The sequence below is a fragment of the Gobio gobio genome (assembly GCF_949357685.1).
Source record: "Gobio gobio genome assembly, chromosome: 11".
NCBI lineage: Eukaryota > Metazoa > Chordata > Actinopteri > Cypriniformes > Gobionidae > Gobio > Gobio gobio.
In genome coordinates, this window is record NC_137104.1 from 36204186 (window position 1) to 36348364 (window position 144179).

Sequence of the window (144179 nt, forward strand, 5' to 3'; positions counted from 1 at the left end):
CCAGGCTTGTTGACACGGGGGCACCGGCCCCCCTGGCCACCCCCCTAGAACCGCCACTGATCCTGAGTAAAATGTCAAAACAAAAAAATAACTAGGGAATCACCAAAGTGCAATAATGATTCTGCATTCAGTTAGTGTAAGTGGCGATCGATAGTGGATAATAATATAAAACGAACTGACAACAATGTTGAGTGGTTGAGGCTCGCGCAGCCTCTCGAAGAGAAAATCGAAAACAAATGAGCGGCGCTCACACACAGAAACTCAGTTAACATACACGATTAAAATGGTGGAGTTTTTATATTTATAACATATGATACAGTTAAGCAACATTACACTAACAAGAGTGTTGTTTTCCAGAATACCATCACGACTGGAAATGACACTGATTTCATACGCCAGTTCCATAAACAATTAATTAACATTAAGTCACTTACATTTTATAATTAAATTCGCTGTCCCATTGATCACGGTATTTACACGTAGACGGGCTCTGGTGGAGAGCAACTGCGCTCGACTGCAAAATCCGACACATCCGCCTTTCGCTCGCGAGAGTTTTTTGACATACGTCGGCATGACATCAGAGCAAGGCGGACCGCCCTCGGACACTTTTCTAACCGGAATGCATCTCGCGCTGATCACCGGTGATCGGTTCTGCGCAGATTTCGCTCATCTCAAACAAGCCTATCTTCTCCATCATATCGTCAGGCAACCTCCCTATCCCGCCGATTCCCGCGGTGTTTTTTTTAGCCGCCCATTCCCGCCCGCAGCAAAATTCAAACCGCCCGCTCCCGCGAGATTTGCGTTGGGTCCCGCGGGACCCGGCGGGACTCAATCCCAATGCAGCCCTCTAGCTTGCGTTATTCTCCCAGTGATCTCCTGCGTGTTCTTTCTGAGTGCCTTTGGATTATTAATAAAGAGTGTTTGTTTACTACACCAAAAGTCTTGTTTGTGCGTGCTGAGCACACACAAGACAATACACTTGTTCTTATTATGGGAAAGGTTACTAAAATGAGCCACATTTTTGAAGATATGGAAGCAGCTCTCTTCGGAATCTTTTTTATCTGAATCATCCTCATTGCGTACACATGAATATTTTATGTAATAAATCATTACGTAAATCCTGATGAGCAAAAACCTTGTTCAATAACTTTTTTATTGATTAAATGTAAAACAATATTTTTATTATTCAATTTACCTATCAAATAATTTATTATACGCCTCAAAGAATCACAAATTATTATTTTTTGTTTAAATGTATTATTGATTTATTGTCGACATTTACTGAAAAACAAGGAAGACTTGGATATATCAGACTTGAACAGTCTGATCCATACGCAGTTTCATCTGTTTTATCTGTGCCCTGGAGCAAAATACGAAAAGATTTTGTAAAGCGATAAGATTTTTTTGCAGCCTTGTTGATGGAGTTCCTCCAGGCTAAGCTCACATTTAATATTGAATTTCATTATATTCAAGTGAGGTATACTCTTTTGAGACCAATTATTGCAGCTTATACTTTGGGCCCCACTGGGTCCGCAATTACTATAGCAGACTCTTGTAATTTTGACACAGTGGGTCACAAAAGGCAATTGGTGAGAACTGAACATTGACCTTTTTCTTCCAGGAAACAGAGAAAAAAATGCTAGTGTTTGACAAACTGCAAAATCAGCATAACCATTTATGCACTGTAGGAGCAGCTTGACAAGCGACTTGCACAGTCATCATATACACATAAAAAAAACAACAACTTATAAAACATAGTATAACCAGAATATTACAACAGCTATTGACAGCACTAACATAGTCAATTTTAAAAAAATAATATAACAAAAAGCAAGGTCTAAATCAGATGAGTTGAGCTGTTACATGAATTGATAACAGTGCAAATTCAGCATTTTTAGTGCTCATTGATTAATCATCTGATGAATTGCCTCAATTATGGTGACGGAACCCTTTAGATCATTCAACACCTACTTTACATGACACTTCTGCCCATGATCCATTGGGAACTGTCCCCTGCTTGACACATGGAACCAATTTAATTGTCGTCCGATTCATCTTCATTTTTGTCTCAAACTATTCCAGACTATTATTTATGGTACATACAGTACTATGTCAGGGGGTTGTGTGTGTGTATGTGTCATCTCATTTTAAAGGGCAATTAAAGTTTACTCTGAGCCATTTCCGGACTGCTTTTAGGAACACTAAAGACCTGTTTTTTCCCCTCGTTTCAAGAAATATCTACGTACACACGAGAGCACTGAAACCGATTCAAAACGATGTAGTATACATGCCAGGCCAGTATGTGGCGCTGTAATTCTGCCACAGAAATACACTAAAAACGGAGAAGAAGAGTTGTGGCTAGAAGGGGGTACAGCAACCGTCGGAAGTGAGGCAAAAATCACAATAAAATAACAATAAATAAATGTGCTACTTACCAGATGTGTTTTATTAACGCCTACACCTACCCCAACCCTAAACCTACCCATACAATAATGCAAATACAGTAATTGAATGATGCAATATTGATTTGAGCATGCCCAGTGCCCGTAGTTGTATTCCTTTCTAGTCTTTCCCGTGCGGGATGTGGTGTGATGACATCACCATTTCACAAAATATACGGATTGGATGTTGTGGCGAAGGGGGCGTGGTTTCACGAGGTCTGCACGGACGGAGGAGGCCAGGAGACGAGCGGAAAGAAAGTAGGTCAAGTGCATGATGATAAACACCTGTGTCTGATTGCAGACCAGGGCACAGCGATTATGTCTCGCACCATAAGCAAACTTTACGAAATATTGGGCATTAAGTCGGTTCGTACCAGCGTTTACCACCCACAAACAGACGGTCTGGTAGAACGATTAAATCGCACGTTAAAGACAATGATTCGTAAATTCGTACACGAAGACGCCAAGAATTGGGACAAATGGCTGGAACCTCTGTTGTTCGCTGTAAGAGAGGTCCCCCAAGCCTCCACGGGGTTTTCCCCCTTCAAGCTCTTGTATGGGCGGCAACCCCAAGGGGTCCTTGACGTCATGCGAGAAGCTTGGGAGGACGGACCCTCGGAGAGCAAAAATGAAATTCAGTATGTCCTGGACCTGAGAGCAAAACTCCACACTTTGGAGCGGCTATCACTGGATAATTTGCTACAGGCTCAGGACACACAAAGCCGGTTGTACAACAGACGAACCAGACTGCGAGAATTTACACCGGGAGAGAAGGTACTTGTATTGCTACCCACCTCTAGTTCAAAATTACTCGCCAAGAACCAACCCTTTCAGGTTACACGGCGAGTGGGGGATCTCAATTATGAGGTAGTTAGAACGGATAGGAATGGGGCACGTCAGATATACCACCTCAATCTACTTGGAATAAATGGAATAAATGGACTAAATGGAACGAGGCGGAGTCAGTGATGCTGGACATGGTGGTATCATCAGAGGATGATCTCGGGCCAGAAGTGAGCATCAAATGCCAACCGATCGCCCTGGCCCCAGGGGGAGATCACCTCGCACCTGCCCAGCTCACTGACATTGCCCAGTTGCAAGCGAACGTGTTCTCACCCCTACCCGGTCGAACGAATCTCATACGACACCATATTGAGACAGAGCCGGGCGTGGTAGTTCGCAGCCAGCCGTATAGATTACCTGAGCATAAGAAAAAGGTAGTTCAGACGGAATTAGAGGCTCTGCTAGACCTGGGTGTAATAGAAGAATCCCATAGTGACTGGGCGAGCCCGATAGTTTTAGTTCCTAAAACGGACGGCTCGGGTCGGTTCTGTGTGGATTTCCGCAAGGTGAATGCTGTGTCGAAATTCGATGCGTATCCAATGCCGCGGATTGACAAGTTGCTTGATCGGCTAGGTGCGGCTCGCTTTTATTCGACACTGGATTTAACGAAAGGATATTGGCAGATCCCCTTAACTCCATTATCCAAAGAAAAGACAGCTTTCACAACGCCGTTCGGGTTGCACCAATTTGTCACGCTTCCTTTCGGGTTGTTCTGGGCACCCGCCACCTTTCAGCGACTGATGGACCGTGTCCTTCGACCGCACACTGCGTATGCCGCAGGATACTTGGATGATATAATCATCTGTAGTAATGATTGGTGAATGAATGATTGGTTTCCACTTAGGGCATGGACAGGTGCGTCCCCAAATTTGTAAGACGGCGGCCATTACAACCTGTCCACGCCATAGACTGTAAAAAAATATGGACGTAGTGTCCGTGACGTCACCCATAGGATTCTGATGAGCCGTTCTGAAGCGCAAAGTATGGACGAGATGGCCGTTGCCATCTTGGCATCGCGCGTCACTCCCGGATAACTGAAAATGGGCAAAAAGGGGGGACGTGGGCGGAGCTTAAGTGACATGATGACTAACAGACAGCAGATAAATGGCTATCCACCTGTCACTCAAAGTGGCCACGCCCTTAATTATGCAGAACTTTAATGCTTTATATAATGTAAACGAATGAGTTATAAAAAAATTCACCCCCCTCACAGTTGTCATGAAGGGCAAAATTAGCCGTATAGACCAAAAACACAATTTGTACCAGGCTGTAAACATGTTTTATTCTGCTGTAAAGTTGGCCATTTTAACATGGGGCTCAATGAGATTCTGCTCCCTTCTGGAGCCTGTCCCTAGCGGCCAGTCGATGAATTGCAGTTTAAGGCACTTCCGTATTGGCTTCAAGAGAGACTGCGGGAGGTTGCCGCTTGGTCCGCACCCAAAGACCAAAAAGGAGGTGAGGCAGTTCCTGGGGCTGGCGGGATATTATAGAAGGTTTGTACCTAAATATTTGGACCTCACCAGGCCGCTGACTGACCTCACTAAAAAGGAGGCCCCAGATACGGTCCAGTGGACGGAGTCGTGCCAGCAGGCTTTCACCAAAGTAAAGGCTGCTCTGTGTGGCGGGCCGCTCTTACACTCTCCTGACTTTTCTCTGTCATTTCTCCTGCAGACTGACGCCTCGGACAGGGGGTTGGGGGCAGTCCTGTCCCAGGAGGTAGAGGGCGAGGAGCGGCCGGTGCTGTACGTGAGTCGGAAGCTTTCCAAGAGAGAGACCAGGTACAGCACCACTGAGAAGGAATGCTTGGCGATCCGGTGGGCCGTCCTCACCCTCCGCTATTATCTCCTGGGACGGGAGTTCACCCTCTGTTTGGACCAGGCCCCTTTGCAGTGGCTCCACCGCATGAAGGATACCAATGCGCGGATCACCCGTTGGTATCTCGCGTTACAGCCTTTTAAGTTCAAGGTGGTCCACAGGCCGGGGGCGCAGATGGCTGTGGCCGACTTTCTCTCCAAGATGGGTTGGGGGGCGTGGGCTGCGTAATTTTTACGTATACAGCTATACACGTCTCCGTGTGGACGAGGCCTAACTGTCTATCTACGCCAAAACATCCATTCCGGTAATTAGAACAACATCAGTGATCTTTAGACCCACCTGATTGGCTAATTTATTGAGGTTTAGCTTGAATTAGACAGATCTTCATATATCACTTTTAGAGGCTTTGCATGAAATCTAAAATGGCTAGATCTTTGTTATTTTACTGTGATGTTTGTTATTTAACTGTGTAAAAATAAAATGTTTTAGAAGAACATGATAATAGTATATCATGTATATGAACAATGTCTTTTGTCTTAACATCTGAAATGCCTGATTGTTCAAAACTGTTCTTCTCGAGACAGTGGCACATTTACAGAGGATGAGGATGAGAAAGAGCAAGGTGTGGAGAGTGTTGTCAAGGCTGGATCTTGGATCTGGCACACCAGAGGTTTTTCCCTTTGGCCTGGCACGAGACACATTGCCTGTAATGTGGACAAAGTCCTCAGGCCGGACCCAACACAAAGACGTGATGCTGAGGCAGAATTAATCTCTATTGCAGCTGAACAACTATATTGAGTGTACTGTATTACAGCCCGTGCTGAATATACAGACATTCAGTACTATACAATATTCAGCACAATACTATAATTGCAGTGCATAGGCTACAATTTATTCAACATATATTGTAAGATGTGATTACTATATCCTTAAATTCATTAAAAGTCTTTGGGACGTGCTGGAGGAGACTGTTCTTGACTCTTGCATTGTCAATACTTGATCTTGACCAAAAATCAATGCACCTCTAAAAATAAATGCTGTGATGTTATTTCCATCAAGAGGTGCATCAATTTTTGGTCAAGATCATGTATTGACAATGCAAGAGTCAAGCACTTTGTCAAGTCTCCTCCAGCACACCCCAAAGACATTCAATGAATTTAAGGTCTGGACTCAGAGGTGCCAATTCATGTGTGAAAATGATTCTTCATGCTCCCTCCCAACCATTCCTTTGACAGTTTAAGCCTGATGAAACTTGACATTGTGGAACATAGTCATGATGTGTCTTCCTAGTTCCTACATGGTTGTTTAAGAAATTAAAAGCTACACACTCGATCAATTAGGGTTAGAAGAACTGTTGCCAAACATATAACAAAAATCACTGCAATAATGATCCAATCATTGACTCTTAAAGCTGCAGTCTGTAACTTTTTGCGCTAGCGGTTAATAAACAGAACTGCATGCGTCTAGCGGAAGAACATTGCAGCCAGAACTACTTCTCTCTGTTTATGTCTATGGCGAGTCACGCAGGGACTGTGCTCCTCCCGGTTCCTACCAGACAGGTCTGAAATAGTCCCAATATAAACACTTATTATATTATATGTGTCCCATAATGATTCAGGGTAAGACAAAAAACACGGTTTGGAAAATGGATTCATGTTGTACATTCTCATTATATAATTTTTTGTAAATATTGAACACAAAAAAAGTTACGGACAGCATTTGCCAATTTAAATCCAAACAGCGGATTTTTTAAACATAATTACCAAATTAATTTACTGTGTTACAATATACTTTTTTTCTGTAATTGCATGCATTGGGTGCTGTGTTCTCCATTTTTTAACTGTAGCAGTGTTTATATTTTGACTGGCTGTGTAAGATCTGAAAGCATTATTTGCATTTTGAGCACAGATAAACGGTTTTGTGGCAATTGTTTGATTTTGCCAGAAATGTTCTCTGAATTTAGATTTGGTTTTGTGTTTAAGGTTTTGAGAAAGTAGGTGATGGGTTCGAGAAATGTGTTTTAGCGATTCAGAAAAACTGCAAGCAGAATCTAATAGCATTATTCAGCATCCTTGCGCCCTCTGTTGGTAGTCTTCATAACGGCATGTCAGAATGAACAGACCGAGACGCATAGGCCTACTGTATGAAGTTTTTTATTCGTTTTTCCCCCCACACAAAACCACAAAACATGCACACAACATGCAAAACGTCACTCGTCTCCTGCAAAAGCAAACACTTTATTCAAAACTAAAAATTGTGTTTTTGTGTAGAAGCAAAACATCAAATGATTAGCCATGTACACACCAAACTACACACTGATGTGAAAATGTAAACTACTATATTGTGTCTTTTGTTTATTCAGTAAGCAGGAGATTTCATAGTGCTCACATGTAGGGGAAAGCGAGGCACAACCTAACGCGGGGCTAGTTGTAATATGGTTTAAAACTTTCCTCACATGCCAGGATGACGAAACTTAGTGTATTTATTAGTGGCCATATCAATATTATTTCGAGAAAAAAATATTTGGAATATATCACTGAACATTTATTTAATCATAGCAAAAGCACATTTCTTACTTAAGTTTATTTTTCATCAAAAATGTTTGTGTTTACTTAAAACTAGACAAATATGATATTATTTGAATCTTATATCTGTTATTTAACAGTTGATATAGTTCTTTAATGCTGATTTAACCAGCAGAAGACACACGTCTGGGTTTCAATCCCAGTTGAGCAGGTGGGGCCTGTTGTTGACAAAACAAATTTGACAAAATATTTTAGTTCGTCTTGGATTTTTTTGTTTTGTTGATTATATCAGATAACATTTTAAGCTGCCATTTGGTCATAATGTGCCCCTCACATGTTACAATGTACCCCATCTATGGGGCATGTTGTCACATTTCACTTCCATTCTTTCTTATCAAGAAAAAAGTAGGCTATACACTGTATTAATGAAGCAAAAACAACTTTAAAGACAGATAGTCTAGTAGTAAGCATAAAGATAAATCAGACTGGTTTCTGATTGAGATTCTTCTTTGGGGTTTAACGGCAGCTTGCATTCAGAGGCGTTGCACTACTGCCACCTTCAGGGTTTATTTTCCTGTAATGTCCATTACATATTGTCCTCATCAGACCTGTCCTTGTTAAAAACTGCAACATCTTCTGCCTTGTTCATTCACCTTTCCAGTATTATTCCTGTTCCTATTAATCCAACGTTTCCTAATTCTTCCAATATGTTTTTTCGCTGTTCTTCATTTTGTCTGCAAATCATAAGAATATGTTCTATAACTGATTCAGTCTTTTTTCAGACTTTCAGAAAAACATGCTAAGACATTTAACATCAAACATACACCAAACATAAAATTGGGGGATACATATAACAGATCTTACATCATACAGGGCAAAACATTATTCTACAAATGACTTTTTTCAGTATGAGAGATGTTTTTATACACTTCTTATTTCTAGGAATTAAGTCATACAATATTTTAAGATCTTTACAGAAAAAAAGAATTGAGGGTGCTAGATTTTATTTTAGCTTCATGAAACTTTCCAAGAAGAATAATTAACGTTAATATGTTATAAATTATATCAGAGCCAGTATTACAATCCAATAAGATGCTACACTGCAAAAAATGATTTTCTTACTTAGTATTTTTGTCTTGTTTTCAGTCCAAATATCTAAAAAAAATCTTACATTAAGAAGCATTTACTAGACAAGAAAAAGTTTTTGTCTTGTTTTGGGGGAAAATAACTCAAAATTCAGGGAGTTTTTGCTTAAAATAAGCAAAATAATCTGCCAATGGGGTAAGCAAAATAATCTTGTTTTCTGTTTGAATTAAGATTATTTTTGCTTACCCCATTGGCAGATTATTTTGCTTGTTTTAAGCAAAAACTCCCTTAATTTTGAGTTATTTTCCCCCAAAACAAGACAAAAACTTTTACTTGTCTAGTAAATGCTTCTTAATGTAATATTTTTTAGATATTTGGACTGAAAACAAGACAAAAAACTAAGTAAGAAAAGCATTTTTTTGCAGTGTAATAGTCTCATCTATTTTGATTATTTTGTAGAATGTATAAAAAAATATTAAATAAATGAGTGGTTCAGGTTCAAGATTACAAAAAGAACATTGTGGTGAGATGTCTTCTTTAAACTTATTAAGAAAATCATTACATGGAAAATATGTCTGAAGTATTTTAAATTGTATTTCTTTTACCACTGTCTGATTCAGATTGTCGACTGAGTGGAAGTACGACGTTTACATGGAGGAAGGACGTCATTGCAGGGCGGAAGTATCATCTGACGTGGCATGAGGGGCGGAAACGCTTGTTTGTGTTTTGGTTCTAAAGGGGAAGTTGCGAGAGAAAAGAAAGGAGGAGACTTGATCTGGGTTGGTAAAATTCCCACTAACCGACCCCAATAATAAGGAAAACCTCTCAAAATTTGTGGCACCCCGTCGTCGGAAATCAGTTCTAGCAACCTGTCGGCTGACTTTCAGGTAAAAAGACACCGAATACCTCCGTTGAATGTGCCGTTTTCAGGTTTGGCGTATCCCTCAAGCTAGTTAGCCACTTTAGCTTGCTAGATTTCGTCAAAAATGTTACAGGCCCCTTGTCCTAATTCTGCCCACACAAGTCATCAAATCTGATGTCTTCAGCCGAATATATATACATATTATACATGGGCTTGTTTTTTAAAAGCGTGAATATATATTCATCCTGTCGTGGTGTGTTTAGCTGAGGCTTATGTCGGAATGCAGTTTGGGTGCAAATAGGGTGGGAATGCTGGAGTGAAATTGAAGTTGCTTATGATATTGTCGTTATTATCTGATTCCCTCAGGTATATAGCCGATCACTGTAGTTTAATAGACTTGGCATCTGAGCTGATGTGGGCTGTCTTTGAGAGTAACAAGACAGCTTGTTCCTTGGCTTGAGGCTCAGGGGTGTGTTGAAAAATAGGGGAATTGTTTAGGTTGGGTATATTGAAGTAGTGTGATGTTGAAAATACAGGTTTATTTTGGGTATATGATTCATCTACAGGATGGCTGTGTGTCAACCTTCAACACAGAAATCACAGGTTTGTTTTTGTTAGGCCTGTCATTAAAACGGACCACAATCTGACCAGCAGCACTTGACCAAAACCTTTTACAGGTGATCTGACTTTTGCAATGTCATGACTTGTTTCATAAGCTGTGCTTTTTTTTAAAAGTTTGTTTCGATTTTGAATATTCTATGTTAGCCATGCCATTGCACTCTGGGAAAGTGTGAATAGACAAATGTTGTTATATCAGCTGTTATGCATACCAAATGGATTAATTCAGCAGTCTTGGCATGGTTTGTGTCGTAAACCAGACATGCCAGGCTTGCTTCTCAAGGAGTTGGTTTATATCCTGTTATGTATATAGAGATCCTGTTGTTGATTTTTGACTTGAGCGTCAAAGCAAATCTTGGTTTCTCTTTTAGAAAGATCAGCTTACGATGATGCAATGTCACAGCAGCCACACGAGCATCAGGGCTCTGTTTTTATGTTCTCCCATTTCACGACAGCATTAACAGTGCAATTTTCACAGGGAAAGTGTTTTCCCTGCTGTTTTATGCCTTGAGGTCACTGCCACAATGTCTAGGATATTCCTCGAGGTTTATAACCGCCATTGGAGTTGGTGGCTGTATCTCTGGTATTGTATCCATCCCAGATATGTGTTGTCATTCTGAAGGCTGACGTTCTTCATTGGGAATTGTTGTATCAGGCTTTTTTTTCCCTGGGCTAAATGGGAATGCTTGTTTTGACTGCTTACTCGGGACGTTCTGTGCTAGAATGGGTTACCATGGCTACAGACATTTATTTCTGCAAGGATTTCAGCAATGTTAAATTATGGTCAATAAAACAATTGTTTTCCGTGTTTTTAATGGATTTAGAGTTCCCACAGTCATTGAAATATTATTGAATTTAAAAGTCATGAAAACGTTTGTGCATGTGTGTGTTTGCCGTTGGAAATAAGTATCTTGCGCTCACCAGGGCTGCCCGTTTTTCATCAAAATATATTTTAAATGAAATGTATTCCTGTGATTGCAAAGCTGGATTTTCAGCATCATCACTCCAGTCTTTAATGTCATCCTTCAGAAATCATTGTAATATGCTGATTTCATGCTCAAGAAACATTTCTCATTATTATCAATGTTGAAAACGGTTACATACATTGTGTCATAGATGTATAAATACAAATGCTTTAAAATATTGTATATTCCTTTTGTGTGTGTGAATGTTTCACAAATTAGTTCTGAATTAAGTCAGACTGTCATTTAAGAATCCTTACCCAGTAATGACAAAATCAAAGAAATGAGTCAAGTAGTGTGGGAAGGGAACCCCTGAATATTTTAGTGAATACATATTATTAGTTTTGTCATATAGTAAAACAGTATAATTGAGTACAAATAGCATCTTTAGTCACTCCATAAATTGGTTTGAGATCATTGTAATTAGTTGTCAGGGTGTCATATATTCAGCTGTAAGGTAGAAAATGTGTAAATCTATTTATTTTTGTATCCAGCCTTTTTAGACTAAGAATGCCTGTCTCAAAACCAAAAATAGCTTTTGAGTTACTAGTCGCTAACACTTTAGTCAAGATGAGCGATTTCCCCATAAGAGAGCTCTGCATATATAAAAAAGAGAAGAAAGAAAAGATCTTTGTCTGCAGTCAACATGAAAGTGCTCTTTTTCATTTCTCTTTTTTTGGTTACATGTTACCCTGTGCAGCCAGTACTGGGACAGCTCTCTGTGTGTGTGTGACCGCCTAAAGGAGACGGGGTGATTGACGACTGTCATGGCCAATAGGGGAGGAGCAACACGTCCCAACGGGTCCAACGCGGGCAATAAGATCTGCCAGTTTAAACTGGTCTTGCTAGGAGAGTCAGCTGTGGGAAAGTCCAGCCTCGTACTGCGCTTTGTCAAGGGGCAGTTTCACGAGTTTCAGGAAAGCACAATAGGAGGTAGGAGATTTTATGCCTACATTTGTGTATACCTCTTTGTACGTGTTCTTAGCAACTTCTCATTTTTGCTTCCAGCGGCCTTTCTAACGCAGACGGTGTGCTTGGATGACACAACGGTAAAGTTTGAGATTTGGGACACAGCCGGACAGGAACGTTACCACAGTTTGGCCCCCATGTACTACAGAGGTGCCCAAGCTGCCATTGTAGTTTATGACATCACCAATGAGGTGAGTAGATTCGTTGTTCTCTTCATGAATGAATAGTTTTTTTATGACCAACTTTGTCATGTTTCTTTGTCTCTTCTGTGTTTCTGTTCCTGTGCCATTGGCTTTCTTCACCCCGAAGGAGTCGTTTGCAAGAGCAAAGAACTGGGTTAAGGAGCTTCAGAGGCAGGCCAGCCCAAACATTGTCATTGCACTGTCTGGGAACAAAGCTGACCTTGCCAATAAGAGAGCTGTGGACTTCCAGGTATACATGGCTTCACAACGAGACAAACCAGAGAGAGTTTTTATATCTGACCAAAGCTGTCTCCCTTTTATTTCTATAGGACGCTCAGTCTTATGCAGATGACAACAGTTTGCTGTTCATGGAGACGTCAGCAAAGACTTCCATGAATGTGAATGAGATCTTCATGGCCATTGGTAAGGTTTTACCACATAGTAAAACAGTAGCTAAATTGACATGCACTCAAATAATTTGTTAGTAATTGGATTGATGGCTCAGTTGAATTGAAAAGGCTTCATGTAAACAGCTCAGTCGATCCACAGAGCTCGATCGAATTGAAAGGGGTGATGTAGACCTGAAATAATCTTCGCATCTAAACGCTTGAATATGACCATCATCTCATCCGGATTCAAAAATACATTCCAGGCATGCACAGTGATGCCCGTGATGCATATGTTCACCAGAGCCTTTTTATAATACGATTTCTGATGTTTACATACATTTTACTACTTATGGACGTGCATATGTTTATTATTCTTGATTGCAAAGTTTAGGGTTTATATAAACAGAACTTTCAGAACCTCATTGAATTAATTCAGATTGATTGAAAATTAGTGATGATTTATAAGTGTATTTATAATATCTTGTAAATGCAAGATTCAGTTAGATGCTTTGGTGCCAAGAAATTCATATTGAATAAATATTTTATTATTATTAATTATTTAATAAGGTGGCATTTAAATTGATCAAAAATTACAGTAAAGACATTTATAGCATTAAGGCGGGTGCACACTGTGTGATTTTGGCCACGATATGGCCATCTGAGACAAATTTTGCAAATCCTAAAAGATTCCTCTGATCCTAGGCTAAAATCTTAAGTCTTGGATCGTTAGTTTGACATGTTCACCGGCAGCCGATTAATGACCGCTGCAATATAATTTTACCTCTGACGAAATTCTGGCAGTGTCACAAGATTTGGCGCACATTCCTGCAGTGTGACTTCTTCTAGGACGACCGTCAAATTATCTTAATTTTTCAAACAAACTATGACCAAACTGAGCGCTAGAGATTTCTTTGTATCCACCATTTCAATCCCGCGTGTATGCAGCTCACTGTCACGAACATGTCATTTGCCCCGTTTCCACCGAAATTACCCGGAACAATTTGTACTAGGAACTTTTTTTTTTACAGGAAATTTTTTCCTCCAGACCTGCTACTGTCTGCATTTCCCAAGGGGGTAATCGAGCACCCGGAAAGTGTGTACTTTCCATAGGCCATCACCTGCTGTTAGCATTCCTTTGACTCCCATTCATTTTGGCGTCACTTTGACAGCGAATAACTTTACATCTGAGGCGATTAAAGACTCCATTTGACCATTGTTTATTTCTAAAGACACACGGCAATGTATAAAAGGCTCCATTACCTTGTATCTTACACTATCGCTCCGTAGAAGCCGTTTTTGTAAAAAATAGACTAACGATTGCGTCATAACCACGCGACTCTGTCGCACAGTAGAGAAATTACCGTGTAGACAGGAGGAGAAGCTCGCAGGCAATCTTTTACTGTCTATGAGGCAATCGGGGGGACGTGGAGGCATAAAGTCCGATAAAGTCAAGGGAGAAGCATGGGGAGAAGCCCATAGAGAGCCAAACAACGTGATTCAGATTTCACTTTGCACAACTACTAGAGGACTAACTGTCAGACAGGTTGCTCACGTCACATCTACGTCGTCACGCTCAGTCTGAGGCTGCGCAGTACACTCAGCCATCAGGAAGTGAGTGCTTCTAATTGACTTTACTTTTTCCCGTTGAAGTCTATGGGGTCGCTGTGTCCATTTCTTTTACTGTCTATGGCATTTCCACTGTGGCCTAAAGTACCGTGAAGTTAGTTGGCAAATTAGTCCAGAGACGTGGGACTGCGCGCTACTGCTCCTCCCAGTCACCGACGTACAGTAATCATTTTTGTGCGATACTGGAGATGCAAGCAGTGCTGCTTTTGCTCGTAAAGCTAGATTTAAAATAAGACAACGTATGTTATTATCAGCTATTACGGACATTGACTGTGCGATTGCTGAGACAACGCACGCCATCGGACAGAAAGAGCAAGACTGATATTTATTGAACGCAGAACGAACCTCGTAAAAGACTTTTAAAAATGCTGGTTGAAATAAAATGCTGTGTGAACTCAACCAATCAGCATGTTCAGCACACAAGTCCCACCCCCGAAAGTTCCTGAACTTTGAAAAAGTACTACCTCGCGAGCAGGGCCATTTGGAGGGGGAAATATTTACCTGCAACTTCATTTAGACCCCGGTTCCTGCGGTCGAAACACACCGAGTACCACCCCAAAGTTCCTAGTTTCTGGGGAAAGTTCCTGCGGTGGAAACGCGGCTATTGATTGATTGATGATATAAAACTCCGGACAAGTTTTCTTGCTTGCATCCTTTTTTAACACGCCTTGACTATCGTACAGTCTGACATTAATGACAGCTTAGATCTTACAGTGTGACATGGCTTACAGCGGGGATCATTTTCGTACAGTCTGACAAGGAACAAACGTAAAGGACTATTATAAATCGCACAGTGTGCACCCGGCTTTACAGAAGGTTTCTGTTTCAAATAAATGTTCTTTTGAGCTTTGTATTCATCAAAGGGCCCTGACAAAAATGTATCACACAAGCATCAATATCTGTTTTCAACATTGATGATAATAATAAGAAATGTCTCTTGAATACCAAATCGGCATATATAGGCCTTTATCACAGTCCTGCTCTAAATATTGTCAATGGAAGGATGCCAGTTTTGAGAAAATACATTTTTGTGGAACTTAACAATAAATGTTTATTTAGATTTACATAATACCCTACCATGTAGGGCTGGGTATTGACACAAATTTCACGATTCGATTTCTACTCACAAGCTTTCAATTAGATTCAATATTGATTATTTTGGATATATATCAAATGCAGTACAAGGCATCCTCAAGGAAAAAAAATCTCAACTAATGCTGTAAACTCTACAGGGAGTCAGTTGGTTTTACATTACTATAATATTGAAGGTTAAAATTAACTGATTTGTATACAAACACTTCAATTACACTCAAGAATGTTTTTTTTATTATAATAAAGTTATAATACTAACTTTACTGATTTATTCAAACATGCATTAGCCTAAATATTGAAGAACATTAAAAATTATGATGAATATGTAATGTTGTGCATATATTTATCAAAATGCTCCTCTCTAGAGTAATTTTTTTAGCTCACTAATGAGTTTATGGACACTGAATGTTTATTCTGAGGTAATGTGATGTTACTTGACATTGTTTACAAGCGGTTTTATTGACGCCTTTTCACGGTTGAAACACTGATTGGGCGATAACGTGACGTTATACATATTTCAGTGCGTTGTACTCTATCTTTTAACATGCCATCAGACGTTCATTCATGTTTATTTTGCTTTATTCACGTGAGCTCCGCACTACCGCTTCGCGGTATCTGTCACGCCACATTAAACAGTGCCAAAACTGTATTTTTTTAAAAGAGTTTTAATAAAATATATGTAAATAAATGTAAAACAAATTGGTGCCTTGAGAAGAAGTACCTGTGCAAAATTTTTCATGAATAACAATCCCGTGTTATGGCCACAGCCTTTGATGCAGGACTTCAAACTCAGAAGTGTGATAAAGGCCTATTAGAATAGTTTCTGAAGGATCATGTGACACTATTTTTGATCAAACAAGTAATTATTCTCCTATTAGTTATTATAACTAATATTAATAAGGCTCTCAAAAGCCATGCTAAATTGAGAATATATTATTGTCTTCAAAAATTCTTCAAATTTCTTCGTATTATTGTTTATTTCTTTAAAGAAACACTACATATTTGATGATTGATTATATTAGGTATTTCTTTGTATTTTATGTATTCTAGTGTTAATTTCTTGTTTTGTCTCTCTTCAGCGAAAAGGTTGCCTAAGAGCGAGCCCCAAGCTGCCGGAGCCAACAGTGGGCGGAGTAGGGGCGTGGACCTCACAGAGACAGCCCAACCCACTAAGGCCCCCTGCTGCAGCAACTAACGCAAAAAAAAAAGCCCTCACAAAACTCTGTTACCGCAACAACTAACGCAAGGTCCCGCCCTCCAACTTGGTTTTGACTAACTAATGAAATGCCTCCGCTTTCCCCATTTCCACAACTCTCTTACGCTGTAACAAAAGCTCTGCCCCGCCCATGTATCTGCGGTGTTTTTGTTTTGTTGTTTTTCTGTACAGACCCAGGCCTCTTACTGTATTCATGCTTAAGGTCATGCCTTGTCTCCAAACTGTAATATATGCCGTCACAAATATCCACCAGAAAAGAAAAAAAAAGCCATTTGCCTGAAAAAAAGGGGTGGGGCCTCTGCAAGGGTTCACCTGCCCTGTCATAATTCAGAACTCTACAGTCTTCTTCGTCATTTCGTTTTTTTTATTTTTATGATTTTGTTTTATAAAAATGTACTTTTCAGAATAATGGATGCATGTATCACTACAAAGCCTGAAAAAGGTAAATCAAAGTTTTAACCTTATCCAACAGCACACATGGTGAGAGAGGACGTGACAAATTTACCCGGCCCCTTTGCTCCAACCAGTCTCGTTTCCCTGCTCTTTCCCTCTCGCTCTGATTCTGGATCTCCCAGCGGTTCTGTTCAGTGGCAGACTGCCCACTTCCTGAGGCTGCACCGCCAACAAAAAGCCCACCTCCTTCTTAACCACACACACACTATCCACACAGCCAAGATCCTGCCCCCCTGTTATTCTCTCACCAGTTAGCAAGCCTTCACTTTTTTTCCCGGCATTATTGGCACAGTCCTATAACTGAGTGAATATTGGCTGCGCTTTCACTCAGCATGAAAGGCTTACACAAGGACGTGATATTAATTTAGTAAAAAAACAACAACCTGTCTACGTACAAGATAAGTAAATTCCCCTTCACAAACATGCACCAGTCACACTCACACTCTTCTGGTTCTAACTCACCCAGGTGTTTCTTACTCCATGCCTTGCACTAATTTTTGGTCTTGATATTATCTCTTGCAAGAACAGCCAGAGTGATATAAATATATATAAATAATTTACTGTAAATAGGGTGTTGCAATGTATTTGTCTTTTCCATTTACTGTTGCAGGACTAATGCTTGATAGGGAGTTAGATAATCATAAAAAAAAAAACACAAAAAAAAAACAATTGTACAGTAACCAGGAATTGCTTTGATAGGGGGTTGGAGTTATGTTTCTTTTTCACAAAATGGTTAAATTATAATCAATGGTGGTCTTATAAAAAATGTATGTAGTGTTATTAACAAAAAAAAAAAAAAGCTTTTCTTTAGTGGTCTGTTTTGTAATTTTCATGAGAAAGCAGAAACGTTCACAGCGTTTTGTCACTAACAGTGTCCACATGAACAGACTATGATGGATCTTCCTCTGCTTTTCTTCCCAGTATCAGACAACACATCCACTTTTAACATTCTCTCAATATTCTATCCTTCAGGATACTGGTACCACATAAATTCGCTGCTACATTAAATTTTGTCTCTTTTTTTTTTTTTAAGCTTTTCCCCTTTGAGACTAAAAATGCAGTTACCTAAATATTACTGTTAATGTATCAAATAAATTTCTTATAAACGGTATTGATAATATTGTGTGTTCAGAGGGCCAAATTAACTTCTTGTCTTATCACTGAGTGGAATTCCCATCCCAGTGCAGATTCTTCTGTAATAGCATTTGTTTGTGATAATGACACATAATAAGTAAATTGTATACCTTGAGTCACAACACTTATTTGTTTGCTCATAAAGGACTGATTGATGATTTTATTCTATGATTGATTGCGGTTAAGCTTCATTTGTGCAAAGTGTTTCTTTTCTTTATTTTTTTTTGTGATGCCTGTCTGTTTTATGATCACCTGTGTTCTAGTTCATTTTAGTTATTTTAGTTTGATCTATCTTCTACAATAGTATTTATTAATATTTTGAATTAGTTTTTAGTGTTCATTTTAATTTTGTGCTTTTCTCTTTTTAAAAAAATTCTATAGCTTTTACTTAACTTATTTCAGTTTTAGTACTTTGTAAGGCAAAATTTCTTCATCATACATATATCATTCCAGCTTTATTAATATAGTATACACCTGCTGTTTAAGACAGTAAGTTTTCTTATTGCCTTTACTTTTTCCAATGCTTTTCATAAAACTTTTAGAGGGATCTGCAAGTCAAAGTATGTTTACTAAAGAGATTATGTTAAGTATGCCGTTATTGTACCACAGGCATGTTATTCACGCAAGTGACTTCACACGCAGATGTTTAGGGCTGTTAATAAAACCTGGTCCAGGTATGCTGGAGAAAAATAATCCTTAAACCAGCCTAAACTGGCTTCCTGGACTGGGCAGGCTGGCCTGTTGGCTGAGTTTAAAGATGTTTTGGTGACTTTCAGGAGGGAATACTAGTTTAAACAATTATTTTTTTACCAGGAATTTTTTTTTTAAAGAAAGTTTCGAGCAGGTTATTTTAGAAGCAATAATGTGCCTCTACAAATCGTGTCTAACCCTTTTAATGTATTTGACCTTGAACGGTTCCCTCAGAAACATGACATATTTGTATCCCTATCCGAATCATAACGGGATTCATTTTGTGCCTCCCCTAGCGGAGACAAGGCGGATTTACAATGTCAAATAAAAAAGCAGGGATGAACGCCATGTCTGATCCCGCTGTTGAGGGGTAGAGAGAGCGAATACAGCGGGCGGACTTCGAGGATTCGAGTCTGAGCGCGGAACCAGGCTCGATGTCGGAAAGCACGGGGATTCCTCAAGGCTCCCCGGCGGTGGGCGCGGCGGGCTCGGCTCCGGCTGCGCCAGGAGTCGGTGGAACGGAGTGTTCGGGCGCTGCTGTCGGTTCTGCACGTATTGCCGTCAAGAAGGCGCAGCTCCGCTCCTCCCCACGTCCGAAGAAACTGGAGAAACTCGGCGTTTATTCCTCGTGCAAGGTACGTTAGAGCGGGAAAAAATTGTTTACGTCCACGGTGCAAAGGAAAGACTCGCTTTTATTTGTTTATCTGATAGCTGAAACTAGCTGTTATCTTACTTTACCCACTCTTGAATTTGCAAGCACAGCACAAAAAGCCATCTCTTTGTCCTCCATTCTTTTAAATTGCGAATGTATGTTTTCATGCGCTAGCCACTTAAATTAATGCAGAATAAGAAAATATCAATGAACTCATCATTTCCGTGATCCGCAGAGATATTACCGCTGTGTTTGCCCATAGTGAGCAAGATGACGCGAACATTGGGCGCTCTTGGCCGGTTTTTAATTTGTTTTTTCTTTTAACAGTGAATGACGTTTTTTATTGTATTTTGTGAAGTTAAACTGAAGTCTCATGGCGCTTTGGTGTGAGAGTTTGGCTAGAACAAGAGACACAAGCTGAAGTTGATTACTCAAGAGGCGAGAGCGGCGTCTTTGTTTTGACAGGATGACAGCTGCTGGAGGGGCGTGGTCTGTTGCCGGGGGCGGGGTATGTTGCTGGGGGGCGTTGTCTCTTCATTGTCAGATCACGCACCAGAAACATATGGAGGGCCAAATTACTCGAATGTTTGTTTACACATTTTACAAAGAGATTTTCAAATGTCCACTTGGACAAACTGGACAGTATGCGTTTTATTGCAAAAAAAAACATAGGGGGGGAAAAGGAGGGGACAACAAAACATAGAGACAGTAATGCATACAGTGATAATTCATGCAATAGAATAATGTAATAGTAATGATTGTTATTATTTATTATTGTTAAGTTTTTCTGGTTATTTTTTTTTCGTGTAATGTTATGGAAAGAGGGAAAAAATGGATTTAGATATAAAAGCACTGAGTGATAGATAGATCACAGGATAATTTAAGTGACAATGTCAATAACAGTGATGAAAAAAACAATATCTTGGCATTTTAGGAGTAAAGACAATTATTACAGATATTCCAGATACATACCACTCTCAGTCTTGCAGCCACCCTGCCACCGCCAGCAAATGCAATCCATACATCACCAATCTCGCCTCTGAACCGCACAGACTCACCCCACCACAGCCAGCAGGGCCCATTCCCCATACCAGTGGTGGAACCCCTGTGCTCCAGCAGGTCTTCCTTCCAGTGGGGGGTACCATTGAAGATGCCAAGCCACCTCGACAGGCACCTCCAGACCAAGCTCTCCTAGTCTGGTTGTGACCTGTTAGATAACTCATAATAATTATCTGTGATTATTCCTGGGGTTTATGTACAGTAAGTCCATATCAGTCGAGCCCCTTTTAAATGTGTACATTTTCTGGAACCGCAGTGAGTACTGTTCAGGCCCCCGGTCAAAGACATCACAGCTGACCCACCACCGTCGTCACGAGAAACAAGAGGAGGAGCCACCGGCAGAGGGAAAGACTAGGCAAACAAAACAAAAACAATCCCCATGCCGACAAGATGCGGCAATCGCGCCCATGGACAAAAGCGCAATAGCCAGCAGACCCAAAATATTTATATAGTGACCTCTGTGTGAAAGGGTTAAATACATAAATTGTTAATAAAACATAAAAAAATAATTAAATTCATTATTAAATCACCAAACTAATTAATAAATGCATTTCATTTTAGTACTAGTTTGACTTTCATCATTATCTTTACATTAATATTTAATTGAAAATCACCATGAAATCAAAATTGACAATTTTTTGGGGGGGAATATTGCAGTATACTTCTTATAAATTATTTATTTGTGCACATCATTTAAAAAGAAAATGATGTGCCCTCATAATCTTTTATCTAAATAAATTCCTCTCCCCCTTTCAACAACATGGCTGTGTCCAAAAACGTAGGCAGCTTACTTGTTGCCTTTTAGGCAATGACAGGCAGCAAAGGTACCTCACGAAACGATTTTGGACAGACTTGGGAGGCAGTGTAATGGTTTAATGATCTTCAGCAAAATGGAGTGAGCTTTGGTGAGAACGAAACAAACATTTAATTACTACTGTAGTAATACCTCTCTATAAATTACATCAGAAGTGGAAAACGTTGGTCAAAAACTTACACACAATCTGACCGGCAACCGCAAATTTCCGACGCCATCTTTCTTTTTCTAGCTCAATTGTCCCCAAATGGAATGCATAGGATTGTGGGATATCAAAAGCAGTGAAGGTACATCTATTCTGCCATCAAAAATCAATCAGATGAAAGTATCTCAGGAGACAGGAAGTGAAGCTAACATTGGATTTGTGCGTGACTTGATGGCTTCGAATGCAGCCTCCGGAGGCAGCATTTTAAGTTTTTGGATGCAGCACATCTCTTCTCTGATTACGTTTTCGGCGTGAGTGCGGGACAACCTATCACATATCATTGCAGCAATAGCAGACCACAGGGATCCAATCAATTTCCGATGGACAAAATCAAGTCCCACCCTATATTTTATTAATTGTTCAAGAAGCCGTTTCACTCAGATATACGTCACAATAGGGGAAAAAAGACTATTGCAAGTTCGCAACTTTCATTTAATGCCGACTTTAAGCACTAGCATGTCATTTAATTTCCGTACTTAGGTTTAAAGTTATCGGTATGTCACTCAACAGCAGTTGGCGGGGTCACTGTTTAAAATTGTGTGGTTAGGCATGTTTCAACATTTATGTGATAATTTAATTTGGATGAATTAAACCCTACACAGAAACAAGCCCACTCGCATTAAAACATAGATTAAGCAAAGCTAAAGAAAGTATTACAGTTTGTACTCCTAAAACCGGTAAATCAGGAATTCTCTATGGACTTTAAAGATGCCAGCATTTAAGGTTGGACTTTAAAGGGATAGTTTACCCTCAAGTTGTTCCAAACTTTTAACAATGCCTTTATTCTGCTGAACACAAAAGAAGATATTTTGAAGAATGTTTGTAACCGAACAGTTGTGGGGCATCATTGACTTCGATGGTAAAAAAGCAAACATTTTAGGTTTAATAAATGATGACTAAATTTTCATTTTTGGGTGACTGTCCCTTTTGGGATTTTGGGATTAATGCATAAAATCAATTTTCTTTAAATAATGTATACTACATTCTATTGGTTCCAATGCAGTTTCAATTCATGTTGTAGTAGCTTTACTGTTTATTAGTATGAACTGTTGCCAAATGTAGTCATTAGTCTTGTATTTTGACTGATCTGTTTTGTCCTCACACAGGCTGAAGGAGCTTGTAAGTGCAATGGCTGGAAGAGTCAAAATCCACCACCAACTCCGCCCCCTCCAACCCCGCCCAGGGCTGAACAGCCAATTGCTGTTAGCTTAATGGAGCCTTGTAGAAGCTGCAGCCACGCCCTTGGTAATGACTGCTTATGTAATAACAGAGCACAACTGTAGAGTTCCGGAAGAGAAAATCCCATTTCAGTCATCCATAGACAAATTGATGTTTAGTGTTATATGTATAAATCTTTCAACGAAGATTTATGCTAGGTTTTTATACAGCTTACAGTTTACACAAACTACGTAATTGAATATTTTGTAAACTAAAAGTGTATGTTATTATATATTTAAAATGAATTACTTATAGTCAACAGTTTTATGATTCAGCTACATCATCCGTAAGGCTTCTTTCATTCATTTGTGTTGCTGGCCAGGTGACCATGTGACACACCTAGAGAATGTGTCGGAGGAGGAGATGAACAGATTGCTTGGAATCGTACTGGATGTGGAGTACTTGTACACATGTGTCCATAAAGAGGAGGATCCTGACACTAAACAAGTTTACTTCTCTCTTTTCAAAGTGAGTCTTCTGGGTTGTTGCATGTTGTGCAATCGTGCAACCATGCATGATTCCCTGTTTTGGAAATATTACAAATATTGATCACTGAATGAAACCGTGATACTTATCTGTTTATGTATTACTAAGAATATAATTAAGTTGAACATTTTCACTAAGGCTGCATTTATTTGATCATAAAATCCAGTAAAAAACATTAATATTGTGAAATATTATTACAATTTAAAATGACTCTTTTCTATTTTAATATGTTTTAAAATGTAATTTATTTTCATGATTGCAAGCTGAATTTTCAGCATCATAACTCAAGTCTTGTGTCACATGATCCTTCAGAAATCATTATAATATGCTGATTTGGTGCTCAGGAAACAATTTTTATCAATGTTGAAAATAGTTGCTACCTAATATTTTTGTGGAAACCGTGATACATTTTTTAAGAATCCTTTTATAAATACAACTTCAAAAGAACAGCATTTATTTAAAATAGAATATTATGATCTTGTCACATTCTAAATGTCTTTACAGTCACTTTTAATCAATTGAATGCCTCCTTTATTTGCTGAATAAAAGTATTAATTTCTTTCAAAAACAAAACAAAAAATGTTACTCGCCCTAAACTTTTGAATGGTAGTGAATATTAATATAAATTTACATTCTACTGCATTTATTCTGTTTGCTAAAATTTGTCCATCTTACCTACTTTTCGTAGTTGCTACGGAAATGCATCCTGCAGATGGGAAGGCCAGTGGTGGAAGCTCTGGAAAGCCCACCTTTTGAAAAACCAAGCATTGAACAGGTATGCATTGAACATCATAGAATAGCTAGTATTAAATATTTGGTAACATCCTTGCTAAATGGTACTAATCAGTAATAACGTTTTCTTCACCATCATGTTCAAACATCATATTTAAAAACAACATCAATGTCAGGCAGTGTGAAGGTGCGGACATACTAGATGAGCTCAACAGTAGCTTTCTTCTGAAACAGACATGGATGAAAACAGGAAATTTGGGGGAACTGATGAAATATTTTATTTATCCTATAGAAAACAATTGTAGAACTAGTTTGAATACTATAAAAGCCAGATGTGTTTTGAGGTTTCATGGCCTATGTGGCTGTGAGAAATAGTTATTACAAAAGTCAGAGACATCTGAGAAAGTCTTGTGGCCCAGCTTTCGCTTAGTCATGGATTTTTAGTAAACCACAGTTGGCTGTGAAAGAATGAAACCACTATTATGAGGTGAAATAATTATGTCACGTGGAGGCTTCTCGCCTCTGAGAGGGAGTTGATTGTCCTTGGAAAACGCTATATCTTGCTTCTGATAAAGGGTTGACCGTCAATTGGCAGGCTTCCACAATTAGAGAGAAAGGGAAGAGAAGAAAGACTTAATTGGGTGAGACAGGAGGGGTGAATCTTGCCAGAGAATTAAGTCACTTGGTTATTGTGAAATAACAGATAATAAAAAGGTATAAGAATTGCGCCCTGGCCAGAGACACATTCAAACGTGGCTGCCATCATCTCTGCTTTTGTTCAATTAACATCTTATTTTTACTTCTGGAACTTTTCCTCTTGAGCTTCATTTGCAAGAAAGAGATTACATTTTTCCTCAACCGAACCTCTGATGGATTTAAAGGGCTTCGATTTTTTAGTTTTTTACATTTTCAAATTCTTTAGTGTGTAATGTTGCTGTTTGAGCATGAACAAAGTCTGTAAAAGCACATGAACAAAGTTACAAAGCACAAAGTCAACTCTAAAAGGAGTTATTCTCTATATCAGTAAGCAACTCCCTGAACTCCCTGAACCACCTCGATTGTATTCTTAAGGTTTTCTTCAGGGAAAGTGTACGTCACAATATTTCTCATTTAAATAATATGCAAAAAAAGGGGGCGAGGCCTATTTGAGTTGGTAGTGTGTTGAAACTTGCGGTTGTGTAATATTTCTGAAACAGACTTGAGGCAGTTGATCAATCACAACACACTGTTCCAACCGTCCAATCAGAGCAGCACATTGCGCTTTTCGAACAGAGTGGCTTCATAGAGACAGGAACTAAACAGAGTGTTACTGACAGACTGGGATGAGATGTGAGAACTATGTAAAATGTGTGAAAAAAATTATGTTTTTTGAAAAATTAAGCATGAAAACCTGTTCTAGTAGACCCAAAAAACGAAATCAAGACTTTGAAAAAGGGCATAATGTGTCCCCCTCAGCTCTCAGGTTAATTTGTAGGCAGTGTACTTTGCATGTGATGCACGAGTTGGAGATAACCCTAGACACATTCCTGACATCCTTGCTGTTGGTGTCACACATATGTGTTTTTCATGTTGTTTTTGTTGCAGGGTGTGAACAACTTTGTGCAGTACAAGTTTAGCCACCTACCCTCTAAGGAGAGGCAAACCATTGTGGAGCTCGCTAAGATGTTCCTCAACCAGATCAACTACTGGCAGCTAGAGACGCCCTCACAAAGACGGCAAAGAGCACCTGATGATGACGTAGCTGGCTATAAAGTCAATTACACCAGGTGACTGATAGTTTTTGAGTTTAGGGTCACCGAACCTCAGAGAGGAGGGTCTGATTTTTTCATAGGGAAAAGAAAATGTAATTTTTCTCTTCTGTTTTACACCTTATTGTCATGAAATAACATGAAATAACAATTGGCCCTATTTATTTTCTTAAAGTCAGCATGAAACAGAAGTTGCGATAGTCTTTTTTCACCTATTGTGATGTATATCAGAATGAAACGGCTTCTCAAATAAGAAACAATTTAGAGTGGGAGATTTGATTTTGTCCATCTGGACTTGATTGGATCATTGAATGGTTGTGGTTGCTATTGGTTGATCTGATGTGAGCGTCCCACCCTTGCACAAGTAAACACGTCATCAGAGAAGGGAAGAGATGCCATTGCAAGTGGGAGGGGAACTTATTTTGATTAAAAATTACATGAATAATAAATAAAAAAGATGTGCACGGATAATTCATTTACAATTAATACTGTATTATTCCATAAAAAAAGATTTGTCAGTTTTGATTTCATGGTGACTTACACATACACATTTCTGGTCTTCTTGTGTGCTTGTGTTCCAGGTGGCTGTGTTATTGTAATGTGCCCCAGTTCTGTGACAGTCTTCCTCGGTATGAGGCCACACAGATTTTCGGACGCACTTTTCTGCGCTCTGTGTTCACTGTAATGAGGAAACAGCTGTTGGAACAGGCCCGACAGGAGAAAGACAAACTACCGCCTGAGAAACGCACACTCATCCTCACACATTTCCCCAAGTAAGCACTCAACCACACATACTGAAACTTCACAAAGAAAGCCCAAAGCATACTTTGGTTTTTACGTGTACGCAAGGTTCGCGTTGCAAATTTCGCCGTCAGAATAGTATGCACGTACTGTATGCGTGTGCGTAGGCCTACTTTGTCTGTGCAGGTCATACATGCACATTTCATTTGTTTTGCATATCAGTTGTTCCACAGGGTGGCAACACTGTCCCGGGCTGTTGTTTCACTGTAGAAAATGAAACTAAAGAGACAGAATGACAACAACAACAAAATGCCAGAGACTGCAAAAACAACAGACACCCGCATTGACAAGTGGTTGTGTGAAGGGGTTATGAGAGAGCCACAACTTTATTTGAAAAAATACAAAGACATTTTTACCAGTCATAACTTCTGGAGAAAAAAGCAGACACTGGACAAAGATGAAACTTTCTAGAGTGCATGTGTCGTCGACTCTCTGCGTTCACACATGCTAACAAATGGAGAAAACTTGGAGTAAATGGAGTAAAGGCGTACATGTTAAAAAACGAAGTATACTCTGGGCTTAACAGGTCGATATTGTGTGTATGTGAATGTGTGTGTGTTATGCCTAGGTTTTTGTCTATGCTGGAGGAGGAGGTTTATAGTCATAATTCGCCTATTTGGAGTGAAAACTTCATGGTTGGTTTATCGGGTGGACAGATTCCCACAGGTGATTAGCATTGTTAGAGTTAACTTTATTCAGTCAAATATGTGGCATGGCTATGTAAACAAACATTTCTCTTCTCTGATTGGTGCAGTGATCAGTGCTCAACCCGTGACCCGCCCCCTGTACTATAGCAGTAGTCCCGCCCCAGTGGAGCTGGCTGGAGGAGGCAGCTTAAGTCCGGCCCGGAAAGCAGCACCCGTTCTGGAGCCCAATCCAGGTATTTCAAACTATTTTATTCAGTGTCTGAATATAAATGATAGTCTTGATGATAAATCGATGTAGTCTTGATGATAAATCTACACTAGCGTTCAAAATTTGTGGGTCAGTAAGATTTTTAAAAATTATACTTTTATTTAGCAAGGATGCATTAAATTGATCGAGTGACAAGTGACAGTAAAAAATTAGTTATAAAAGATTTCTATTTAAAATGATTGCTTTTCTTTTGAACCTTCAATTAATCAATGAATCCAGAAAAAATGTATGCTTTAAATAATTATCAACTCACAGCCCCCCTGCAGTTAATAGGATCTTGGATGAGCATATTACTTTTATTATAATAACACTTTCTGTATGATTGTATCATTACTTTATTATTTTACCTATTTAATCCATATATTGATATTTCATAACATCCTATTTTATATGATAATATAGAATATCATATGATATACTACATCATGTTCCAAATATATACAGTATGTACTGCAAATAGTTGATGTATTAAAGTTGCTAAATCCTCTTGAATCAGATATGAGTGTTTCTTGGGCATTACAATGACCTCTGATCGTAATATCTTAGTAGATTTGACTTTATGCACAATTGTAGGTGGAGAAAAGCGAAAGCCTTCTGAGCCGTTATCTCACGAGGACTGCAAACGCCCTCGTGTGGTTGGTGACATTCCTATGGAATTAATTAATGAAGTCATGTCCACCATTACAGACCCTACTGCCATGCTGGGACCAGAGGTAAACACAGAGAGTGTGTCTGATGTATTTTGTATCTGACATATGGCAGTGCTCAAGCTCAGTGTTTAACTGTATCTCTTTCTCTCAGACCAGTCTTCTCTCAGCTCATTCTGCGCGTGATGAAGCTGCTCGATTAGAGGAGAGGCGCGGCGTCATTGAGTTCCATGTCATTGGAAACTCCCTCAACCAAAAGCCCAATAAGAAGATCCTCATGTGGCTTGTTGGCCTGCAGAACGTCTTCTCACATCAGCTGCCCCGCATGCCCAAAGAATACATCACACGCCTCGTATTTGATCCGTATGTTTGTTTCCATTATCCCTGTTTTAAAGACATTTGTCTACATTGCAGCATCACCTCTTTGCTTACAGTGTCTAAAACTGTTTGATAAAGGAATTAGTCTCTCTTAAACCCTGCTTTCCGAGAGCTTACTTTACTCTGATTGGTCAGGCCCTGTTTACACCTGGTATTAAGATGCATTTTGTTTGATTGGATCACAAGGAGACGAGGGAGACACATACCCGTTTACACCTGGTGTTTTAATCTGTCTCTTTTGTCCACTTTCAAGCACTTCTGTCCTGATTTCTTTGAGGGGAGGGTTTATGGGAGGGTAAATGTATGATATTTCGATCTAATGGTAAAAAATACACTTAAACTATTTACATATGAACGCACATGGAGACGACGGAAAAACGCACGTAAAGCAGCAGCTTTAATTTCTGCTGTGAGTGCATGTTAGAAATCAGGAATAGTGAGAGAACTTTGTGCTTGGTACCTTTTCCGTCTTCAAACCAAACTTGGGTCTTCAGCCGACAAAGTTTAAATCCTGTCTGGCTAGCGTGCATCCGGCAGCTATACAACACTACATTATTAGTGATACTTTTAAACTGGTGTTTTTCCGACATTTTAATAGTTATCTTTGTTTTGGTTTAAGGTTAAATTGCATTTGGTTAAAGGGTCACTTCAGTGATTTAGCATTAAGCTTTGTATCAGTAGAAACCTCATAGTATATTTGAATGATGGTACTTTCACCCCTCATATCCCCCTGAGACGAGAGAATTAAGCATTTTATTTCTGGAAAAAATCCTCAGATGACGCAAATATCGTCATTTTGCGTCATCAGAGGATTTTTTGGCCAGAGGCTAAAAACTACAGCCAGTAGAAGGAGCTAGTTCCGCATGTTTTCAACCCGCCCACAGGGGAGAGATCTCACTCTCAGAATGTAAATGAGCTCGGCTCGGCCTCGGGCATTCATAACCGGAGCGGTGCGGAGCAAAGTGAGTGTTTCAACTTTTCAATGAATCCCTATGAAAGTTAAGCTTCCATATGCGATCAGAAAACGCGCCAGACTGGACACGTGCTTACCTCAGCTCTGCTCAGATCTTACTTCGCTCTCGTGCTGAATAAAAGTCTGACTCCTGCTGCGTTTGTCCTGTGACTTTCGTTCGGCTCACTCACACTTTATTGAAAATACACGTTCAGTTTTTAACTGTAGTGTTTATTCTCTAACTGAACAAAATTATTGTATTATTATGAAGGTCAAAACGACATTGGGGGCGGTGTAGGGAATGGCCTCGTAGGGCAGTGAAGCAAGTGCATTCTGGGAGTGGTTGTCTTTCATCCACGAGACAAAAATTAATTTTCTGTCTTTTCTCAGTCTAGAAGGCACCAAATTCAAAAATAATTTCACATTTCTACTACATAAATGACACAGTTTAAATACACATTCATCTTCCCAGCGCTGAAGTGCCCCTTTAATGTTAACCTATTGCTTGCTGTGAATTGATGGCATAACATTGTTATGAGTCAATCTATTTCCTCTTTAAACAGGAAGCACAAGACTCTTTCTCTGATTAAAGATGGCCGTGTTATTGGGGGAATCTGCTTCCGGATGTTTCCAACTCAGGGCTTCACTGAGATTGTGTTCTGTGCCGTTACCTCGAATGAACAAGTCAAGGTGTGTTGTCCTATAAATACTGTCATGCTTTTCCATTATTATTTGTCATTCATCCTTCCTCGCTCTTTCCTAGCTTGATCTTTATTCATTTAATTTCTGTTTAAGGGTTATGGGACTCACCTTATGAACCATCTGAAGGAGTATCACATCAAGCACGAAATTCTCAACTTTCTCACGTACGCTGATGAATACGCCATTGGCTACTTCAAAAAGCAGGTTAGTGCCCTATTAGTTGTTTTAGAGAGCTGGTCAATCATTGATGAAAGTTTTCCCTTACAAAAAAGTACAGTGGTATTTTATTTTCTTTCTTCCATGCACAAATTACAACTGAACAAGCTACAAAAAAAGACAAATTCTTTTTGAATGTTCTGCCTAACATGTCCATTTGTGTTTTATTATATTTTTATTATAATATTAAGTAATTTATTAATGTAATTTTTTGGGTCCTGTTGTTTTAAGTATACAGTATGTCCATATCCTTATTTTGTTACTCTTGTTTCATGTCAGGGATTCTCTAAGGATATTAAAGTGCCGAAGTCTAAGTATGTGGGCTACATTAAAGACTATGAGGGCGCCACTCTCATGGGCTGTGAACTGAACCCCTGCATCCCTTACACTGAGTTCTCCGTCATCATCAAGAAACAGAAAGAGGTGTGTGTGTGAGCATGAGATCTGATGCGAGTCAAAAAGGTTACTCAGTATGGTACATTTGACGATACTGTTATCGTTTAAAGGCTTTTCTATTTCTTTCTCACCCTGTCTCTCAGATCATTAAGAAGCTTATAGAGCGCAAGCAAGCGCAGATTCGTAAAGTCTACCCCGGCCTGTCCTGTTTCAAGGAGGGAGTTCGCCAGATTGCAATTGAGAGCATTCCAGGAATCCGTATGTCTCACTTTGATATCTATTTTCATATTTTATTTTTAATAATAAATACATTTATAATAATAATAATACAATATTTTGTGTTTTATTATACAAATGTTCATTGTATTTTGTATTGTATTGTATTGTAGTATTTTTTACAATATATATAAATGTATATTTTTTATGTTCTCTTATGCTCACTAAGGCTGTTTAGTTAAAAAATACAGTTTTATTACAATTTAAAATGTTTCATGTTATATTTTAAATAAATATTATAAAATGTAATTTATTCCTGTGATGGAAAAGCTGAATTTTCAGCATCATTACTCCAGTCTTCAGTGTCACATGATCCTCCAGAAATTATTCTAATATGCTGATTTGCTGCTCAAGAAATATTTCTTCTTATTATCAATGTTGAAAACAAGGTTGCTCCTTAATATTTGTGTGGAAATATGACTAAATATTTCTGAAAAGTATATATATAATATATTTAGTTTAACTTCTACTCCTGTCTTTGGACAGGTGAGACAGGGTGGAAGCCTTTAGGGAAGAGGTGAGTGTGTATCTATTAGTCACAGCTAAACAAATCTTATGTAACTAGTTTGTAGTTTGTTGTAGTTTTGAAAATATGTTTATTTTTTGTGTCATTTTTCACAGCAAAGAGCTGAAGGATCCTGACCAGTTGTACAGCACCTTAAAGAACATCTTACAACAGGTCAAGGTAATGTATATCTGCTCGGTGTACGAAAACAATATTTATGAAAGAACATAAATGGTTAATGAGGAATATGTATTGTACCTCTCAGTCACACCAGAATGCATGGCCTTTCATGGAGCCTGTAAAGAAGAACGAGGCACCTGGTTATTACCAAGTCATCCGCTTCCCTATGGGTACGCAAATATCTCTTATACACACTAGACCTTACACTTACTTTTGAGCGCATAATGAATGAATGTAGGGGGGGGGGGTAAACCGGTAGAAATTTGTCAACCGGTACCAGTTGAGTTTTTGGATTATCGTCTCTGTTGCGGTTACATGCTTACGTTACATTGCCATGCTCCGCCTTTACAAAAGCTTATCGTTTGAATGCGTTTTTAAGCCTTGCGATTTAAAAACAAGTGATTTTAAACCATTCAAGTGCAAAAAGCAGCAAAATGTGTATGGGCTGTCTGAGAGACTGTTTCTGAGCGGACACACCTGAAACTCTTTGGGCCCAATCATACACCCGGCGCAATGTGGCGCCAGGTGCGAAGCAAGTGTTTTTTGCTTGTTTCAGCCCAACGCAGTTATCATTTTCATATCCTGCGGCACGTTATTTAAATAGCAAAGGCATTTGCACCCATTTGTACACCCGTGGGCATGCTGGTCTGAAAACAAGGTGTGTTCAGGCGCGCTGTTGGCGCGTTGCTATTTTGAGGCTACTGAAATAGACTGCGCCATTTACCAACCTGGTCTTAAGTCAATAGCACTGTATTTTTTGTGTTATTTAAAGGGCGCGTTGGTAATATGCACCTATAGGCGGGTCCACAGTGCGCGTACACTTTGCTTATTACACACACAGGGATGCACAGCAACACACAAGCATTATTAAATATTAAAAATTAAAGGATTCAAATGTAAAGGATTATTATTGTGTACATACAGTGGGGCAAAAAAGTATTTAGTCAGCCACCAATTGTGCAAGTTCTCCCACTTAAAAAGATGAGAGAGGCCTGTCATTTTCATCATAGGTGCACTTCAACAATGAGAGAAAGAATGAGAAAAAGAAATCCAGAAAATCACATTGTCTGATTTTTAAAGAATTTATTTGCAAATTATGGTGGAAAATAAGTTGTCACCTACAAAAAAGCAAGATTTCTGACTCTCTCAGACCTGTAACTTCTTCTTTAAAGGATTAGTTCACTTTTAAATAGACTTTTGCTGATAATTTACTCACCCCCATGTCATCCAAGATGTCCATATCTTTCTTTCTGCAGTCGAAAAGAAATTAAGGTTTTGGATGAAAACAGTCCAGGGGTTTCCTCCATATAATGGACTTCAGTGGGCTCCAAACGGTTCAAGGTCCAAATGACAGTAGAAAATGACAAATGAGTTTCAGTGCAGCTTCAAAGGGCTTTAAACGATACCAGACGATGAATAAGGGTCTTATCTAGTGAAACGATCAGTTTCTGCGAGAAACCGAGCAGTATTTATGCTATTATTTTACCTCTTAACAGGCGAAACGCGATCGTCTCTGAGCTCCGCCATAACTTCCGGCAAGTATGGTCAAATTTGATCGTGGTCATAGATATATCGATAGTAGATGCCTCATTCTACTGATCCGTGCAGTCGCTAATGAGGCATCTACGTATACATATATCTTGAAATGGTATCAAAAATGTTGATATCAACCTTATTTAAAGCAAAAAGAACTAAATATCATTATCATTTTTTTTATTATATCGGGATATAAGATTTTGGTCCTATTGCCCACCCCTAAATGAATGTATGTTATTGTGCGTTGTAGACTTGAAGACGATGAGCGAGCGCCTGAAGAGTCGTTACTATACCACGCAGAAGCTGTTCATGGCCGACATGCAGAGGATCTTCACTAACTGTCAAGAGTACAACCCTCCCGAAAGCGAGTACTACAAATGTGCCAACCTACTAGAGAAATTCTTCTACACCAAGATCAAAGAGGCGGGCCTCATCAACAAGTAATCCAGCTAGGGGGCGCAAGTAGTCCGTTTCCCTCTTGCCCCCCCCTTTTCTCTACCTCTTTTTCTCAACATGTATCATATATAACTCCCTCATTGTTTTTGCGTCAAAAGGAGGGTTGCCTGAAATGCAGGCGTTTGGTGTGTGTGAATATCCGCATGAACACCGTATGTGAAAAAACATACCGTATGTCTCTTGTCTTAAAAATTCCTTCTGCCAAAATCGCGGAACAATTTTACGGTATGTACGGCTGTATGCATTTGGTGTGCATGTGTTCATGCTAGTGTGTGTGTATATAATAGTGAAAATCTGTTTATATAGATCATTTTATGAAAAACTGTATATTTGATATAGTTCCAACCAAGAAAAATTACTCTAATTACCTAATGTTGTACCTTCAAACAGCACTTATTTATTATTAAACTTAAAGAAATGGTGGTAAATACTAGTATTCATACGATGAATATTCCTAATCAGAAACCCGCACATTTGCGGTCTTTACCAGAACGTGTACGTGACGTGGCGTTACGAGGAGCATTCCCTGTGCAGTGACAAAAACAGTCTTAATATGCTAATGAGAACGTACAGCATCTGTATGTAAAGATGACACGTGCAATGACTCGTACTATTATTGTTTTCTCAAATATTTCTACTTTTAAATACTTAAGAAGAGATGGGCTTTTTACTACATATGGGGGGGGGGGGGGGGGTTGGGCTGGGCTGGGGGATAAAGCTATTTTAAGGTCTTTGTACCTTTGCTTTGAAAGACATATTTTGTATGTCTTTTTAAAGACTTTTTTTTGGCTTTTAAAGCATATTTTATAGAATGATTAAAATTTTAGAGCAAGTGATGTGAAAGAAATGTCTACCTTTTTGTTGGACTGTTTCAGTAGAGGGTTATGTTGCACAAACTGCACATCTTTTTTTTGTTCTTGCACTTTTTTGGATATAGAAATTGTCAAAGAAAAAAAAAACAATTATCCACTTTTTATTGTGTTACTACACCTGTTAAAGTTTATTTTATCCGTAATCGGATGACATTTTTTGTTGGCTGACCAATTTAGGTATGTTATTAAGCAGAAAATGCATATGTCTGTATATATTTTTATTGAAAATGAGTCAACAGACTGGAGTTTCTGTATTTGTGCAGAATTTGCTGGTCTAGCATATTAACATGTAGCTTAACAGTGTTTCCAATACTATAAAGCCAAGTAAAGAAAGTTTATTTACTCATCCAGGAAACCTGTTTTCTACATAACTGTGCTCGTGTTTTGTCTCTCCACGATCTCTACAAGACAATGAATAATAAAATAATTACAAATCTTTAATGGTTTATTTATTTATCATTCGTTTATTCTACGTTAAGGACTGGCTGCCTGTACGTTAACCACCGTTTTCCTGAGCGAACGATGAGCGCCGCCATGATGGCTTGAACATTCCAAAAAAATAAAATCAGCGCAAAATGGCTGACACAACAACAACAATAAATTGAAGAAATTTCTGGAAAGTACGGGTTTCGAGGTGCACCAGCAAATCTGAAAAGAATGTCCATATATGGCGCCATAGGCCTTGCATTTTAAGACCATAGACTGACAAGAGAAAATGAGCATGGCTTGCAGCACCATATTTAAATACTCCCCATAAAAGGCTTTTATTGCTTTGTGCTTTTATTATTTTGAGGACAAAAGCCCCCGAACTCCACCCGATCGTGGTTCGTGCATCGCTAGGATATGAGCGCCCATCTGTTTTTCAAAGTAGATAAACTGTAAAGTGATGGTACTATGGAGCCATGTGTTTTAAACCATTTTCATAGGTTTAACGTTACATTATCAGCTCAGAAAATATGCCAATTTGACTAGAAACACCAGAGATAATATATGTAATGGCTGCTGTGTCAAATTTGGTCCCCCCTGAAATCGGGTCTCCTTTAGGACCCCAAGTGGACCCATTGGTTCAAATTGCTTTTAATAAGTACTATCTAACGCCTGTTACAATTCCTACAAAATCATTTTGTGATAAATGCTGTTTTTAACTACATCATAATGACCATTTATGTCTGTATTAGTTATCTTATAAACTAGCATAGCATACAGATAAGCTATTAGCCTGATAGCTTATTTTATACACATTTGCACTTACCCTACATACATTCTCAATTATCTTTAATCTCATGTGTTAAATTAAATGTTAAATGTCCAAATATTTCACATATATATATAAAACAAATTAATTATTTTCAATTCACTTAATAGGCTATTATTATTATTTATTCATTAAGAATTAATCAAGTGTAAGAAATTACGTTCAATTGGTTTTATTTTGCACTATAATGTTTTCATACGCATTATAAAAAATCACGCAGATAGAACAGTTTCAGTTCTTTAATCTGATTGACCAAGCAGCTTTCCAAGAATTATATTAGTATAACATCCACACCGGCTGTCAATAATAGGTGACAGTTTTTCCTGCTGTTTTTATTAGTGAAGAAATGTTTTCCATAACTGTTTGCCAAACTAGATTTTAATGATATTACAGTGGACTAAACGTCCCACACTGTGCTACTAGATTTCCCAATTCAAACTGAATTTTAATAAATGGAATCAGTTGATTTAATAAACTAATGGAAATAACAATTTTAAAACTTGAGATTAAGAAGAAAAAACAAAAAAGCAAAGTCTACTATTAGCAGAAGAATGAAATAATTTAATGTATGATATTAGGTCATATCATTACACGTATGAACAGGAAAGGCTGATGTACAGTCTGTTTTAAAATGTACAACAGTAATGCCCGAAAGTCAAAAATAAAAATCTTGTGTAAGAATAATGCCAAATTATACATTTCCAAATCTGGTCACATCTAAAATCACATTTATTTGACATATTACAACAAAATAGTTAAATTTGTAGAACCAACCAGCTATCAGAGTAATTCACAGTCAAATATTTCTGGCAAGTAGACAACCAATAGAAGAGAACTGGAATAAAATGGCGTACAGTAAGAAGACATGCAGATAAGACTTTATGCAGGGCTTTAAAAGAGAACACGCTAGTGTCTTGATTAGTGGGTTGCATTTAAAAGCAACCTAAAATATTTTCTTAACTTTGAACATTTCATACTTCAAATGCGTACTTGCAAGAGATATGAATTTGTACATGCTTATCGCTCATCAAGACTCTTCCATTTCAACCAACATTTCAAATAAAACTTTCTCTGTGTCTTTTAAACTCTGCCTGAAGAGCTGAGCATGTTGCCATGACACGTCACCCTCTCCTCCTGTGAGCTCTGCCTCCACGATCAGCTCTTTGCCTCCAGACAGACTTGAAGAGGAGTGCAGTTCACCATCTGTGAAAACAAACCGATTACTGATATTATAATCAAGCTTAATTAGTGGCAATCATGTTACATTTAAAAACCATTTCAGCTCTTGAAGTAGAGAGCCATGATTCAACCTAATACACAAAGCACAGAGCTGATGCATCAAGCAGTGAGACTGATACCTCCAGGGAACTCTATGGTGGTCTCGGAGGAACGTAAACTCCAACGCACGCTGCCTGAATGGAAGGTCTGGCTGGAGGCTCGGACTGAAGCGGACTTGATCTTCATCCCTACTGGAGCGCAGTTCAATTTCCAGCTTATCCTTCCAAAGGGAGAGCCCTCGGTTCGTGCCAAATACACCTGCATGCAAAGAACCAGCACAGTAAGTACTGCATTTAAACACAAGTACATGTGTTCTTTAGGACAATTGCTAATATGATTTTAAAAAAAAGGCCTACAAGCAGGAATGCACCAATACTGTAATTCTGGTATGATAAGCGAGCATTATTTTAATTATGGCCCATACACTACCGTTCAAAAGGTTACGGTAAGTAAGTACGATTTTTTGATTCTTGAAAGAAACGAATTAATACTTTTATCCAGCAAGGATGTATTAAATTGATATAAAGTGAAAGTAAAGACATTTATAATGCTCCAAAAGATGTTTTTAACATTCTATTCATCAAAGAATCCTGAAAAAATATGTCATGGTTTCTACATTTAAAGGGATAGTTCACCCAAAAATGAAAATTAGCCCATGATTTACTCACCCTCAAGTCATCCGAGGTGTATATGACATTCTTCTTTCAGACGAATAAAATCTGAGTTATATTAAAAAAGCTCTGGCTAATCCAAGCATTATAATAGCAGTAATAGTTTAGCATCTGTCCGTCAAATAACGTGCTCCATGCGGCTCTGGGGTGTTAATTAAGGCCTTCTGAAGCGAATCGATGCGTTTGTGTAAGAGAAATTAATTTCATTTTTTTCTATGGCTCTGCATCAGCCGTTCCCGCGCCATAACTTCCACCGAATAAGGTCAAAATACATGCAAAATACCGGCGCGATCATATATATATAGATAGATTCCTCATTAGTGCCTGCGCGGATCGGTCGAATGAGGAATCTACGTATATTTCATTGCTCTCATACTCTAAAATATCCCCATTCACATGCATTATACGACGATCACACTGCAACGGTTGGAGTTAAAAATCTTAATTTGTGTTCTACTGAAGAAACAAAGACACCTACATCTTGGATTGTTTTTGGGTGAACTATCCCTTTAAGCAGCAAAACCATTTTCTACTGTACTAATAATAACAAGAAGAAGAAGAAAAAGAAGAAATGTTAGTTGAGCACCAAACAGATCTTTTAAATTGTATAAATACTTCACAATATTAGAGTTCTACTGTATTTTTTTGGTAAAATAAATGCAGTCTTGTAAACAAGCATAAATGACTCAAAAACATCTAACTTTTTAATGGTAATGTATAATAAATCTATATTACTTTGCAAAATGTTTTAATTTATGGAAAATAAGAGTATACAATTAAACAAAATGATACTACCAGTATTAAACAATATTAAAAATAAATATATAAACAAATACAAATCATTATAAACAATGAAGAAATAAAATTGAACATCAAATGATGTCATTCAATTAAAATAAGTACATTAGACTTAGAAAAGTCTAAAAGATAGAAAAATCGATATATCACTAATATTGGTTAAATAAAGAAAGGACTTTTCCTTCATCTTTAAAAAAAAACACTGAAAGAAACAAACCATCTGCCAGTCATGCTCCTCTTTCCGGAACATATTTTCTGTCTTCCAAGCACCTCTCTGCCATCCTGGGATAGTCTCTTGGCCATTGCTCAGTCTGAAGTAACAGTCTTTGGGCATGTTGTAGCAAATGTGAAATAACTTGTTTTGCTTCTCAGATTCAGAAGGAATGAAGACGCATTCCTGTGCATTCTGGGAGGAAACATACATAAAAATTAAGGTCATTTATGTATGCTTGTGTCTCTATTTACTGAAGTCACTCCAATGGCATAACCAGTAATGAACCATTGGGTTACAGTTGAGCATCTCACCCCTTTTGAGTCGCTTGTACCAGTCTCCCCTCGAGCTGCCCTCCAACCAAGAGATCCTGAGACACGACCACCCAGCTCTCCAGATGCAGGGGTCTTGGGAGAAATAAACTCTACCAGCTCTACCAACAGTCTTTGCAACAGCTGCTTCTTCCTCTCTTCATCTAGAGACTGCTGCCTCTACAGGTATGGAGTGGAGTACAGTGACAGTCAGATACATTTCTTCAAGGCAATGATGAAAGGCGCTGTATAGAGTGTATACAGCCTCTGTTGTCCCATTTAGCCACTGGTTAGCAACCGCCTTTTTTAAGACGCGTAACAGCTTCATCACGTGTGGGGTTATACTGATGTATTTTAAGTCGTAGAATAAAACGTGAAAGTGTCTTGAGCGTGTGTTCACCACAGACCTTATTTCAGCCGTTTAACCAAAATCCAATTAAAAAAAAAATCAATTTACTTCGGGACGAGGGAACCGGAAGTGCTAAAATGCTAACTCGCGTACACGTTTTGCCTACAAAGTGATGTCATACCTGCACCACTCTATTTGGATGAGGGCGTGAAAATGAGAAACTTACCGTAGTGTTGAGGTTGTTAATCGTATGAAGCAGCCATGTCTCCTGAACCTGTGTGCGTCTGGAAAGGACCTCTGGGTGTTTACAGGAATACCTCCATGTCACATCCACAACCTGGTCCTTCGAGAACGCCAGGATGTAGGAGAGTTTCTTTCCCCAGCCGATTTCATACAGGAGGGGTTTATCGCACGCATTCTCACAAGGATCACAGTGTAGCCAGCGATGCTGTGACTGAGAATACACCTCTGTCCACACGTGATCTGAAAGCAGGACAAAACTTTGTTTTTTCTATTAACAAATTATGTCATTGTGGTACAGTAAAGACCTCGATACACTTCAAGCGAAATCGAAACATGAACTGGTGTGACGCCATTTCAAACAAATCAAGTAAAAACAAAGTTCATTTGGAGTTCACTACCATTGGTCTGTGGCGATTATGTATTAGGTACCATAAGCCCTATTCGGACGGGATTAGTTTAACATGGGGAGGTGGGGGTAAATTAATTATTACCAGAGGTTCTCTGTGATTTTAGTCCCGTCCGAATGTGCCATCTCGGTAATCATTACGGACAAAAAGACAGTAAAAAGAATAAGGACGAAAAGTCTGAAGAAAAGTGAAGCCGCCAATGTCCGAATATGGTGCTGACATTCACGTTGATTTGATTTACATACGTCTGCACAGTAGTAAACGTGGGACCGGAGTCTGCGCAGTAGAGAGCAGGAAGTAAAGCCGCGATGTCAAGACCCCACCCACACTCTCGCAAGATGCAGAACAATTTCCATAACAACAGTTATGGAAATGTAGAAATTACAGTTGAAGCTCCAATCTGGCAATCCGAAAATCCAGAAAAAAGTCTGTTAGTGCCTTCACTCAGAGAAGCAGTCAATCTCAGCTGTCTATCATGATGTCAAACCCCTGTTTAATAGCATCAAACAATTAACTAAAACCAAACTTTTTTTTTTTTTTAAACTAACACTTGAACTTACATCGGCGTGATAAAAACTACCTAAAATGACAGAAACCATCTTTGAAAAAAATAATTTGAAGTGTAATTTGATTGTTTAGTTTGTCCCACGACCCATTACATTACACGGAGAGGGCAGGGTTTATGACCTATACTGGGACCAACCACCTGCGGGTGATCGAGATGCTTTGGCTTCAGTTTTCAGGCCTTGTGCGGCATGCTTGGTAGGTACAAACCAAGCCTGCTGCACTCGTGTTGAAAACTGAAGCCAAAGGTGGTTGGTCCCAGTATAGTTCATAACCCTCCATGTATTCTAAAGGACGCGAGACAAACTAAACAATCAAATTACACTTCAAATAATTTGTTCCCAAAGATGGCTTCTGTCATTTTTGACAGTTTTATCACGATGATTTCATTTCAAGTGTTCGTTTTTTTAAATAAGTTTGGTTTCAGTTAGTTATTTGATGCTATAAAAACGGGGGCTGTGACGTCATGATTGACAGCTTCTCTGAGTGAAGTTGTCAGTGAGGCACTAACAGACTTTTTTTCTGGATTTTCGGGAGGAGATTGGAGCTTTAGCTTTAATTTCTACATTTCCATAACTGTTTATTTCAAACAACACAATTAATTGTTCTGCATCTGCGAGAGTGTGGGCGGGGTTTTGATATCGTGGCTCTACTTCCTGCTCTCTACTGCACAGACTCCGGTCCCGAGGTCACTACTACACAGACTCGGCCCCAAATCTGCTCAAGATGTCAGCGCCATATTCGGACGTTGGCGGCTTCTGTTTTCTTCAGTGGAAGGTAGTGAGACGCGTCGTCCATATTTTTTTATGGTCTATGGTACAAACCGCTGAACTATAAAGTTGTAATTCTAATTGAAAGTGACACTGACATTTTTTTCTTCATGTACAAATAAACGTGACTTGACTGGAGTGAACTGCAGAGCGGGTGCAAACATACATCGCTATGATCAGATGCTTTCTTAACTGCTGTTTTCTACAGAAGCCCTAAACGGCCATGGATAATATATTTTTTTCCATCTTGTTGGAAAGAAAACAACAGTTGTTTTCTCGTGACTTATTTTTCTCATGAATGTTTCTTTCTGAAACACTGCACTGCACCCGGAGTCTACTGTTGCTATAGCAATGAACACAACTTCCACGAGCATCTGATCGACGGATAGACCGTGCGCTCTTATATGTTGTGGATCTTTCAGCAAAATCTTTGCTTCACTTAATAAACATTTTATTTGTGTAATTATCATGTTTAAATTATCAACAGAGCATTCAACAGCTCAAGCGCAGACGGAGCCTTCAGAAGGATGGCAGATTATCTATTCTAAAAATCGTTTAGAGCTGCTTGGATTCAACCCACTTTATTTTCCTCATTCTTTTAAAATAAAATTGCATTACATAATTTGTGTGTCATTATCCTACTATCATGTAGGATATGCTGTGACTGGTATCATGTGCGTTTCTATATTTCAGATTTCTAAAAAGCAAACGTTTAATCCAGTTGATATAGTCTAAATACAATCTTGGGATACTTTTTGAAAAGAGTTTTTATGTATATGTGGTTTGCTACAAAGAAATGTACAAAATACAATAGTTTTTATATCGTTGATTTCGGGTTAATTAGTAGGCCTACTAACAGTACTAGTACCCAGGAATGTATAAATTTAGACCAAATAGTAAAAAAATAAAAATAAAATAAAATTCTCAAAATCAAATCCCGATCTGACATGAAATTGCTCTGTACTGCAGGATACTTATTGTATCCATTAAAAAGAGGTATTTAGTTTCATATTTGTGTTTGAATATTATGTATTTTTGATTTAATGATTATGAAAAGTGAACAGCATGAGTAAGATCAGGACACGTCAAGTTGGAAGACCTGAAGTGGGTCAGAAATGATTTTGGCCACTTCATTAGCCTAAGTTTTGTAGAAAGCTTTTCTTTAAAGTGAAATTCAACTATAAAAAAATAAAAAATAAACTTTTCACGATTACGAGAAAACAAGATATTAGAAGAAAGAAATATATTATCCATGACCGTTTAGGGCTTCCGTAGTTTTCTGTTTTGTCACTGTCACTTTCGAGCGGCACTGCTTCCAAAGATGTGCAGCTTCGAAGCGACTCTGGCCGAGCAGGTAAGTTTGTACCATCACCCAGTTTGCTCTGCTCAATGTTCCGCTCCATGTGTGCCCACTCATGCTCACCGGAGAAAAGCAAAGTCCGCTCAAATAACGTCCGACATGAAATTTGTCTGCAGTAGACTTTTTTCTGTTTGCATTAGCCCTACTGTGTTGTAACATATCCGTGCGGGGCAACACTGGTAAAATGATGCTAACCTCTCGGTCACAGATCCACTCCAAGCTACGCTCTGTTCGCATGCTCTGATAATAATAGTTTTATACTTTATTTTGATAATTGGTAAAAAAATAAATCTGTTAAATCTGATGCGGCTGCATAGAACTGAATGAAAAATAATATATTGATATATAAATATATTTTCTGTCCAATTTTGGTTACTTTAAATACAAATGTGGATATTTTATTTTATTGGCTTGTATTTTTTAAATTCAGATTCAATAAAATTATTATTATTATTATTATTTTTTAAATCTAATAATAATACAATTATACAAAAACCTAATTTAAAATAATAATAATTTAAATAAATAATAATTACTAAAGGGTTAGTTCACCCAAAAATAAAAATTAGCCCATGATTTACTCACCCTCAAGTCATCCTAGGTGTATATGACATTCTTCTTTCAGACGAATACAATCAGAGTTATATCTAACTGGTAAGATGGTGTGCTGGTGTGCAATGTCGTCAGACGTAGCGTAAAGCATTTTGAACTGCGAGAGGCACTACACTTTTTCCGTAAGTTTAATATGGAAGGCGATCTGGTGGAAGCTAGATGATTTACTTTATAAAGTTTTAAATATGTATATTTTTCTTACACAAACGCATCGCTTTGCTTCAGAAGGCCTTTATTAACCCCCCGGAGCCGTGTGGAGCAGTTATATGATGGATAGATGCACTTTTATGGACTTCAAAAACGAAGCAACAATTCACTGCCATTATAAAGCTAGGAAGAGCCAGAACATTTTTAATATAACTCTGATTTTATTCGTCTGAAAGAAGAATGTCATATACACCTAGGATCACTTGAGGGTGAGTAAACCTTTAAGAAAAATTCTCTTTTGTTGCATCCCTGATTTACACATTCATCTAAACGAAGCTCCAAGCACAGGACGTTACTTATTTTTACCCCTAAATGAAGAACAAAAAATAACTTTGCTGGGAGAATTTTGAGGCCTTAATGCTGTAAGATTTCTACCTGTGCTGTCCCAGATATATCTGGCCTCAAGGCCTAATGCTCGGCAGAGCAGCGTGAAACAGTTGGCCCATTCCCCACAGCGCCCTCTCCTGGTCTCCAGAAGCTTCTCTGGGTTATTGTACCTGCAGAAGGGAAAATTAATGCGAATTTGCAGTTATGACATCAATAACATTGGTCTTCTCCATTCCAAAACACCATAAAAGTGGTCAATGTGGTGGAGAGGAAGATTTTTAGTGAACTCTGGTCTTTTCCTCACACAGATGTACTGTATGACTTTATAACAGCGTACAGATTCATATAGACTAGTTTTGAGGTCGTTTTAAAGTTGTTTTGAAGCTTAAAGGGTTAGTTCATTAATTACTCACCCTCATGTGGTTCCAAATTTTGTTAATCTTTGGAACACAAATTAATATCTTTTTAATGAAATCAGAGCTTTCTGTCCCTCCATTGACAGCCTACTCAACTCATGTCAACACAACCTGCATGTAATAATAATAATAATAATAATAATAAATCTTTATTTTCTATAGCGCCTTTAAATGTACATCTCAAAGCGCTTTACAGAAACAGACAAAACATAGTACACAAAAGTAGAAATAAACAAAAAAGAAAAATGATTACAAAAAGAAGAATGTTATATCAAAAACAATTAAAAACTATATAAAATTGATACAAACGTTCAATAAAAAGCTACCCTAAAAAAATGAGTTTTAATGTGTTATGGTGCTCTTGTGAATAAACATTGGGGATTCATTTTTTTTTTTTGTAAACAAAGTGGTAAATTATGTTATTATGCAAACAAAGCACTCACTTCGCTTCATAAAACTGAGCTCATAAAACTTAAACCACTGGAGTCACATGGATTACTTTAATGATTTCTTTACTACATTTCTGGGGCTTGAAAGTGGTAGTTGTATAGGCTGTAAATGGAGGGACAGAAAGCTCATTTTTCATTTTTGGGTGAACTCTTTAACAGCCACTGGTCAATATATATTTTGTTGTTTGTAGCATAAACATAAAAACATATGATTTTGTGTTCCACAGAGCAAAGAAAGTCCATTTTGGGTGAACTATCCCTTTATGCTTATTTATTATGGAGAATAGAGAATAAAATTGCTGCAGAAAATTCCATGCAAGATACTAGACCTTCAACATCATTAACAGAGCAATGTCTTGATGAGAACGAAAAAGCAGATGCACCTTGGGAATCTAGTGGAGAGTTGGCAGGCCTGACAGAAGTGGTTCTCTACACGGCCTGCATCCCAGCGTAGGTCATCATTTGAGGGGGGGAGGGCTCCAGAAGGCTTGGTTGTACCTCCACACCGGCTGCATGGCAGACTGTCCACCCAGGTAAAGAAGTCCCCTTTGAACCACTGCAACAGCTCTAGAACTAACATGTCCTCCTCACCTAGACTGCATGCTGAGAGTGGAACACAACACATAAACATGAGTCAGCTTCTGATAATCTGGAATGGAGTCTTCATTTCATCCAAGTATAAATCAATTTAAACATATTATTCAAAATGTCGTCTTCTTTGCATAACTTTTAAATGAGGAAAAAAATATCAATCAAGTTTGAATGGTTTTGAAACCCTAAAACACATGTTTAAGATGGGGAAGGATAAGTTCACCCAACAATGATCGTGTTGTTCCAGACCTTCGTTCATCTTTGGAACACAAATTAAGATATTTTTGATGAGATCCCATCCATAGACAGCAACGTCATTGTAACTTTCAAGGTCCAGATTGGTAGTAAAGACATTGTTAAAATAGTCTGTGACTCCAGTGGTTCAACCTTAATGTTATGAAGCAACGTAGCCTGACGTCGTCATACTCAATTCTAGTCAGAATATGAGTCTGATACTGCTCCGTTGGGCTGTTATTATGGGGTGTGTTTCAACCGAGCCAGGAAAGACCTCAATTGGATAGACCTACAACCAATCAGAGCAACGGAGCGACGCATAACGTTAGTTGTCAAATGTCAACAGAACTCAACTGCACTGTGTTGCCATGTCCGCGGGTTGAAGCGACCCCAATTATGTGATATACAGACCCAGGAATGCGAATTTTAGCTGCCAGCCCTGCCAAAATAACACATACGTTACCCCCCAAATGCCATTTTTTTCCCGGAGAACCCCCCCCGGAAAGCTATTGGGCTTGTTTTTGGCTAGTTTTGAGTAACGTTAGCAATTGGGCGGGTTTTGTTGTAAAAACTTGGCAACCCTGTCTGCACGCACGCTGGAATAAGTTACGTTAGAAGAAAAAGATGAGTGTAAACGATCTTTGCCGGTGTTGTAAAAAAGAATTTAAGGATACACAGAGTAGGCCTACTTACCAACACGATCATCATTTCTGAGAGAAATAGTGAAGGTGAATGCATATCCGAGCAAGTTCTCCGTTTAGGATTAGAACAAAATCAACCCAAGCGCCTTTGGTGACGTGGATGATTACGTTACTGTTGAGCATCTGTCCATCATCGTCTAAAGCCCGCCCTAACGATTTCATTGGTCCGAACAGTTTCTGTTCGGGCATAATTACTCCTCTATGGAGAAAGTCCAGACCGAACTGCCCGAGCACAATTGTTGTGGGCGGGCCTTTCCCCTCTCCACAACTGTCACCAATCTTGGTGTAAAATTTGATCCACAACTCAGCTTTGAAGCCCATATCAAAAACCTCTGCAAAACATCTTTCTACCATCTCAGAAACATTGCAAAACTCCGTCCAACGCTATCCTTAGCAGATGCTGAAAAACTGGTCCACGCCTTTGTCTCCTCCAGACTGGATTACTGTAACGCACTTCTCACCGGGATCCCTAACAAAAGCTTGCAGAGACTGCAGTATGTTCAGAATAGTGCTGCTAGGATCCTGATGAGAGTTCGAAAATACGATCACATCACACCCATTCTCCATTCACTTCACTGGCTTCCTGTTACCGCCAGGATTGACTATAAGGTCTCCCTTCTAACCCACCAGTGCATCTATGGAAATGCCCCCCCCTATCTGAAAGAACTACTCACACCTTCAACTACAACTCGATCAACAAACTCAAACCGCCTCCTTCTCCCCAAGACAAAGCTCAGCACTATGGGTGATCGGGCTTTCTGTTCTGCCGCTCCTCGGATTTGGAATGCCCTCCCCGACCATCTGAGGGCACCTCAAACTACTGAGACTTTTAAAAAAGGACTAAAAACATTTCTTTTTAGGAGAACTTATGACTTTTAACCATTCAATCTATTAGTATTTTATCCTTCTTAAATGATCTTAACTGTAGCACTTTGAGATTTGTTCCAAATGTAAAGTGCAGTACAAATAAAATGTATTATTATTTTATTATTATTAAGTTCGGCTGGCATCCAGGCTAGAAGCAACGAGCTTCAACCTAAAAATTATGAAGCGAACCCCCCCAAAAACGACTTTATTCAACAATTTATTCTCATCTGTGTCAGTCTCTTAAGCTGTTGACATCGCTTCCCGGTTCTACATCAGACTCACTATTGGTTGACGCTGACACCAGATTGTAGAATAAAGTTGTTATTTTTGTTTGTTTTTTGCGCACAAAAAGTATTCTCGTCGCTTCATAACTTTAAGGTTGAACCACTGCAGTCCCATGGACTATTTTAACGATGTCTTTACTACCTTTCTGAGCTTTGAAAGCTGCAATGACGTTGCTGCCTATGGATGGTTCAGAAACCTCTCGGATTTCATCAAAAATATCTTTATTTGTGTTCCGAAGATGAACGAAGGTCTTAAGGGTTTGGAACAACATGAGGGGGAGTAATTAATGACAGAATTCTCATTTTTAGGGGAGAACTAACCCTTTAACATATATGTACAGGTTGCACATCAATGAAAACAACAAAAGCACTTTTTTTTGCCATTTCGTTCTTCTAGTTTAAAAAGCAAAGTTGAACCAACGTCATGAAAAGTGAATTAAATGTAAATTAATATAATTTTAGATGGTATATGCATTAATTCGGAGTGGTGATATAATGTCTTGCTAACCTGGATCTGCATCATTTGCTTGTTTCAGCCGTTCTTTAGCCCTGGACCTGAGCAGTTCATGAGGTATGCAGATCAGTGCCTTCTGCTGCAGTTCAGGGCTCTCGTATATCAATACATGTTGGAAGTTTGACTGTACAGTCCTAAAGAACGTCACGCTGCTTGACTAATACATCAGAAAACAAAAAGAGAAAGGTGACATTGCTGTGAAAATGCAAGTCTTCAAAACACTTATTTTCCACATTATTCATTTCGCTGTTTTATTGGGTAGAGCAGAAAGTAAAGAGATCATCCTTAAAATAAAACATCCAAATAGGACTCTCTAACTAACCCTATAAAACAAAAACTAAGAAAAAAACTCACAGTGTAAGGTATAGCAGCTGGTGCAGCAGCTGGTGCAGAAGCAGGGGCGGCAGCGGCAGACACAGGGCCTGCAGAAGATGAGGAGGGTAGTGGTGGTGGGGCAGGATTTGGATTTGGATTTGGAGGAACTCTGGCACTTTGTGGGTTGGATGCAGCTTGGCTCGTGCCAAGCCTCTGGTCTCTCTCAGTGGCAATTGTCTCCCGCACCTGCCTCAGCCTCTCCACAGATGCTGACTTTGGAAACACCAAGTGGGTTTCTGCCTAATGGTGACACATACAAAAATAGCAAATCTAACGTGATGATGCTGATGCTTTGAAACCATAAAGGTAACTATATTTGCTTATACATATCACCAACCTCCTCAAATCCCATCTCAAAGAGACATTCAACTGCTCCTTTGACAGGCAGAAGCTTGGTGGAGAATGTTGGGTTTCCAATACGGATTGATCTGTATTTATCCTCATCTGGGTTCCTACAAAACACACATGCACAAGATCAAAATAAAAACAGAGGAACAAATATTTGTATAGACATGTGTAGCTTAGAGGTCGCATACAACATGATGGATGTAGAATAAGGAATTTAAAAAAAACAACATAGTTGGACAGACTGTCTATGGACAACATACATATACAAAAGACATTGTCATTGCGGGCATTACAACATTCCACCCGGCACTCTGAATGGTCTCCGAAACTCTTCACTTACCTAAGAATGTTGTCCGCGTATGTAATTAGCAATTTAGAAACATCCAAAAACACCTCGGTAGTATTTTCCCACAAAGCAGTGACTCCTTGGGACCCAGACATGTTTTAACATTCAACTTGTACAATTACAGTAAGTACATCCGCGAGAGAGACGTAGCCTACTCTGCAGAGTTGCCAGGTCTGCGTAACAAAACAAGCCAAATAGCCAATCAGAAATAGCCCAAAAGTAGCATAATGACCATATCCCAAATATTAAATCTCCAAATATTCCATTCCGAAAAATACATATTTTACAGTCACTGTTATGCAAATTGAAAACCACTATATCGTAGTGTTCATAAACACAGCTCAGATGCGCCCCACTAACGTTAGTGGCCCTGCTTCGCAAAACTTAGCATCTAGCACTCAACATTAGTAGATTATAAAATATTTTAAATACAAGCATTTCAGTCAAATATAATTTATGCAATATGTCAAACCTTTACCCGCGGAGAAAAAAATCAACCCGCGGCAACAGTTAAAAACTAAATCCTAAACCCGCAGGAAACCCGCTGACTTGGCAACCCTGTTCCAGCCCTGTTCTACTGAAAGTTGCGAATTCATAGCTGTCCTATATGCGCCTGGTAGATATTTTCTAGAAGAAATATGGTCTGATATGTTGACTTGTTGTTAATTTTTTCACATAACTATAAAATCAACCAAATTACTTCAAACATATTTTTTGTGCACGTTTTGGCACAACTGAATCTCCTGCTGGAAATCATAGATGGACAGGAGATCCCAGAGCGACTTCAGAAATGATGGCATGATAAAAGTCTTTTAAAAGTCCTTGTCCAAAATTTTTACTAAATTTACTTTTTATTTTATAAAAAATACACATTGGTACATTGTGCTTGAAATGATAATTTACGTCAAGATAAGCCGTACATTTTACAGGATTTAAATATCATATATTATTATTATTATAATTGAATAATATATATATATATATATATATATATATATATATATATATATATATATATATATATATATATATATATATATATATATATATATATATATATATATATATATATATATATATATATATATATATATATATATATATATATATATATATATATATATATATATAATATTGATATAGCTAATATTATTAGGGAAGTTCTTAACACATACAATGTAATGGTCTGGCTCCAGACATTTTCTTCCAGTTTGGAAATGGAAAATATTATATTCATTCTTGTACATATTAATTTACGTCTATTCAGTAGTTCACCAAATACTTTTTTTTTAAATTCATTGTCTATCCAATCAATTCATTAATTTGCTCATGCACATTATACCTGTTACCTGATAATTATTATATTATACCTTTTTAATTTTTATTTTATAGATTTAGTATATTTCTTTATTTATATATTCTTCCTATATTTTTTTTATATATTTATTGTTTCCTATTTTTTGTTTTATGACATATTACAATTTTATATCACTATGATATTGATAGATACGTCAAGTATTTTCCCTGTTTATAATTCTTATTGTACATTTGTTAACCATAATTTATACTTTAACATATTGTAAAGTGTAGTTCACTTTTAACTGTGAATAAAAACATATCTATTGTTTTTGTATATTTGCATATAATTGTAATTATAATATTCTCAGCAAGTATCAGTTCTGCATTTATTTCATAAGTCCAAAAAAGGAATCCCCTTTCCCAACATCTGAATTCCTCTGATTCATCTACTCTCTCCTAAATGCTGATCTCGGATCTGCCGGTAACTCTTTCATTACTTTTAGCTGCTTCTTGTTCCGGCCAATAAGGCGCGAAGTTATTCAGCCCAGGTAGCGTGCCATCACACTGAGGTGGTCATTTGTAAGTTTGAAAAATAATATTTTAAACACGGTGTTAATCTAAAATATTGCCATACTTTCGTTTAACTTTATCAAACAGCTCATTTTCAGTGTTTGTTTGCAGCTTCGGCTACACGTGGAATTGTCTGTTCAAACTTGCGCAGGAACTTTAATACGGTGAAAAACAATGGCAGAGAAACCGATGTGGGAGCAAATCGGCACTGGATTCGTGCAACACTATTATCAGCAGTTTGATTCAGACCGTGTGAAGCTCGCCGACTTGTATGTAAGTGAATTATTGCGAGTGAATGACTGTCAATGAACCTCATGATCTCGCGTGATGTGTAAGTTCCGTAAAGCAGTGTTGTTTTGTTTTAATACATACGTTTTGTGTGTGTGTTTTAGTTGTTAATATTACTCCATTCTATGCTTATTAGCCTGATTCTGATATAATTATTTTTCTCCTCTAGACGGATGCTTCCTGTTTGACATGGGAAGGGGAGGGATTTCAAGGGAAAGCTGCCATCATGACCAAACTAAATGCAAGTTACCATATTTTACTCCCGTCGTTACAATCACATACACTGGTGTCTTCCTGACTTAGTTTAACAAAATGTTCCTGTCTGCAGAGCCTTCCCTTTCAGACCATTCAGCACATCATCACCGCTCAGGACCATCACCCGACTCCAGACAGCTGTGTCATGAGTATGGTCATGGGCCAGCTCAAAGTAAGATGTGATAGATTGCGCTTATTAAAACAGTTCTGTGTCATCAAACTGTCTAAATTTTGATTAATTAGTAGACATAAGTGTTTTTTGTTAAAAGAAAAAGGCACATTTTGATACCTTTCAAAACCAGTGCCATTATATATGGGAGCTTGTTTAAAGGGTTAGTTCACCCAAAAATGAAAATTCTGTCATTAATTACTCACCCTCATGTTGTTCGACACCCGTAAGACCTCCGTTCATATTCGGAACACAAAAGGCACTTAAAACGTCGTTACAAAGTCCATCTCACCACAGTGACTCTACAATAATTTTACGATGTGACGACAATAGTTTTTGTGCGCAAAAAAAATTCAAAATAACACCTTTATCCAACTTGTCTTCCGTGTGTGCCTCCACGACGCATGCGCGAGAATATGACGTAGCGCCCGGGTTCGGGAATCCATGAAATACACACTTTAACCCCATTTTGAGAACTACGCCGAGGCCTAAAGCACGATCAATGTAGAATTCAACAGCTTAGATACGCGCGTCTTCCTCTGCTCGTAAACAAATCGCTTCTGGGTCATGTGTCCGAACACCGGATCTGCGTCATTTTCTCGCGCATGCGTCATGGAGGCACACACGGAAGACAAGAACAAGTTGGATAAAGGTGTTATTTAGATTTTTTTTTGCGCACAAAAACTATTGTCGTCGCATCGTAAAATTATTGTAGAGTCACTGTGGTGAGATGGACTTTGTAACGACGTTTTAAGTGCCTTTTATGGGTCTTGGAAGTGTCAATGTACTGAATGCCAATGAAGGCCTATCTGAAGCCTTTCTAAGCCATCAGCTTTCAACTAAAATATCTTCATTTGTGTTCCGAATACGAATGGAGGTCTTACGGCTGTCGAACAACATGAGGGTGAGTAATTAATGACATAGTTCACCCAAAAATGAAAATTAACCCTTTAATAAAAAAAACATAATTGCTTAAAATAAATACTTTTTATCTCACAGTTCTGGATTTTTTTCTAGCAATTGCGTGTTTATTTCTCACAATATGGACTTTATAATTTGCATTTTATGTCTCAATTCTGAGAAAAATGTCAGAATTGTGCGTTATGAATATAAATTTGCAGATGCAAGAAAAATCTATTAAAGGATTAGTTCTCTCGAGAATTAAGATTTCCTGATAATTTACTCACCCCGATGTCATCCAAGATGTTCATGTCTTTCTTCAGTCAAAAAGAAATGAAGGTTTTTGAGGAAAAAATTCCAGGATTTTTATCCGTATAGTGGACTTCAATGGGGTATAACGGGTTGAAGGTCCAAAGGGCTCTACATGATCCCAGCCGAGGAACAATGGTCTTGTCAAAAAAAATGAGCCGTGGGGTGAAACACTCAGTTTCAGTCAATCGTGAGTGCCTATAGAGTAGTATTGCATCCTTCATATCTCCGAAAAGTATTAAGTTTTATTATATTTATAAAAGAAAGATAGGCTGTACCGAGTCTTTCCGAAAAAAATAGAGCGGCTGGAGGCGTATCGTGTGGGCGGAGCTAAAGAATCACGAGTACGCGCAGCTATTGCGTTGAGTGTGTCTGGAAGCTGTGACATCCTTAAACGTGGAAAAAAAAACGTTATCCTAAATAAACCATGGAAATCAATCAGAGTTAGCCATATATATATATATATAATGATCCAGAATCAGATCTAGAGGTTGAAATTGAACAGTAGAAGCAACAACGACGACTACAGCAGGACGTCTCAATGGTATGCACTGTAACTTATATACTTGCTTAGCGGCTTGTCATGCGCGAGTTTTAGAACATTTTTGTATGTTTACTCGTGGTTAATGAGGACATGATTTGGTTTATGGACTATTGTATGCGATTTAATATTGGCAGTAGCAAGCGGAACGGTTTTGCAAGTCAGACTAGTGCGTGTTTACATAGAAAAACAATGGAATAGTAGCGCATTTGAATGAACAAGTGGATAGCTAACAACACAAATACATTTGAGGCAGTTTTACTCACCGCCTGCTTCCAACACACTCCCGTGAACCTTAATCGCTGGAACTGTTCTATCTTTCAGCATTAGACAAGCTACAAATCCGGAGTTGAACTGGGGCTTGTTTATAAACCATCGTCAGGGAAATTCAGGGAACAAACCAAAAAACTTGCACAACTAGCTGCACAGGGTTGTCTTGCCCTGACAACCAAAAACTCTGTCTCTGTGGTGACATTGTTGATTTCGTGAAGTCCTGTGACTGCAGCGCACAGCCGAGGACGTTAATGGGCGTGCATTTGCTCTCTCTCTCTAGTCGCGAGCGCCCTTCCGGGAGAAGAGCCCGTACGGCCCGTACAAGGATATTCCGCCCTTGTTGACGTCACTTTGGCCAATACTCGAAAAAAACTTTCCGAAACGTATGAGAAACTGGAAGGAGTATTTTTGGCACATAAATAATCCATCAAACGTCCTACTTTTTTTTTTTTTTTTTTTTTTTTTTACTTTGTCCATGTTTAGCATGGGAATCCAAGTCTTTAACAGTGTAAAAATCTCACTATGCATGAAACAGCATTTCACCCCCCTTTAAAAACAAATGCTCGTCTTGCACTTGCGATGCGTGTCCACGACTTCACCCATTACTTAATCACATTGGAAAGGTCACACGTGACGGTTCAAAAAGGTAGGGCAGGGCGAAAAACTTAAGAATCGCCCTGAGATCGTTGTTTTACCTTTTTTTTGTAAAGAGCATTTGACTTAGTCTTTGCACGTTCGCTTTGTAATCACTAGGTCGGTACTTCCACCTACGTCATGTGTGATCTTTCCAATGTTTCTACGTAATGCGTGAAGTCGTGCATGCGCATCGCAGAGCTAGTGCAAGATGAGCATTTGTGGTTAAAAAGTGTATAAATTTTTTTTTTGACAGATCATTTTGCTAGATAAGACTCTTATTCCTCACCGTGTAGAGCCCTTTGAAGCTGCATTGAAACTGCAGTTTGGACCTTCAACCCGTTGGTCCCCATTAAAGACCACTATATGGAGAAAAATCCTATGTTTTCCTCAAAGACCTTCATTTTTTTCCAACTGAAGAAAAAAAAGATATGACCATCTTGGATGACATGGGAGTGAGTTAACGATCAGGAAATTTTAATCCTGGAATGAACAAATCCTTTAATATCTGACTTAATTTCTCGCAAACCCGGGTTTATAACTTGCAATTCTGACTTTTTTTTAGAATTATTATATATATTTAAAAATATTTGTGTGTGTGTACTATTATTATTATAATAATAAATGTCTTACAATGTAGGCTGTAAAAAATCATGAACATTGATATTGTTTTTGTGTGTTTTTACAGGCTGATCAGGACCAAGTTATTGGCTTTCAGCAGGTTTTCTTGCTGAAGAATGTAGATAACAAATGGGTCTGCACCAACGACATGTTCCGATTAGCTCTTCATAACTTTGGAGCATAGTATATAGTATTTTCAGTCCATGCAACTTTTGTGTCCGGAGTATGGTTACACATTTCACATTCTGAACTGGTTTCATCTTACTTTGCCAAAGATCTTGAAGGTCCAAGATCCATGATCATCTCCAGATAAGAAAAAGATATGTTAAAAACAACTGATTATAATAATCGTAATTTGTGTGTTGTGGCATGCACTGTGTGAAAATAACTTCAATTTGATAATAAATTTCCTGTTCGTACAATCCATCTTTATGCTTCAATATTTTGGTTAAACATACTGGATCCTGATTTATGATCATCTCGCTCTCTGGGTGGTGCAGCAAAAATGGCTTCCCACTGCTCCGGGTGTATGTTCACCGTGTGTGTATTCATTACTCACTGCTGTGTGTGTGTGTGTGTGTGTGTGTGTGTGTGTGTGTGTGTGTGCGTGCACTTGGATGGGTGAAATGCAGAGACAAATTCCGAGTATGCGACAACATACTTGGCTACATGTGACCTTTCACTTTTTTTTTTCTAAATGATAAACACATTTTACATTAAACTGTCAATGCCATAACAAAAGTATTAAAACTAATAGAAAACATTGATGTCAGTTTGTACAGTCATGTTTTTATTTTTTTGCCTCAAAGCGTCATTTAAGTTCATAAGAAAACATTTCTGCCATTGCAGAAAAAAAAGAATTTTTTGTCTGAAGATTAAACATTGTCTGTCTGCCAGTGCACAACAATCAAAGACTGCGTTGTGTCAAACAAATAGTTCTGGTACTGGATGCTGATTGGTCATTACAATATAGTCAAGTGAAGTGGTTTGTCATTTCTGTCAGAGGAAGAATCAAAATACAGTCTCTGGAAACATTTTATATACAAGTCCTTACAAGGCTAACATTTTCATATATGGCCAGAATACACAGACAATTAAAAAAACAAAACAAGAAAACAGCACCCATAGAGGCCATTTGCATTTTTTTGCATTGTATATTGCATATTATATTGAGTTAAGAGATCAGTTAGCAACATTTAATTCAGTTGTTTGTCAAATGTTTTGCAATATGAATTAGAAAGACAGGGTTTGCCAAACTGCTTTGTTCCACATTAAAACACGAAACTTCTTCGCACACTTGCGTTCCCGCTCTAATACATATTAAAAGAAGTGAACAAAGCATGTGAAAAATGCCATTTTATTTATGGACTATATTTTTTGTAGTGAAAGGGTGACTTAACATTTTAATGAAAATCTGTCCATAATTATTTTATTTTAATAAAACATTAAATTTAATTAAAAACTTTTTTATATTTTTTATTTCACGTACAACATAAAATTGCAGAAAATTCTGAGGTTAGCACTGTGATTTTAGAAGATTTTTTAAAAGAAATTCCAATCGGCGATATAAAGAACAATCTATTAACTAATTTGGTAAAAAAAAAAAAAAAGTGCAATGGTGTCATAAAATGTACGACGCATAGTAATAATTGTTTGAAATGTTAAATTTTTTTGAATAAGAAAAAACATGATTGCTGAAATTTGCGAACACGCATTATTTCTAAATATTTTTTACGTTGGATCGCCAAAAATGCGAAAGGAATGTATGATCAAATCTCTCAAAAATGGCTTCTCATGTGTTGTCTAATGTAACTTTTTGTAATGAAGTAAAAAACAGAAGTGAATTGTTAAAAACTTCATGCAGCGTCATTGCAAGTAGCTATGAGCCGTTTTTTATATGCCTTTGCTATTATCTGATACTTACTAGCCATTGGATGAAGACTAGTGGTCTGATATGACTTCAGCAACAAAACCCCTCCCATCTTGTGCTGTTGCTCAGCAACGAGCTGACTGTTCAAGGTGCCATCTAGTGGCTATGCTTGTGAATTACAAGTAACTGCGCCCCCTCATGACCAGACCACTTCTGAGAAAGTGCCTGATCATGATGAATATTTGAAAGACTGAACATAACCACAACTTAAAAGGGTCCCAACTTAAAAGTTGTATATACTACTCCACGTGATTACCCTTGAGAACCAGCAGGAGTGATATACAAGAACGTTTTTCCATTTAGAGAGTACTAAAATTCCATTGGCCAGGCTCGCAGTATGATAATTTTGCCCTGACGTCACTTCCCAGTTGTTCAATGCGCCATTTTCTCGACTCTAAACGGCAAGCACAATAAATGAGTCCTACTTGCAAAAAATAATAAATACTCTTCATTGCTGGTTTACATAGTTGAGAGCGCAGAATCATTATTTCAACGTCCTACACCGCTTCCAAGTCTTCTATCATCGCTTTTGGCAAGCACGCGGATTGGTGAAAGTAGCTAAATCCCCTCCCCGAGTCTGTGTGGCGGTGAAAAAAGGTAATGTCCTCACAATTAGATAGCAGCGGGAACATAGCTTTTGCATTTAGTTGTTGCGGGCTCGGTATGATCAGGAAGTAGAACGAAGCCCATTAGCCGAGAGCTGCGAAGAGGTTACTTTATGACATCACTGCGTTATTTAGAATCGCCTTTTCTCGAAGGGAATCAGTTGTTCCGCGATGCGAAATCATTCCTGTCGAATTCTTATTGATGTGGGGCGCTTAGAAAATTGCGTCTGGCTAGTTTAGAGTTTCGTTAGACTCTATTGTTTCGAATATTTGGTGTGCTTTGGCGGGCGTGGATGTGTTTGGTCGCCGGTCGCAATTGATGCTTGGAATAAATAAATAATTACAGATTGAATATTCGCTTTGGCACAGGCTATGACAATGTAAACGTATGCAGCCACAAAGTGTTGTATTTGACCGATGCAGGACTGTTACATTTTGTCTTGTCTTCGTTCACAATATCTGTCATAGCACTGAATACTTGGGTAATAGCGTTTTTATTTTTAACCGTGAATACGAATTTGTAGAGATTACACGAGGTTAGTCGTCCATGTGAGATTTGTATAATTTGCTGTGCTACTGAATTCATCAGATTGTGTTATCACTGCATGTTCAACAGGCAGAGATGTAAAACACCTAATGACCCATCAAAAAAATTATACTTTTCACCACAAAATATATATATTTATTTATTTTTACCCAAAGAAAATGTAGGACAGTCAATGTCCTTTTGCCCTTATTTCCATCACAATTAAGCACATTTCTCCCCCAAATTTGTTTTTTTTTTTGTTGTTGAGTAATTTGAGTAATGATTATTATAAACTTCCAGAAATGAATCCAGTCAAAAGTGACAAAATTCCCAAGATATCTCACATTTGAACAGGCAACAGTGTGTTCAGCTCAATTTGTTCAGACTGACTATTTCAAGAATTAAGTTAAAGAAAATATGCCTGAAATACATTTCCAGATTGAAAATATAATCACATATTTTATGTATAAACCGGAGCTAAATGAATAATGACAATTATAGAAGAAGCCTTCAAAAGTGAAATATCCATCCACACTGGCATTACTGTAATGAATGCGAGAGGGAGAATAGTGTCACTAAACATCATAATGGTCTTTTGGAGCTGAAATATGACAGACATGTTGTCATGAAATTCTAATTTATATTAAATTGCTCCTGAATTATGCAAGTGGAAGAACTCGTACTCACCAAGGTTACATCTATGATATAACTTGAAGTATATGAACATTATATGCTGTTTTCATGTTACCACAACTAGTTATTTAATGGGATTTCATTTTTTTTGGGTTACTTCCTGAGGAATTATGCAAGTATTTAATTATTTTGATTCTTTATTAATTAAGGTTTAACAGCAAAGCATTAAGGCTTTTTTCCCCACTGGGCCTAACTCTTTTGATTTTGTATATTCAAATCTGAACTGAGTGTTCATACTGTTATTATGCAAGAGATGAATTTGGATCCATTGCTCAGAAATTAAAAAAATATTTTTTTGTAAAAAGGGATTGTGTGTTTTCTGACTATAAAAACTAAAGTGATACGAGTCGGCGATGCAAAACAATAATTTTTTTCTTTTTTTTTTGAGCAAAAATTGACTGGTTAAGAAGTGTTGTGTGAAATACCCATAAATCGCTGAGCATTGGTTGTAGCCTTGCATAATAATTAGGCTATAGGATTTTTGAAGACAAAATTAAAATAAAAATCAAATCACAAAATAATGACATCATCCGATTGGAAACCAAAGTGTGATTCTCTTTCAGGTGTACGACCATGTACCAGTTTCCAGTCAGAGGGTTGGAGAAGATCCGCAGAACAAGACGAAAAGTGAAAAACATTCTTGGAGAATTTGGTCTCGAAGAATGTCTTAATTTGGGCCAGGTAAGTTTGTTTTGTAATCCACATAGATGTTAGGGGTGTAACGATAACTTGTCACGATTCTATAAAAATCGTGATACTGAACTCACGATACAATACTTATCGCAATATTTAAAGCCAAAATATTGTTTTTATTATTTTTATTTTTTTTACTTTATTATTATTATTACTGTATTATTATCAGAACCCACAAATATTCTCCTATTGCATTATTATACATTATCTATTGCATTATTATACATTATATATTCAGTGTTGGGAAGGCTAGTTTGGAAATGTAATAGTTACTCTATTTAAAATGTAATAAGTAGTGTAACTATTTCAATTACTTTATTAAAGTGATGTAACTGATTACATTTGATTACTTTTCTAAATTTCTAATGCATGTTTTCAACTGTTAATCCTTTTCAAAAATTTAAACCAGACAGGGTGAACCTTACAGTATGTACTCAACACTGATCACTGTCAGACTTTCAAAATCCTTTATCACTTAAATTAAGATTATAATAATTTAATTTTAAAGCACAACCACCACAAAATCAGAATTTAGCTCCTTTTTACTAATCGTTCTGAGATTAAATACAGATTTAAAATCATAACATGAAATAGTTTAATAGCTATGATACTGTTTTTGAAATCAAATCTTTGCATAGCTATGACGAAACACTGGCATGACATCTAACAATACATTGGAAAAAGACATTAAAACAAAGCATATACATTGAACCCAAATAAGAAATAATAAGTGTGTTTGGGGGTCGGCAAAGAATAAGCATGTGTCCTATTCTCTGTGTGGTTATTATGCTACAATAACCACACACAGAATGCTACATGGTTACCAAACTTATTCAAGGAGGAAAAAATTTTAAGGTATATATATTATGTCAAAGGGTTCATAAACAGGCTGGTAAAGACGTCTAGCTAGCTAGCAGCAGACTAGCTAATTTGTTATGAATGGAGATTAACATCATTAAATAAACTACTGGACATGCACCAAGCAATATAGAGCTAAAATACATATTGAATACACGTTAGTAGAATGGTGTGGCAGGAGTTAGTATGCAATGCCTGGCCCTTTCCTACTTTATTTAATGACTGCTTACAGTTAACTGTAGGCTAAGTTGCATACCTGCAGATGCTTCCTCATTTTCAACATTAAAATCTTTGATATCAATAGCATTTTAATAGTTGACAAACATATTTTGCACTGAACTGTTATATTTGCGCCCTTTCCTGATTTCTGAATTAAATTATTGTAAAAATTCTGGCACTGGAACACATTTTTATCACTCGCCATTGTGGCGACTCTCAGACATGTTGTAGCCTAAATCTTCAGCGGCGATGAGGATTGATATAGATGTAGTTAACTGTAATTTAATTACACATTATTTCTCAGTAACTGAAACCGATTACATTTCCATATATTTTTGTAATTAGATTACATAACTCTGTTACATGTAACTAGTTACTCCTCAACACTGTAGTTTAATGTAGTAATGTCACTGAAACTTTTTTCCTCACACAGTACTCACGCTTTCAATGAGCATTCGTTGGGTCTCTTAAAGTCCCAGTGAACCGGAAGTTGCAACCGACTTTATTTCAGTGATTTGACGTATTTCCGAGAGAAACGGAATACTAAATGAGCAGAACAGAGGGCGTGGTTTGTTTTTTCCTCCCTGTGAACTGATTGGATATAGAAACGTAGGCGTTTCATTCAGAAAACGCACCTCCTCGCCATCTCTGTTTATTAGCTCGCGGGCAGCAGACTGTCAGTTGGATGGGCGTGTTTAATGATGGCATGTCGGTGTCGAAGCCCAAGCCGTCAAACAGACGTCATCATAAAAGGCCTACCAATGTAGAGGGGAGGAGCATTTTCAGATTTTGATTAAAGATTACGAAGCCAAATAATTTTTTGATGCGGATTGACTTGCACGGATGGATTGTTCACCACAAAACTAGCAATTTGCGCTAACAAAGTAAATATGATCAATTTTGATTTCACGAGGACTTTAAACAGACAAGCCACGCACTCTGGTGCACGCTATGTCCCGCCTCTCACACTATTAATGCACTGTACATATAAGAATAAACCTACACTTTGAAAAATTTTCAACACTTTGAAAAAACATGCTAATAAATCTAAATGTGATATGGTGAGTTAAAGGTGGGGTAAGTGGTATTTCAAAACTGCTTTAGAAAAGTGTTTTGGGCCGAGTACCAAAACAAACTTATAGCCAATCAGCAGTAAGGGGCTACTAATAACAGGGAGAAGAGCGCTCAGTGCACGTCATTATTCAAAAGACACGATACAGGATGGACTAGGGGTGTAACAGTACACAAAACTGACGGTTTGGTACGTACCTCGGTTTTGAAGTCACGGTTCGGTACGGGTTCGGTACAGCAGTTTTACAAAATTGCTTTTTATTTATTTTTATTAAACAGTGGTTTACTGAAGAAAAAAAAGTGTCTGACCTTAAATGCATTAAATTATAACTAAAAGTTTATTGAAGATATTGCTGTAAACTGTATAGGGAGCCCTTACTTGCACATTAATATTAAAGGTTAACAACAGAGCCCAAACTGTTAGCTAAATTCAGTTGCTATTTATTTTTAGATATAATCAACACTCAAATAACAGTACGCAAACATGTAAACTTTACATAAGGCAGTTTTTGCAATAACTTCTAAATCTTCAATTCGTTGTTGAAATATAATCATTTATACACAGTGTCTGTCATTTTCATGACAGGTTTATTTAAACATACATGAAATAATCAAGACATCACTAACAGGTTAAGTAGAATATATAGGCTAATATAGTGCATATACTTAGTGAAAGAGTTGATTTCTCTAGTGAATACAATTCTGTGGACACTGAATGACTGCCTGAGGTAAATGTGATGCTACGTGACATTTAGTTTACACGCTTATATTGACAGTTATATTGAGGTCTTTCCGTCGTTGAAACACTGATTGAGCGATTACACCACATATGAGTCAACATACCTTCAGTCAACACACCAACATGCCTACAGATGTTCATTCATATTTATTCTTTAGGAAGAGATGATCGATCGCGTTCACGCCACTTGATGCGCCTACACAGTGATCAGTCACGCCACATTAAAGGGGTACTTCAGCGCTGTGAAGATGAATGTGTATTTAAACTGGGTCATTTATGTAGAAAAGACAGAAAATGTTTTTTTGCCTCGTGGATGAAAGACAACAACTCCCAGAATGCACTTGCTTTGCTGCCCTACGAGGTCACTCCCAAAGCCACAGCTACTGGTTATCACTTGCCCACCGCGTCACCGCCCCCAACATCGTTTTGATATTCATAGTAATAAAATAATTTTTAAAATAAAGTCTTTTCAATATAGTGTGAGTGAGCCGAACGAAAGTCACGACACAAATGCAGAGCTTTCACTCTGGCGCATTATCAGATCATGCCTATATAAGCTTAACTTTCATAGGAATTCATTGAAAAGTTGAAACACTCACTTTGCTCCGCACCGCTCCGTTATTAATGCCCGAGCCGAGCGGGAGCGGCCGTGCTCATTTACATTCTGTGAGTGAGAGCCCTCCCCTGTGGGCGGGTTGAAAACATGTGGAACTAGCTCCTTCTACTGGCTGTAGTCTATAGCCTCTGGCCAAAAAATCCTCCGATGACGCAAATATCATTTTTTTTTCGACGTCATTTTGCGTCATCGGAAAATTTCTTCCAGAAATTAAAATGCATAATTCTCTCGTCTCAGGGGGACATGAGAGGGGAAAATACAATAATGCGAATATACTACCGGGTTTCTACTGATGCAAAGCTTAAAGCTAAATCGCTGAAGTAACCCTTTAAAGATCGTCAAAATGGCATTTATCGTTTGAATTTCCTGATAAAATGGACTGAGTACTTAATATGTTCATGTGGGAACTCTGGAAGTATGTTCCGCGCTTAAAACAAGCCAGCTGTTAAAGATTGCATTCGGAAAGCACTGTACCGAAACGGTTCTGTACGAATACGTGTACCGTGACTAGAGTTGTTCCGATTCCGATACTAGTATCGGAAATATCACCGATACCACAACAAATTCTGGCATCGGTATCGGCAAGTACTTGAACCCATGTACCGATCCAATACCATTTTCTTAAACAAGACCTAGTTATTATGACCGCTAGCTTTGCCTAACCACTGTACGGTTCTTCTTCGCTGCTCAGAATGCATTGCAAACACAGGAAGTTGTGCTTTGATGCCACAAGCAACCACTGTTTAGAGCAGCGAAGAAGAAATGAAAAAGCGTTAGCAGTATGTCCGCTGTTTAGCAGTATTTCGTCTCTGTGTGGATGGCGGGCCAGTTTCTCTACCTCTACGTGCGTTTTTACAGTCTATGGTCACTATATGAGGACACAAACGCATAAACCGTCACTTCATGAGAATTTACTGTGTATAATATAATGAACACAGACACCAAAAGGTGTTCATGGCTAACCGTCAAAATAAAAGTTCGGTTTAAAATAATTCAGAACAGAATATATTAAGCTGCTGTTGTAGCGTACAGTAGATTTAGCTACGTCTCTATGTAAGAATAATACGTCTCTACTAATAATAATAATAATGCCTAGATGGTTGTAAAGAGATTATTTTCTGATTAATATAAATATTTTTTTATATTCCTAGACTTATTTGTTGCACAGTTTTTTATACAGTTATATTGTAAAAATAAAATACCTTTTTTTTTTTTTTTTTTTTTTTTTGCGGTGTTAGATTTGTGGCTGCATTTGAAGTTCTTTTTCACTTAAGAAAAATAAATAATATAAAAAATACTGTAATAAATACAGTAGTTCACCATGAATTTGTTCTTGTTTTATTAAGTGATAAGTCTGAAGCACACCATACAATTCTAGCAATTCATACAGGGCTAGTATTATATACAGCTGTATATACAGATACACACCCAGGTATCGGATCAGTACTCCGTATCGGATGATACGCTGAGCCCAGGAATCGGTATCGGGAAGGGAAAAAGGGTATCGAAACATCTCTAACCGTGACACCCCTAGGATGGACATTAGCAGAGCGATGACAGGAAGAGAGAGATTGCAGATATAAAACAAATCTGGAAGATGTCTGTGAAACAAAAGAAGGCTTACGATCAGGCAAGAAGTAGGACCCGTGTAAATATCGGATCTGCTTTCCAGCGATGGAGAGAGCTCAAGAAGCGGGAAGGCCGAGGTTGCTTTATTTTTTCTCGATAGGCGAGCAACATTGATTTTATCCAAGGCTCTGCTTAATGTATTTATAAGGTATAATGTAGGTATAACTGTAAATCCTGTCATCATGTACTCACCCTCATGTCATTTCAAACCTATAACTCTGTCTCTACACTGTTGACGGCACGATGCAACAGCTAGAAGCTGCTTACACTGGACTCGACAAAGTGACCGTTGCATATCCATCTGTCCTTCCAATGAGAAGTATTGCGAGTGCTTGGGGTATGTCATAGAACGAGGTATCAGTTTACTGTCTGGGTTTTGTCGTATCGTGTCACACTGCGCCATATCCAGTGTAGACAACATCCCTGATTACAATGGGTTCTATTGTCTTTAGTCGCGTTGCTTGTGTCCGGTGTAGACACGGTATAAGATTTGCATTCAACTTCCAAACACAAATGAAGATCTTTTTATGAAACCAGAGAGATTTCTGTCCCTCAACTTAAAAATCTATTCCTCTAAAACTCAAAAGCTCCAAAAAATGTTGAAGGCATTGTAAAAATAATCAATCAAGCGTTCTAGTCTAAATCCAAGTCTTTTGAAGAGACAAGGTGGCTTTATTTGATGAACAGATTTACAACAACGTGCATAGCTTAAATACTGACACTGCTCACATGAAAACAACATGAGTGAGTAAATGCAGAATGAGAATTTTTGTATGAACTTGGAAATAGTCATTTTGACAAGCTATCTTGCAATTAGAACTGTGATTGATTACATTTGAATATCTAAAGCACACACGCTGGAACAGCACTCCTCAAAGTGAAAGTGCAAACATCATTTAACGGTGGGGTAAGTGCTGGTAACCGTTGTTGATTTCAAATCACCAGAACAAACACGCCCCTATTTTGATAGCTCAGCCCCACTCATGCGCAACCTAGGCAACGACTGTAGCGTAATCTGCTGTGCCAGCCGGCCGAGGGTATGATGTTATCAATAAGTGAAAGCAATCTGTGTTACTATAGTAATCCAGGTTGAATGTTCAGTAAAAAAAAGTAATCCCTTACATCCCAAAAACGAACACAGTTATCATGAACAACTCGATAGAACGAGCATGACAGTCCAACTAACGAACATATTACAATTATGTCACGATTAGAGGGGTTATATCGATAACGAAAAGAGGAACCAAAGGAAACAAACATATATTAGGAGTATATTGTCTTACTTTTCGAACACACTTTGGGAGCTGACGCTTGAAACAGACACCGAGGAGGTTTAGACGCTCCAGGCTTATACGGTGGAAATGAATGGGTAATTATCATAGCTGAAGTGAACGGCAATACGATCGCAAATGGACAAGCAAGCAAACATGACACATGAGCATATTCAAGCAAAAGCCAGCAAGCATTAGTTCTGTGAAACGAAACAAAACTAACTTTATATCGCAAATTATATTATTTACATCAATGATATATCGTCACATTTTTACACCGCGCTTTAACATCTTGATCTAATGATGTATCATTACACCCCTAATACATTTCAATGAAAATGAAACTACAGCTGAAATCTCATGTCCATGTGTATCAAAATAGCCTTTTATTTAAATGTATTTACATTTGAAATGTTATCTCTCCCTTTTGTTTATCAGGAACTCCAGGAATTTTACCCAGGAGACAATGTTTTTGATGCCACAGACTGGTGCAGTTTATCTGATGGCTTTGATGGCCGGTGGAGGAAGAAGGTAAATGTCACTTTAATAATGTGTTTATTTTACTGAGCAAAAACTATTTAAATAATGAGCATCTCTGAATATTGTGTGACAACTGGCTGAAATTTTTACCAAACGTTCTCCATCCTCAGTGGGAATATCGTACACAAGGATTGTGCTGCACCTTGTGCGAGTTTTCTACAAGATCTTGGCATGCCTACAAAACCCATGTTCAGCGCTACCATGATGAAGAAGAGCGCCTGTGCAAGCTTTCAGCCTGTACTTCCTGCCCGTTTATAGCCCACCCAAGATTGGTCTCCAGGCACCTCAAATTGTTCCACATTGAAGACGCAAAGATAGAAACCCCTGCTGTCCAGCAGCTGCCTCCAAGGGCTGTAAATGGCACCACATTTCAGTGCCGAAGATGCCATATACAAGATACTCTTTTGTATAGTGTGAAAAAGCATGTTCTTCTTTATCACTACACTTCCACGTTGAATAAATATGCCGGGCAGAGATCGGAGCGGGAACTTCTGACTTTAGGAGACCGGTCTCAGAAATTCTACTGCAAAAAGTGTTATGTATCAGCTGAGACTTCCGAGCACTTGCTGTATCATCTTCTAACCTCAGAAAAGCACAAGGAATTGGATGTTCATATCAGAGCTCTAATTTTTGAAACGGACAGTAAGAAACAGTACCCTGCTCTAGCACCGAAAACACAAGGCCCTCCTCCTGTCTTGATGATGAAAGAGCCGCCAGCAATGACCACTACACTGGCTGCTGGTGGAATTAAAGGGGTGGAAAGTGGTGGTTCTGCAGTCATTGCTGCCCCTGGAACCAGCCAGGTGTTTCTCCCAACTCAAGCTTCTGCTCTGGTTCAGCTTGCAAGCGCTGAGGCAAAGGGTTTACTGAGGCCTGGAGTCCCACTGGCTTTTCAGAATGCCCAAATCACCAGACCTGCTTTGCCTCCTGCCCCTAGCGGTGTTCCTCAAAACCAGTTGTCCGCCAGAGTAGGCCTACCTAGTCAGTCACAACTGCAACCTGTTTCCCGCCAAATTGTCCTACCACCAGGTGTTCGCCTTAATGTACCCGCTGTTAGGCCACCGCCACCTCAGTCCCTCGCAGCTAATCCAAGATTACCCTTAAATCAACCCACCTCTGGAGGCACCATGCTAACTTCTCAATCCCTTCTGAGTCATTTGATCCCCACTGGCAACAAAGTTGATGGTTTGCCTACCTACACTCTTGCGCCTTTGCAGGTCCTGTCGGTCCAGGGAAATAACTCCCAAGGAGTCAGCAAACCACCTCTGCCTGCATCTCAGAACAACCCTCCTCCTCAGCTAAACAAAATAAACAGCTCTCTGCCAGCCCCCAAACAAACCAAGAAGTGGATCACGTGTCCTATTTGTAATGAACTCTTCCCGTCTGATATCTACGAGTCCCATCCAGAGGTTCACAAAGAGGCGGCTAAAATGCCCAAGATCGGTCTAGCTGCTCGTGCTCCATTTTTGAAAAAGATGCCAGATAAGACGGTGAAATGCCTGACATGCAAGATCTTGATTTCGGAAAAGGGAGTTTTTGAACACCTGCTTCATGGCATGAACTGCTTGTTTTGCTCTGGGCTCTTCTACTCCATCAAGCAGCTTGTTGACCATATCCAGGTAGAGCATAATGTGAACCGAAAGAGCAACTGTGACTTCATGAGGCGTGAATACAGACTGTATACTGATGATTCAGGGAATCTGCTTTTCCCTTACTTCGACATCAGAACCACAGCTCCTAAACTAATAATGGGTGAGAAAGAGCTCAATCTTGCATTGGTCACAAGCTCCCTCGATCTGATCTTTGTGAAGATGTTGCCCAACAATCCTCAGGCAGTTGGGAAGCTGTCCACACCCTGCAAGATGCCCACACCCAATCCTGACAGCACGGAGTGCCCTTTCTGCTCGGAGAAGCTTCTGAACAGGGAATGCTATCAAATGCACCTCAAAGAGAAGCATTTCATTGTGCCCACTCTGCATGCTATACTTAAAACCCCATCGTACAGATGCCTCTACTGTGGTGGCGTGTACACTGGGAAGACCACCACCAAGGCCATCATTGTCCACTTGTCCAAATGCCGCAGTGTACCGAAGAGTCTCAAGGATAGCGATAAACTGACTTCAGGACTAGCTGTTACTCCCAGAGCAAACCGAGCACTTGTGTCATACCCAGCTCATCCAAAACAGATCACTGGACCAACCCCGACTTCAGTCCAAGCCTCTGTTCCTGCCACAAAGCCACTAGAAACCGAAGCAGAGGTGCAGAGCAAGATGCGCCTGGAAATAGCCTTCAGAGAAGCTATGGAGGCGAATCGAAGAGAGCGGGAGGAACGGTTGGCAAGGAAGAGAAAACTCGAGCGAGATAGGTTGGCTGGTCTGACGGTCGCCTCGCCTGAAGTAGTAATCGATCCTTCTGTACAATTAGCATTGGATCCTGCTGGAATGGAGTTGCGCACCTTTGAAGAACGCCGCGAGTTTGTCAATAAGTACTTTAATACACAGCCTTACCCAATCAAGAAGGAGATTGTTGCCCTGAGTAACCGTTTAATGCTTAACAAAACTGACGTTGCTTGCCAGATTGGCACCAAGCGTACCAGATGTCTGAAGAACATACAGAAAACCAAGGCCGTGGTACTTTTAGGCTTCAATATGGCAGAGATGATGAAGCTGAAGCATAATCTCTTCATCCCAGAGATTGAGCCCGAGAAGCTGAGCACCGTGGCAGACACCGAGATGGAGGTCGTCCAAGAGTAGCTTCACAATAGAAATAAAGACAAGGAGGACTTGCAATGCAAATTTTACTGAGAGCCTGAACTGTTACCTGTTCCTTGAAACAATGCAAAATATGTTCCATCCTCACCAAAACTAGTGTTAAACTGTTAACCAAGTAGAACTTGAGAGAACTTGCTTGTGTTTTGCTTCATATTAATCATTTTAAAGTATACATCCATTACTTTTCACCGAGACATCACTTCGAGTTCATGTAAAAATAGATGTTTGTAGCCCATTTATAGTTAGGGTTAAAAACATTTGTGTGATTTATACTTTTTATATTTTCCAAACCTCATAAACTATTTTTTGTGACATTTTCGTTATATATTTGTTGGTATGTTTATGGTTACCCGTTTCCTTTTTTCTTTTAGACCATGTATATTTCTATTAATCAATTCCATTTATTGTTAAATTTCATTTCTATCTTGCTTGCCTTATACTTTTATAAATATGGTATTCAAATTATTGTTTTGATCAGATTTTTTTGCCAAAAAAAGTTTTCTCTTTATATTAATTAATGCTGCTTACCTAAGTGACATCCTCACAACTAGAGTGTGGAGCTTTGCAGAGGATTTTCATTTGATTGCAGTTCATTTCAATTGTATATGATTGTAAGCATCAGAATATCTTGTAGACTCTTTGTTTCCCACTTTATTTCCCTGTTCAGCATTCATTACAGTAAATGACAACATCTAAGTTACAAAATGAAAGCTGTGTAAATAAATTAGAGCATATAAATATATACATGTTCACTTTTTTCAGTTGTATGTTCATGTGTAGTGGGCATTGTTAAAAACTCAAACCTACTTGTCATAGAGAACAACGTTTATTAGTTAACCATTATGCAGTTTATTTAAACGAATATTTATTTACAGAACACAAATGGGGAAAATAAACATCTTTATTGTTGTGATCATAGGTCTTATTTTGAAGATCTAAAATGTTATCAGTATACATATTTGCTTGCTAACACATTGTTCATGCTGCCATTTGTGAGATAATCCTTGAACTTTAAAGAGTATTCTGTCATATATGACTTACAAAAGCATTCTATAAATTTTGGTTCAGTAAATATAAGTAGTTGATGTCTACATGTCCATAGTCATTTTTTATTATTATTCTAGGTTAAAATGTATATGTACACTGTAGCTTATATCCTGATATACACTTGATACAAATGTCTGGTCTATCAAGATATACATTCCTAACAAGATCTACTTAGGCTACATATATCATATACATTTCATTTACCCATTCATACACCTACATTGATATTTAAATTCTTGAAGTTAAAAAAGTCCATGTGGGGATAATGTATTAAAATGTTTCAAATGCTTTCAAAAACTAACAGTCTCTGAGAAACTCAAGGAAATGCAAAAAGTGTTGCAACCGTCCCCACTCTCCCCTACTTTCCAAAAGTATTCCAGCTTAAAGGGATAGTTCACCCAAAAATGAAAAATCTGTCATAATTTACTCGCCCTCAAGTTGTTCCAAACCTGCATACATTTCTTTGTTCTGCTGAACACAAAGAAAGATATTTGGGGATGTCAATGGTTGCCAATATCTGCTTGTTTACAAACATTCTTCCAAATATCTTCCTTTGTGTTCAGCAGAACAAGGAAATGTATACAGGTTTGGAAAAACTTGAGGGTGAGTAGATGACAGAATTTTCATTTTTGGGTGAACTAAATATATTACCCGTTTGCTTGCCTACACATTATCCATGCTGCCATATTGTCGGGCATTCAACAAACTGTATTTTGTCATATGACTACAGTAGAAACCATTACTGTGCATATTTGTGTGATTAAGGCCAAATAATAATAAATATTAATCTTCAGTCTGATTTCTGAATGACCCTTTAAATACGTTCCAATAATGGAAGCACTACATCAGAGCCATAGACTGTAAAAGGATCAGAGTAGCCTTCTCCAACCCAGCAGAGGGCGATATTAATATCTGTTCATACGCATTGTCCACTAGCCGCGGCAGCCGCCGTCGTCGTTGTAGTACTAAAAACCAAGCCGATTTATACAACTAATAAACTCAGAACACGCACTTAATCTACACAACAAAGTTATTTCATCTGTAAGGTAAGGATTGCATTTCCCTTTAAAGTTTATTTCGGTTGTATTGCTCTAATATTTAACTGAAGAAAACTATTGGCAATATTTTTTAGCTAATTGCTAACGAGAAATCAATGTGTAAAATGTAAACAAATCAGTTTTGATTTTTATTTTGTAACGTTTGAACAGTTTATTAACCTGGTGTAGTTTGTACGCATATATGATGATAACCTCGTGTGCCTTTTTAGAAGTGTTTTGGATTTCCATCAAAATGTCGTACATGCTACCGCATCTTCACAATGGCTGGCAAGTGGACCAGGCTATTTTATCCGAGGAGGACCGAGTTATTGTTATACGATTTGGCCACGACTGGGACCCTACGTGTATGAAAATGGATGAAGTGTTGTACAGTATCGCCGAGAAGGTATAACTGTTAGTTTCCTAATTAGAACAGATGACATTTGGTTTATGTGCATGATTAGTTTGTGGTGTCTTTCGGAACAATCATTTATATACCATTATTCTATCAGTGTTTTATGTGCCTAATATCAAGTGTTTCCTCAGGTGAAGAATTTTGCAGTAATTTATCTTGTGGACATCACAGAAGTGCCAGATTTCAACAAGATGTATGAGTTATATGATCCTTGCACAGTCATGTTCTTTTTCAGGTAAGTCTTCAGATTGTACAAGTACTAGAGCGAGTCAGGCAGCTAGTATTTAAAGGTATACTCCATCCAAAAATTTAAATTCTTTCATTTACTCACTTTTATGACTTTCTTTTGTGGAACCCATTTTAGAAATATAAATATATGCGAGATAATTTTCTTTGCATTATTATGTAGGGTGTATTACTAAGCATATATTAGTAAGTGATTCATATCAGCCATGTGACAACAGTTCCTAAATGGTGTGTGTGTGGTTTTAATGTTGCCCTGTGAACTCTCTTTGTATGTGCCTTACTGTAACCTATATTTTTGAGTCAAAATAATTTCTTGTTGAACATCATCTGTCAATAGAGCTGGTAAAATTTGCCCTTTTATAACTATTATATCTGCAACATTCTAACTAGAGATGCACCGATTGCTATTTTCTTGGCCGATTCCTATTTTTTTTTTGTTAATAAGATCGGCTGATACCGATTTTGCAGATTCCAATTTTCTTTCTAAGAACTATAATTGACAGCATATACAAACAAAGTAAAAAAAAATTATTCTAAAATAAATTATTAAACATTACAACAGGATCGTCTCTCACTTAAACAACTCTCAAAAATAAGTGTTCTGCTTGGAAGGATATCGCGGACAATTTTCAAAAAGAATTGCAAATTGTATTTGCAATTGAGTTTTCAATTTGTGGCCGCATAAAATGTGACATAATCCAAACGCAATTGCAAATCGCGCATTGCCATTTGCATTTTCATTTACACGAACGCACAACGACTGCCAAATTTCAAATGGAAAAGCAAAGTCTGTTTGCAATTGCATTTCCAATGTCTTACAAGTTATGACCCTGCCATTTTGGAATAGCAATAGAAAATCACCTATTTGCTCTTTCATTTCCTCCGTGTCCTGCCACAACCTGCACAAAATTCAAATGGAATCGCAATCCCCTTTGCGTTTACATTTCCGATGCCTAACACAGTCAACTGTCAATCAGGCTTGAGGGCGGGGTTTATTGATGTAGTTGGAAAGTAGGCCACGCCCTCAAGTGGTGGAAAATATGGGATTTGGCTATTTTTGTAATAAAAACCAAGTTTAAACTCTTTAGTTCAAACAAAGTCAAAATGCAGAGCTGATTGTATGTTCACCTGCAACCAGAAAAATAAATAAATAAATAAGAAAAGTGACATGACTGCATTCGTTAGGCTATATATCAGACAAATATCATCATATTCCAGCTGACACAGTAAATTATATTGATAAGTTAAAATCAGAAAATCTATAGAAACTAAATACTATTAGTATTTCTTTATCATACAACACATTTAAGCACTGAATCAATTATGTGTACAAGAAAGTGTTCCAGAAGCTAATTTGTTGAGTTCGGGCTAGTCTTTTTACGCAATTCAAATCGATGAGTCCACAGACATTGCAGGTTTGGAGAATTTGCTTGCATTCATTAGGTGTAATGTGGTAATTAAAGTTCATGATCTTTTTGTGCAAAGACAGAATCTACATTTGTGGGCTTTTTTCCCCCAGTAATCATGTTCACAATTTCTTAACCTTAAAATGCCGCTATTATGCTATTTTAAAAGTGTTAGAAATGTTTGAATTATTCTGTCTCTCTAAACCCCTCCTTTCTGAGAGCCCTGTGATTGATTGACCGCTTACAGCGCATGTCAGAAACTAAACGTCCAATAGCATATCTGAATTTCAGATTTGCATGCTTCCTCAGAACTTGTACAAACAGTAATGATGTCATCGTTTTACCATATCAACTACTGTGTTTAAGGGCTGGGCAAAATTTGTTATAAACCTACGTGGGTTTGTGCAGGAAGAAAGACTGGAGAATCGTTTCAGGCTGTTCAGAATAGGGTTAGGTACCGAAACCCGGTGCCAATATGGGCATATAACCGGTATGTAACTGGACCGAATCAGAACGCAGATTTCGGTGCCTCATTTCGGGTTCACTTAAATTCAAACGTGCTTTCGCGCTTTGGCTGGCGGCGAGACAGAGACGGACGTGCTCAGCGCTCCTCATATCACGACTATTCAGTGTTTTCAAACACATAATGTTTATTTTAGGTTTCAGACATTTACATGCACATAATTACTAGCAAAAAAATGTCTATAGCGGCGATGACAATCCTTTCAAACTGTTTTATTCATATCAGATGCACATTATATTTTACTCTGTTCTTCTCCCAGTTCACCGGTCACTTACTTTCATGTATTTCGTGAGACGAGGATGAATTTGTGATGTAAATCCGACAGATCCGATTTTCTGAGGCGCGAACTAACATGGCGGCACCCATCACGCGTTATAGATTAACTAACACACATTCACTCACACACATTTAAAAATCAGAATATCAGATAGTTCATGACATAGTTTGCGACGAAATAAAGCCGATACAGCCGAGCGCTATTGTGGCTTCTGTGTGTCATGTGAGAAGCATTATGTGTCGCCATGGAAACAATAAGGTGATATTTTCTATGGTCATATTTAAAAATAAAGCTGAAACTTAAAGCTGTTTTGTAGCATACCAAGAATACCAACTACTTTGCTGTTATTAGTGTTAAATGAGTCCTATTGTAGTTGGCTTAGGTTTTACTGTGAATTTCAGGAAATTGTGTTTTGTATCTATTTATATTTACATATTTAAGTATACTTTCAACTTGTTATAAATTGTTCTCTTTAAAGATTTTTTTAATTCTTATTATTTTCAGTAAAAAGCCATTCTTTAATGTCGTCATCTGTTGTTTTGTGGCTTTTTTTTTTTTGGCTTTTTTTTTTTTTTTAAGAATCGGTTTAGGCACCGGTATCGTTTTAAAAGTATCGGTTTGGCACCGGTATCGTAAAAAACTCAAACGAGACCTAACCCTAGTTCAGAATCAGAGATTTTGATATCTAAAAACTTTGCTGACATTTTACATAAACCGCTATACGAAAGATATCTGAAAAAAGCATAATAAAGGCACTTTAACTCTTGTCTCAAGACTCGTGTGATAGAATCACTTTCTGACCGTGTCAAAGTTATATACAATTATCTATCTAATCAATCCAATGCTAGTTTTACAGTGCATATTTATCCTAATGTATGCTTTTGCTTGTCTATCTCAGGAACAAGCACATCATGATTGATCTTGGCACTGGTAACAACAACAAGATAAACTGGACCATGGAAGATAAGCAGGAGATGATAGACATTGTTGAGACTGTCTACAGGGGGGCGAGGAAAGGACGAGGTCTTGTGGTTTCCCCTAAAGACTATTCAACCAAATACAGATACTGATCGCTGTGCTTTTTTATTTGTTACGTTTTTTTTTTTAATCAACATTGGACAAGATCTGAGCATCCAGCAGTATGGTCATTTGGACTGTTTAATGGCCTTGTTTAGGATTTTCACCTTTATATTTAAATGTGTTATTCTGTTGCAGTTATTGTCACCGGTCTTTTATAATTTTGTCCATCTGAATATGCCACTGTATATTGAATGAATAAATAAATATTGAGTGTGTTTCTGCTCTTTGTATTTCTAAGCTCTAATTTAACATTGCAGTTCTAATTATTAGGTTTATTAACCAAGTCAGAATTAAATATGTAGCTGAATCAACTACATTTATTATTAAGCTCAAGGATACTCCATTTGATGGAGGGACAGTCCTCAGTGGAGTGCACTCTGGTGGTAACCACACGGGGCACTTTCATTGGTGATCGTGACAGTGCCTTTGTGCGCCTACTCTGCCTTACAAGTCATTCCCTGATAAGGCATCGAGGCAACAATCCAGCTGCCTAGGTTTTCGGATGTAGCCCATGTATTTTGTGAAATGTTTGCAACTGCTTAACTTAATTAGAAGCACCACAATTTCTAAATAAATGTAATCTGTTACATAGGGACTATACTGGACAGACATTTAGAAGTTTATTTTAAAGTGCAAATATGTTGTGTAAGCAGAAAAGTGCTCAAGTGCAAAGGCCACAAGTGTGGGTATTGGGACAAGCCGTTAATTTCATGAATCTGGTTCAGAGGTGCTGAAGAGGCTGAACAGCTGGCTGTCGGGTGCGGTCATAGCAACCTGGAGCTGGACCCGCTCAAAACAATAAAGATGATAGTGGACTTCAGGAGGAACACCCATACTCTCCATCATGAACAGCACTGTGGCAGCAGTGGAGTCCTTCAGGACCTGAAGTGGGATAATCACATTAGCTGCTTTTCCACTGTCAGGCCAGTGCGAGCCAGGGCTAACATTGTGAAAGGCCTAGCTAAGGAAGTTCAACTTGCCACAGGCACTTCTGATGCAGTTCTACTCAGCTGTCATTGAGGCTGTCCTCTGCACTTCAATAACTGTCTGGTTTGGCTCAGCTAGCAAGACAACAAAGGACGGATTGAGAGAATTTCTGGTGCTCTCTGCCAACCCTCCAAGAAATGTATACATACAGAGTGAGAAAATCACTCTGGATCCCTCAGATCCAAGGCACCTTCTCTTTGAACTTTTGCCATCTGGCCGACGCTACAGAGCACTTGGCACCAGAACAGCTAGGCACAAAAAAAGTTTCTTCCCCTATAGGCAATCTACCTCACGAACAGTTAAATGTTCTCCCCACTGTGCAATGATATCCATGTGCAAAACTTATTCCATTCCCTGTTAATTCTATTCTATTGTATTTGTAATAGAATATAATATACCTGTACATACAAATTTGTCTATTTAGTTTATATATATATATATATATATATACATATTTGTATCTTATTCACAAATCTTTATTTTGTTATTTTACTAGCTGTGTACTGAAGCGGCTTCTATCACCAAAACCAATTCCTTGGTCACCAAAATAATCTTTTTCAGATTACTGAGGGTGTAATGATTTTACTTTCTCTCACACAAGGCACCTGTTATTCAGGAGTTTCACAGGTGGCACCAAATTAATATTGTACGTTTTGGCCAAGTCATTTAAGGTGAGTGTGAATGTGTCAGATAACCACTTCTTTTACCTTCGGGGCACCAGCTAAAGTATTCCACCTCAACAGTAAAATAACAATCAAGGATGATTGCTGAATAAATAAAATGATGTAAATTATAGGGAGTTTGTCATCTGATCAATCTGAAGGATATGTTAGAGATTGTTCGCTTGTAGAGTCTCTTCTGTATTATCAACACAAGGAAGACACAAGTGTAAAAAATACATTTTATTAACAAAAAGATAAACAAGAAGATCAACACAACTACTAAATGAATTTCATGAATTATAAAGGAATAAAGTGCATAAGATACAAGTGATTAAGTTATGGCAGAGTTGTGGAAAGATAAATTGTTGTTTCTCTGAAACTAATAAGGTAAATAACTATATGCATCAAACAAATAAATGAAAATTAGAAAATCAATATACTGTTAAACGTAAATTAGAAAATCATATTCTGATATAACAACAATGGCAAGGTCTCTTGAAAGAGGTTTGATTAAGTGCTGGTTGTGCTGGGAAACAGCAGTGGGGAAAGGAGCTGTAATCCGTTTCAACAGCCTTGAACACAACGCTCTGTAGGATGCTGATATCCTAGATACAAAAAGGGGTCCTAAAATCTGGAACACAGATGAGGCCCTGATGTAGGTGCAGAATGTCCTTAACAACCTAGAATATGCAGACAAAGGTACCTTGAAGTCAAAGTTTGCTAACCAGAGCTTAGCCTTATTGCAAATGTGTCTATATTCTGCCTCTGGACCAGAGACTTAAGGCGAATATACACTGGGCAACTTTTTGAGCAATGTTTCCAAGCAATGTTATGTAATAATATATAGCCCTAACACATATGAACCACAATGACGACAAAGACACAACTGTATCTGCAACTTGACATCATGACTTTGCGTAAACATACACGCCACTTTCTAAAGCCAAATGGCGTGTTATCTGTACGCATTTTGAGCTATCCGCGTGTATGTCTACGGCGTGTGATTCCGCGTGTATGTGTACACTGAAACTAACCTCTGCGTGTATGTCTATGCCGTGTGATTCCGCGTGTATGTGTACACTGAAACTAACCTCTGCGTGTATGTCTATGCCGTGTGATTCCGCGTGAATGTAAATGGATTTATAAACATACTAAATTATGTTTTTTTGAAAATGTAAAAATGCTGAATGTTTCTTGTGATGGGTAGGTTTAGGGGCAGGGGCAGTGTGTGTGTGAGTGTGTGTGATGGGTAGGTTTAGGGGTAGGGGCAGTGTAGGGGGATAGAATGAAACAGCATTGATAAACATGCTAAAAAGCGATTATGCGTCTTGATAGCACGCCAAAATGGCATAGCGAATTGGCGTGTCATACATAGGCCTACGCCATTTCATGTCTGGTATAACTCTCTGACACTCACACTTCAACTACTCCTGACACTTCTCTGAAACGCCACAGCAACCACAAGGTGGTGCGAGTTTCGAACCCGAAGCGACACTCACAGAGGCCTCGTTTGTCATTGGTCACGTAATTTCTCCATTAACAACACAAGCCTCGAATCGGGGCTTCATCTGGCACGCCCATTTATTCTCAACAATAGCTCTGATGCCTTGGTTCAAATGTCACATCACTGCCTGCCTGTTTTTTGATCTTGCCTGTACTGTTGACACTGATTGTGGATTACCCCAATAAATACTGCGTTTGGATCCTCAACCTTCGTGGCTCGGAGCAGTACGTAACAGAAGACTTAGCCATCAATAGATCCAGCAGTTCAACTCATCCGTTTGCAGCAAGGTAACAAATCACTTGAGGACCACACCCGAAATTTCCTAGACCTCCCAGACTTTCCTGATTTTGCCCTTATTGACTTTTATCGTTATGGACTCAATGATCGCTACCAATCCAAACCTATCAGGGATGGTCCTCGAAGATCACTGGTTGAGTTTTTGGACTATGCACTGTTATTAAGTGGGTCCTCCTACACTGTTGGGGAAGTAGAAGAGGACATTTCCCCTAAAAGTTTTTTGGGAGGGGGCACCGTGTATCAAGCTCCGATGGCCATGGAGCTTTGCCCATCACAATGTTCACAATGTCCAGTGCTGTTGATCACTAGTCCTATGTTTTCTGCACCTTCCTGTCCTGTGGTGTCCCCACTTGAACCTGCTCACAAGATGGCCGCCATGTCTGTGTCCTCGGACAAGATGGCTGCCACGCCAGTGTCTCTGGACAAGATGGCCGCCCCATGCCATATCCCTCTGCCAAAATGGCCGCCGTCACGCCAGATCCCTCTGCCAAGATGGCCGCCATGCCAGATCCCTCTGCCAAGATTGCCGCCGCCACGCCAGATCCCTCTGCCAAGATGGCCGCCGCCACGCCTGAGCCCTCTGCCAAGATGCCCGACGCCACGCCAAAGCCCTCTGCCAAGATGGCCGCCGCCATGCCAGTGCATTCTGCCAAGATGGCCGCCGCCATGCAAGAGCCTATCTCCAAGAGAGAATTTCCTATTTATGTACCTGCACCTGTGTCTGTTCCTGTCAATGATGCAGTGACATGTTTAATCTTAGTGATTTCTTAAGTTACTCATGCCGGCTTTGTACGGACATAACAGTGTCAAAACAGTGTCACTATTTTGAATTGAAGTCTATGGGAAGTCTAGTTTATTTTCCCCTAAAAAGGGGTGTTGACGAAATTGACAGTTAAGTTCCCGGATTTGCGGGTAGTCCGTATGGCAACAACCATTTTGTGTGTGTGGGCTGCACGCACATCAACTCTGTCTCCTTCCTTCCCGAGTCCAGAGAGGACTTTGTCTCCTGCCAAGAGTCCAGAAAGGACTTTGTCTCCTACCCAGAGTCCAGAGAGGACTCCGTCCCCTGTCCTGAGTCCAGAGAGGACTCCGTCTCCTGCCCTGAGTCCAGAGAGGACTCCATCTCCAGCCGGGCCACCTGCTCAGCTTGCTCCGCCGTGGGTGTCTTCAAGCCCGTCTGTGCTGCTGTGGTGGTCGTCTGCTCCGGCATAGACTTCAAGACCGTCTGCGCTGCTGTGGTGGTCATCTGCTCTGCCATGTGCTTCTAGACTGCCTGCGCTACTGTGGTGGTCGTCTGCTCCGCCGTGGTGGTCTTTAAGACCGTCTGCGCTACCGAGGTGGTCGTCTGCACCGCCGTGGGGGTCTTCAAGAATGTCTGCCCTGCTGTGGTGGTCGTCTGCTCCGCCATGGTGGTCCGCCCTTTTACCCTGGTCATCTGCCTGGTCTGCCACGCCCTGGCCGCCTGGCTGGCCCACCGCACCCTGGTCATCTGCCCATCCTTCTCCTCCCTGGCCGTCTGCCCTGCCTGAGCCACCCTGGTCATCTGCCCAGCCTGCTCCATCCTGGCTGTCTGCGCCACCCTGGTCATCTGCCCAGCCTTCTCAGCCCTGGCCGCCTGCCCAGCCTGGGCCACCCTGGTCATCTACCCAGCCTGTTTTGCCCTGGTTGCCTGCTCTGCCTGAGTCTCCAGGCCCACTTCCGCTCCACAGGCCTGGACCTCCATCCCGCCCCGGTTCCGCCTCCGCTCCACCTCCCTCCTGGACAAGTTTTGGAGCGTCTAGAAGCCGCTCCTTTGAGGGAGGGCTATTTCACGATCACCAGTGAGAGTGCCCCGTGTTTACCAACAGAGGGCACTCCCCCCCGGACTGTCACTCCATCAAAGACTACATTATCCACAATACCCACTGCCCGGACACAAAATTCCTGATTACATCCACCAGTGTCTCATTTACCTTGTTAGCTCACCCTATAGAAGCCTGGTCAATTCTGTCACTCATTGCTAAGCCTTGTTTTGTTGTTACACTGCCTTTCTGAGCGTTCTCCCCGGTTTCATGTCTCTTCGTTCTTTGGATTTCTTGCCTGTTTCCCGGATTACCCTTTTGCCTCTGTCCCCTGCTTTGTTTGTTGTTGCCAAGAACATTAGTCCGGTAGCAGTCCGCCTCAAACTACCTCCAGCGTACGGGAGGATTCACCCCGTGTTCCATGTATCCAAATTAAAACCTGTATTTCATTCTCATATTAATCCGCCTGTCCCGGTTCCCCCACCGCTGCGACTCGTAGATGGGGAACCAACCTATACTGTCAATCCTATTCTGGACTCGAGACGGAGGGGACTCGGATTTCAGTATTTGGTGGACTGGGAGGGTTACGGTCCAGAGGAGGGAAGTTGGGTTCCTGCCAGAGACATACTGGATCCCTCTCTTATCGATGATTACAACCGAGAGGTAAGTTCTCCTGGGAGCGCCAGGAGGCGCTCCTAGGGGGAGGGGTACTGTCACGGTTCATGGGTTCATTGATTCATTCTCTCTCTGTTTGTGTGGTTGTGTTGGAGGCGTGGTTACTGATTTCTACTCTGATCATCACATCCAGCTGCACTTGATTACCTCTCCCTATATATTCCCCTCACTCACTCTTACGCGTTGTCAGTTTGTTGCAGGCTTCGCTGTGTCGTGTGTGCTTCTCCTGGGAGTTCTGCCTGTTCGGTTCTGGTATTCTCCGCCGTGGATCTGTGCATTGCATCCCTGCATCCCTGCATCCCAGCCATGCATTCCATCCGCCTGTTCCTCCGCCTGCCTGGAGATCCTGGTCCTCCTCAGAGATGTATAAAGTACTAGAGACACATACTTGAGTAAAAGTACAAGTTCCTTATCAAAAAAGTGACTTGAGTAGAAGTTGAAGTGCTCTTTAAGCACCACACTTAAGTAGAAGTACTAAAGTATTCAACATTTTTTGTACTTAAGTATTGCAAGTAGTTTATTTTAAAATGTACTACTCAAGTACTGAAAGTAAAAGTACAAGTATTGTGTTATGTAGTTATTAAAGAAAGTAGTCAAAAGTTTGAACATCATTGTTTTTATTATTTCAAATGATTAAGCTAAAGGACAATCACAATGTTGGTAGGTAATTTTTCTACATATTGTCATATAAATAACCTGAAAATACTGTAGTTCATTAAGATTAAATCTTACTATAACCACTCTTGCAAAAAAAAATGGGGTAAGCACACTTATATTCTCATTTCAAGAGGTGTTCTGAGTAAATTATTTGTTTGTAACACTTTACAATATGGTTTGATTTGTTAACATTACATTAGTTAATGTATTAGACTAATAACTAACATGAACTAACCATGATCAATACATTTGTTACTGTATTTATTAATCTTTGTTAATCTTAGTTAATAAAAATAGAGCTGTTCATTGTTTGTATATGTTACTTCACAGTGCACATTAACTATGTAAACAAATAGAGAGCAATTTGAGCGCAAGACGCTCGTGTTGTTTTAAAGACAGTGAATGCGCGCTCGCGGGGCTCTCTCGCGCTCTGTCTCTCTCTCTCTCGCACTCTCGCGCGCGCTCTCTCTCTCTCTCATGCGCGGTAATGTGGGTTTGGAATGGAATGATTCGTAAAATGTTTATAATTGTAACGAGTAACGATGCAGCACATAAAACAAATATCGGAGTAAAAGTATTAAACTCATCGAAAATATGTACTGAAGTAAAAGTGGAAGTAGGAGAAAAAAATAATACTCTAGTAAAGTACAGATACTGCCTTTTAGTACTTAAGTACAGTAGTGAAGTAGTTCTACTTCGTTACTATACATCTCTGGTCCTCCTCTGTAACTTCAGACATCCTGAGTGATCTTCCTTTGTGTGTTCTGAGAGCTAAATAAAGCACCATTTTACTTGCTATTGGATCCTGTGTATCTTTCCCTGACACTTCTTATTTAAAAAAAAAAAAAAAAAAAGGCTTATTTCCCCCAAATTTACATTTACGGATACTGAATTTAGCCAAAAATAGCACCAGATTAATTAAGTAATATTCCTTATGATAAGATTTGTCATAGGAAAATAAACAAATAAAACATTTTTAAAGCATAGTTGAAAGCTGGGTATGACATGCGCCTTAATAAAAGTACAGAAATCGGACCAAAAACAAACGGAATAAGGACAACTCCAAAACAAATGATAAAATGTTTCAACATGTAAACCCCAAAATATACAAAATATATCAATATCACAATTAAATCTGTTTACAAGATAATAATCACAGGGGTAATATTTATAAAGGAGTTTAAGAGAAATTTCTTTGATTTTATTTGTGATTAAATATTTATAAGTTTCCAGATTTTGCTTCACAACAGACCATTAACATAACCATTCCAAAATGAAATAAAAGCAGGATTGGAGACAATATCCTTTTGAGATAAAAACAGAATACAATGATTATTATAAGAAAGAGAGAAACAGATACAACCAACTTCAGTATCAGCAGGATCTAATGAGTATGGAGAGGGCTGAGGACAGGCCTTTTTAAGAAGCATTTTTAGACCAGAGGGAACAGTATTCATAACTACAGCATAATCTTTAGGAGTGACTGGAATATTATATTTAGAAAGAAATTCAGAATAGGTCAGCATAAGTCCTTCACCGTTATAAAGTTGGCTAACATAAACTATATTGTTACAGAACCAATACTCAAGAAATAAAGACTTAGATTTATACAAAATGTATTTATTATTCCAGATAAAACACTTGTTTGGAGAGAAATTGTGTTTATAGATTAAATTCCAAGAAAGAAGCATCTGTTTGTGAAAATTAGATAGTTTTAAAGGAATTTTTGTAATGCTGTAGTCACAGAGTAAAAGGAATCGAAGACTACGAACTTGTGAGAAGACAAAGTGAGGTATAATGTTCCAGATAGATGCAGGTTTTTTAAGAAATTGCTTAGTTAACTTTAAAGGTGTGATTAAGGTTGGTAAAATCTAAGAAGTTTAGGCCTCCATTTTATAACCACAGATATCTTTATGGTAAATGGACTGCATTTATATAGCGCATATAACAGACCAATGGCCATCCAAAGCGCTTTACACATTGCCTCACATTCACCCATTCACACACCGATGGCGGTGTCAGCCATGCAAGGCGCCATCCAGCTCATCATGAGCAGCTGGGGTTAGGTGTCTTGCTCATGGACACCTTGACACTTGGTCAGTTGGAACCGGGAATCGAACCACCAACCTTCCGGTTTGTAGCCAACCTACATGAACCACTGAGCCACTGCCGCCCCATTATTTTATATAATGGATTCTATTTTTCCATAAGAAGTTAAAGAGCATATTATCAATAATTTGAGTGATGTCGTCGGCTAATTGACTAATGATAATTTCACTACCTGCAACAGTAATACCTCTTAAAGGGCTCTGTTTAATATGATCTGCAAGAATTTGCATAAAGAGTAAGAATAAATATGGAGAAATAGGGCATCCCTGTCTGATACCACGACTGAGATTGAATCTAGGTGATCATTACGCAGCTTGATTGAACAATTTGCATTAGAATATACATTTTTAATGGAATGAATGAAACTCATCTGGGTATAGATGTGGGTAATCAACAAGGTCTAATACCAAGCAAATATTTTTAGAAATATGTCTGTTACGCATGAAACCTGACTGTGTTTTTCATTCTAGAAGCAAATATAGAGGCTAAAATATTATAATCATTATTAAGTAAGGAAATTGGTCACCAATTATCTAAAACTAAAGTGTCTTTTTTTGGTTAGGGAATTAAGACTTGTGTCAGGGTTGGTGGGAGTTTACCATATTCAATACTTTGTAAGTAAAGATTTAAAAGAAAAGGAGCAAGTTCTACTGAAAAGGTTTTAAAAAATTCGGAAGTTAAACCATCTACACTAGGGGACTTATTAGAGTTAAGCTCTGAAATGACTTGAAGGACTTCCTCTATACATATAAGTATACTATCACAATGTTCTTTTTGGTCTTCATTTACAGATTTCAAATTAGTAATACTATCTATACTATCTACCTTGATTCATAATAAGTCCTATAAAAGGTTGAACAATAATCTGCAATGTCCTTTGAGTTGTGTTAACGTACCATTAATATTCAAATGCAAAATTGTATTTGATTTTGCATGGAATTATTCTAGTTGAAAGAAATATGCCGAATTCTGTTCACCCTTTTCCAACCATCTCTGTCTAGATCTAATGAAGGCCCCTTCTGCCTTCCTTTTATAAATATCATCTAATTGGCTTTGAAGTGTGAATAACTATAAAATATTCGCTATCATAAAAATTAGGGGGAGATTAAAAGCTGTAATTTTATAAATGATCGTCTCCTCTTCAAGTCTTTTAGCTTTAGATAATGAACTTCCAAATTTTCTAAGAAATTTACTAACCTCAAATTTAAATAATTCCCAATTAGTGCAATAGTTACTAATCTGAGGTATAGTCAAACATTTTGCAATCAAACTGCAAATGGTCATCTTTACAAATTCATGTTCCAATAATGACTTATTGAGCTTCCAATATGAGTTATGGAAGTTAGAGCAAAAAGAGGAGTATACGAGCGTATGGGACGCTCAAAGGGTTCGGTTAAGTACTAGTAGAAACGGTGATGGGAGTTTTCGATTAGAGAAACTGGAGCGAGAGACAGTGTACCAGCTGAAGTGTTTTATTCAGATTATTTCTGCATGTATGAGGTATGCACGTGGTCTACAATGAACAGAGAAAACAAAATACACTGTAAGTTTTCTAATATAAACAGTATTACAGATAACATAAAACAAATAGACTATACAAAATAGGAGTAACAGTAAATCAGGTAATTGAAGTGTTAAATATGAATTATCTGTAAACCATAGGTACGCATTACTTTGGTAAAGGGTATTCAAGTATTCAAACATAAATATATAGCATAAACAGGCATGCAAATCTAGCCTACATGTCTAAAGCATACTGCAGAATATATACAACTAAACAGTATTACAGGGAGTGCAGAATTATTAGGCACGTTGATTTTCTGATCATATTTTTTTTTCCAGGCACATTTGACCAATTCCAAACCACAGTAATCCTAATAACTACTATTAATTTAGTATTTAATAATGTATAAGTGATATATAATTGTTCATGAAGGCTGGAAATGAAAAACACCTTATATTCAGGTGTGCAGAATTATTAGGCATGTTTTCTTTTACAGATAAATTGAGCCAAAAAAGAGATTTAACTCAGACTGAAAAGTCAAAAAGTATTAAATGCCCATGAGAAGGATGCAATACTAATGCAATACTAGACATTGCAGTTAAGGCGTGACCATTGGACAGTGAAATGCTCGTTGGGTCTGCAGGGTCAGACAAAAACATGTGGCGGAGAAAAGACACATATTAACCGCAAAAGAATTAAGAATTAAGGTGAAGAATTAAGGGTGAAACCATCAGGAACCCTTTAGTCTCCAGCGCCACCATTTTCCAAAGCTGCAACCTACCTGGAGTCTCCAGAAGTGCAAGGTGTCAGGATCTCAGAGACTTCAGTTAGGTAAAGAATCCTAAAAAATGACCCCCACTAAATAAGAATCATAAGCTGAAGTGTTGTAAAATACATGAAGAAGGTTTTTTATAGGCTTTATAGGTTTTATAGGTTGAGAATGACTCTTGAAGGACCAGCACCACATCCTCTAGTACCACTGTTTGAAGAATTCATCTTCCAGAATCTGGCAGTACGTTTTGGGAGTTAATTTTAGTCCATCCTGAAGTCCGTTTTGCAGAGATGGACTAAAAATGAACTCCCAAAACGTACTGCCAGATTCTGGTAGATGAATTCTTCAAACAGTGGTACTAGAGGATGTGGTGCTGGTCCTTCAAGAGTTATTCTCAACCTATCTGTCCATAAAGCCTATAAAAAAACCTTCTTCATGTATTTTACAACACTTCAGCTTATGATTCTTATCTAGTGGGGGTCATTTTTTAGGATTCTTTACCTAACTGAAGTCTCTGAGATCCTGACACCTTGCACTTCTGGAGACTCCAGGTAGGTTGCAGCTTTGGAAAATGGTGGCGCTGGAGACTAAAGGGTTCCTGATGGTTTCACCCTTAATTCTTCACCTTAATGCTTAATTCTTTTGCAGTTAACAGGTGTCTTTTCTTCACCACATGTTTTTGTCTGACCCTGCTGACCCAACGAGCATTTCACTGTCCAATGGTCATGCCTTAACTGCAATGTCTAGTATTGCATTAGTATTGCATCCTTCTCATGGGCATTTAATACTTTTTGACTTTTCAGTCTGAGTTAAATCTCTTTTTTGGCTCAATTTATCTGTAAAAGAAAACGTGCCTAATAATTCTGCACACCTGAATATAAGGTGTTTTCATTTCCAGCCTTCATGAACAATTATATATCACTTATACATTATTAAATACTAAATCAATAGTAGTTATTAGGATTACTGTGGTTTGGAATTGGTCAAATGTGCCTGGAAAAAAAATATGATCAGAAAATCAACGTGCCTAATAATTCTGTCCCTGTAAACTAGCTTCAACATTTTACTTGACATGGACTATAATAGCATATAATGTAAAGCAGATAACTTACTTTTTAAATCAATCACGGAATCACAAAACATGCAGCAATCCATTTTGTGCAAGCAAAAACAAGTCAGTCTCTTCACCTCTGTATAGATACTGCCTACTGAGTCTTGTTCAGGCATGTCCTGGGTTTAAGCATTAATAACTTATATACATAGAAATACCTGCAGGGGGCGTTGTTGGGCTTTCATACAAGGAGTGTAAAGAGATATTGATAGACACCGCCTTATGATCTGTTAATGGAGTGGGAAGGATATTAACATAAATATCTTCTTTTTGTAAACTGCAGGGAGTTAACCAGTAGTCAATACGAGACATAACTGTACAAGCCTTATTATTCCATTTGAAATACCTAATCCCAGGGAATTTCTCTCTCCAAATGTCTATTACTTCAAATTTCTGCATAAAGGCCTTCAGTGTGGAGTTATAATAATTTACATTGCGAGGTGGCCACCGGTCAAGGGAGTTATCTAAAGTGATATTAAAATCTCCTATTAGAATAAGTGAATTTGGGAATTTAGATAAACAGTATTAGCCTAGAAATCTAGACGCACCCTAGCGGCAGCAAATCTAATTTGCAGCCAGGGCGTCTAGCAACTCTCCGTTGGCGTGTGAGCTGGAAAAACCAAACTCTGGTCTGGCCAATCACATCGTGTATAGAGTTGGTGGGCGGGCTTAACATAACGACGGCAGAGTTGCAGCGGTTCCGGCAGGTGCTACTTGTAAACAAAGAAGCTGGCGAACAGCGGTCTTTCGAAACGGCTTTAGCCACGACTCTGGAAGACTTGGAGTTAAGCTTTTCTTTGAGAAAAGAACGGCACTGAAGTAATTCTTAAAAAAGGAAGATGTGTTCTGAGTTTTGCCGACTGGATACGGCAAAAGTTTAATCCCCTTCTTTGCTCTGGTCGGTTGTAGTGCCATCCTATTGCGTGCAGAGGGAATTTGAAAGACAACTGTTTATCCCGCCCCTCGGATTGAGCCCTGCCAATGGGGAGTTCCAAGACCCAACATCTTGACGTGGGTCTGGCTTGTCAGCCTAAAACAGTATGTAATTTGAGACTCTCTAAACTTTTAATTAAAAATAAATTTTCAGATTTAGAATTGTACCCATAAACATTTATTAAAATGACATTCACCAGATCTAGATTAATAGATTAAAAGATTAATGTTTTTTTTAAATTGCAACACCAGCCTTACGCTCAGACTTTCCAGTCGTTTACATCTTTGTGAGTTGAAAGAACTTCTTGAAAGAAACAAAAGTCAGACTTCTGCTGTTTTGCAAATAAAAACAAAGCCTTATGTTTAACATTTAACCTTAAACCACTGACATAAGAGTCATAATGAAAATGACATGAATATATGAAGAACAAAAGGAACAAGACCAATATCAAAAGAAAACTTCCATTCCCTTCAAAATAAAAGCGAATAAGTATGAACCCGGTCATGAAACTATAAATGATCCAATCAATCAACATTATACAGAAATTAACTTTCTTTATACCAAGTGATTGTATAAACTTGGTTAGTTGGCTAACAACAGGTCACAGTGAAAAGTGTTCACGTTACATGGCGAAGAACACTTGTTTTCACGGGGGCGAACACACCTCTTTCCCATCGATGAATACACGCACACCGATAAAGAACGCTCTTTTTCCTTCATTCCTAGCAGCTTCAACCAACGGCCATCACTTCATCCTCAGCAACTTGTCTGCTTGAGACAGATCTTCTGTGAATTAATTAAAACGTACAATTACTTAACACATAAATGGATGTGCGTGTCATTACACATACCTTCGTGTCGTATAGTTGCAAGTCCGATCGTGCACAAACAGACGTCAGGCCAATAAGGCACGGGAATACAGTGGGAGAATGTTGAATATGGCAGCCGCCAACAACCCACAAACGATTGTCCAAAAGGATGCTATAAATGACATAATTTAGCGAGTGACCTCAAGCCACACATCTCCATATTACTAAGAAGCCCAACGACACGTACCTGAAGCGGAAGGCGGGTGAAACCGGAAAGGGCGGTCGACGGTGACGCGCAAACGGTGTTCTGACACAAGCGCAGTGCCTTAAAGTCCCCGTTTATATACCCACTACACAGTATGTGATTGGATAACACACATACAAGTTTCCAATAAAAAATATTAAAAACTCAAGGCACCATTTATCCCTCTACAATCACACAGCTAAAAATTACAAATTTTTATATATAACATAAATTAACTAAAAGTATGACAAAGCATGAGAAAAAAAACCTATAGCTCAGTTTTGGGATTTTCTACTTTGAATTGATAGGGCCACTGTGCTTTTATATTTCCCTTTAATGCATTTGTAACAAAGTTCGTAAAGGGACAAGGAAGAAGACAAGGGGTCGGCTTACTGGGACACGAACTCACTTTTATTTTGTGATTACTTAGATCACAAACAACGTGCACATCGCACAACTTAAATATAAAGTTCTCTCTCTGTGTCAACGGTTTGTTTCTGGCAGTTCCTCTCTGCAGCTCTCTCCTCTCGTGTCCCAGTGTGTGTCTGTCCAGCTCCTCTCTCTCCAGTCCCATTTCCTGGGTGGCTTATATCCTCTCTCCCCATGCCAATCACTGAAACAAGAGACAGGTGTTTCTCATTTGGCCTTGATTCACTTACGTGCAGCTCGTCCTCTGACTCTCTCTCCCGTCACAGACTTCGCTAAACCACGCCCCCCCCCCATTTCTGGAAAGGAAGTCAGCCACAACCATCTGCGCCCCCGGCCTGTGGAACTTAAATGGCTGTAAAGCTAGATACCAACGGGTGATCCGCGCGTTGGTATCCTTCATGCGGTGGAGCCACTGGAGAGGGGCGTGGTCCGAACAGAGAGTGAACTCCCTCCCCAGGAGATAGTAACGGAGGGTAAGAACGGCCCACCGGATTGCCAAACACTCCTTCTCAATGGTGCTGTACATCGTCTCTCTCTTAGAGAGCTTGCGACTGATGTACAGCACCGGCCGCTCCTCCCCCTCCCTCTCCTGGGTCAGGACCGCGCCCAACCCCCTGTCCGATGCATCCGTCTGTAACACAAAAGGGAGAGAAAAATCAGGTGATTGTAAGAGCGGCCCGCCACACAGAGCAGCCTTCACCTGGGTAAAAGCCTGTTGGCACAGCTCTGACCACTGGACCGGGTCTGGTGCTTCCTTTTTAGTGAGGTCAGTCAGTGGGCTAGTGAGGTCCGAATAATTAGGAACAAATCTCCTATAATATCCCGCTAGCCCAAGGAACTGCCTCACCTCCTTCTTGGTCTTGGGTCTCGGGCAGGTTGCAACTGCTGCTGTTTTGTCAATTTGGGGACGCACCTGCCCATGACCCAAGTGGAAACCCAGATACCTGACCTCTACGCGCCCAATCGCACTCTTCTTTGGGTTGGCCGTCAGCCCAGCCAGGCTCAGCGACCTCAGAACGGCGCGCACATGCTCGACATCCCGCTGCCAATCATTACTATAGATGATGATATCATCCAAGTATGCAGCGGCATATGCAGCGGCATATGCAGCATGCGGCCGTAGAATTTTATCCATGAGGCGCTGAAACGTGGCTGGTGCCCCGAACAACCCGAACGGAAGTGTCACAAATTGGTGTAATCCAAACGGCGTCGTAAAGGCTGTTTTTTCTTTAGACAAAGGCGTTAAGGGGATCTGCCAATATCCCTTTGTTAAATCCAGCGTCGAATAAAACCGAGCCGTGCCTAGCCGATCGAGCAACTCGTCAACCCTTGGCATTGGATATGCGTCGAATTTCGACACAGCGTTCACCTTGCGATAATCCACACAGAACCGTACCGAGCCGTCTGTTTTAGGAACTACAACTATCGGGCTGGCCCAATCACTGTAGGATTCTTCTATTACTCCCATGTCTAACATCGCCTCTAATTCTTCTTGAACCACTTTTTTCTTGTGTTCTGGTAACCTATAAGGCCGACTGCGAACCACCACGCCCTGCTCTGTCTCGATATGGTGCTGAATGAGGTTTGTCCGACCGGGTAAGGGCGAGAACACATCCGCAAAAAGTTCCTGCAACTAGGCTATGTCAGTGAGCTGCAGCGGCGAGAGGTGGTCTCCCCCTGGAGCCAGGGCGAGGGATGACCTTTTTGTGCTCACCTCTGGCCCGAGATCCTCCTCTCCGCTCACGGCCGCTGCCAACATCACTGACTCCGCCTCACTCCATTTTTTAAGGAGGTTAAGGTGGTATATTTGATGTGCCCCACCCCTATCCGACCGAACCACCTCATAATCGAGATCTCCTATTCGCCGTGTGACCACAAATGGCCCTTGCCACTTGGCGAGCAATTTTGAGCTAGAAGTTGGGAGTAATACAAGCACTTTATCTCCCTGTTAAAATTCACGCAGTTTCGTTCCCCTATTGTATAGCCGGCTCTGTTTGTCTTGAGCCCGTAACAAATTCTCCATGGAGAGCCGAGTTTTGTTCTCAGGTCCATGACATACTGAATTTCGTTTTTGCCTTGCGATGGTCCGTCCTCCCAAGCCTCTCTGAGGACGTCCAACACCCCACGGGGCTGACGTCCATAGAGAAGCTCGAACGGGGAAAACCCAGTGGAGGCTTGCGGGACCTCACGTACAGCGAACAACAGGGGTTCCAACCATTTATCCCAATTTTTGGCGTCTTCCTGTACGAACTTTCGGATCATTGTCTTCAAAGTGCGATTAAAACGTACCACTAAACCATCCGTCTGTGGGTGATAGACGCTGGTGCGGATCGTTTTAACGCCCAATAATCCATAAAGTTTGCGTAATGTACGTGACATAAACGCCGTGCCTTGATCAGTGAGGATCTCTTTCGGGATCCCCACCCGGGAGATTAAACTAAACAAAGCCTCCGCAACACTCTTTGCAGAAATGGTACGGAGAGCAATTGCTTCGGGGTATCGTGTTGCATAGTCCACCAGGACCAATGCAAAACGATGCCCCCGTGCAGATCGCTCTAATGGTCCGTTGAGGTCCATGCCAAATCTCTCAATGGGGACCTGCATAAGCGGAAGAGGGCGCAATGGCGCTTTTGAAACGGCCGGTGGATTTACCAGCTAACATTCGCGACACGACGCGCACCATCTGCGCATGTTCTCGTGAATGCCCGGCCAAAAAAAACGGACCATTAAACGATTCAGTGTGGCCGCTTGACCTAAATGACCGGCCATAGGATTAGAATGAGCCGCCTGGAAAAGCATTTCCCGATGGCTTTTTGGTACTAACAACTGGGTTGTATCTTGGTTTGACTGAGTGTCCTGGGTCACTCGATAAAACCTGTCTTTTAATATGGCAAAATAAGGATAAGAGAGTGGCTGCTCAGGATGGAGAAGCTGCCCGTCAATCGCTCGGACCTGGGCAAACGCATTTTTCAGCGACTCATCTTGGGACTGCTCCAGAGGAAAACCATCGCGGTTAGTGAGGATCAGCCTCTCTACACCACTCCGTTCCTCTGCAACAGTACCCGATGGTCCCGGCTCAGTCTCCCCAACCTGCACAGCCGCTTTCTCCCCCCGCCCCTTCTTTTCCCCAGAGACATCCGCACATAGACACCCCAATAAACTACCAAATGCTGGCCAATTCGTACCAAAAATTAGCGGATGTCGGAGGTGCGGGTTAACTGCCACCTCCACTCTATGCTTTTGTCCCTGAAATTGAATTATAACCGTCACCAGCAGATAACTCACCACATCCCCGTGCACACACCGTACCTTAACCATGCGGCTATTATCCAATGCCAACGACTGTATCAGGCTTTGATGGATAGAGGTCTAGTTACACCCTGAATCCACCAAAGCCGGATAGGTACCCCCCTGAATACTGACTGGTATTTGGTACAGCCCTGCTCGATCGGGGGCAGCCTGAGGCGCATTGGGGACCCGGATCAGCGTTCCCATCTCCCTCACTGGGCAATGATCTATAAAGTGACCCGGGTCCCCGCACCGCCAACAGGCCGGCCCAGGCTTCCCCGCCGCCCCAGTGGCAGGAAGGGAATCAAGGGATTGGCGTGGAGAGAAAGGGGAAACGGGACCAGAGGCTGGAGGGGACCTGGCCGGCTCCCTGCCCCTAGAGGGCACCCGCGAGCCCGATGCTCCACCCTGGAGTTCTTCGACCCGTCCTCGGGGCGGACCTCGGGACTGGAACCCTCCCCTCGTCCGGGGAGCGGGCACCGGCCTAAAAGAAAAGGAAACAGAAGAAGAGAGGAGAGAGAGAGAAGCCGCCGGCAGGGGTTCGCCGACCCCTGGGCACGCCACCATTCGATCCTCCGCCAGCTGGATGGCTTTGTCCAGCGACGCCGGCCGGTGGCACTGGACCCATTGCGCGGTCTTCCTGGGCAACCGCGCAATAAACTGCTCCAGTACCACTTGATGGATGACTTGGTCGACTGTCGACTGGCCAAACATCAGCCATCTGCGGCAGGCGTCCCGGAGCTGCTGGGCCAAAACGAAGGGCCGGGTGTTCTCCCCTAGTGTCAGCGACCGGAACCGCTGACGATGTTGTTCAGGGGAGAGCCCGACCCGCTGGAGAATGGCCCGTCGCAGGTCGTCATAGACCAGGAGGTTCTGGACTGGCAGTTGCTCCAGACAGCAGCGGGATGAGGCACACCGGCCAGTCCAGTCGTTGCCACCCACATGCCTCTGCGGAGCGCTCAAACAAGTCCAGGAACGCTTCCGGATCATCTTGTGGCCCCATCTTTGTGAGCTGCATGTGGGTGGGTTTGGCCGGGGCAGATGATGTATCCCCGGCCGGAACCTCCCGGTCGATGCAGCTCCGGAACAGCTCACGGTCCTGCTGCTGGGCCAGGAGGAGCGCCTGGAAACGGCTCCTCCCGGATCTCCAGCATCGACTGATGTTGCTCCCGATGCAGGGCCGCGAGCGCCTGGATGACGTCCGCAAATGGCGTCGCTGACGGTGTTTGCATGGCGGCGGCTCTGTCTTCTTCCTCCCGGGTTTCGGAACCAGTGTAACAAAGTTCGTAAAGGGACAAGGAAGAAGACAAGGGGTCGGTTTACTAGGACACAAACTCACTTTTATTTCGTGACTACTTAGATCACAAACAACGTGCACATCGCACAACTCAAATATAAAGTTCTCTCTCTGTGTCAACGGTTTGTTTCTGGCAGTTCCTCTCTGCAGCTCTCTCCTCTCGTGTCCCAGTGTGTGTCTGTCCAGCTCCTCTCTCTCCAGTCCCATTTCCTGGGTGGCTTATATCCTGTCTCCCCATGCCAATCACTGAAACAAGAGACAGGTGTTTCTCATTTGGCCTTGATTCACTTACGTGCCGCTCGTCCTCTGACTCTTTCTCCTGTCACAGACTTCGCTAAACCACGCCCCCCTCGCCACAGCATTCTATGAATATTTGGCTCTTCTATCCTATTTGGCTTCCTTTTATTCATTATAATGATGACAAATCAATACTTATGTTCTTGTGTTCTTGTGAAATGTCATCAGTCGCTGCCCAAGTACAGTTCCTATTCAAATTTCACATCCAGCCAAGTACAGTTCAAATCCCTGGATGTGTTCTTGATCTGCCCCTTTTATCAAGGATGCATCGAGATGTGACTTGTGCGGACTTGAGACAGACAAGTCCGCATCCCAGAATGCACCTAGCACTAACCAGCAAGCGTCAATAGCAGATGAGAAAACCCCCATCATTTAAAAATACTACTGTTATTGTGTCACAAAATGTAGTTTCAAGTTTTTCAGGCGAGAATGTGCTTGTTTAAAGCTCAATTCTGTGATTTATTTATAAAGATAGCGCCTATTTGAAAATTGGATTAAATTTGTTGTGAGATCCAGTTGACCAGCGGGTGCTCAGCGCTTAGCTCATTAACCCCACCTAGAACAGCCTTTCCTCGGCTAGTCTTTCTGACGTTGGCTACTGGCTCTGATGTCTCTGTTGTGGTTAAACATGAGAATTAATCTTGAGTGGATATAATTGGTCTTTGGTCTCATGAATCTATAATTTGTTCCCTAGCAAATCGTTCTGGTTGAGGGCAAAGTGAAGTTTCATAACTTTACATATTTAGGCTATTTAACTTTACTGTTGTAGCCTACTAGCAATGCCTTTGTATGTTTGACTGAATTGTTTGCTTTATTTCTTATTGTATAGCTTCTTATACCTTTTACTTATACCTTTATAATGGCTATTATTGATCATTAAAACTGACATCTAAAATTTTGCACACTAAGAAAAGTTGGTCTTTACATCATATTGATCAGAACACTGACACTGAGCAACACAAAGAAAAAGCCCACACTGCAGTGTAGGGACAATATTCATACAGCATTTTCTTTACTTAGCAACACTTACACAAATACCAAAGTGTGTGAGACACGACAGTTATAAGTCAACAATCATGATTACTGGTTAAATAGGATAAGGATAGAATTGACTGATTAGATTGAGATAATTAATAATTTTGAGGCAGATGTACTGAGCACCAATATTTTAGATTTAAGATCAGCCATAGACACTGACATTTTTACAAGCCCTTGCCACTTTTAATATACTGCATCAATGTACTATACACATTTCAGACAATTTGCGTTGAGAAATACGGACTAAATTAAGTTAACAATGAATACATTAATACAGATCATGACACTAGGGAGAGAAAAATTAGATTAGAAGCTTCAAAACTGCCCAAGCCCTCAACTACAACTGCTTTTAAATCTACCCCAAATTTTAGTTAAACAGCCAATGCCTAAAGAAGTGACATTAAGACACAGTAACTGACTCAACCAATTTGGCACCAAAAACCTAGATGGCACCCCTTTACCAAGTTAAATGATCTCAACTAGCATGGAGTTCTATCCTTTGAATGTCGCTTAAACACAAACACCAGAAAAATTGCTTTTTTAAAAACATTAGATTTTTTATATTTCTGAAGACATCACTTTGCATAGTGTGGCAGGTTTTCTAGAGACCCTTAGCGGAGTAGCGGCTTGAGGAATGTTTGGTTGTATAGCTGGCATCTGACCCACATTCACGTAGAGCCTGTGCAGACTGCGGGATAGCAGACAACATGCCAACAGATGCTTGGGCACTCAAGCCTAGTGAGGGAGCTAGGTTGGAACCAGTCAAAATATGCTCAGATATTTGGTTACTGCTTGTGGAGTCAGGAGCAAGAGATGGGAGTCTAGAGGGTCTTTCAATTACACCAAGGAGACCCTGGGTTCACAGAAAGTTTGAGATATACAGGCCATTTGACCTCTGATCACTGGTAGACTGGCTAGAAACAGCTAGAGGGGAGGAACCAAGTTTGTCATTTGCATAGGACCCAGGGGTGTACTTGCTAGAGGGGCTTAGAGAATTAAGAGAAGAACCACCATAGCTGGTGCTACCACCCTGTGCAGAAACAAACACTCCAGGATCTCCTGAAGAGGAGCCTCCTGCTGATGACAGGGAAGAAAACCAATTCTGAATTGGAGAGCTTTGAGACCGAGAGATAAACTGTGATGTAGCTGGACCTGAGGTCTGAATACCTTGTGAAGGCTGCAATCTTTGAGACTTCTGGCTGTGGGGCACAAAATAGCTTTGAAGTGCTTGGCTGGACTGTCTGGCAACACCTTGGATATGAGGATGGAGACCCAGAAGCAAACTGACTTGTGGTACCTTGGTGCTGGAGTGATCCACCATAAGTGGTGCTGTCTTGCAGGTTGAAGGGAGTAGAGGACCCTGGCTGGGTGTCATAGCTAGAGGTAAACTGCTTCTGTAAACTCTGGACAACCCCTTGGGGTGAGGATAATGCTAGACTTGGATATGAGGATGGAGACCCAGAGGCAAACTGACTTGTGGTACCTTGGTGCTGGAGGGATCCACCATAAGTGGTACTACCCTGCAAGTTGAAGGGAGTAGAGGTCCCTTCTTGGGTGCCAGAGCTGCCGGTGAAGGTAGAAGTAAACTGCTTCCATGGACTCTGGACTTCAGCAGACTGGCTGACAGCCCCTTGGGGTGAGGAAAGTGCTACACTTGGATATGAGGATGGAGACCCAGAGGCAAACTGACTTGTGGTACCTTGGTGCTGGAGTGATCCACCATAAGTGGTGCTGCCTTGCAGGGTGAAGGTGAAGAGGACCCTGGCTGGGTGTCATAGCTAGAGGCAAACTACTTCTGTAAACTCTGGACAGCCCCTTGGGGTGAGGATAATGCTAGACTTGGATATGAGGATGGAGACCCAGAGGCAAACTGACTTGTGGTACCTTGGTGCTGGAGTGATCCACCATAAGTGGTGCTGCCTTGCAGGGTGAAGGGAGTAGAGGACCCTGGCTGGGTGTCATAGCTAGAGGTAAACTGCTTCTGTGGACTCTGGACAGCCCCTTGGGGTGAGGATAATGCTAGACTTGGATATGAGGATGGAGACCCAGAGGCAAACTGACTTGTGGTACCTTGGTGCTGGGGTGATCCACCATAAGTGGTGCTGCCTTGCAGGGTGAAGGGAGTAGAGGACCCTGGCTGGGTGTCATAGCTAGAGGTAAACTGCTTCTGGGAACTCTGGACAGTAGTAGACTCACTGACAGCCCTTTGGGGTGAGTATAGTGCTACACTTGGATATGAGGATGGAGACCCAGAAGCAAACTGACTTGTGGTACCTTGGTGCTGGGGTGATCCACCATAAGTGGTGCTGCCTTGCAGGGTGAAGGGAGTAGAGGACCCTGGCTGGGTGTCATAGCTAGAGGTAAACTGCTTCTGTGAACTCTGGACAGCCCCTTGGGGTGAGGATAGTGCTACACTTGGATATGAGGATGGAGACCCAGAAGCAAACTGACTTGTGGTACCTTGGTGCTGGGATGATCCACCATAAGTGGTGCTGCCTTGCAGGGTGAAGGGAGTAGAGGACCCTGGCTGGGTGTCATAGCTAGAGGTAAACTGCTTCTGTGAACTCTGGACAGTAGCAGACTCACTGACAGCCCCTTGGGGTGAGGATAATGCTAGACTTGGATATGAGGATGGAGACCCAGAAGCAAACTGACTTGTGGTACCTTGGTGCTGGAGTGATCCACCATATGTGGTACTACCCTGCAAGTTGAGGGGAGAAGAGGACCCTTCTTGGGTGCCAGAGCTGCCGGTGAAGGTAGAAGTAAACTGCTTCCATGGACTCTGGACTTTAGCAGACTGGCTGACCACACCTTGGGCTGAGGATAGTGCTATACTTGGATATGTGGAAACACTACCCTTAACAAACTGGAGTAAGTTCAACCTTTTCAGGGGTCCCATTTCTTTAGACAAAATCCCAGTCACAGGGACCTCTGAGACAGAGGACTGGACTGCATGAGGTGAGAAAGCATAGTCAGAAGGTTGAACCCACCGGTAGTGGGCATTTGAAGAAGCACCACCTGTAAATTAGACAAAACAGAACTTAAGTCTTAAATCCTTGGCAAGACAAGAGAAGTCAAACAAATCTCACCTTTAAATCCATAAGCCTTACTCAAAAGCAGGATGATTGCAAACAAGGGTAACCTACAAGTAAATATATATATCGTCACTGCCCAATGAAACTCACGTATGTCCAAAACGGTTACTTTTCAGGAAGTGAAAAAAACACAGTATTTCAAAAGCAGTTGAATGTAGCGTTGTCATACTTGGTACAGCATCTTTACATGTAACCATATTCTTGCCAGTGTAATGATATAATCCACATTTGACCAAAATTGAGTTTAAATGGACATACGTGCATGTTTTACAGTAACGGGGGTCGATACGCGTTCTTCCGATCATTAATTAGAATGGCCAAGTCACGTTTCATATTGACAGAGGAATACGCTCAGTTTATTAAATAGCCTACGTGTTAGTTTATTAAATACGCTTAGTTTATTTAATATTAATTATAAATTTATTAAATGTTTCGTGCAAACTATGAAGGGACAATGAATCAATACACTGACATGGTAATGCTAGACAGATACTTTGTTTGTACAGTCCTACCGTAATTGTGTCACTCCTAGACGTATGTCTGGCGTCAGGGGGGAAACGTTTACCTCGATGAAGGAAAGTCATTGTCTCACCAGGCTATGTTTCACGAGACCGGCGAGATGCTTCCACAGGGCAGGAGATACGCGGCGTGATTGACAGCTTTGACACCAAATGGATATACGTGAAAATCAGATGACATGATTTCACAACTTTTCATTGGCCATTTAGATATGTGAAGCATACTGTATACGGAAATTAACGTGGACATTCAATCCGTCAAAAAATCTCAAAATCAGCAAAATGGACATACGTGGTTTTCATTGGACAGCGACGAGAAATTATATATATATATATATACACAAATGTTAAACAAGGTAAATTAATTATATGGAGAATCATTCACAAACACAGATTGAATGAATAAACTTACTGTTTCCACCCTTGATCCATGGTGGACCAAAAAAAAAACCCAAAGAGCACTCCAAAACCCCAAAATGTACTTTCTCAAACCACCACACAGAAACTACAAATACAAACATACATGTAGTTGGAGATAAGTGTATTTTATAGGCCTTCATCAGTCCAATTAGTGCAAATAACTAATCACCTGAAAAATCATTCACCTAAGAAACTAATTGGCTGTTAAAAGATAATTGATGATTGCTTTGTGAAGGCTCTAAACCCTCTGCTGTTTGAACATTTGAAAGCAGATCATTAATCCAGACTCCAGTAATGCAGACTTTGCAGAGAGACAATTACTGATATATGGGGCAGATGAGTTTTAGGATTGTGCAGAGCCGGCCCAAGGCATAAGCAAACTAAGTGGCTGCTTAGGGCCCCCTTGGCCACCAGGGGGCCCCCAAGAAAACATTAAATGACTTGTTGCTGGATGTTATTTTATGATGATTGAAATCGCCTTGGCCTTAAACAATTACTAAATAAACAGCGAAACAGTTACGTTTTCTAATCTATGCACGGATTGATTCTGACAGCGCTGCATGAGCTCACGGCGCCGGCTGGACACCATTCGCTTGTTAGCCAGGGTTCAAAGCAGTGGCATAGGCAGAATTTTATTTTTGGTCGTGCGCTGATCCATCATTTACTAAAGTGACAGTCCCTCCGACTAGAAATAAACTAATAACCTGAAGTATATGCTAGTAACTACAACAGTTCACTGAACTGAGACTGAGAGAACTGATGTGAAGTGACATCCGTCTCCCTGGCAGCAGGCTTGTGCCTCAGCTCGTAGACCTCGTTAAACAACGCCCCCTCAGCTCATTTCAAATGCAAAGATGTCAGCCAATCACAACAGTGGGCGTTTTTACTGAAGTCTCACAGCAGACACGCCCCTTGAAACAGGGCATTCAGCCACAGGGCAAACATCAGTACAGAAAAAATGCCTTTTATTTCTAAATTATGACATTTTATGATGTAAAAATCATACTAACAATATAAGTACACCTCAGAATACATTATAAAATAAAAAATCCATGCCATGGGACCTTTAAGTGGGTTTGCCAACCGCCATTAAAAGTAAAAGAAGAAGAAGAAGAAGAATTGATGCTTCTTCATTAGAGAGAAAACACTGGTGGATCCTACAGTCTTGTTTGTTGAACCACCTGACATGCATGACTTCTCTTGTACAATTTACCTCATCTACCTTATTATTTCTGCTTGTTATTTGCGTTTGATTTGTATTGCAATTAGAAACATTTTTCTACATTCTTAAAAAATGCATCTTGCTTTAGTAATATTTATTGGGGAACTCCTGGAATAAAGTTACAACATCATTAACAGATTTCTTGAAGTGCAAGAGAACATGAGCAGGAATGTCACAGTGCACACACAGCCAATGTCTTCATCATCACATTTCTCTTTTAGTAGGAGCGAAGGAGGATGAAGATGGACAATTAAAAAAATTAGAAGCAACCTCCTGATAATGCTGACATTGATTATACATCGAGTTATTGTCGACAGCATAATCACCTGACCTGTGACTTATCTCCTGCTCCCTTAATTACTAGTCAGGTAATTATTCATATTCCTGAATCACTATTTAGAGAATGTAACTGATCTCCATTCAGTTTAGCCTGTTTCCACTGAAACACAAATTATAAAAAAAACATCTTGTGTTTGAGAAAGTGACTGCCATGGCTATTTTTGGGATATTTAAAGAGATTAAGGTCTACATAAGGTGAATCTGCAGCTTTAAAGGGATGGTTCAATCCAAAATGGAAATTGTCATCATTTACTTTCTTCTGCTCAAGTTGTTCCAAACCTGTACGAGTGTCTTTCTTCTGCTGAACACAAAAGAAGATTATTTTAATGAATGTTGGTAACCAGACAGTTGATGGCAGCCATTGACATCCATAGTATTTTTTTTCCTAGAAATCAATGGCTACCGTAAACACACAGAGAAAAAGGGTGTCAAAATTGTACCTTTAGGCCTACACTCAAGCACTTCCCTATGTTCCCCAGCTCCCTGCACCGAGGCGGCTGGAAACATTATTCCCACAGTCGACGAGCCTGTAAACAAACTCGCTCGCCTGTACACAAGCACCATTTCCTCGGCGACTCAAATAAAGCGTTTGCCCGCTATTCTGCGTTCCCCAGCCCCCTGCACTCAGGCAGCTGGAAACATTATTCCCACAGTCTACGAGCCCGTGAGCAAACGTGCTCTCCTGTACACAAACACAATCTCCTTAGTAAGCGCCACTTCCACGGCGACCCAAATGAAGCGCGCACCACCATTCAGTGCATGCCGCCTCTCACAGTGCCACTAGCACAATGCAACCGGGCTAACAGGTCCCTGTTACTCAGTGACCCGCCCCACAAATTAATTCAACCCCTGGCTTTGCAGGCCGAGGCCTGGCAGGCTATTTCCGGCATTTCGACATGGGTGTTGAACATAATAAAACAAGGTTAATCGCTACAGTTCGCTCGCAGTCCACTGTGCTTTCGCACCGTGGTAGAGACAACGGTGAGAAGCGACATGAGTCAAGTGCTTCGAACCGAAATATCAAAACTGTTAATAAAGGGAGCGGTGAAGACCGCGCACCCCTCACAGAGTGAGTCAGGCTTTTACAGTCGCTACTTCCTTGTACCAAAAAAGGACGGTGGTCACAGGCCATTCTAGATCTCAGACATCTGAACAAGGCCCTTATGAAGCACCCGTTCAAAATGTTGAAAATGAAACAAATCCTCGCGCACATTCGCCCGGGAGATTGGTTCTTCACTGTAGATCTAGAGGATGCCTATTTCCACATCCAAATAGCCCCTCATCACAGGCCATTCTTGAGATTCGCCTTTGAGGGGAAAGTTTACCAATACAGGGTGCTACCCTTTGGTCTATTTCTGGCTCCCCGCACGTTTACGAAGTGCATGGAAGCGGCGTTAACCCCGCTGAGGCTTCGGGGGATGAGAATTCTCGACTATCTCGACGACTGGCTCATAATAGCTTAGTCGGAGATACAGTTATTAAACCACAAATCTTGGCTTCTCAACCATTTGAAATGCTTGGGCCTCAGAATCAATGTGGCAAATAACTCATTGCCACACAGAATGTTTTGTTTCTGGGAACAGTGTTAGACTCACTACAGTTGAACACGTGACTGACATCACAGCACGCACTCTTTGTTCGGAACTGAGCAGTTTCCCTCAGGTCCGGTGTATACACTCCTCTCAAACACCTTCAGAGGATGATGGGTCTCATGGCCTTGGCGGCGCCAGTCCTCAGACTAGGTCTGTTATACATGCACCCACTCCAGCACTGGCTGAATTGCCGCGTTCCAGCTCACGCATGGCTCTCGGGCCGATTACAAATCAAGGTAGACCACGGCTACGTATTGGCTCTGGTTCCTTGGAAAAATCCAGTCTGGTATCAGACAGGCGTGAGTTTGGGCACTGTTACGAAGTGGAAAGTTATCTTGATAGATGCATCCAACCTAGGTTGGGGAGCCCTTCACGAGGGCAGGCCAGTCTCCGGTCTCTGGTCAGACTTGGAAAAGAGCCTTCACACATAAATTTTTTAGAGATGAAAGCGGTCATGCTAATGCTAAGAGCTTTCCTTCCGTACATAAGCACCACCATGTCCTGATCCGAACGGACAGCAGGTCAGTGGTAGCCTATATAAATCGCCAGGGCAGCCTAAGATCGATTGGTCTGCACACGATGGCGAAAAAGAGTCCTAATATGGGCGGAGCACAACCTGAGTTCGCTGAGAGCGACTCACGTGCCAGGCATTCTGAATCTGGGTCCGGAAATGCTGTCCATGGGCAAAGTGTCCCCAGCAGAGTGTTCTCTTCACCCACAAACGATTCAGATAATTTGGGGCATGTTTGGCGAGGCAAAAGTGGATCTTTTCACCTCACAAGACAATGCTCAATGCCTAATATATTTCCCCCTGCCCCTGCGACCAGGCGGCTCTATTCAGGCAATAGTCAGTCTTTTCGGACTGGTGTAAAGCAGGAAGTCTGATCCCACATAATTGTGAAGTGTCAGAAGTGCTCACTTTTTTACAAGAGCTACTGGACGCGGGTCGTTCCTCCTCCACGCTCAAAGTTTATGTGGCTGCTATAGCAGCGTACCACACTCAAGTGAATGGACTGTCACTGGGGAAGAACGATCTTATCGTGCGCTTCCTCAAAGGGGCTAGAAGGCTTCACCCACCTCGCCCCCCTTCAGTCATATGGGACCTGTCCACTGTCCTGGATACTATGACAGGCTCAACATTCGAGCCTCTGCATTTGGTGAGCTTAAAGCTCCTATCACTCAAGACCGCTTTTCTGCTAGCAATCGCATCAGTTAAGCGAGTGTCCTGTCAGAGCACTGAGAATATACATAGAGCATTCCGCTGCTTTCAGGCAAACTGAACAGCTCTTTGTGTGCTTTGGCGGCCGCACCCGAGGGTGCGCGGTTACAAAGCAGACCTTGTCACGATGGATAGTGGATGCTATCTCGCTGGCTTATGAGTCCAAAGATCTCAGCTGCCTTATAGGCATCAAAGCCCATTCTACTAGAGGCATGGCCTCGTCATGGGTTTGGTCTACTGGCATTTCACTGGATGATATCTGTGAGGCGGCAGGCTGGGCCTCCCCGTCCACTTTTATCAGACTTTTATCAGGCTTCTCGCCGTATAATACATGTTAACCCCTTATGGCCTGATAGTCCGGTCTGGGTTAAGTATTTGTATTTGTAAGCACATTCCTTATGACTCGACTTGTCTGGTCGTTCAATATTCCTATTGGCCCGACTCTGTCTGGTCTATATATATATATATATATATATATATATATATATATATACATATATCTTGTGTGATATTCTCATTGAAATAGCCCGACTCAGGTCTGGCTCATATTGGGACTTCTATGAATATCATATTCACGGGCCCACTTAGGTTGGACTGGGTATGGTTTCTCCGGGCTATCAGAGCCGTTAAGCGAGCACGGCATTTTGCATTGGGTCCCCTAGCATTTAGCAAAACCCAATACGAGAGTACTCTCGAAAGGGTACGCTTCGGTTACTTACGTAACCTCGGTTCCCTGAGAAGAGGGAACGAGTATTGCGTTTGCTTGCCATGCTTCGCTTGCTCAAGGAGTCGCTTCAGTCGATTAACCTGACAAACCTGGCGAGACAGGGTCTTTTAGACCCTTGGCTATGCAAATTATGTTGCCCCTTGTGGCGGGAATATTAGAGGGACCTGATTGGTCCGTCCTGCCCAGCGGTCTCGCCATAGGTTCCTGCAGTTGCAGCGGCACAGCCAATCAGCACGCAGCTGCTTCCTGCTGAGAGCTGTGCAGCTGCACTGCGTTTTACATGGTATTTTTAGGATAAAAATTTGCTTCAAAATCTTGAGGAAAGGAAATACCCCTAGCGTTTAGCAAAACGCAATACTCGTTCCCTCTTCTCAGGGAACCGAGGTTACGTTATTAACCAAATCGTTTTTTACCAACATTTTCTACTTCTGATGTCATTTCTAGCAAGAAATTACTAATGTAGTAATTAAATATTTGTTTAGTTCTCACCAAAGCTCTCTCTATCTTGCTGTAGATCATTAAATGGTTACACTGCCTAAGAAGTCTGTCCGAAATAAGTTTCGTGAGGTGCCTTCATGCACAAACGCTGCCTTACAAGCCATTGTCTGATAAGGCAGCGAGGCAACGAGTCAGCTGTCTATAGGTTTTCAAGCCTCTGTGGCAAGCAGTGAGGCAGAGGGACCGTGATAACGGGGCGAGAATTGAGTGATAATGAGTGCCAGCTGCGTGGCACACCGGTCTCGTGTCTCACGGAGGAGTTTGGACGCATAAAAGGAGGTGCGACTACAGAGAAGGACGAGAGAGGACCTGGATTTTATGTTGTGTTTTGTTTATGTTTTATTATGTGTGTGCACAGCAGTCGTCCGTGAGGGGCTGCCGCTTTTACTTTCAGTTTATTTGTTTGTTTATTAAAGTCTTTTTGAAACGCCCGCCAGTTCCAACCTCCTTCTTCCCATATTTACAAACTCAGTTACACATTCCAATTAATTGCGGGTGGATGAGAGATAAATCATTGTGTTTGATTGATAAAGACATTTTGTGAGCCCTGTGGGCAAATCATTCCGGTTGCCGTCTTTTTCCGCATTGGAAGTTTTCAAAACAATTCCTCACGTGTAATGACAGGGGAGCCGAAGCTCATTACAATATGCGAAACTGTTATCCAATCATAGAAGTGGGCGTTTACTTCCAAGTCTTCAATGTGGCACGCCCATAAAAACCGAGAGTTTGAAGAGCTAGGCTCAAAACCAGGGAAGAAAATAGCTATTACTTATTCATTATGATGTTTTTGAATGTAAAAACGACGCAAACGTCATAAGTTGACCTCAGACAACAGTATAAAAAAAATTAAAAAGCCAGTTCATTATCCCTTTAAATCAAGCTGTTGTCTAGCTGCTAAATTATTTGTCAAATAAATACCAATATTATCCAAATATTTTATAGTGTCTGTGAATCACATTTATGTAGTGGCATTATCTGAAAACTGTTTAACTAATTGAATGGCTGTGGATCAGGCACTTGCCCATTTAGCCCCTGACTAGATAATTGCCCTTTTAGCAAGAAATGTTTAATTTAATTTTATATTTTATTTTTGTTTTAATTTGGCCAATGGCATTCATTCTCAATCAATTCTCAGCATTTGTCAACAACTTATTCTCAATAATTCTGCGAGCCAGACGAGGAGCATCCACGTCTCCCAGACCTGCCTTCATTTGTGACAGCCAGGTAATGAACATGTTTGCCAGAATCTTCGGCTCATTTATCACTGCTGTGAATGAGACTGTGCACACTGCAGTAAGCTAGATCGATATTAGGCATGCAAAACATGGTACTCGCAGTAAATCAAGAAAACGAGATTTAAACAATAAGACTTACTGTGTTGAGCTATATAACAATGATTTGTTTTCTGTCGGTGAATGTATCCAAACAGTTGCTCACCTGTCTAATAAAACACATAAGCCGCGTTTCCACTGCAGGAACTTTCCCCAGGAACTAGGAACTTTGGGGTGGTACTCGGTGTGTTTCGACCGCAGGAACCGGGGTCTAAATGAAGTTCCGGGTAAATATTTCCCCCTCCGAACGGCCCTCCTCCCGGGGTAGTACTTTTTCAAAGTTCAGGAACTTTCGGGGGTGGGACTTGTGTGCTGAACATGCTGATTGGTTGAGCTCACGAAGCATTTTGTTTCTACCGGCATTTTTAAAAGTCTTGCGAGGTTCGTTCTGCGTTCAGTAAATATCAGTCTTGCTCTTTCTGTCTGATGGCGCGCGTTGTCTCAGCAATCGCACAGTCAATGTCCATAATAGCTGATAATAACATTAAATCTAGCTTTACGAGCTTTCAGAATACGCTTTATCAGTGCTCGTCTCTTTTCCGCCGTTTTGTTAATGACCTCTTTATTAAACCAATACATAACTACCAAAAGCAGCGCTGCTCTTCGTTATTGTTGCAGACAGTATCGCACAAAAATGATTACTGTCCGTAGCTGACTGGGAGGAGCAGCCGCGTGCAGTCCTACATCACCGGACATAATTTGCCTAATCCTCCCGGTACTTTATACCACTGTGGAAACGCAGACAGTAGCAGATCTGGGGGGAAAAAAAGTTCCTGTAAAAAAGTTCCTGGTACAAGTTCCGGGTAATTTCGGTGGAAACGCGGCTATAGTCTAATATATTAAAGCGTCTTTGGTGTTTCCATGGTTTCTACAAAATAAAACAGGAAATTGACACGGGTATGATGTCATTGATATTGATGTCATAGAGACAGAGAGTATTTAGGCCACGCCCACACCGGGGGGGAAAACAATCCAACGCTCTCCATTGACTTTGCATTGCGTGAGGCTGCCTCATTGTCATTTCGGACTTATAACAAAAAACAGAACAATGTCTAAAAGCTGATATGTGACAAGGTGTACAGCAAACAAACTAAAAAACACAGAAATAAGTTTTTATAAGCTGTCGACCCAAAAAAAACGAGCGTTTAAGATGATAAAAGTGGATACAGGCAATACGAAGTGAAGCTTCAGCAGGAAGAATGGGTCAATTTTGGGATCCTGACACTCACTATGCCTCAATATGTCTATGTGTGCAGTAAACATTTTGTCACTGTTAAGTCAAATATCCAAATGTCCGTTTTATATATTATATTTACTGTCGCTGATGACGTTCCCCTCTAGTCGTCGTAGTTCTCAGTGTAATATGACCCGCGCGCTCTGTCTCAATGGCCTGAATCCACTTTTTTGTACTTAAACGCTCGTCAACAGCTTATAAAAACGTCTGGGTTTTTGCTTTTGGGTTTTGTTTCGGTTGTTTGCCGTACACCTTGTCACATATCAGCTTTTATACATTGTTCAGTTTTTTGTTATAAGTCCGAAATGACAAAAAGGCCGCTTCACGCAATGCAAAGTCAATGGAGACGGTTTGATTGTTTCCCCCCCCGGTGGGCGTGGTCTTCAGATTATGACGCGTGTCGCTCTGTCTCTATTGACACGGTCCGTCCTGGTTAAAATCATAGTGCTTATTCCTCTGGATTTAAACAATCTTGGAAACATTTGGGATAATGTAAGTACACAAGTCAACAAAATATATAACATAACATTGTTCTAGTGGTTTTTGGATATTTTAATCCAAAAATCTTACGTATTGTGCCTTTATTTTTTGTATTTTATTATTAATCTATTTCATAGGCTAATTCAAAATATAACAAACTTATATTTGTGACATTTTTAATTGAAAATGATTGACTTTATTTCATATTTTATTATCTAATCAATGTAATGACATTCATACACAATGTGTAGACATTTTTGAGGCCACTTTACATTTTATGAAGCCTCAGGGTCACTCAGACCTTTATTTTGAAATCCAATGATCTTGTCGCTTCTCATGGCGTTCTTCACACCACTGATGTAAACAGATCTGGGGTAGAGAGCAGCTCAGTTAACTTCAAGACGAAGGGTTTTTACTTAGTAAGTATGCAGTTGTTGCTTTTTTTAGTTGTTTTATACATGCCATTCATTGCAAGCTATATTTTTTGAATTTCGGACGACTTATTAGTTACCACTGGAAATTGTTTTAACCGAAATTAGTTTTCTTCTTCTTATTATTATTATTAAAGTTAAAGCAATAGTTCAGATTGACATCAAAAAGACGTTTTTGTTTTACATATTTTAGAACAACAGTTAAAATGTGCCCTGTTTTATAGTCCTCTCAGCCCTTCTACACTGATAGCGAAAGTGATTTTATCAGCAGTTACAGAGTTGGGAGGAGTTTCGGAAGACAAAATCTTTTTAACAGTCAATCTTCCTTTCATTTAGGTCAGTTCTTCTGTCACTGAATGATTGGATCACTTTGCAGCAATGTCTTACCTTCCAACTCTCTTCAAGTACGTCGATGAGCACCAGGACCAATATGTTGAGGTATTGAGATATCTTTTATATTTTATTAAAATGTATTATATACTATAGCCCAAACTGGAAAATGTATTAGCTCACTTTTTAAAAAAAAAAATTTTTATTATTGTTTTTTTATGTATCGTTTTTTTTGTTTATTCCTATACTTCCACACGTTGTTCTAAGTTTTTGATGACTGAACTATTTTTTTGGACATGAAGGTATGATGTATGTTTTCTTATGGAAATGTAAATACTTTTTATCTTTTTCTTTGAAGCGCCTGGCAGAATGGGTTGCTGTACAGAGTGTGTCTGCCTGGCCAGAGAAACGAGGAGAAATCAAGAAGATGATGGAGATGGCAGCCAAGGACATAGAGAGATTAGGGGGAACTGTGGAGATGGCTGACGTCGGCATGCAGAAGGTGTGTTTTTTTTAAAATTCACAGTTAATATAAATCTCTTGCCATGGAGTCGGCTTTGGCATTTTTATTTTAATGTCTGGCTTTAGAATTTTCACTGATTATAGCTTTTAGCTCCAACATTACAAGCTGCTTCCTGTCATTTTTGTGGTTGACCATCTGACCGCATGTGTCACATGATTGCAGTTGTGTATGCCTTGAATGACTCCGATCACGTGGTAAAAGTGAAATTTATTTGTGTTTAATGAGTGATACCAAACCAAAATTTGGTCATTATTTATTCAGTCTCATGTTCTCTCATGTTATTCACTCCAAAACCATATACATTTTGAAGAAGACCCCCCCCCCCCCCCCCCCCAAAAAAACCCAACAACATAAAAGCACAATAAAAGTATTATATATTTATCTTATAGGTTTTTAAATAAATAAATTAATATAAAAAAAAAAAAAAAAAAAAAAATATATATATATATATATATATATATATATATATATATATATATATATATATATATATATATATATATATATATATATGTATATATATATATATATGTATATATATATATATATATATATATATATATATATATATATATATATATATATATGTATATGTATATGTATATATATATATATAAATATGTATATATATATACACACAACTAAATTACTGATCTGCCGACATTGTCACTGTATGATGATTGAAATGAGCTAGATGACATCACCATTTTCTCCAGTTTAACACCGTGAAGCTGCTTTGATAAAATCTGCATTGTATAAAGCGTTATATAAATACAGTTGTCTTGACTTGACTCGTCTGAAAGAAGAATGTCATAAACAACTAGGATTGCTTGAGGGTGATTAAATTATGGGATCATTTTTGGGTGAACTATCCCTTTAATGATTTGGTATTTTGCGTATTGCATAGTTGTGCTTGGAGTCAAGTGTTTTATTTGGGTTAATGCAATGAAACATTCCAAATTGTCCCCACATAATTTTTGGCCAGGCTGTCATACAAATAAATTATGAATGCATGCAAAAACAAGATAGAACTAACAAAATATTATTAACTGATTATGCTGTAGTCATTGTATGCATTTTCCTGTTAGCTTTTTGTTTTTCTCTGCATTGCATTTTATTGCATAGGAAAATAAAACCTGGCTGTAGCTGTAGATTCCCTTTTTGTTACAAAAAAAAAAGTATGTGTATGTGTATATATATATATATAAATAAATTGTAACACCCATGTTCTTTTTTATTTTTTTTATTTTGTCTTGTCAGGTCTTGTTTGGTTCATTTGCCCTCATCATGTGTGTCTTATTAGTTAACCTTTTACACCTGTTTCTGTTCTCCCTGATTACGTTCTCCCTCATTAGTCCCTTATATAATCTCCCTGTTCTGTTCATTTCTTGTCGGATCTTGTCTATGTGTAGTGTGTGTTGCTATTGCCTGTCCCGTAGAGAACTTGAGTGTAAATAAACTTGTTGAAACTTTATTCATCATCGTCATCGACTGTTTGCCAGCAACCACCTGTGACGACAATAAAATAAAAGCTTAGTGTTTTGTTCTTCCCTCGTATTTAAAAATATAAAATATTTTCCTCATATTTTGATGGTTTAATCAAAATTGTAGGGTAATTAAAAACAAATCCCCAAAACAATTTACTTCCGGACATGAGCTTGGTTTCTTCCAAGGTTTATTTCTCTATTCTGGCACTTGATGGAGTTTTATTTCCTTGCCACTGTCGCCTTTGGCTTGTTTGAGTAGTTGGGGACACTAAATATTCAACAGTATTACTGATACTGCATTGACACCATTGTATGAGAATTGAACTGAGCAAGACGATGGCATCACTGTTTTCTTCAGCGCTGCTGTATAACTAAATTCATAACTTTTTTTTTACAACAGAAATGAACCATCACTGAACTTACTTTAGTTGGACTATGACACTATTTTCTTCTAGATCTGCTATACAGCCGAAACAAACTTTGTTGCTTTATTTTCCTGTTGTCACTGTAAAGCTGCTTTGAAACAATCTGTATTGTAAAAAGCGCTAAATAAATTAAAACGACTTGACTTTACATCACTTTTGGCCACTACTGTATAGAAAATTATTAATATATATAAAACATTTAATAAATATTTAATAATATATTAATAAATAAATAAAGTTCAAAAAGAATACTAAAGTGACACTCATACATTGCCTTTTTCTGGTTTTAATTTAGTTGCCAAGTGGTGAACAGATCCCTCTTCCTCCAATAGTTCTGGGCAAACTGGGCTCAGACCCAGGCAAGAAGACTGTGTGCATTTATGGACACTTGGATGTGCAGCCAGCCAACATTGAGGATGGCTGGGACACGGCGCCCTTCACTCTGGTGGAGAAAGATGGTATGTGTGTGCATGCACAAGTGACACTTTAACTGATCCTTTTTTGTGTACAATTGCAGTCTCCTGGGGCTGAGGATACTGATGCTAACTTAATTTATTAATGAAGCCTTTTTGAGTGTATTGAAGACACCTGTTTAGACCAAATGAGGTTCTTCAATTGATTTGCTTTTTGTGCAATACTCTGCAAGCAGTGCTCCTCCAGGTAATATTTCACATTCAATTTGGCTAAAATTAGTCACCACTAGCATTTTTTTTAAACAATTTTTTTGTCCTGCTTGCATGTGGCTGTTGACACAAAAAAGGAAGAAATCTCACCGACTCAGCATGTTACATTTGTGTCCCTCCAGCCCGAAGAGATTTCAAGACAAATCCTATTGTCTCTTTTTGCTGAGATAGATCTGACGCTTGAGCTTAGCCTTGTGACTTGTCAGCTGATTCCTGTAGTTTTTTTTTCTTCAAAATGGGACAAATGAATATAAGTTTGTTTAGTTAATTAATTGGTTGTTTTATTAAGCGTTTTTAAAATTCAGCTCCTTAATCTATATTTTTTTCTGACTCAAAGATTCACCGTCTCTCAAACAGCATCAGCCAAAACATCATGTTTTTGTCCAGTAATCTTTTACAATTGGCATGAAGTTATAGTTTTTGTAAGGCCACACATCTGTGAAGGCTTTATATGCTCTTTGATATATATTGTAAAACACTTGCTGAATTTAGATTCTAGATAGAAATGTATTATAATCATTACACTGTACGACATTTTATTTGACTGTGGCTCATGCTACGTTTAATTGTATTGTAGGTAAAATGTACGGACGTGGATCTACAGATGATAAAGGACCTGTATTGGCCTGGTTCAACATCATTGAGGCCTATCAGAAGATTGGACAGGTCTTTTTTTCAGATACTGTCTGCTTACTTATTAAGCTTTTAATACCTGTGCAAAGTCCTCATGTATTGCAAGCAGTATGACAGTATCAGTGGATAAAGATGTCAGTTGCTAGAGGTTTAGCATTGCCAGCATTACGTAATCTTGTGAATATATCTTTTTTGGAACAAGACAGGATGTAAATTAAATTGCAGTTGCATGTGCACCTAGTATGACTGAAACTGTGAAGAACAACAGAACACTGCATATCATTGTTAAAAATCAATTTACATTTCATACAGTCCTTTGCTTATCCATAGATTACCTCAGTTTCTCAATCATTATCACCTCAGTGAACTGTCACTGCTTTTAAAGTTCCTCGTTTACAGACACGAATTGAGAGCAGAACAGTTTAAAGGTTGTTTTGTGATCTTTGATCATTTTAAAGTCTTGTGTCAAGATAATTTAATTAGATCTTATTTAATTAACTGGTACCAGCATCGCTACTTCATGGCTCCTCAAGGTGGTGCAAAACACATAAATGAGGGAAACGTGAACATAAGTTAACTAGCCTAAGAAAAAGAGGGTTTTAATGCGATGGCGGACAGCAGTGTGTCATTTAAAGATCCCATGACATGGAAATTTCACTTTACGAGTTTTTTTTAACATTAATATGAGTTTCCCTAGCCTGTATATGGTCCCCCAGTGGCTATAAATGGAGATAGGTGTAAACCAAGCCCTGGGTATCCTGCGCTGCCTTTGAGAAAATGAAAGCTCAGATGGGCCAATCTGGAATCTTCCCTATATGTCGTAATACAGGGAAAGGTTACCTCCCCTTTCTCTGATTTGCCCGCCCAGAGAATTTAGAGAAAATGGATTCAGTTTATATTTTATATTTAATTCAGTTGCAATGTCAGCACAGGCTTTACAAACAGACTTTTACTATATGGATTCGACAGCACCACCACAAACAGTAAGTAACAGTGGTCATTAATGCCTGATCTGTGATTCACACAGACTTTCACACAGACTAAATCGTTTAATACTGTTCATGCATCAGTGAATCAAGCCAGTGACTGAACGATAAACTTCACATTGTTTCTGTAGTAGCACGAAATCTGTTATTTAAATGGTGATTAAACTACAGAGAGCGATCAAAGAACACTCTCTTTATAACGTTCGGAACGGTCAATCACACATTGCGAGTGTATCTACACACTTGCCCAAACTGCAGTTCTAATGAATGATGCTGTTATGTTGCACAACAAAGCTCTCACTGTATTCATATCGATATTGTGTTTGCTGTTAGTTGTGGTGAAAGCATTTTGTGAGAGAAAACGCGTTGCAATGACAAGATCACTGCATTCACGCAATAAATAGACTGTCTACTCAGTGCTCATCACTGCAGCCTTTCATGTGATGGGATAAGATCTCAAAATAATGCTATAATCAACACTTTCACTATTCGTTAATCTCGACAGCTGTAATAGTAAAAAAACACACGTTCCACATGTAATACGCATTTCAAATGCAAAGATGTCAGCCAATCACAGTGTTTACACTGAAGTCTCACAGCAGACACGCCCCTTCAAACAGAGCATTCAAGCCAGAGGGCTAAAATCAGGATAGTACATTTTATTTGTAAATTATGACATTCTATGATGTAAAAATCATACTAACAATATAAGTACACCTCAGGAAACATTATAAAATAATAAAAAAATCCACATCATGGGACCTTTAAGTCCAAAGTCTGGAAAACCTGCACTTAACCTTTTCACAGGCATTTTTTTTTTCATAGTTAGACCGGTATAATGATGCATCATTATAGGATTGTCTAGCAATTTTTTATCGCAGAATTACTGTATCGTATCGTATCATATTGTGAGGTACCCTGTGATTCCCACCCCTAGTTTTAGTATAAAAAATGTTTGTTTTTTAAAGCAATATTTTCACAATTTCTATTATATTTATAGATTTATATTGACTGCAGAAAGCACCATATAAAATATTTGAAACCTTACATTTAATGGATTTTTGCACTAAAACCTACATTTACTTTATCACAGGAACTGCCAATCAATATAAAGTTCTGCTTTGAGGGAATGGAGGAGTCTGGATCAGAAGGATTAGACGAGCTGGTTTTCTCTCGCAAAGATACCTTTTTTAAGGGTGTGGACTATGTCTGCATTTCTGATAACTACTGGCTGGGAAAGACCAAGCCCTGCATTACCTACGGCCTGAGAGGAATCTGTTACTTCTTTATTGAGGTAAGAGTTAATGGGTTACTTTAAAGATTTCTAGCAGTGGTGCTTAGTTAAGGTTGAATTCTTGAGTGATTAAGCCAGAAAATGTGTACTATTAAAGGGATAGTTCACCCAAAAATGAAAATTAGCCCATGATTTACTCACCCTCAAGTCATCCTAGGTGTATATGACATTCTTCTTTCAGACAAATAAAATCTGAGTTATATTACAAAAGTCCAGGCTAATCCAAGCATTATAATAGCAGTAATAGTTGTTCTGTTTTTGAAGTCCATAAAAAACTGCACCTGTCCATCGAATAACGTGCTCAACGCCGCTCCGGGGTGTTAATAAAGCACTTCTGAAGCGAATCGGCCGAAAATTTACTTTATAAAGTTTTAAATATGGATATTTTTCTTACACGAACGCATCGATTTGCTTCAGAAGGCCTTTATTAACACCCCGGAGCCACGTGGAGCACGTTATTTGATGGACAGATGCATTTTTTTATGGTTAGCACAGCTAATATCGATAATCACAAAATGATATAATGTGACATTCCAGTTTATCACTATTCATAATTGTACTTAAAGAAGAGAGGAAAGGCATATATTTGAGTTTTCTCATGGCTGAGATTGAGAAACGTCTTTTACATTTTCAGATGGAATGCTGCGATAAAGATCTTCACTCTGGCGTGTTTGGAGGATCTGTTCATGAGGCCATGACTGACCTCATATCTCTGATGGGTGAGACTGATACCTTCATATTCCTTTGGTGGAAATAGGATCAGTAGGTTGGTCGTAAAAATATTCAGGATGACAAGGATTTCCTAGATTGCATTTGATTATTCTCTCTCTCTCTCTCTCTCTCTCTCTCTCTCTCTCTCTCTCTCTCTCTCTCTCTCTCTCTCTCTCTCTCTCTCTCTCTCTCTCTCTCTCTCTCTCTATCTATCTATCTCTATATCTATCTCTATATCTATCTCTATATCTATCTCTCTATATCTATCTCTCTCTCTCTATATATATATATATATATATATATATATATATATATATATATATATATATATATATATATATATATATATATATATCTTTCTTCTGTTAACCTGCTAACATTACCTGTCAGCTTAGAGCAGGTGACAAGGATTTCTTCTGGATCAGCTCACCTCACAATTTAAGGAACCTTAAACATTTTCTTGTTGATGTACCATAACTTTATCATTTTTGCTATACTGAAAGTGTAAGTATGTTGTATTTTTAGGCACTTTGGTGGATAACAAGGGGAAAATTATAGTACCAGGGATATATGAACATGTGGCTAAATTGACTGATGAGGAGAAGAAGCTCTATGAAAAGATTGAGTTTGACATGGAAGAATACGCCAAAGATGTTGGAGCAAGCAAACTCCTGCATGACACCAAAGTAAATCCTCCCTCTCTTTTCACAATATCAGTGTTCAATGGTGTAATATTTATGTTTCTGTTCAGTTAAATCAGGGTTATTATCATTAACTAAAACTAAAACCTTTAAAAAATGGTCCTACTTGAAATAAAATGAACATTAACTGGAAAAAACCCTCATTTTATTTCAGGCAACATTTCTCATTTTCTTTTTTTTTCTTTTAAATTGATGTACTAAAATAACTAAAACTAAACAAACTAAAACATAATAAGAAATGTATAGACATAAAAAAAACAAAAACATACATATATATATACCGAAAAAAATTCAAATGTATAAAAAAAAACGAAAACTTGAACTAAAATGAAATTAAAAGCATTCAAAATATTAACAAAAACTATAATGGTATATCAATGATGCTAAAATAACACTGATTTAAATTGTATTCATTTATTTATTGCAATATATTTTGAATATGATTGCATGTTTTAAAAAATTGCCTCATTTATTCAGGCTGTCTGACTTTTCTGTAAATTCATGTTTTATGCTCGGTGTATAATAAACCGAATAATTTATTGGTTTGTCTGTGCAGGAGCAAATTCTGATGCATCGTTGGAGATACCCTTCCCTGTCTCTGCACGGCATAGAGGGAGCGTTCTCAGAAGCTGGGGCCAAAACCGTCATCCCCCGCAAGGTCATTGGGAAGTTTTCCATCCGCCTTGTCCCTGACATGGATCCCAAAGTAGTGGAGAAACAGGTTTGAAGCTATTTTATCTTATTTAATAATCTACCACTCTCATAGAGTTATCTGCATAGACATCTTGTGCTGACATGTTCTGTTTATCTTACAGGTAATTACCCACCTGGAGAATAAGTTTGCGGAATTGAAAAGTCCCAACAAACTGAAAGCGTACATGGGACATGGAGCCAAGGCCTGGGTGTCTGACTTCAACCACCCTCACTACATGGCTGGCAGAAAGGCTATGAAGACTGGTAAGGCACACTATATGGTATAACTGTAGATACACGATTGCGGATCTTATTCCACACGTATAGTGTGAAACACTATATTGCCAAAAGTATTGGGACACCCCTCCAAATCATTGAATTCAGGTGTTCCAATCACTTCCATGGCCAACAGTGTATAAAATCAAGCACCTAGGCATGCAGATTGCTTCTACAAACATTAGTAAAAAATGGGTTGCACTCAGAAGCTCAGTGAATTCAAGCATGGTTTCTGCAGAGTCAATAGCTAGTACAGACCTCCAAACTTTGTGTGGTATTCATATTAGCTCAAGAGCAGTTTTCATGGCCGAGCAGCTGCATCCAAGCCTTACATCACCAAGTGCAATGCAAAGCGTCAGGATGCAGTGATGTAAAGCACACCGCCACTAGACTCGTGTGACGAATCATGCTTCTCTGTCTGGCAATCCAATGAGACAGTCTGGCTTTGGCGTTTGCCAGGAGAATGGTACTTGCCTTACAGTTTGGTGGAGGGGGGGTTATGGTGTGGGGTTGTTTTTCAGGGGTTGGGCTTGGCCCCTTAGTTGCAGTGAAAGGAACTCTTAATGCTTCAGCATGCCAAGATATTTTGGACAATTTCATGCTCTCAACTTTGTGGGAACAGTTTGGGGATGGCCACTTCCTGTTCCAACATGACTGCACACCAGTGCACAAAGCAAGGTCCATAAAGACATGGATGAGCGTGTTTGGTTTGGAGGAACTTGACTGGCCTGCACAGAGTCCTGACATCAGTGCCTGACCTTACAAATGCGCTTCTAGAAGAATGGTCAAAAATTCCCATAAACACACCCCTAAACCTGGTGGAAAGCCTTCCCAGAAGAATTATAGCTGCAAAGGTTGGGCCAACTCCATATTAAACCCTACGGATTAAGAATGGGATGTCATTAAATTTGATGTGCATGAAAGACAGACGTCCCAAAACTTTTGGCAAAGTTTGAATATAGTGTATTCTATATTCCATCTAAATCTATTTAAATAATTTTATTTTAATTTCATAATTATGTATGTTGCTTTAATGGATCCTTATTAATTGATACACTAACTTGTAATTTTTTTTATAAATTTTTTAATCAAATGAATGAAGAGGAAAAATGTGATCAAAAATAGTCCAGTTGCAGCACCTAAAACACACTTTATACATATACATTTTATGTTTTAAACATTTTTATACTTAAAAAAAAAGACTATGTATATTTAAATGCATGCCATGCATGATATTAAAAAAAAAGTGGTATTTCCAAAAAGGTGTTTTTTGTTTGTTTTGTTTTTTGCCTTGATTCTGTTATGTAAAAAAAAAAAGTTTTTTTCTTCTTCCCCAAACACAATTTATTTGTGGTCTAACGTTATTCTTTATCTTTCGTTGGTGTTAGTGTTTGGCGTGGAGCCTGACCTGACCCGTGAGGGAGGAAGTATCCCAGTGACTCTAACCTTCCAAGAAGCAACCGGCCAGAATGTCATGCTGCTGCCTGTCGGTTCCTCTGACGATGGAGCTCACTCACAGAACGAGAAGCTCAACAGGTGATGTTTACATATAGCTATGACAAACATCTTGTTTTCGAGGTCTGTCTGTGTATGCGTATGATAGCACGTTTAGCAACTAACTGGGTTTCCATCCAAACGTGAAGCAAATCTTTTCAAAGTTTGTAAAAAAAGAAAAAACAAACAAATGCGAATTAGGTGCGTTTCCATCAAGTTGTTTGAGCGGATGACGGTGGTATTGGTAACCTAGTAACCAACAGTAAATAAAGCAAGGCAAGCATAGAAAAGGGAGATAGGGCTGCAATTAGTTACAGTTGGGCAAGTTATACATTTTCTAGCAGTGCAGCTTGCAATCGCCAAATTGAATGCTATGCACAGAAGAAGAAATCCAGAATGTTTTGATGAAGGCACAAGCAGCAAGGGCATTATGACCTTACATACCATACATATGGGAAAGAAAACGTCAGCACGATTTTTGGGAGGTTGTGGTGACCAGATATTTTAATCACAACCTTTGGCTACGGCATTTCACAATGCCACATTTGAAATTTGCAGTTTCCTCTTTTCTGATGCGATTCTTCAAAATGTGCATAAAAACAGTGTTATGGAAACAGCTACTCTCACCTATATGTACTCATCTGATTGCTCTCATTTGCCAACTTTATTTATGCAGAACTCCTTATCTGATTAACTCCTTAAATGATCTTGGGATGCTTGAAAATGTTAATGCAACCCTTTTTTCTAATATTTTTCTTCTTTTTTTGTCTTGACAGATCCAACTATATTCAGGGCACCAAGATGTTGGGAGCTTACTTTTATGAAGTATCTCAGCTTAGCTAACTGAAAACTTCTGATTCGACGTGACTAGGCTGGTGTATTTTTAATCGTCTGAAGATATGAAATAAATACTTGGATAAGGGTACGGTCTCTAAAATGTCATAGAAGTTTTCTTTTCGCCATGGTGTTGTTAATTTACTAGTGAGGGAATGGTGATAGCATGGTAGTAGTCTGAGCCAAATGACCTGATGACAATACAACTGTTTTATGCAGTATCAAACGTGACATGTAAAAACAACTTAATCTCCCTTTTTTTTTGGCATTTTGCTGCTAGATTTATCAGTATATAGTCATTTTCAGAACACCAGATGTATTTCCACCCCTAAAATAAACCATCAAGCAAGTGTTTTGAAAGAACTGGTGAGACCAAATTAGTATTAAATTGTTGTTTCAGACTAGTATATTACTAGTAGCTGTAATACTAGTGTATCTGCCTGTGTCTTAATATCCAATTTCCAGATACAGTTCAATTTAAAGAGATAGTTCAGCCAAAAAAGAAGAAAAAAAAATGTCTATGACAATCTGTTATCTGGTGTAATCTGTTTACATATGACATATGCAAACCTATAAAATGCAAATGAAAACTGAACTTTGATTACATTTTGATTTTTTTTGCTGTCATTCACTGAATATGGACTGTTTTGAGAACTTTTAAAGTGTTCCAAGTGCTCAAGTGTTAATAGTTTATCCTTAAAGGTACACAAAATTAACAAAAGTCAAACGCTGAACAGAGGAGAGCCTGCCGGCAAAAAGAGAATGCGGCAGAGCTTGTAATAAAACAAGAATCAACATTGGCTTTGCTTTTCGGAGATAGCGCGAACTGAAATGTAAAAGCGACACGGAAATGGCTTTTTTATTATCAACAGGTGAGTAAGGTACTTTATTGAACATATAAAGTAGCTCTCTAACATTAAACCATTATTTATTTTAAAGGGTCATTTCGTTATGGAATTTATTTCCAAGGAAGTACTGTGTCTTTTAACGGGTATATCTACAGTAACATCTTCAGATAGCTGACGGAGATCCTTTCTATCTAAACTGGCAATATCTCTTAAGCCTAGTAGTGAATGTTTTACTGTAGGATCGCTATATTCACCCACACAACCAAAACAATGTTCTTCCACAAAATGCATGCAGTACACTAAAAAGTTAGTGCACATTTAAATCCATCCTGAAAATCTATTTTTACTTTCAACTTTGTGCATTTTGATTTGGCCTTTAATGATTTGAGAATGTGCCAACTGCCAAAGAGCATCTTGTGCTTCAGTGGAAGCAAGGAAATCTGACCTTTTGTACAAAAAAAAGTATGTAGTCAGTGTGTATGTGTGTGTGTATGTATGTATATACTGTGTATATATATATATATATATATGCACACGCACACCATTTAAAAGTTTGGGGTTGTTTTTTTTGTCACAATCTTTCAGAAATTATTCTAATATGCTGATTTTAAACATTTCTTATCAATTTTGAAAAAAGAACCATTTGTAACAAATGTCTTCACTGTCACTTTCGATCTCAATTTTATAAAGTGACAGTGAAGACATTTATGTTACAAATGACATGTAAAAACATTATCTCATATGGCTTATTAGAGGCATTAAGCATGAATTGAAAGGAACGTCATTCAACATATATTTGGGCTAATATAGTTAAGTAAAAAGCTTTTTTTCATGGAACTGGTGTCCTGGTAATGGAAAACATCACCTTACTTGAGTTTGAGTATACTCATACACATCAAAGAAAACATATCTAACACTTTTTATATATATATATATATATTTGACATCTTTTACTCATCCTTCATTTTCACAATGGTGGATTTAAAATAGCATTCTTAGGGTGTGATGCTTTGAACCTGTGTGTTTATGTGCGTTCTGATGTCTGATGCTCACAGGTGGACTGACAGCACACTGGTACTTCTGCCCTCTATGAGCAGTAGGTCACATTTATCCCGTACCTCCTCCTTTATAGCCTCAGGAACGGTGCAACCACAGCCAGGCGAGGTAGATGAATCCAAATGGACAAACTTGTCTGGTGGCGCTATTTTTCCATGACACCCAGTCTCCAAATGTGACCAGACAGCCTATCTCTGCCCTTAAGATTTTTTTTACGTCTCTCCCTCTCTTTTGCTGGTGTTCAGAACGGTTTCAGTCCATCTGACTTTTTCATCGGCTTTGTGAGATATCTTGGCCTGTGGCAATGGCTGTCAGTAGGAAGAGTTGCAAAGCAGGAGAATTTGAATACACAACTGTTTGCCAGGCCTTGCTGTAAGAAGCAGAGCCACATTTCATCAGGGCTGACTTGTTCAAGAATGTCAGACCTCACCGCAAACACAGGTTGTCCTGTCTATGATCTAAAATTGGCCATGAAATGGAGTTGCTGGTTTGATGTTTACCAAGACAAAAGGTTGGAATGTATTGTTGTGCAGCAGTCTTTGCGAGCTTGTATCAATGCAATATTTGAGCCTTTTTGTTTGCCTGTAGAACTACTGCTCTTCTGTATCAGCAAGTACAATCTTTTTTGCCACCTTTCAGTAAAGAAAAGTAGGCATGGTCATTGTTTAAATTCAATCCCCTGGGCCTAATGGGAAGGCTATATTGTAGAGGTCCCTCTTGTCTCAGGAGCCGGGACAATGGAAACTTTCTAATGGGAAGGCTATATTGTAGAGGTCCCTCTTGTCTCAGGAGCCGGGACAATGGAAACTTTTTTGAAAGGTGTTAAAGCAGCATTTGGATTTTTTGGGGGGTTGGGGCTCAGGGTTTTTTTTACAATACAGTACACACTTCATGTGATGAGCAGCCTTTTCTAATTTTTTCCACCAGATGGCGACAACTGCTTGTTGTTGTCAGATTTCAAGCACGCGGCGTTCAATATTTAGCAACCAGATCACGTGATTTGCGCGCATTTAATTTTTTTGCAGCACTTAAACCATATTCTTTTTACAAATTAAATGGCATGGTAACAGATTCTTCCAAAATAACACGTTTTAATGCTGCAAAACTGCAATGAATGAATATCGAAATCTCAAAACGGGTAAGCTTTCAGAATTTTGTCGTTTTCAAATTATTTTGTTTATGACAGTTGTGGTGAATATCACGCTTGCATTTTAGTAGGCCTGCAACTGTTAATAGTAGCATATTTTGTTCAATAACTGTTGTAACTACAGTATTGTGGATTAAACTGTGGTTAACAAGGAAAACCTTTGGCTCTAACTAAGGTTGTTCCAAACTTTTCATTGATGATTTCTGCTGAATTAACGGTAAAAGGTCCAGGTAACGTTACGCTTTTGAGGTAAGACGACGATATTGCTCTTCAGTATGACATTTGATGTAAACATGACAGAAATTCTATGAATGTAGTCTATTCAGAATTTAATTGTGACTGCCCTTTTAATTACAACTCAATTCACAAATTTGAATTGAGGTAAAAAAAAAGAAATAAAGAAAAAGCATTCAGAATTTCTAGTTCGAATTTTACTGTAACGTTAGCCTATGAACGTCGAATTAAAACGAAGAGAAACTCAAAAGAATTACATTTGATGTTTGCAGTGTATTTATCCAATTTATATTAAATGTATTTAGGCTATATATTTATTGCCTAGGCAACAACTGAATTTCGGCTCGAAAATGTTTTGAATAGATAGATAGATAGATAGATAGATAGATAGATAGATAGATAGATAGATAGATAGGTGGCTAAACACTTCATTTCCCAGAATGCTTTACTATCTCGAATTTCTTTCTTCCTGCCATGAGTTGAAAGAGAGTCACTTCCTTAATTGTGAATTTTGCACAACCGTTGTAGCGTTTTGCATGTGTACATTTACCACAGTATTGTTTATGTTGGTCATAATGCAAAGACAACATATGGTCCAATTTTATTACATTTCTCATTTCAAACCTCAAACATATTGAGACACACTCCACCATGTTTTTGTCTATCTAACATGAGATGTGCTGTACAGAATAGACAGTAAATCAGGACCAGTCTCACCTGCAGCCAGCCTCCATAAAACTGAAGGAGGAAGTTGAGCTCCACTAGTTTTATGAGGTCTGGCTCATTACCAGATTACATTAGCTTGTCTCTCTTACACATTAATAAAAAATCTGAATTTTTAAAAGTTTTCAGCAGTGTTTGCCCTTTTCCTTGCAGTGAAGTCAAACATTTTCAGCCTATAAGGACTTGTCTTGCTGCTGGAGAGATGCCAGGGCATGTGTCCGGGTCGCACCTCCTTTCATGTTTATGTCAGATTGGCACGACACATGGTAGGCACTTAAGTCTCTCACTCTTGAACTCCTTCTTTTCACTGTATCAAATGTATGTGGACATACTGTCCGGCATTCGTATTTCCTTGATGTCTCTCTCTCATGCCTTGTCAGTTGCAGCGTGCCTCGTTGTGCGACTCATTTCAGATATTATTCAGTTCTCTAAAGCCGTTGATCAGCATACTAAATGATGATTTCTGAACAGCCTAACACTCCCTTAACACTCTAATACAATTAGGCCAAGACAGCTCGCCTGGTTATGTTTAATGGGGATGACATCAGAGGAGATAGCAGAGAATGAATAAGTCATTCTTGGTCTCATTTCAAATGTGAAAGATTCATACCAGTAATTTAGATGACAGTATTAATTTAACATGACACTGCATTAATGGTCGATTTTAGATTCACAGAACTCGTTTAAGTGGAATGGACTTCCTTAATTTGATGAGATGTGATGGCAGCGCGATGCCACGTCTCTCTCCATCTCTCTCTCCCTGCGGCATGGGAAGCACACACACACATACAAAGATATACGGCAAGCTTTAACTGGTGTCCTCAACACGCATGGTAACCGAGTGAGCTTGTGTGTCTGCATGTGTTGTGAAACGAGCACACTGATGGTTGCTGGTTTTTAAAGTGATTTTTTCTGTTCGGAGGTTAAGGCACTAGAATGTGAAGAATTTAGATGGCATCTGTGAATAAAACGCACATCTCCATCATCATAATTTGCAAAGATCCTAATTCAAAAAAAACAACAAAACAGTTACTCCAGTCTTCAGTGTCACATGATCCTTCAGAAATCATTTGAATATGCTGATTTGAAAACAGCTGTGCTGGTTAATATAATAAAGCCGGTACATTTTTCAGGATGAAATGAAAATTAAGTGTAAAAACATAAAAAAAAAAAAACGCTTTTATTTGAAATTAAATGTATGTTTTGTCACAATCTAAGACATTTCTTTATTGTCATTTTTGATACATTTAACGCGTCCTTGCTGAGTAAAAGTATTTATCCCCCCTCACTTTATTTATAGGTTTGCAAAAGTATTTCTTAAAAAAACCCTGCAAACTTTTGTGTGTCTGTGTGTATGGCAAAATTATTTAAAATTTAAATGATTTAAAACCTAATTAGTATCCACTGTGAGCTTTGCACATAATATATAGTGAGTAAAATAACATTATTTTAACATTTTCGACAACATTTTGCTATTCTCAACATTGATAAAAGCATTACAATGTAAATAGATTGCAAATTTGGTATCAGTTCAGTGAGGTCCAAATGTCTGAGTCAACTAGTAAAAATGCTTTTTTTGTGTAATGTTTCATTTTGATTTGAAATTTCCCATGCTATCCAGCATGATTTATGCTTCTATTTACTTATTTTACGTTTAAACGGTTTCAAAATACTGGGACTTCTTACCTAGTTTGAATTGGAAAAACTCCCCGATTTTCAATGTGTTCTCTGACTTTTGGATGTGTCTATGTAATGTACATAGACAGTTGCTTTCGCGAAATCCCTCAGCGCCCTGCTTTCTGCAACATTCGTTCTTTTATTTTTTAACTCGCTCCTTTGTACGTGACTGATGATTTTCCAGGATCCTCGTCTCCTGGTTGGTTGCGGAAGCCACAGGTTGATGAAAAAGTTAGGCGTATTATTGTCTGAGCTGCCGAGTCCCCAATGCGGCCGTGTGTCTCAAAGGCTTCTTAATGACTGGACTCTCCTGCACTCTGCCTCTCTGATGGATGGCAAGCAGGGACGGCCTCTCTTTCATCCCGACAGCCTGACTCGTCTGATTTATTAATGACAATAATTAGGAGTAAACCTCTCTGCAACCAAACCCAGAGTGATTAGCACAGTAACGATGGCGGGGAGGGGTTGTGGATATGGCGATCTGATTAATGTCGGCCATTTTGACCTTTCTGAGCAGGGCTTCTCTGCAGTCTGGGGAGAGATGAGGAGAGAGAGGGCGGCTATCTGTGGTGTCCACTCACAATTAGGTGCTGAATGAATTAGAATGCAAAATGTACCACTCAGGTCATTAGCTGTGCTGTTCACGACATGCTTATTCTATTGGAACGAATCCGTTGGTGAGCTTCTGTGTTATTTATATATGACAAAATGGCACTGGTCACTTTATTCGAGACTTGTTTTGCAGATTCTCATTTCAGCTGCGTGGACTATAATTAGATTCAATCTTCCTTTTCTCTTAATGATCTGAATAAATCTCCTCTCACCTGCATCTTGTTCTCAGAATCAGCCCAAAGCGGCAAACGCCACTGAATGACCACGTCGTGGTAGCAGACCCTTCTGTTTACCTGTTTGAAAACACAAATCATCTCAGGAGATAGACACAAACTCGCTGATAAATGCAGACTCTGTGTGACATTTGATTAACGAATGTAAATGAAGGTCAAGAGTCATTTTGTGTGGCCATCTTCCCTTTGCCGGGCTGTGACAATGAAATCTTTGCAGACACCGGCTCCAGTAATGGCCACATTTAAACCGCAGTCGTTTAAGAGCTTGTACCCAGTACAGCTGCATGTAATGGAGTTGGTCGGAAAGGTCAGAGTCTTTATCTGGGTCAGATTGGAGTCAGTGAAGTCGGCAGCCAATGAATCGGAGACAGGGGAGATCAAAGTAAAAGCCATGTCAAGTAGTGCCGGTGAGCGATCGCGGAGCTGCACTTCGACGTCCCGCTTTGGGATCGGTTTCAGCTTTCGGTTCACTGCGGTTATGAGGTGGGCAACTGGTTTTGGATCTGTGATTTGTCAAAGCATGAGTGGTGTTGTATGTGTATGTTTAACCTTCGCTGTGACCAGACGCATGACTTCTGTAAAGCACAAAAAGATTATATTTTGAAAAATGTCTTTTTGTCCACGGGTTTCAATGTTGTTTTGGACCCCATTGACTTTTTGCGGAAAAAATCAAAAGACAAAGTTACCTTTTGAAAATGTATAATTGTCTTGGCGTTATTTAAGAACATATAAAACCAAGATATATTTATTTTAATGAAAGATAAAACAAAAAAGCTTTCCAAACAAAACATTTCATAATTTTTCTGGTTGTTTTTTTGGAACATGTCTATAGGAAATGAGATGGAAACTTGTTGAAAACTTTTAGTGTAAAAATAATAGCTAAAAAGGTTTATCCTTTGTTTGCATTGCCACGTGGTTTGATATGTTCTTTTAAATTAAATACAATGGAAAGTAACACATTTTAAGTGTCCAAAAGTGCCCAGATACTTTTTCTCCCCACTGAATGACATCGTCAAGTGGCTGAAACGCTTTTCCTTAGTAGTTTCTCTCAGTTTCAACAGGAAGTGAAGTTGAAATCAAGGCCGATCGTCCTGTCAATGAGTTTGCCACGTTTGAAAAACGCTCTCTCCATGTAGGTCATGTAATGAAACTTCTCGTCCCTTGCAGCTCTCTGCTCCCCAAGTCTAATTTGTCCTCATTAAAAGTCCCCCTGCCTCGTGTTATTATTTTCCTGCCCCATCTCCTAAAACACAAGGAACTGATTGAACACGGGGTAAAGTCGGTCATCATGACATGACCTGCAGAAACAGCAGAAAGAGTGCGACGGCTGACCCCGGCAAACTGCCTGCCTGCACATATTGCACAATCCTTCATATTTAATGGGGAAACACGAGCCTGTGATTTTGTCTGCATTCTCTCTAGTGTCTGCTGCTCGGGGTGGAGTGAAGCCACTTAATGAGAATCCCCTGTTCTCCTCCATCATTTTTAAACAGGCAGTGCACTCAGCAGCCTTGCCTTCCCTCTAAGGACCCCCCCCGCACCCCCCACCCCACCCTCCCTTCCTCGACATGCTGTGCTCGTTTTTGTAAGCGCTAAATTATGTATCAGCTCCTTAAATGCTGTGAAACATTGGTTTAATATGGAGTAAACTTGTTTTTCATAATTCCACAGTCAAATTAGGGCAGGATACTTAACTTTGTTGGAGACCGTCGATTTGCTTATTTTGTCTTTTCGAAGCATTTACATCAGACAGCAACATAGGGAAGCGCAATTATTGCGTTTTTTTCTTCTTTTTACGTTATCCTTTATCATTTATATGGTAATAAAGTCTTACGGAGTTCATAAGAGGATGGATGGGGAAACGGAGTCTGTTGCTTGATCTTCCACTTGGCGTTTCCTCATTTAGATTAAACTCCGACATCAGTAACGCTTTACCCCCAACAATAATGTCCCTCCGTTAGCGTGTGAGGCCTGTCCCTGACAGCAAACCGACATCTTGACTCGCCTCATCCCGCCGCAGCCAGCTCTTAACACAACTGCTATTGTTAAACGTCCTCCGCAGCTGTAATATCTTCTAATCCTCAAATAGAGTGGAGTTAAAACTACAAGCTCCAAACTATTTTTACTTGCCTCACTAGTTGTGGCAGATGAGAAGGGATCTCTGTGTAGATGATTATATTGTCATCCCCTGATCTTTACTGCTGGAGTAATTGTAAATCATTGCTTCATGGCACGTCAGAGGTTGTCGGTAGCAGGCAATTAAATGGCACAATATAATAGAGCAAATTATTGCCTGTCAGATTTTGAACAACACAGTTGGTATTTGAATTACACTTAATCATTACATGCATTAGAAAGCTCATTGGAATCCTGCTTAGGACTGAACATGAGCCATTGCATTATTTAAACCTCTAATTGTGAAAGCCATTTATTTGTGGTTACTGTACAACAAAAAGAGTCTCACCAAGCGGGTCGGCTTTAAAAGCTCGATATATCCAAATCAGCGTCTTCAGACGCATGAACCAAATTGGCCAAAATGGGCAATTTCGCAGAGGTGGAGAAACATTTAGCCATGCAAAGTGTTTTGTAATTTCAGACTGCGAGGATGAATATTAAATATTTACTTTTAGCCAAGCCCAAGCCAGGTCCCCTTTTTGCATAATTCATTAGGCAAAACAGATGAGGTTATAATTTGTCTAGACGCCACGTATCTGTTTCTCAGGGCTTTTTCTCGGCCCTCCCCGCTCACACCCCGGACCCGACAACCCGATTCTTCAGTTGCGAAGCAGCCGGTGGCAACCGGTCAGAATTGCGTAACGTAAATGTTTTACTTTACACCGAAGTATGCGATGACTTTTAAAAAGGAAGTACTTGGTATTTTGATAATCCGTATATGATGCCTAAACTAATAATCAGTTTTAGTTTAGGTTTCCTGACGCCGCTAATTATCAGTAGCGTATTATTCATATTCTTTCACAACATAGGAGGAAGTTACTTCACACAATCTGCCACAAGGGCCAGAACAGACACCCTGTATTAACAAGACTTAAGTACTGTTGTCATGGCCATGCCGCCAGCTCATAGATTGTAATTATTGGTTAGCACTATACTGTGATGCGTATGGGTTGAATAACAATATTAAGGAAGCGCCGTGATGTTAAAAAGGATATCAATTTTACAGGTCTGTGTAAATATGCCACAGGGTTTCTGTTATGATTTTTTGGTGTTTCATATGTCAAGTTGCCACAGTCATTAAAAGTTCATTTGTTGCTTTGTCACAGGGGTCCTCGTTCGCCCCAGCGTGGCGTACTAAGATCTTTTTCGGAGCCCTTCCTGTTGTTGTCAAGCCATCTCGGCCCTGTCTGTCATATCATATCAGTGCGCCACTCCCACCCCGCTTAAAGTGCCGCTTTGGCGCATGTTACTCCAGAAGTCAGTTCCTCCAGAAACATCTGTTTCTTTTCAGAGGGAGGAGAGACAAATAGGCCCATTGTCACCCCTGTATCTGTACTCATATCGAGTCCTTTGGCTTTTCGGACAGGTTGGAATTATCGAGGGAGGGTGAAAGGCAAATAGCCCTATAGCTCAATCACCATTGTTTGGAATCAGTCAGTGGTAATATTAGTGTTGCCCAGAACACAATTACTCAATAGCGGCGTCTTTAACGTCGTCTTGAATTTATCCTCTTGACAGATCCGGAGACTGATAATTTAATGCAAGTTATGATTAAAATCCCCTTACTGTCAAGCCCTTTGGAACAAATAACAAATACCTCTGTTTGGAAAAATGACAGTTTTAAAAATAAATGAAATTACACGTTAGAGCCGGCGCGGGGAGGGGCGCGCGGGAATTTATTGAGATGTTGTGCGGGAGATTTAGGATTCGGGCTCGGGAGGGGGGCGGGAGAAGTTAATGACTGATTAACAACAGCAATTAAAAGATGAGGAAAAGGTATATAATTAAAATGGAAGTTCTTGCTTGTCAAGTGCGCGCGTGTCATCCATTGTGAGGCTTGTTGAAAAGCCGGAGGAAAAAGAAACCGGTACTTAATTCCAGGCTTTGGCATCAAGGAAGGGCGTTGATCGTGTGCCCGCGGACGCTTTTCTGAAGGCTGTAACTCAGCTGAAAGTGAGGCCGTGTCATTAGAAGTTCAAAGCCGTGCATCTTGTGTTGACAGTCATCGGCAGCGAATATTTGGCAGTCGGGAGTAATTTCACTTAATTAATGGGATGCATATTTGATGGGGGGAATGAAATATTCAAGCTCAGCAAAGTGGAAAAAAGGAAAGATTTAGTGCAGAGTAAAAAGGTGGAGGGATGTAATTTGTGCATTCACTTCAGAGGCTACCGGGGAATAGAGATAGAAAGATGCAAGGAGGTGAGGAGGAAATATGTGAAGGAATTCACAAGATAAACAGCGTAAAAGATAAAACGCAGAGGAAATGGGTACGGCAGAGGAGAATGGAAAAAGAAAAATGGAAAGAGTGGGTATTGCTGTGAATATGAACTCAGAAACATGCCGGTTTTATAACATTAACTCTGCTCTTCATCTGGTAACAGCGTGCAAGACTTTGATTTGATTGCAAACAATAAAAACATGGCATGTTAGCAGCCGAAGCTGACATATCCCCATTAGTTTAACAATTTATACACATACAGTTGATTTCTTATACGTGACAATCTCTCATTGAGTTTACAAAAATAGCAGACGCACCACCACAATAGAATAAATTGACTGCACTTGTAAATGAAGACTTCAAATGCAAAATGTCAGTCCGTCTGACATTTCTCTTAAATGATTTTTATCAGGCTTCTATGTTTAGGTTCAGTAATTCCACTTTAATGGCAATCAAAAGTTTATTAGTTAGTTATTGACATGCCTTATTTTCAGTTAGAGTAAACAATTTATAAGGCATGTCAATAACTGACTAATAAACTTTTCATTGCCATTAAAGTCAAATTACTGTACCTAATCATAGGAGAAAAAGAAAAAGTTCAGATAAACTTGGAGGTTCTTCAAATATAGACGTAAAATACTTTCAGCGTTATGCATTTATTTCTATGGAGTTTGTTAAACACACACATTGAATATGAAGCCAGAAATACTCCCTTTCTGCCCCTTGTATCACATATATGCTTTTGAGTGCTGTTTTTGTTCCAGAACATATTCCATGTATGTGACCCTGGACCACAAAGTCACACGGGTATATTTGTATATTTTAACAATACATTGTATGGGTCAAAATGATCAATTTTTCTTTTATGCCACAAATCATTAGGATATTAAGTAAAGATCATGTTCCATGAAGATATTTTGTACATTTCCTACCATAAATATATAAAAATATATTATTATTAGTAATGTGCATTGGCAAGGACTTCACTGGGACAACTTAAAAGGCGATTTTCTCAATATTTAGATTTTTTTGGCACCCTCAGATTCCAGATTTCAAATAGGTGTATCTTGACCAAATATTGTCCTATCCTAACAGACCATACATCAATGGAAAGCTTATTTAATCAGCATATATTGTATTTATGTATTTATTTATTGTATAAATTTAAATTTTAAAAAATTGACCCTTATGACTGGTTTTGTGGTCCAGGGTCACATATAGTCTTAAAAGGAAAAGTTCTACATAATCTTAGGATTCTGTCATGTGATTCGTATTTTTAGGGGTTCATTTTATGGATTTAGTTTTAGTTTATTAAGTTAGTTTCAATTCCTTTTTTATTTTGTCATCAATAATCAATAAATTCAAGTAACCTGTTAAACATGAGAGTATTATCAAATTATTTAAGACCGTTCTCCTTAAAGTGGCATAAAGTGTTCTTTAAAACTGAGCCAAGAACCTTCTATATAGAACCATTTTCAAAGAGTGTATTTGTTAAATGAAATATTACTTTACGTATTAAATAATGTGTTTACATTCATTTTATTAATTTAATATAGCCTACATTTTCAATTATCAATCAACTTGATAATACAATGACTTTTACTATACTACACATTGTCTGTTCTTCATTAGGCCACCCAGTACTGAAAAGAAATGCTAAAGTCTTTTATTCATCTTTTTAAAAAGAAAAAAACATTTAATTGCCACAGTCCTCTGTGTGTTCGGTTTCAAATGGTGCCCGCCACATTTAGAGTAACAGTGAAGAAGGCTTTAGAGGGAAATGGAGAGCTCCCTACTAATGACTTGAGGGCTTTCTGCTTATTGTGTGTTCAAAAGCCAATGAGCTAATGTGTAGCACTCAGCCAGCAGAGTTCCACTGCTCTCTCAACCCAAGAGACTCCGCGGGCCGGGATAATTGGCCAAGGCTTGTCTTCCCTTTTTTTAATTGAGACTCGTTATTTACATGAATTTAAGTTCTTTGCTCGAAACATTAAGGCGAAGAACATCTTTCAAGAATGCAGCTAATTGAAGTTTTCCCCCTTTCTTTCTGTGTGTCAGGGCAGAACAAGAAACTGAAATAAATGATAAGGCAAGGAGATGAAATTGTCCCCTTTAAAATTTGCAATTATTTCCCAATTAAGGCCGGCTTGGATAGAGATGTTGGTGCTGTGGGGTTGTTTGGACGCTTTTGGGCAGTAGATGGCGTTAGCTTTCTTTTCCATGCAAAAGGAAGAGCCGGATCTTTGAATGGATTTAACAGTGTATGGCGTCATCGTCAAAGTACACTAATTTGATTTGAATGTCAGAGCAAGAATTTCACCCGGACGGTTCAACAAAAAGGAAAAAGGATGTTTGACCAGTTTAATTTATAATTTTTTTTCCCTCATTGAGCATATTAACCGAAGTGTTTATGGTGCAGAGCTCGGGAGAAATCATTTACACACGCTATAGAGTCACACAGGGGTGTTTTCACGTTGGATCCTTTGGGCCACACGGAGGCTAGACGATGGTTAGGTCCCCGGAGGGGCCCCGTGGCACTATGTCCAGGGAGGGAGCTTGTACGTTAAAGTGATAGGAGGAGAAAAAAAAAAAAAGAAAGGCAGTGGAGAATGGGGTGTCGGGAGGGCAATTACGGCAAGGACAAAGCACATGTAATAGGAACTCCCCTTATAGAGCACCTTAATTAAAAGAAGACTTACACTGCGGAGCAGCACTGCTGCAATTAACAAGCACTGATGATAATGAGGGTGTAAGATCTGTGAGGTGTGTCTGCGTGTGATGTGTGAAGTTTGAATCTTGAATCGCTTTTAGCCAGGTGTACTTTTTCTTTTGTAAATACTGTTCAGGTGATCTCGAAATATACTGACATTTGGTCGCTATCTGCCGTTGTGGCATCTGTTTTTCTGCTGTGCACTTGTGTTCATATTTGTGTGTTTGTGGAAAGCACTGTAAAAGGGTGCCGAGACAGGTCAAAGAACACAGACGCGCGCTGTTGTTTATTACAGATCCTAAAATAGTTTCTCGAAGAGATTATGGACCGAAACGGTGAGTCCTGACATTTTTGTGCATTTACAAAAAGGAACGAAAGAGTTAAAATAGCTTTAGTTGAATTACATTTATAAATCGTATCCCTTATTTTTTTTTTACATTTCCATACTTCATAAATGTTCTTTTTTTGAGCTTGTAAAATAATTGTGAAAATTGTTCTTATCAGAATTAAAGCCAAGCTCAATTTCTAGATTTTTTTTAAATACTATGTTTTTCATATGCAAAGATTTGCTATTATTTTACCCAGAGAAGGCATTTGATAGCATCCCATCACACACACACACACACACACACACACACACACACACACACACACACACACACACACACACACACACACACACACACACACACACACACACACACACACACACACACACACACACACACACACACACACACACACACACACACACACACACACACACACACACACACACACACACACACACACACACACACACACCAGCCAGATCTGATAAGAAACACACAAGGGCCTATTCAAATCATTATGTGTTGGGGAAGAATAGAAGCAAGTAAACATCAAGTCTGATAACTCTACAGATGGCAGGGGCAGGGAAAAAAAACTGCCCTGGAAAACAGACTTAAAATGGGATTATTATTTAAAAATAAGAAAAAATATTCTGGGACTATTGTAGGCAAATTAGTTTATATACTTAAAAAAAAAATCTATTCTGTTTTTACATTTATAGATATAGATATTAATAGTCTAAACTAATGCTAATATTTTGTAATGTATGTTTTTAAGGAATACATTATGCTAGTCAGTTTTGTTCAGTCTAATTATTGCCTTTTATTAGACAAGATATTCAAAAATATTCTGTTTTGATTGGGGTGAGAGTTTTAATGAAATGTAAAATCTGTGGTGTGAATTGGCTGCAGTGACATTATAAGGACTATGACTGATTCTTGCCCCACCCACTGTGCGGATCTATTAAAATGAATTAGTGTAATGAGCGAACACCTAGCCAATGAATGACATTTTGTGTAGATAACATTAATTATGCATACGTTTCAGAAATTAGCATACATCTAATTGCATTTTATTACATGTATCGGATACATTAAATTGCCAAATATTGTTTAATATTACAACCAGGGAAGTGATTGAAAACTTTGATGAAGAGTAAATATTACATGATTTATTCTTTTGTTCTGTAACTGTAACAAAATGTGTGCGTGATAAAATAATCAAACGAATTAGCTTTTTGTATTGTTAATGACAAAATGACCATGTGATCTCTTCACAGAGTCTTTTCAATATGGCACATTTCTCCGTCGCTTGATGCAGCCAACTGGCCGAATGCTAGTCAATGCCATCTTGGGTGTGTGTGTGTGTGTGTGTGTGTGTTTGTGTGTGTGTGTGTGTGTCCGTGTGTTTTCGAACGTCTCCTCCCGTTGGGGAACCTATAAATAGTGACACCCTGTATAAAGGGATGTGGCAGAGAAAGTTTCCCCGTTGGAGAGGAGAGGGCCAGGTTCTGCCTCTCTCTCAAACCGTGATTGAATTTGTCGTGAAGGAGTGTCACACTTAATCACATGTTTATGTACAAAGGTTAGCAGGCTCTCTTTCTCCGCTTCTCTCTCCATCTCTCCCTTCGTGCTTTCATCTCGAAGCTTTATTGCTATAAATTATTTCCATTTTTGACCTTAATTTTTCGTGGTTAGGAGCTTGTGGCCGCAACGCAATTACAGCAATCTCGCCTTTTCTATCTGCTGTCTTTCCTCTCTCAATGAAGTTGAGGCGGGCGACGGGAAACGGCTGTTTTTCAGGGATTCATATTTCTGATAACTTGTCCCTCTTTGCTTCAGTTCTCCCTTCTTCATCAGCCAGCCAAAGTGATGATGCTTTGAGGACATAATTAAACATATCGTTCAAAACATATACTCTGTGCATCCTTGAATTATCACCGTCATTAAAATCGTACAAATATGGAAATATGATTGCCAGGGGCGGATAAATCAATGATCAGCCAGGCTTCCAAATCCAATAAATATGCGGAGTTAAATACTTAAATATGCAAATTGCATGCACACGATTTGCATATGGTAGTATTTAAGGGGAATGTCTGGGGCTGTAAAAAATGGTCGAGGTATAGTGAACGAGAACTGAAGAGAGGGAAGGGGAGAAGGATTGTGAGGACACAACCGATGCATTTTCTTGCTTTTTATTTATTTTTGAAATCAAACTTGGCCAGCCTGATGTGATTTTTAAGATTTTAAGAAGAATGTTATCAGCTTCGATATGCTTTTGTACGGAAGAGCTTGTGCTTTAGGATGTCTGAAAAATGCCTTGGAGAAACGTGAATAATTAAAGCATAATTATTCCTCCTCATTCATCTCTTAATCCAGAGACAGATTTAGGGGAAGGAATTTATAATTGTTCTTTTTTTTTTTCATCTGGTGTCCTGTGTTGTCACGGTAGTATAAAGCAAGGTCACATTGAAGCGACCGACCTGACAGTGTTTCATAAAACAATCCATTATTGAATTTGAGAAATGCAGAATAAAACAATAAAAATAATAATATTAATAAAAAAACAACCCGTGATATAGAGATGATCTAAAACCATGGCTGTTATCACATCTTTAATCTTCATTTTTATTGTTGGAGAATAGAGTGAAGTTGCAATGTACACAACAGCAGAGGGTGCAGTTTTTAATCTGGATTCTGTCACAAATCTGGACTCGAGGGGACGGCCGGCTGGGATTCTGCAGGGATAGTTTTCACTTTTATACATTTTACAATTTTCCATGTCATCACATTACATAAAACATATTTAATTTTGGTGAATAATAAATCCTCTCAAGAGCAAATGCTCATTGATTGATGTGTGATATGAGAATTTACATTAGTTAATTTGATTTTCATTTTCCAAACGCACGCTTGGCTCAAAGCATAAATAATATGTGTGATTTAACAAGCAGGGAAATGTATTAAAATCTCTGGAGAGATGAATTTGGAAATTCATCCGACAGTCCCAGACGAGTGATTTGGCCAGCGGTGACGCGCTTGAAGCCAGCACACGAGACATGTCCAAATGTAAAAGGCCCACCCAAACAAAATGTAACTCCTAAATGCTGAGGAGTCAGAGAGCAGGAATCAATGGCAGTGGTGGTGTGGATATGTTCAGGGGCAAGTTGACATGGTCGGGTTAAACAGAGACGAGATCCTCATCAGGAAAATCAATGTTGTTGTAGGATGTGACCCATGCGGTCCTGGAGTGAGCGAGTCACATTACACTACCTTGCCCCGAGTGTGTGTGTGTGTGTGGCGCCCGCAATATTGACCAAGCCAAGAAGAGAATGACACTATCACTGTGCATACTGATGACAACTGGTGTTTCACAGGGACCAATGAATCTTGTTAAAGTACCTCTCTGTTTATCACTAGAGCTGTAATTATCAAAAATGCTTTACGCATTAGTCTCATTTTAACTATTTTTTTTCCCCTCACAATATCACAAGCAAACCTTATTAATTCAAAATTAAAAGTCAGTCAGGCACAACAAAATATCACCAACTTCAGCTCCATTGTTGCGTGTGTTTATATATGTGTGTGTGTGTGTGTGTGTGTGTGTGTGTGTGTGTGTGTGTGTGTATATGTATATATATATATATATATATATATATATATATATATATATATATATATATATATATATATATATATATATATATATATATATATATATATATATATATATATAAAATATACACACACACACACACACACACACACACACACACACACACACACACACACACACACATATATATACATGCTTGCATACATACACACAAGTCTGGTTCACTATCTTTGTGGGGACTCTCCATAGACATATTTTTATACTGTACAAACTGTATATTCTATCCCTTACACTAAACCTACCCATCACAGAAAACTTTCTGCATTACTCTCTCTCACACACACACACACACACACACACACACACACACACACACACACACACACACACACACACACACACACACACACTCACTCACTCACTCACTCACTCTCTCTCACACACACACACACACACACACTCAAAAGTTTGGGATTGGTAAGATAAAAAATATATATATTTTATATTTTTCATTAAAGATACAATAAATACAATAATATTATGAAATATTTAAATAGAAGATATTTATTATTATTATTAATTTAATTAAAAAAGTATGAAAAGGAATGGGGTTCATGTTTATAGCAGTGTTTTCCTCACCGCTGCTGCTGAAATCATGTTAGCAAGAAATGTCTTTGTACTGAATTGTCTTCACGGGCTGTATGCAAAAACAACTGTTTAATGTGTCCAGTCCAGTCCGATTCATGAACAAATTACTGTTTTATGAGCTGGTTCTTTTTAGCAAATCAAAAACATACAGCACAACCACTGAGGTCTATATTCCCTAACAAATGTCTCTTATGTGCCGATTCTTTTAATGAATCATTCAAAAAGACAAGTTAATGGTTTGAATCAGTCTTAAGAATACTTTTCAGATTCCATCAGACAGTTATAGACTGACTCACTGAACAGGAAGATTTTATATATATATATATATATATATATATATATATATATATATATATATATAAATAATATACAGCTCTGGAAAAAATTAAGAGACCACTCTAAGTTCAGAAATCAATGTTAAGTGGTCTCTTAATTTTTTCCAGTGCTGTATATAAAAAAAGGAGAAGGGGAGATAATTGTCATTTTTATAACATGTCTTATTGGCTTGATATAAAAACAATGGCCTACGGTTTTCATTTTAGTCAAAATGTGTGTTTGTGTGTATGAGGGAAGAAGAAACTTGTGTGTGAAAGTGTATCTGGTATATTTCTCTATACCTGCCATTGCTCTTCCTTCCCAAATTTCAAAATGTTCACAATGATATAATGAAATGTAATGATAATTGTATATCTGTGCAGTGTTACGCCACGCTACCACGCAAGCTGAGGGGAAAGAGTGTGAAAAAAATAGACTCTGGAAGATGTTTTCCCCTGGTTTTTACAGCCCTTGGCCCTCTTTCACATCCCTTGCACTCATTTATTCCCTTTTCCTCGGCTTGAAAACGTCAAGGATGAAAGAGAGTGTGACATCACTGTTTTGATAATTGGCGTCTAATATTTCTGGGCGACCAGGCTGACAGCTATTGGTGGACGAACTCTTAAAAGTGGGGGAAAATATGTGCCAATGTTACACTGGCATCTGATTCTGATTTGGTTTTTGATCCCCAAACCTATTTTGTGTGCTTAGGTTGTAAACTGTTAGGCTACGAAGTATAAATAAAAGTAAATGAATATTAATAAGAGGCCAGAAAACCTTAAGAAATGAGGCAGCTGCGTTTTTAAAAGTTCTTGTTGTTCTTATCGTGCATCAACATTTGCATATATTACATTTTACAGACCATAGTGAAATCAAACACAGCAGCTGTACACCTTTTGTCACCAATCTAGCATGTCCATTCTTGTTATTTGTTGGGGGGGTGGGGGGTTCCGGGAAACAGTATATAAATCAGTATGCCACTTACCTGAGGACAAGGAGAACATAAAGCGGAGTATTTGCATTCAGAAGTGTAACTTTCCCCAAATAATTTCAATGGGGATAATTTGAATTTATGGAGAAACACTCAGCACTGAATTTCAAAGTTGCTCGTAATGAAATCATCCAGCGGTAGAGACGGTGGGAGCCGCTCCTGCACACAGTAGGTGGGGGTAGTTATAGAGGTGCAGGTGGGGGATGGAGGTACTCATAGTGCCCTGTGGAGGCATTAGTGTGGACGGGTCATTACATCAGGGATGGGAGAGGAGAACACACACCACTGAGCAGCCCATGTCATTTACTGAGGCCATCAGGGCCCATAGCACACTATAACATTCACTGCTTCATTTCCCTCAAGCTATCACTCTTTTTTTCCCCTTTTTTTTAAATGAAGGGATGTAGATGTTCAGACAGAGAGAGGGAGAGAAAGAGAGTTTGCAAGTCGCACAGGGAACATTTTCAGTTTAGTTTGATCTTTTTTGGAAAATGCGTAATTCAGTTTGTTTACGTCCAGCACAAATATATTTTCCGTATAATTGTGTAGACGGCATGAACTAATGGTTTTGTTCAAGAAAAACAAATTTTTTGTGTTTCAGTTTGTATTAGACTGCGAGTGCAGTTCCTCGAAAAGTTTTTGAAGAAATTATTCACATTCCATTACGTCCTTAGTTCTCTTCCTTTACCCTTTTTTTTCCTATTTAAATCTATTTCTGAGAGCATGTCTAAAAAAATACAAATACGCAACTTCAAGACAGTCGACGGTGACCCTTTTTGTCAAAGAAATAGAGGACGGCCATCACATCCGTGAATATTTGCACATCCAAATATAAAAACCCTCAGCTACGCACGTCCCCTTAATCAAGCACTTATTTTAATTCATTTCCTCGCAGGGTTTTATTAGTATGCTAGCTGTTGGCTAAATGATTATGACAAGGCTGCGTTTTCACCAGATTCTGCCAGGATAAAAATACACAGGAAAGCCCAGCAACCCAGCTTAAAAACCTGTCTCCGGTATTCCTGCAGGGAGATGACCTTGGTCATTAAGGACATTCACAGTTTTGTTTAGGAATGAAATGACAGAAAACAGAAAAATATGAAGTGCCTCCTTGAGAGGAATCGTTTGTTGTTGGCTAAATTATGCAGCACATCATTATTTGGTGGCATTACTATTATGAGCTGTTTATGTCTCTGACCTTAATTTTTGCAGTGCTTTGGTGTAATGTAAGCAATTCTCTCTCTTGCGCGCTCTGGCCTAGACTGCAAAAGCGATCTCTTTTGCATTTAAGTATGATGGTTTTATTGTTTTAAAGTATTATATGGAGCCAAATACGGTTACAAAACTCCTCACAATAACATTCGTGCAGCACTGTAAAGTTTATAAAAATGTAAAACAACATTTCCCAGTATGATATGTATTTCCATGCGGTAAATATAGCTGCTGCTGGTGGGTACGGCCCCGCACAACCCTTTGTATCTGTTCACTCAGGTTCTGAATGGCTCCGGGACCAGTGAGCCTGCAGAGATGCAGCCAAGCGCATGGCCGGCTGAATTTGTTTGACTCAGGTAATTGAAAGTGTTTTAAACTATTATAGCAACTTGAGGGCTTGTTTAAGTGTCGAGCTGTCCGTCAAATGTACACGGGTGGAAAGCATTGGCCTGTCACCCTGTCAGTCACGGGAAACGAGAAGTGTCGGCCTAATGGATTTCTTCAGGCGGACGTCGGCGCGGCGGCAGAAGTAAAATCAATGTGTTGTCATGTGTGAGAGCGGAGCATCAAACAGGCAGGTGAATTGGAACTGTAGTTTAGTTGTAACGTCTACATTTGCGGGGAGGCGGCCGGAGACAGACAGATGCTGCGTGGCTGGAGCTGAGAGACCGTGGAGGGGCTCTTGTTATGATTGCCAGTGTGAGAGGGGTGCCTGACCTGTTTTCTTTTTTGTTTTCGTTTTTTGCTCTGTGTCCTGTGGCTTTTTCCCCTGCTGTTTGCTGGTGCGGGCCGGCTACCATGTGTGTTTATGTCATCACACTACATGCCACAAGTGAGAACGTAAGTGAGTGTGTTTACAGAGAGAACACGGAGAGCTGAGCGACGCTGCGGTGCGGCTGATTAATTGTAGTGATGATCTGAACTCACAGATTCAAATCTGGTTTGTCTGGTGTGTTTACTTCATAGCAGCAGCAGTGCCTCTATGGAAAAGTCATAGTACATTACAAAAATTACGCATTACATTCATACCTGGACAGCTGCTCACAATTCAGGTTTTCAAAACCTATGTCCCCCAAATATGATGATGTGAAGGCCCCTCTTCTTGAAATATAAAGTCAGCATATGTTTTAAGACTTTTTTTAAAATGCCGATTTATGCTGAATGAGAAAATGGTAAGTGTGATACGAAGGAATGTTGTTTATGAATTTAATAATTGGCATTTACATCAGTGTACTAAAGCATGCATATATACTGTTCAGAAGTTTGGGGTCAGTAAGATGTTCTTTCTTCTTGATGTTCTGTTCTTTTGAACTTTATGTTCAAATGTGTCATGGTTTGAATCAATTCGATTAATCGTGATGAATCGCATCCAAAATAAAAGTTTGTGTTTACATAATATATGTTTGTGCACTGTGTATAATTATTATATATATATATATATATATATATATATATATATATATATATATATATATATATATATATATATATATATATATATATATATATATATATATATATATATATATATATATATATATATATATATATATATATATATATATATATATATATATATACACCCACATGCATTTATATACTTAAGAAAAATAGTTATATTTATACATTAAATATTTATATAAATATATATATATATACACAGTATATACATGTAAATATTTCTTAAATATATACATAATAATTATACACATACATATATTATGTAAACATAAACTTTTATTTTGGATGTAATTGCGATTTATCGATTTGACAGTACTAATATATGAGTGTGTATGTGTATATATATATATATATGCATCCAAAATAAAAGTTTGTGTTCACATAATATATGTGTGTGTACTGTGTATACTTATTATGTTTATATAAATACACACACATGCATGTATATATTTAAGAAAAATATTATATTTATATATAAAATATTTATATATAAGATAAATTATATAAATATATATACAGTATATAGATACAAATATTTCTTAAATATATACATGAATGAGTGTATATTTATATATACATAATAATTATACACAGTACACACACATATATTAAACAAACTTTATCTTGGATGCGATTAACCGCGATTAATCGATTGACCACCAAAAGTATACCTCTGGCACCCTCTTACGGACCCCAACCCTTGGTATTGCAAAATGTTTTGGCCTTTGTGTTTACAAGGTACTGATTAGATATAATGAGCACTTTTGTTTTCCTGTCCAAATTAGCAATTTTTGGTCAAAAAAATGTATCAGGCTTTTTTCCGTAATCTAAAATCTGACTGTGTGAGACTAATACCTTAATGAAATGCAATTGCACTTAAATGCAAATGTACTTTTTTGAATTTTTACCTCCCTGTTGCCGCCATTATTATGAAACACATGCCCATATTTAATAACACAAGATGCAGGATAATCACCAGATTATGCAAATAAATGTACATGTTATACATTTTCTAATGGCTTCTGTTAATCAAATCCATTATCATTATGTGATTAAAATGGTTCACATAGTGTGTCACATACCTGAGATTATTCCCAGATGGCTGTGACTTTAACCAGACACCCACACACATTCTCTGAGGTCCAATCGGCCCAATCTGGACCAGTTGCCCTTGTCATACCCTATAATGGGCAACCTGACAGCACAAAAAAAAAGTGGTTTCTTTTGTCCGTTGTATGAGAATGTGGAGAATCTCAGACTGAAGAGTGAATTTTGATTGTCAGGGTCTTTCTAGATCATATGTTTCTCCAGAAAGCAGGTCAGGTTGGTTGATTTGATCATATTATACCTTTGTATTGTAATTTGAGAAGATATTTAGGACATTTCTTGGCAAAAATTCCATTTACAAAGCTTTTCGCTTGACTAGAAGAGTCTTATGCCAGACAGTATGTAACGTGCTTGTGCTGAGAGTGGTAGTCATGATTTTATTTATTTTATCTCTCTAATGTGGGTCACACCAAATGGTTGTTTTCCCCGCCATATTGTCATTTCCTCCCAATATGACCATAACGTGATTTATGGCCGACAGCTCCGATTCAGTCACTGCAAGGGATCCGGCGCTGTCGTGCGCCATGCTAACTGGCTGCAGACGTGCCGTCTCTTTTGAGCTAGACCAGACCTGTCTGAAAACCAATCAACTTATTTCATCACGTTGGAAATGAAAAGACGTAATTATTCATAATTGGCCTTTATATTTTGCACTTCGTGAGTTTTGCAGCGTTTTAGGTGACGTTCATTCAGTGCTTCGAGAAAAAGATGAGAACAATTTTGTGTTCTGTTTGAAAATGATTACACGTGACGCATGACAGTTTTTTTTCTCTCCTTGTGCTTAGATTTTTTCGTGGGATTGTGCTTTGATAATGCTGTTACACTTTCGTTTAGAGTTTTGTAGCCTAGTTTTCTCCTTCTGTCTCCAACAATGTTATTATCTCTGAAGCTAAAGAAAGAGAGAGAGAGTTTGTAAAAGAATTGAAGTAGCTTATTTCGGCTGCTTGTGCCACTTCTGCAAGTCACGGTAATAATGGAAGCCAGTGATCCAATACGCTTTCAAGCATTTCCAAGCGTAGTTTTCTGTTTTAACACACTTTATGCCATGTGCCCTAAAATGTGCTGAAGAGAGTATTTTTTTCATGCCGTCAGTGATGAATCTG

General features: G+C 39.2%; 7 protein-coding genes across 9 annotated transcripts; 6 read left to right on the forward strand and 1 right to left on the reverse strand.

The window, feature by feature from the left end:
• Positions 1-9438: 9438 nt before the first annotated feature.
• On the forward strand, positions 9439-18384 carry rab5aa (RAB5A, member RAS oncogene family, a). The gene is made up of 6 exons (XM_079829949.1): positions 9439-9597; positions 11853-12085; positions 12161-12312; positions 12431-12553; positions 12633-12726; positions 16490-18384. Exons 2-6 carry the CDS (start codon positions 11920-11922, stop codon positions 16603-16605), a joined length of 651 nt encoding a protein of 216 aa, XP_079686075.1. The 5' UTR covers positions 9439-9597; positions 11853-11919; the 3' UTR covers positions 16606-18384.
• Positions 18385-18758: 374 nt separating this feature from the next.
• On the forward strand, positions 18759-35088 carry kat2b (K(lysine) acetyltransferase 2B). Of its 2 annotated transcripts, none has more exons than XM_079829946.1 (18): positions 18759-19538; positions 22740-22878; positions 23174-23319; positions 24026-24112; positions 25654-25835; positions 26399-26590; positions 27187-27284; positions 27373-27498; positions 28107-28246; positions 28335-28543; positions 30074-30200; positions 30306-30416; positions 30708-30851; positions 30968-31082; positions 31587-31617; positions 31722-31785; positions 31871-31955; positions 33572-35088. In XM_079829946.1, the coding sequence occupies exons 1-18, from the start codon at positions 19338-19340 to the stop codon at positions 33763-33765; spliced, it is 2391 nt and encodes a 796-aa protein (XP_079686072.1). In that variant the 5' UTR covers positions 18759-19337; the 3' UTR covers positions 33766-35088. The 2 variants fall into 2 exon arrangements, with proteins under 2 accessions (XP_079686072.1, XP_079686071.1); XM_079829945.1 differs by having other exon boundaries at positions 19209-19538; positions 28083-28246.
• A 1040-nt stretch (positions 35089-36128) lies between these two features.
• On the reverse strand, positions 36129-49731 carry ngly1 (N-glycanase 1). 2 transcript variants are annotated; one of them, XM_079829948.1, is made up of 12 exons: positions 49616-49713; positions 49132-49310; positions 48781-48895; positions 48423-48683; positions 48063-48225; positions 45261-45480; positions 44061-44182; positions 39749-40005; positions 39177-39353; positions 38869-39057; positions 37263-37440; positions 36129-37107 (listed from the first exon to the last, which is right to left on the reverse strand). In XM_079829948.1, exons 2-12 carry the CDS (start codon positions 49230-49232, stop codon positions 36932-36934), a joined length of 1959 nt encoding a protein of 652 aa, XP_079686074.1. In that variant the 5' UTR covers positions 49233-49310; positions 49616-49713; the 3' UTR covers positions 36129-36931. The 2 variants fall into 2 exon arrangements, with proteins under 2 accessions (XP_079686074.1, XP_079686073.1); XM_079829947.1 differs by having other exon boundaries at positions 49132-49731.
• Positions 49732-50907: 1176 nt separating this feature from the next.
• nutf2l (nuclear transport factor 2, like) lies at positions 50908-55761 on the forward strand. Its single transcript, XM_079829129.1, has 5 exons — positions 50908-51015; positions 51118-51279; positions 51464-51535; positions 51623-51721; positions 55063-55761. The coding sequence occupies exons 2-5, from the start codon at positions 51181-51183 to the stop codon at positions 55177-55179; spliced, it is 387 nt and encodes a 128-aa protein (XP_079685255.1). The 5' UTR covers positions 50908-51015; positions 51118-51180; the 3' UTR covers positions 55180-55761.
• Positions 55762-57298: 1537 nt separating this feature from the next.
• adnp2b (ADNP homeobox 2b) lies at positions 57299-70248 on the forward strand. Its single transcript, XM_079828491.1, has 4 exons — positions 57299-57522; positions 59313-59430; positions 66284-66376; positions 66496-70248. The coding sequence occupies exons 2-4, from the start codon at positions 59323-59325 to the stop codon at positions 69136-69138; spliced, it is 2844 nt and encodes a 947-aa protein (XP_079684617.1). The 5' UTR covers positions 57299-57522; positions 59313-59322; the 3' UTR covers positions 69139-70248.
• Positions 70249-71121: 873 nt separating this feature from the next.
• txnl4a (thioredoxin-like 4A) lies at positions 71122-75402 on the forward strand. Its single transcript, XM_079830117.1, has 4 exons — positions 71122-71249; positions 71471-71646; positions 71787-71890; positions 75006-75402. Exons 2-4 carry the CDS (start codon positions 71494-71496, stop codon positions 75175-75177), a joined length of 429 nt encoding a protein of 142 aa, XP_079686243.1. The 5' UTR covers positions 71122-71249; positions 71471-71493; the 3' UTR covers positions 75178-75402.
• A 33181-nt stretch (positions 75403-108583) lies between these two features.
• Positions 108584-120699, forward strand: cndp2 (carnosine dipeptidase 2). Its single transcript, XM_079828285.1, has 12 exons — positions 108584-108676; positions 109025-109126; positions 109377-109520; positions 111749-111911; positions 112714-112802; positions 114849-115049; positions 115684-115768; positions 116286-116446; positions 117018-117182; positions 117277-117418; positions 118819-118966; positions 119701-120699. Exons 2-12 carry the CDS (start codon positions 109067-109069, stop codon positions 119765-119767), a joined length of 1425 nt encoding a protein of 474 aa, XP_079684411.1. The 5' UTR covers positions 108584-108676; positions 109025-109066; the 3' UTR covers positions 119768-120699.
• Positions 120700-144179: the final 23480 nt, after the last annotated feature.

Excerpts from the sequence above, each read along its gene's own strand:
- rab5aa (XM_079829949.1), top strand. The coding sequence starts at position 11,920 with ATGGCCAATAGGGGAGGAGCAACACGTCCCAACGGGTCCAACGCGGGC. Across the intron at positions 12,086-12,160 it reads TCAGGAAAGCACAATAGGAG|CGGCCTTTCTAACGCAGACG; the intron begins GTAGGAGATTTT and ends TTTTGCTTCCAG. Across the intron at positions 12,554-12,632 it reads AGAGAGCTGTGGACTTCCAG|GACGCTCAGTCTTATGCAGA; the intron begins GTATACATGGCT and ends TTATTTCTATAG.
- kat2b (XM_079829945.1), top strand. The coding sequence starts at position 19,338 with ATGTCGGAAAGCACGGGGATTCCTCAAGGCTCCCCGGCGGTGGGCGCG. Across the intron at positions 23,320-24,025 it reads TTTACTTCTCTCTTTTCAAA|TTGCTACGGAAATGCATCCT; the intron begins GTGAGTCTTCTG and ends TACTTTTCGTAG. Across the intron at positions 30,852-30,967 it reads TCATCAAGAAACAGAAAGAG|ATCATTAAGAAGCTTATAGA; the intron begins GTGTGTGTGTGA and ends CCTGTCTCTCAG.
- ngly1 (XM_079829947.1), bottom strand. The coding sequence starts at position 49,232 with ATGTCTGGGTCCCAAGGAGTCACTGCTTTGTGGGAAAATACTACCGAG. Across the intron at positions 48,684-48,780 it reads TTGAGATGGGATTTGAGGAG|GCAGAAACCCACTTGGTGTT; the intron begins GTTGGTGATATG and ends TGTCACCATTAG. Across the intron at positions 40,006-44,060 it reads ATATATCTGGGACAGCACAG|ATCACGTGTGGACAGAGGTG; the intron begins GTAGAAATCTTA and ends TCCTGCTTTCAG.
- nutf2l (XM_079829129.1), top strand. The coding sequence starts at position 51,181 with ATGGCAGAGAAACCGATGTGGGAGCAAATCGGCACTGGATTCGTGCAA. Across the intron at positions 51,280-51,463 it reads TGAAGCTCGCCGACTTGTAT|ACGGATGCTTCCTGTTTGAC; the intron begins GTAAGTGAATTA and ends TTTCTCCTCTAG. Across the intron at positions 51,536-51,622 it reads CCATCATGACCAAACTAAAT|AGCCTTCCCTTTCAGACCAT; the intron begins GCAAGTTACCAT and ends TCCTGTCTGCAG.
- adnp2b (XM_079828491.1), top strand. The coding sequence starts at position 59,323 with ATGTACCAGTTTCCAGTCAGAGGGTTGGAGAAGATCCGCAGAACAAGA. Across the intron at positions 59,431-66,283 it reads AATGTCTTAATTTGGGCCAG|GAACTCCAGGAATTTTACCC; the intron begins GTAAGTTTGTTT and ends TTTGTTTATCAG. Across the intron at positions 66,377-66,495 it reads ATGGCCGGTGGAGGAAGAAG|TGGGAATATCGTACACAAGG; the intron begins GTAAATGTCACT and ends CTCCATCCTCAG.
- txnl4a (XM_079830117.1), top strand. The coding sequence starts at position 71,494 with ATGTCGTACATGCTACCGCATCTTCACAATGGCTGGCAAGTGGACCAG. Across the intron at positions 71,647-71,786 it reads TGTACAGTATCGCCGAGAAG|GTGAAGAATTTTGCAGTAAT; the intron begins GTATAACTGTTA and ends GTGTTTCCTCAG. Across the intron at positions 71,891-75,005 it reads ACAGTCATGTTCTTTTTCAG|GAACAAGCACATCATGATTG; the intron begins GTAAGTCTTCAG and ends TGTCTATCTCAG.
- cndp2 (XM_079828285.1), top strand. The coding sequence starts at position 109,067 with ATGTCTTACCTTCCAACTCTCTTCAAGTACGTCGATGAGCACCAGGAC. Across the intron at positions 112,803-114,848 it reads CCTATCAGAAGATTGGACAG|GAACTGCCAATCAATATAAA; the intron begins GTCTTTTTTTCA and ends ACTTTATCACAG. Across the intron at positions 118,967-119,700 it reads CAGAACGAGAAGCTCAACAG|ATCCAACTATATTCAGGGCA; the intron begins GTGATGTTTACA and ends TTGTCTTGACAG.